Here is a 133,275-nt window from a genome sequence, read left to right as displayed (position 1 = left end):
GAAGTGTCTTGAAAGGAGAGCGTGTTGTGTGTGCAATAGCTGTCCATAAATCTGCACGGTTAAGTAGGACATTTAAGAAAGCACTGACTACAACGATGTGCGGTTACCCTCAAAGTATATGTGTCGTTAATCACAAATGGACACGGGATTACAACAAATAGGACAAACATCTGTCCGTACTTACCTCTTACATGAAGACTTCACAATTCTGTAGTACCGTGTCTGTGCACTAACACTGCACAGTAGTCGGCTACCAGGAAGTAAAAATGTTGACACAAATGGCCATGTGACCGATGAATTGTTTACTTTACTGCGCAGATACATCATGTGAGTTAACAATGTGTGATGTTAGTACGACTGCAAGAAACAGTGTTTAGATAGAGACACAGGCAGACAGATCAGTGAGTTAATATGTATCGCCTCATTGGCCATATTGTAGCAATAACGTCAGTGAGTGAGTGAACAAATATTTAACGTCACATCAGCAATATTTCATCCATATCGTGACGAGAACATTTGGCACTGAAATGAAATATATGTGTACTATAAAAACCTGTCGACGAAGGACAGTAAAACAACTAGAATATCACAATTTGAATTAATACTAGCGTGGAAACTTAAAACTAATATCACTAATGGGACAATACTATATAAAACAGAGTATAGATCGCCAACAAGTGAAGGTAGATCACCATACTAGGGACCATGGGGACTTACAGTACCTTTGCTACCTGCATGGACCCTAGTTGAATTTACACCACCCCCTCGGGCGCTGGCCATTATAAGAAATTTTAGCCAAATTAAAATAACAAAAATACTACGCTTAAACATCCTGGCAAGTATAAACTTACTTTGAAAATTTTGGGACTTACGCACCCTCTCAGGGAGACAGTAATTTTACAGTACTTCAACCACCTTCGAGGATATAGCCAATCACAGTCGAAACTACCAATTATAAAAAATATCTAACATTTATTTGACCAATCCAACTCTTTTAAAACTGCCATAATTAAATGAGAACTAAAAGATCTTTAATACTTCGTGATTTAAAAGAGGCACCCCTTGTGAAAAAATATTTAACACAGTCAAGCAAGACATGCTTGACGGTGATTCTTTCATCACAAGGGACACGAAACGCAGGGTCCACAACCTGTTAGTATATATTCGCGTGTATATCTTGTGTGGCCTGTGTGACATCGTCCCATAATGACCTCTTCACATCTAGACTGACGACTAAGTAGGTGTAAGCAATATAAGGTTTTATTGCATGTAACTTATTGATACCTACTTGAGTGTCCCACTTCTTCTGCATCAGATCACGGATGTAAGATCTAATGGTAGCTTTGTAATCTGAGTATAGGATAAGAAGTGGTGTCACAGATTTGTTGAGTGCTGCATTGGCAGCAAGATCGGCCATTGTGTTGCCAGAAATGCCTGCGTAACCAACAAAAGACGATGTCGTATGGACCAGTGGCAAGATCATTATACAATTCAATGATTTAAATTAGAAGTGGATGTTTGCAAGAAATATTTTGTGATAGCCCGAAGGCAAGAGAGAGAATCTAAGTAGATTATATACTGTTTATGCTTAGGGTGTCTTTGAATATATTTAAATGTCGTTAATATGGCGTTTACCTCAGCTGTGAAAATAGAGCTGTCATCCAGCAATCTAGAAGATATTGTTCCAGATCCAATGACTGTGGCACAAGCCACTGCGCCACCGTCCTTGGACCCATTTGTAAATAAGGATTTATAATTGCTATATTTATGTTTTCATTGATTATATTCTTCTTTATATTGTAATCCATTCGTTTCTGATTCTTTAAATGTAGTTAATGTTAGGTCGCCTTGTGACCTATCCAACTGGCAAGGAGGAGAGGAAAGTAGTCTGGAAGGAGCTATATTTTCCAGGTCAATGCCGGAAGCAACAAGACATGGCTTAATTCTGAGCCAAAGAGGCGGAACAAGAGTAGACTTTTTGTTATACATATCCTCATAAAGGGGATTAAAGACACATTTAAATGCAGGATTAGACTCATTAGAAGAAATGTATATGTATAGTTTTATACGGCGTTGGTTGAGAGAAGGCTCATCGACTACGACATAAAGACTGTCAACAGGTGAGGTCCTGAAGGACCCAAGACTTATACCTTGGTGGTGGACAAGATTCAAGCAGTTTTAGGTTGGTTTGACAGGCTCCCCCATATACAATGGAGCTATAATCAGGTTTAGATCGCACCAGTGATCGTATAAGTGAAGGAGGGTAGTTTGATCCCCTCCACATTTTCAGTTAGGAACAACCTTTAATAACGCGAGTGCCTTCAGGGATTTTACTATAAGGGGTTTAATGTTCGACAGAAGGGTGAAATGTGAGCAATAACGTGACGAGAACAATATTATTAGAAATCTCATGTAACGGTAAACTACTAGTATATCACAGATATTAAAGTAAAACCCGCATGCTATCAAAAGCGATAATATTAAATAGAACAATACAATATGAACACAGGCTGTAGGTCCCCAAGACCGGAAGGTATGTCACCATACTTGGTGCTATGGGGACTTACAATACGTTTACTATCTGCATGGGCCCAAGTTGGATTCACATCATCTCCTTAGCTGTTGCCAGTCTTGACACATTTTAACATTAATTTAAAGGAACATATACTACCATTGAAAGGTGGTGAGATGAAATATATACTTTGAAAGACATGGTCCTAAATACGCTCTCAGTTGTCCAATGATTTTACAATACCTTACAACACTCGTTGACGATGCAGTCACTAACATCTTAGTTAAAAATTGAATGTACATCGTCTGTTTATATTATCACAATTTGACGAATAATTCAGTTTCTTAAAACAAACAATTATAAAATGAAAATAAAAAAACAATAAAACGATTCTTAACACTTTTTACGTTGAAATACATATCCTATGTGATGGAAAAAGATATAGTTTTAGGACTTGTACTGATGTTTTATTGAAATAGGGCTGCTAGAAATGGGCTTTCGACCTTGTGCCTACGTTGAGAATCGAATCCGTTTGACCCTTTAAAGTATATGTGGAAGCACAATGTATTCATATACATTTACACACGTTCCAGTGGAGTGGAGTGTTAAACGTTAGCTCACAACAAAACGCGGAAGCTTGTTCATTATCGTGTCACTTCCAAAAACGTGATGATCTTGGGTTTATTGTACAAACGTAACCCCGAAACCACTGTAATTGTTAAAGATTTTCCTCTACACTAGCATTGCCCAATGTAACTTCCTGAAAATGTTAAACCTGCCCGTATTATATGACGTATCGTCCATTACAGGTTAGAATGACATTATAGTATTCCTACATTAGTGGTAGAGTCTCTGTCACAGATGTTGCGTGAACGAATCAATGTCACGTATATAGATTGATAGTTTCTATATTCTATGGTTAATAGATGTATCACAGACTTGCATCAACCTCAAACAAGTACAGAAAAAAACTTCGTTATAACTCATTATTTTGATTGATTCATAGTACTAATCCTTGGCGTATACTTCTTCCTTACTTATTAAAGATGCACATACGTTTGTAAAACAACAGTATTGCACGATATACAAAACCTTGACTTGGCAAAGATGTTGCTTAATTGTGTAAATACTTATGCGTGATGTTACGAGAGTGTATTTTTTGTAATTTGTATAATCATTGATTAGGTGATATGTATTGTGAGTAACATTTCGTATCATATATGTTTAATGCCAATAGTATTTCAATGGCACGGTATTTCTAGATAGCGCTCAAGAGTTGTCCCCCTTGACTGGTTGTTTATCTTGTTGATTTACGACTATCGCGAATTTGCTAATTGAATGACCATACAGTCACGTTTTGCTCGAATTCTCCCGACAGTGTGTCAGTGTATAAGAAGGCAGACGGGGAAATCGCACATGGACACACACGGACTTTCAATGGATACATCTGTCTGCCTCGTCGTCTGTCTGTCAACATCATCTGACTTGCATTCAAGATTGAAACTGTGTGCCTGACTACTCTCATATAAACTACCTCCAGGTAGCATATCTCCCTACACTGTAAATGCCATGACTTGGTGTGGTGATGCTTTATACTCGCGACCCATTTCGTCAGATATGTGACTCATTTGCTTGTACTAGAAATCTGTATTGTGATTCATTACAACAAGCTCATTGTTTGCTGAATATGTTAGCGAATATTTTAGAATACGCCCTATTCACGCGACGCCATTTTGAAACTGAAAGCGAGGCTGGGAACGCAAATAGAACGATCAATATGGCGGCGTATCACTGTTGTGTGCCTCAGAGCACAAATGATTCTCGATACGACGCGGATAAGTCTTTATCGTTTCACAAGTTCCCCACAGATAGTAAGCTACGGAATCAGTGGATCATAAAGATCAGAAGTGACTTAGGCCCACTTTTTCGGGTAAGTAGATATAACTGACATTTAGCTAATCTACATTGCAGTTTTCGAGGTCTGTAGACAAAATTAGTGATAAATCAGTTGGGCATGTCATTGATATTTTTGTAATTGGTTTCGATAACGAAAACGTCGGTTAGTAATCCAAAGCGATATAATAACATAACAACTGTGTTTTTCAGCTTAGTCATGCGACACGAGTGTGTTCATCTCACTTTGAATCAAGTGCTTTCAAATAGACCTTGAATGGGAAGAGAGTGGTTAGGCCGGGGAGTTTACCCACTTTGTTTCCTTGGATACAAACACCATCTGTGCGAATCGGTCATCAAAGGAGAGCTCGTATACGTATGTGAGTCCATTTTGATACTATATTATTTACATTGATATTATAAAGATCAGTTTATAGTGTTCATTATTATTTAAGCATTTGGGTTGGGTGGGGTGGGCCCATTAAAGGTTTGAAGTTTACTATTGATTGAGCCATTCTATAATCAGAAACTGTCTGATAATCCTGTAAATGGTCCTTTGACGAAGTTCTCTATCTCAATCCCTGTATAAGCAATCTTGGGATGAGCTAGTTAATCAACCAGCTAAATGCGCGCTATACACCCTTGACATTATTGGTAATATCATTTGGTATTTACAGACTATTGTACATTATAGATTGATAGCTGGATGTCTGCATGTTTCATGAAACACGTCTTACATGTGTGATTTCAAACCACTTCCAAAATTACATTACAATATCATCCCAAGTGACATATATATATCATAGTTATTTTTATTATTTACATCGGCATGTCTTAATACCCGCAACTGACAGTTTTCAGAAAAGAGGTTTATGCTTCTATTCAAAATCATCAGGTATGTTGAACTGCTTTCAATAATCAATAATCTACGTCAACAGCTTGACGCAACGAAGAATAAATTGTTTTTCTTAGATCGTTTTTGTTGTGACCCCCAGACTATAAGTTTCTATACTGGGTTTAAGGACTATGATATCTTGAAGTCTGTGTTTTCAGCTTTACAACCAACAGCAGTGGCTATGGTCAGATGGAATCAAATGCAGAGACATTTGTCTTCGAGCACTGCCAACAGCAAGGTAAATGCTTTCAGAGAAGAAGCCTTACCTCTCATTGACCAGTTCCTCATGTTTCTGTGCAGAGTTCACCAAGGACTGCCTGAACTAGACTTGTCCATCAAATTCAATGTGTCCCAAGCATCTGTGAGCCGCATGTTGATAACATAGGCAAACTATTTATATTTCATGTTGGTTAGCCTACAGATATGGCCATCACGTAAACAAATAGATAATAACATGCCACAGGAATTCAAAAAGAATTACTCAAGGACAAGAGTTATCATTCACTGTACAGAGTTGCAAGTACAGACCCCCAGTTCAAGAGTTCTCATCTCTAACTTCTGTTCTTACTACAAGAGCCACACAACCTTAAAGGGACTTATAGGCATCACACCCTGTGGCTATGTCTCATTTGTAAGTTCCCTATACACCGGATGCACTTCTGATAAAGACATTACAACGAAGTGTGGTTTGCTGGACTTGCTTGAACCAGGGGATCACGTTATGGCTGACAAAGTATTCATCATACAGGACCTATTAATGGACAAACATGCCAGTCTTGTCATTCCCCCCTTTTTGGAAAGGAAAGGACAATTTAGTGAGGATGAGTGAGTGAGTGGGTTAATATTTAACGTCACATCGGCAATATTTCAGCCATATCGTGACGAGAACAATTTAACATGAAATGGAATATATTTATATCCTAAAAAGCCTGTCAACAAAGGACAGTAAAACAACTAGAATATCACAATTCTTTGAATGTCATTTAGAAGTGAAAATACATAAGAATGAAGATTTTTATGGATATCAACTTCTTTATGTGAGAACACAACGTTTCGGAGTTAATGCTTACTCCTTCATCAGGTGATTGAGAAAGGGGATACAGAGGTGTATTTATATGTACAGGTAAAACAATAACAAAGTAACAAGTGGAATGAGTTAACGAAAGCTGGAAGCCAGTATGAACAAGCACTGATAGGAAGCCGATAGTTATGATAACAATGATGGAAGCCAATGGTAATGCATTACAGTTGATTGGATATGTTACATAACACAGATACGGGGTAAGGACGATGTACATGATTGGGGATAAAGATGGAAGCCAATGGTGATACATTACGCATGATAGGATGATGTACATAGCACACGATAGGGGGTGAGCATGTTTACATGAGGGTTGATGATGTACAAACACAAGTAGGTAAGGATGTACTCGGGTAGACTGGCTATACATGAATTACATAGATAGAATGTACACAGATAGATGAGATTAATTTATCAATAAGTCCCAGGCACTTGGTAGGTACACTCCTTGGTCACGGTTGATGGCTGGTTTCTGTCTCCGGATCTCGATGGCCTCTTGCAGTTTCCTTTGGCGCCAGTTGTTGTTGTTGGTAGATAGTATCCTAGGGTCCTCCCATCGAATTGAGTGTCCAGGGTTCTTGAGAATGTGTTCAGAGATGGCCGATTTCTGGTCGAGTTTGCTGACAGAGGTCTGGTGTTCCTTCATTCTGGTGTTGATTGGTCTCAGCGTTTCTCCAATGTATAGGTCGCCACAGTTGCAAGGGATCTGGTAGATGCATCCTCTCGGGTTAGGGTGTTCACAGCTGGGTCCTTTACCGTTGGCTTTTAGGTAGGTCTTGATGGTCTTGCCACTGGAGAAGGTGACATCGATGCTGGCTTTGGTCTGGATGAGGCGTGATATTTGATGACTGATGGGGCCAAGGTAGAGTATGGTTACTCTGATGGGTGATGGAGATGGCTTGAGGCGGTCCTTGGGTCTTGATGGTGGCTGTACCGAGCTGGGGAGGGTAACCGTTTAGTGTGGTGAATGTCTTTCTGAGGTGGTCCAGTTCATTGTTTAGGGCATCGGGATGGCAGAGGGCTTTAGCACGTCTGGTAAGGGTGGCGATGATAGCTTGCTTGATCTGAGGATGGTGGCAGGAGTTGTAGTGGATGTACTGGTCGGTGTGCGTCGGCTTGCGGTATACTGAGGTTCTAAGTCCATCGTCTGTGGTGTGGAGGGATACATCAAGGAAGGCCATGCGGTATACTGAGGTTCTAAGTCCATCGTCTGTGGTGTTGAGGGATACATCAAGGAAGGGTAGGTGTTGGTTGGTCTCAGTCACCCGGAAGCGATCGTACGCTAAATAACATTCGGAATCGTTCGGGTACGAACCTTTTCGAGATAAAAAGTTCATAAGGGATGTGCGATTGTGCACTTTAGCGATTTGGTAAGCTGTGTTCTGATTGGTCAATCTCAAAGGTTACCTGACGCGACCTCCCATAAGGTTTAGTTAGACTCAGTGGTGGAGTGTAACGAAAAGTACTGAGGATAAGTTTACTTAGCTATAGACTGCGTTCTGAAATTGAATATTTGAGGACATATTTGCCTGAATATTGCATTTTCTTATTTCAATCTGTACGTTTATCAACATATACACCCGAAAATTTGCATATACTTTTTTTAGTTCAGTAAATTTGGCAATGTTTCAATGAAGTGGGATTTAAGTAAAATTTGTCTGAAAATGGTGGTAGAGGAACCGTAAGAATGTAATTCAGTTTCAGAGAAACTAATCACTGCCAGCACAAATAGCTGGAAGGTAATACTGAAGAATTAATCCAAAGAACATTTCATTTGATGCCATTTGTCATCATCAAAGTAAATTCGCTCCTCGTGAAGCTTGCACTTCAGAAGAAAATCACACCACTTCATGCCTGTTATGGCCATTTGCCTCATTACTTGATAATAATTTCTATGAGTACATTTTAGTTTGAAGGTGCCATCTCTATTTTCTTTCAGAAAATCACACAATGCAAAGTTATCTTTAAAAGAGCATTTGATCTCTAAGAGTCCATAGCATGGATCTCTGTTTGGATCAAACACCTTGCGGTCAGGCGAGGTACCCAGATCACAAACACTAAGATTTATTACAAAACCACTACTATACACATTGTTCCCAGTCACTTCGGCATACAGCTTAGCTGCATCAGGTTCTTCAGAAATCCCATACGTAATTTGAGCTGTTCGAATGTTTTTGGAACACAGTAGTCTATTTGCAAGTTTTTCATGATCAGCCCTCCTTGCACACACATCCTTGAATATTGATGAGGTAAGCCTGTGCCTCCTTACAGCATGCCATGTTCTGTTGTGGCTCTGCATACGAGCTGAACTCTCAGTTTCTCGTGACATCAAAAAGATAGAATAGAGTTAGTAACTTTGAATACTAAAGTGTAAACAATGAAATTATCTCCCTTAGTGATTTTCTTTTAAGCTCATAACACTTCAAAGGTACAATAGTCTTAAGGATTGCAGGCACCCGTGGCGAGCCACCTCCTCGTGGTGGGTGCTGGGTAACGCTAAGAGCTCGCCGACACCCCCGTAGTGGACCCGGGGGGATATTTGGTCCACCAACCCGTTTGCCGTGGGTTGCGGCCCTGTGTCGGCGGAGGAAGGGATCCTGGTGGTTGAGGGCAATAGGGACCTGTAACCGTGTTCCTGTTGCTCAATACACCACTTTGGCCCTGACTTCGCCTAGACGGGTGGTCGAATGGGCCCGGTTCGACCAATCGGCTGGTCATGCCAAGCCCTGTGCGTGGATTATTTATGTAATTGCACAGATTTGATTTTGTACTGTTTCAATTTTGGCCTTGGCTTTTTCATTCACATAAAACTTTTAGATTTGAATACTGATGTTCTGAACTTTGCCTAGAGTCTTTTGCCCAGAAGGCGGTGGCTCATGGGCCAATCTGGTGGATCGATTAATTTTGAATTAATCTTCTGCTGGAGTATACCATTCCAGTATCCTTGGTGCTGCCAGTCGGAGAGCCACTGGTATATAGCATTGTCCATGTGATACTCGGTGGAGGGTGGGGAGCTGGGATGGTGAACTTTCTATTATTAACCATGGCTCAACCCAAAAAACACAAACGAGCACTAGATGAGTGTTTGTCCTCTGACGAGGACAGTGCTACAAACAGATTACCGGATACATGGAGTAGATTTTTGGTTGTGTCTTCTACTGACGGTGAACCTCTAAAACTCAATCCATTTGCCACATCAAAAGCAATTTATGGACTTGTTGGTGATGTACAAGCTGTAACAAAAATTAGATCTGGGTTTCTCCTCATAGAGTGCAAAACAGCGAAACAATCAGCTACCCTCATAGGTACAAAACAGCTTGCAAATACTGCAGTATCTGTTTCTCCACATAAGTCTTTAAACAGCAGCAAAGGCATCTTGAGAGACAGAGACCGGTGGCTTGCCCACATGAGTGAAACAGAAATCGCCACTGAACTACAAAATCAAGGAGTCACTCATGTCAAACGATTCACTTTTAAGAAAAATGGAGAAACTTTCAATACAAATACTTATTTGATTTCTTTTTCACAACCGAAACATCCAAAGTGTATCAAAGCTGGATATTGTAATATCGAAGTGGAGCAATATATTCCAAATCCACTTCGTTGTTACAAGTGTCAAAAGTTTGGTCACGGTGCCCAATCTTGCAGGAATCGTGCAACATGCTACAGATGTGGTAAAGAAGATCATGAAGGTTCTGACTGTGTGTCTTCTCCAAAATGTCTTCATCAAAGTCATGTGAAATCTGGAAACGTGAATATGAAATTATCAAAATCAAAACTCAAAAGAATGTCACCTATCATGAGGCAAAACGTTTAGTAAATGCAGCCTTGCCTCAGTCATCAAATATAACATACTCTGCTGTCGTTGCTCGCCCTCTTGTTAAATCTGTGCTGTCTGTTTCATGTCAGACAGATATCACCTTTAGACAGATAACAAACTTTAAGCACAACAGATTCTGCTGGTGATAAGAATCATGCAACATCAGCTTGCCAGACTGAATCACAAACAATATCTCCTGCAGTGAAAAATCCTTGTCATAAAGTAGATTATAGACAAAAATCTGATCGAGTACAAAAGGGATCACGTGATCCTGTACAAGTCTATAACAAGTTTCAACTTTTAGAAGACATGGACGTCTCTCCTCATCCCCGTGCGCGAAATAGAAGCAGTTCGCCTCGGAAGGGGAAAAGTCGGTCCCCAGTACTACCACCTGCTATTAAATGAACAGTAATTCCTTAATCCAATGGAATTGCAGAGGACTTAGGACCAATTTTAATGAAGTACAACTACTAGCACAGGATTATAAACCATCAGCATTTAGTTTTCAAGAAACATACTTGAAACAAACTGATAAATTCGAATTGCGTAAATACCATTCTTATCATTCTTTTTCACCCCCTGGTGACAAAGCCACTGGTGGATCTTCCATATTGGTGAGACATGGTACTATTCATAGCCCTGTTCCACTTAAAACCAATCTTCAGGCTGTTGCTGTTCGTCTTACTTTACATATAACCCTTACCCTTTGTTCCTTGTATATCTCCCCTTCTTCCATTCTCCATCAGAATGATCTTCAAGATTTGTATGACCAATTACCAAAACCCTGTATCATAATGGGTGATCTCAATGGTCATAACCCATTATGGGGAAGTCCTGATACCAACAGTAAAGGGAAAGTTCTTGAAGAATTTATATCTGATAATAATCTATGTATATTCAATGATGGCTCTGACACCTATTTGCATCCTGCAACGGGAACATATTCGTCTTTAGACCTGTCACTCACTGATTCAAACGTTTATAATGAGTTTGAATGGTCAGTCCATAATGATCTTTGTGGTAGTGACCATTTTCCTACAGTACTTACAAACACGTCACAATTTAATTCTGGACTCACAATAGTCCAGAAACTCTCAGCACTGTGGCCACTCTCTCACAAGGGATTTCGCAAAATTAAACAGGCAGCTGTTATGTATGTGTGCTAAGGATGAAAAAATGAAAAAAATTTTTTTCGAAAACTCAAAATTTAAACTCGCTCGCCCATGGGCACGCCCATGGGCGAACAGTGGCCAATGGGTAGGCCCATGGGCAGGCCCATGGGCGAAAGTGTTTCATTTCATCCAGAATGAATGTTTTGGAGGTTGTAAATGAATGAAAAAATGTTAATAAGTATCATGACACAAATTTCAGCTTGTTGTGACTTGACTCTGCTAACTGACAGCGATTTTGAAAAATCTCGCCCATGGGTGAAAAACATATTGGCCCATGGACGAGAATAATTAATTTCATTGAATCTACATGTTTTTTTTCCAGGCTGTGCAGTTTTTCAATAAATGAACGTGTATTTATTATTGTCTTGACACGAGATTAAGCTTATTTTGACTTAATTCGGCTAATTAAGAGTGATTTTTCAAAAAGACTCGCCCATGGGCGAAAACCATTTGGCCTATGGGTGAGAATATTTACTTTTACTCAAAATACACCTTTTCCCATGTTTTGGAGGTTGTGAATGGATGAAAGTATGTTCATAAGTATCATGTCACAAAATTCAACTCATTTTGAATTAATTCCGTTAATTTAGAGCTATTTAACAAAATCTCAGCCATGGGTGAAAAACATTTTGGCCCATGGGCGAGAATATTTCCTTTTACCCCAAACACATCTTTTCCAATATTTGGAGGATGTAAATGAATAAAAGTACATTTATGAGTATCATGACAGAAATTTCAACTCACTTTGACTTAATTCCTCTAAATGAGAGCAATTTTGAAAACTCTCGCCCATGGGAGAAAGACATTTTGGCCCATGGGCGAGAATATTTGCCTTCACTCAAAATACATCTTTCCTAATGTTTTGGAGGATGTAAATGTATGAAAGTGCCGTTGTGAGTATCATGACACAAAATTCAACTGATTTTGACTTAATTTTGCGACTTTAGGAAGATTTTTTTAAAATATGCCAGAATAATCACTTTTACTCAAAATACATCTTTTCCCGTGTTTTGGATTTTGTAAATGAATGAGGATATATTTGTAAGTATCATGGCACAAAATTCAACTCATTTTGACTTAATTCTGCTAATTTGTAACAAGTATAGGATCTGGATTTCCACTTAAATTTTCATAGTTTTTTTTTTTATTGTCTTGGGGGTTGTAAATTTATGAATGAAAGTGTGTTTATAAGTATCACGACAAAAAAAATGAAATCATTCCGGTCTTAATTCGACTAATCTCTCTCGTGGACGAAAATATTTTCGTTTGCTCGTTTTCTTTATTTTGCAAACATATGGTTTAAAAATAGATGAAATTCTAATGAAAATTCAGTTTAATTTCGTGAGTTTAGTTTTATGTCGCACTCAGCAATATCCCAGCAATATGGCGGCGGCAATCCAGTGATCAACAGTGTGAGCATCTACCTGCACAATTGGGAACTGATGACATGTGTCAGCAAAAGTCAGCGAGCCTGACCACCCGATCCCGTTAGTCACCTCTTACGACAGGCATAGTCGCCTTTTATGGCAAGCATGGGTTGTTGAGGCCCTCTTCTACTCCAGATCTTCACGGGTCCCGAACACAGAGCTTTACTTCCAGCAACATATACAATACACTTAGAATACTAAGCCTTGAGATTCTTTTGAATTTAGGTATTCTATAAATATACCAAAATTCAACCTATATCTATGAAGCTGAAGTTATTTGTGAAAGCCCTAATCAAGAGTGACCAAACTCCAGTGACTATGCTGGGACACATTAATAAACGGTGTTGTGAGATCTTTAACCTGTATTGAAATATGTCTTGTCAATTCCACTGACATTCGCCAAATGTACCTACCTAGTAGTTTTAAGTGTACCTACCTTGGTAGGTCACTCGCTTGTTTTCTTTACCATTTGTACTAATTAGTATGCGCCTCCTCATGCTCCAATGCACACAGTGACCTGATTCGTCTCCATCGCAACTTAGGCTGCGTTTAACAGTACTTCAGCCAGTTTATTGTATCAGTCGAAATCTTACAATGAATGAATGAATGAATGAATGAAGAGCAAGAAGTATATGTGAATGAATGAGAAAGATATAATAAAAGAAAGAAGTACATATGTGAATGAATGAAAGAATAAATGATACATCACGGCCATCCCTTCCAAAACATGCTAAAGAACGCAAAACTATCGTTAGATCACATGTGTTAACATCAGCTTGTTATTGTCTCCCTGGTCAGGCGTAACAATTGTCAGACAGGTTAAAACAACAAACTATCTGGTTGACTGCACAGCTACCTGTTGACGTAGTGTACCCACAACACCTACTTTTCCTGCGTAACCTTCATCTACATCACCACCCTTAATATATTGAGCAGAGAGCACAGAAGGCCCTATAGCTGTAACCAATGAACCGTGGCGTCTCTCTGCTCCCAAGTTCCCAAGTGGGGGTGTCCTTTTCTACCTATTCCATTGATCTTTAAAACATCTAACACGCTCAACGCATGCATTTTTTTACTCAAATGTGATGTTATACATATCATAAGAGTATTTTTTATGTGTTAGTCAGTTGATAAATTATTATTTCATGATACATATATGTACAATATTTTGCTTCGATTCTGTAACTACCCACATTATGACATTGAGACCATTCTGATTTATCTAGTAAAATACGATTGTATAGTTTTGAGTTTGAATCTTGGCATATTTTACCGGTTTGCCACTTTTGCACTCTACCTATTTAAAGGGGGCGTGCATATTTTGGTGGTTTTTAGTATTCCATCTATTCATTTGGATTTATTAATTTATTTGTTTTTGTTTTGTTTTTTACAGCTAGTGGGCCTGTTAGTCTGCTTTGATAACTGTAAATTTATTCTGACGTTTGACGAGCGGAACATGAAGTGTTGTTATCATGTATGTTATGTAATTATATTATTGGTATGGAGCGGCATTGATATGTATGTTTATGCTTGACAATCCAGTCCCGATTACTTGAGGAGATTAGTTTAAACTATACATTAACGTATCCATACTATTAATGTGTAATCATTATATCGGGCTATAGGGAATACGTAATGTAATCAAGATTGACTTTGCGTTTACTTTTCTATTTTTTAAATAAATTTTCACTATTTTTGCTACACAGATTTACTTTGGCTTCCGTGATTGTTGTCTCTAAGTATTTTAGAAATTATGTTGTTGAGACAACTGGAACAGTTGATCTGCAGTCTTTCAAAATTCATTTTCACGAGATATATTCTCCCTTTTTACCAGTTCTCAGAATGAACATATAGCTGTTTACACAAAGGTATCTTCCCGTAAAATAAGTAGGACGAAACGTGAAGCATAGCAGCGCATTTGCCATAACTGAAGTTGTTAAAATGATCCTGAAAACTGTCATTTTCAACATTCACCTTGCAAGCAATTTTACCAAGAAACTAAATAACTCATTACTACTGGAAGGAGTGAACTGAAAGCCCATTTTAACTGAAGTCACTGATTGAACTCGCTAACATCGATTCACTTACATTCTGGTACACGTGTCTTATTTCGTTTCCTGAGGACACACATTTTACTTTTTTATAGAAAAGCCGTGTCTAATCCCATAAATCAACACCGTTGTCACTACACCAAACGATTTTGACCTCGACCCAAAACAAAGGTTTAACTTACAGGACTACCTGTAAGATATTCCTTTCTTGATAACGAGTTTAACAGCTACGCCGAAATGCTGCTTACCTTATAAGAAGTTGTATATCCATAGAACTTTCGTATTTTTTTCCAAATGATCATGACCTGAACAGATATTACTTTGTCAGAGACTTCATGAGTGATTTTCAAGTTCTAATCCACACACTGATTTCCACTTTTTCATCATTTTGACTTTTATCTCAGTTTGTTGAGTATCTCAGCATAACTCGCAAAGACAATGGAAACTGAGCGGAACGATGACGCTTTCTGTTTCTTCCGCGTTCACTTACGTAATTTCCGCAAAGCGCCTACGACAATTTGCACCGAAAAAGTCATGTCTCGTCCGCTGGTCTTGTTTATTGGAGTATAACAGCTGCCGCTTTCATGTGTATTTTACTTGTCATTTACAAAATTCATCCATGGATCACATTAGGTCATTAGGAGACACCAGCTTTGAAATGAACAGGTGTTCGTGAGTGTATATGGATGAAAAAGACTGATTGCGCAAGACGCGCAGCCAAATATCTCACATTCAAAGGAAATCTCGAATTGATTGTTCTATAAGGCGTCGAGCTGACCGGTTGGTTTTGGTGTTGTGTATAAACCTCCTTTGCAAGAACTTTGTCAAGCATACCTGCTTTGTCCTTTTGCAAGACCTGCACATATTAGTCTTTGAAAGACATTGACATTTATGTGCAGGTGCTCTGGAAAACCTTGTCCGGCACGATATTCCTTCCAATTTAGTTATTGTGTGCATGCTGCATTTCAATTTTGGAAATGTGCTTAAAACATATTTTGATTCTCAAAAAATGTGGTTCGTTTAGCAAGCAAAATATTGCTTTGATTAACACTTCACCAGTACTATACAATATTACAGAATACACAAAACCGGATACACAAAAACGACAAATTATAGCATTGTGATTAGGGGTATATGGGGTTATAGGAGTCCCTTTTTATTCACCGAGACAAGTCCTACACGCCCTGGTGGGGTGTGGATTCGGGGAGGGGATAGCGGAGGAGATGACCAAGACACACGTACTCCATACGCTATCATGGTCTTCCTTACTGCTTGAAGATCGACCTTTTCTCACTGTGGTCTATGATGACTTCGGTGAACGGAAAAGAACTTATTCACTGTGAAAACCAGAAAATAGTTGATCCGTCCACGATTTTATCATAAAACACAAAGCTTGATTTTTTAAATTTTTTAACAGGAAACTAATTAACTTGTCAAAAACCTTCTCACAAATGTTCAGTGTTTCTACAAAGAGCTAGTCAGACACAACAAACCATAATTCTATTTTTCATGTTTACTTATATGAAAGATGTATTTGATGTAATGATATGTATGCATATGTTATTATATGATAGTTCATATGGATGACGACACATGCTTCATTTATATTTTGTATTAAATGCTGTATGGGTGAGGTACTGTAAAGCTTGTTCACCAGTCCCTATCAGAGTTACAAAACATACAAAAATACAACATGGAGATGTGTGGAGAAAATAGAGACATATGGAGAACAGCAATATCATAACTGAACAGAAATCATTCCCTCTATTGGTGAAGGCCGTGTGGGATTAGTTAAACAAAGAAATCTAGTCGACCATGCCTCCTAATCCTCTTACTCCTTAAACAAACGACTTGCCTGGGCTGTCTAAAATTGAATTGAAATTTTTGTAAATTCGAGGTCTCGGGTAATACGTAAGGAGGTAATCAGGTGTCAACACTATGGCGTTCGACGCTCCGGACATGAAGGAAAACCAAATACGTTATAAAGTACAGTAATGTGGTCACTATGAGCGAGGCAGACAGTCTGATGAGCACAGCTCATTACGGAAATCTCTTGTCTTTGGAGCTGCTCGTTGAGACGCTGAAGCCTTCTGTCAAGTTCTTCTTTATTCTTTATTGTGGCCACTGTCTCACAATATGCAGTTTACATTGCTCACAGACCCTCGATTCACGATGACGCCAACTTTCTCGACTACTGTTCGTGCGACGACTATCATTCAGGAATTGGTTCCGCAGCTCATTCTTTCACCGAAGTCTGTGTGTATGTGTTTTAGCTCGTTAATTAGCGTAGAGACGAGTCTTCTGCTATTCACGGGCATTCTCGGGCACAAGTTCTCCAAGGTAGTCGACGCTCCGGGTGTCATTAGAACAGTGTTGAGCACTGTCACACTCCACTGCTTTTCGACAGTCCTGTTGTGTATTTGATAAAACAATCGACAATCCGGGTGTGAACCAAAAGAGGATACCACCATTCTCATCGGTGGATGAAATGGGATGAAGAAACCCGCATACTCTTCATCACATTGCTACACCGTATTTACCATAACGAATGTTTAAATATCACTTTATGTAAAAAGAGCATCAAAACAAGCTGAAACCATGTATTATATTTAAGAATGAAGATTATTATGGATATCAACTTCTTTATGAGAGAACACAACGTTTCGGAGTTAATGCTTACTCCTTCATCAGGTGTTGTGTTCTGTCATAAAGAAGTTGATATCCATAATAATCTTCATTCTTATGTATTTTCACTTCTAAATGACATTCAAAGACTTCATGTATTATATTAACATGGTACTAACTATAGTCGATTCGAACCACTGCTTTACAGTTCACTGACTGGATGCAGGCTTTTCCCACGTGGCGGGGTAAAAATTATCTATTCTCCCTCGCAAGGCCACGTGAACCAATCAGAAATGGACATTCTTAAATGAGGTAGGAGAAATGTGCCTTGTACGTTCTTATGAACCTTGATCTTTCAGGTACATTTCATCACTTGTGTACAAATAATGGTCTAGCATAATGTTTCAAACACTTTAATACGTATTGATGCAGGGGCTCCATATATGTTCTTGTTTACGTCCCGCTCGTCAAACGTCAGAATAAATTTACAGGTATCAAAGCAGACTCACTCGCTGGGCCACTTGCAATAAAAAACCCAAACAAAGCAAAAACAGGTAAATCAGTTAATTTAAACAAATAGATGGAATACTAAAAACAACCTAAATATTAGTATGCACGCCCCATTAAAAAAGATAGAGCGCTAAAGTGGCAAGATTCAAACTCAAAACTCTTCAATCGTATTTTACTAGATAAATCAAAATGGTCTCAATGTCATAATGTGGGTAGTTACAGAATCAAAGCAAAATATTTTACATGTTTATGTACGATTTATTTAGCAAAGCCAGAAAAATCCCCGACAAACACGGCCGCTTCTCCTCAATACGTGGGTTTGTGAGAGTGAGGGTACTCCCTGCAAGGCTCACTCCCATTAGTTAACAAGGCGTCCTCCCATTTTATGTATTTTTTACTCGATAGGTACGGAAAATTAATTAGGCGATGTGGGTATGTCATGACTGGTTGATTTCTCAGGATTAGGTGAACTGGGTATGGCAGAGTCGATATACTATGATCATAGGGGATTTAGCAACCATGTTGGAGTGAAGGAATGACAAAACTCTGCGATAGATTAATGAGTGTCTTTTTTAAGCATTATGAAAATGGGAATGGTAAATTAACACAAAATGCCCTAGACCTGTCCAGCGTGTCATACATATATATATATATATATATATATATATATATATATATATATATATATATATATATATATATATATATATATCATAGAATAATAATTTATCAACTGAATAATACATAAAAATACTCTTATGATTATGTATAACATCACATTTTAATAAAAAGATGCATGCGTTGAGCGTGTTAGATGTTTTAAGATTAATGGAAGAGGTAGAGAAGGACACCCCCACTTGGGAACTTGGGAGCAGAGAGACGCCACGGTTCATTGGTTACAGCTGTAGGGCCTTCCTTGCTCTCTGCTCAATATATTAAGGGTGGTGATGTAGATGAAGGTTACGCAGGAAAAGTAGGTGTTGTGGGTATACTACGTCAACAGGCAGCTGTGCAGTCAACCAGATAGTTTGTTGTTTTAACCTGTCTGACAATTGTTACGCCTGACCAGGGAGACAATAACAAGCTGATGTTAACACATGTGATCTAACGATAGTTTTGCGTTCTTTAGCATGTTTTGGAAGGGATGGCCGTGATGTATCATTTATTCTTTCATTCATTCACATATGTACTTCTTTCTTTTATTATATCTTTCTCATTCATTCACATATGCACTTCTTTCTTTTATCATTTCTTTCATTCATTCAGATATACTTCTTGCTATTCATTCATTCATTCATTCATTGTAAGATTTCGACAGATACAATAAACTGGCTGAAGTACTGTTAAACGCAGCCTAAGTTGCGATGGAGACGAATCAGGTCACTGTGTGCATTGGAGCATGAGGAGGCGCATACTAATTAGTACAAATGGTAAAGGAAACAAGCGAGTGACCTACCCCTGTTGTAGATAATTTCTGGTCTGACAAATAGAATACCCCATAAAACCTCGGACGAGGAAAAACTGGCACGGGCAAACGGGAATTACTAAAAATGGAGACCACACTATTAAAACGAAACATGCTAAACTGGGTAGGTACACTTAAAACTACTAGGTAGGTACATTTGGTGAATGTCAGCGGAATTGGCAAGACATGTTTCAATACAGGTTAAAGATCTCACAGCACCATTTATTATTGTGTCCCAGCATAGTCACTGGAGTTTGGTCACTCTTGATTAGGGCTTTCACAAATAACTTCAACTTCATAGATATAGGTTGAATTTTGGTATATTTATAGAATACCTAAATTCAAAAGAATCTCAAGGCTTAGTATTCTAAGTGTATTGTATATGTTGCTGGAAGTAAAGCTCTGTGTTCGGGACCCGTGAAGATTTGGAGTAGAAGAGGGCCTCAACAACCCATGCTTGCCATAAAAGGCGACTATGCTTGTCGTAAGAGGTGACTAACGGGATCGGGTGGTCAGGCTCGCTGACTTGGTTGACACATGTCATCAGTTCCCAATTGTGCAGGTCGATGCTCATGCTGTTGATCACTGGATTGTCTGATCCAAACTCGATTATCTACAAACTGCCGCCATATTGCTGGGATATTACTGAGTGCAACATAAAACTAAACTCACGAAATTAAACTGAATTGTCATTAGAATTTCATCTATTTTTAAACCATATGTTTGCAAAATAAAGAAAACGAGCAAACGAATATATTTTCGTCCACGAGAGAGATTAGTCGAATTAAGACTGGAATGATTTCATTTTTTTTTTGTCGTGATACTTATAAACACACTTTCATTCATATATTTACAACCTCCAAGACAATAAAAAAAGCTATGAAAATTTAAGTGGAAGTCCAGATTCTTGTACTTGTTACAAATTAGCAGAATTAAGACAAAATGAGTTGGATTTTGTGCCATGATACATATAAATATATCCTCATTCATTTACAAAATCCAAAACACGGGAAAAGATGTATTTTGAGTAAAAGTGATTATTCTGGCATATTTTTAAAAATCTTCCTGAATTCGCAAAATTAAGTCAAAATCAGTTGAATTTTGTGTCATGATACTCATAATGGCACTTTCATACATTTACATCCTCCAAAACATTAGGAAAGATGTATTTGGAGTGAAAAGGAAAGATTTTCGCTCATGGGCCCAATGTTTTTCGCCCATGGGCGAGATGTTTTTGAAAATCGGTCTCAATAAGCAGAATTAAGTCATAATGAGTTGGATTTTGTGCCATGATACTCATATATATATCCTCATTCATTTACACCTCCAAACCACAGGAAAAGATGTATTTTGAGTGAAGGCAAATATTCTCGTCCATGGGCCAAAATGTCTTTCTCCCATGGGCGAGAGTTTTCAAAATTGCTCTCATTTAGAGGAATTAAGTCAAAGTGAGTTGAAATTTCTGTCATGATACTCATAAATGTACTTTTATTCATTTACATCCTCCAAATATTGGAAAAGATGTGTTTGGGGTAAAAGGAAATATTCTCGCCCATGGGCCAAAATGTTTTTCACCCATGGCTGAGATTTTGTTAAATAGCTCTAAATTAACGGAATTAATTCAAAATGAGTTGAATTTTGTGACATGATACTTATGAACATACTTTCATCCATTCACAACCTCCAAAACATGGGAAAAGGTGTATTTTGAGTAAAAGTAAATATTCTCACCCATAGGCCAAATGGTTTTCGCCCATGGGCGAGTCTTTTTGAAAAATCACTCTTAATTAGCCGAATTAAGTCAAAATAAGCTTAATTTCGTGTCAAGACAATAATAAATACACGTTCATTTATTGAAAAACTGCACAGCCTGGAAAAAAAACAACATGTAGTTTCAATGAAATTAATTATTCTCGTCCATGGGCCAATATGTTTTTCACCCATGGGCGAGATTTTTCAAAATCGCTGTCAGTTAGTTGAGTCAAGTCACAACAAGCTGAAATTTGTGTCATGATACTTATTAACATTTTTTCATTCATTTACAACCTCCAAAACATTCATTCTGGATGAAATGAAACACTTTCGCCCATGGGCCTGCCCATGGGCCTACCCATTGGCCACTGTTCGCCCATGGGCGTGCCCATGGGCGAACGAGTTTAAATTTTGAGTTTTCGAAAAAATTTTTTTTCATTTTTTCATCCTTAGCACACATACATAACAGCTGCCTGTTTAATTTTGCGAAATCGCTTGTGCGAGAGTGGCCACAGTGCTGAGAGTTTCTGGACTTTTGTGAGTCCAGAATTAAATTGTGACGTGTTTACAGCAATTAACCCTTCCGATGATCCGCCTGTAACAAGATGGAATTTTTCAAAGGCTAATTGGCCATTATTTCAGGCCACCTGCCTTATGGAACTTAAACCAGACCTTTTCATGGATGTCCCTGATCCAATTAAAATGTTCTCTGACAAACTAAAACATATAGCTGATGAAACTATTCCTAAGTCCTCTGTAAATCCGCACATCCGTAAACCATGGTTTAATGATGAATGCAAACAGGCTAGGAAGAAGAGGAAGAAAGCAGAGAAATATTTTCGTCTTCATCCCACTGTTCATAACTTAAATAATGTAAAAATCAGTTACGCTAAAGCTCGACGAACGTTTAAACACATTAAACGTCATACTTGGAAAAATTACGTTTTCAAAATAAATTCCCGTACTCCTATGTCAAGGGTATGGAATATGATCCAAAAAATTAAAGGCAAGGGTTTCAAATCCAGTAGTATTCAGCATCTCAAAAATGATAATAACATACTAACTGAAAAATCTGATATTGCAAACAAGTTGGGTGAAACTTTGGCTAAACATTCATCCTCCTCAAATTATCATCCAAAATTCCAGACTTATCAAATACACCAAGAGAAGAAACCAGTAAATTTTAAATCTGATAATGGTGAAGATTATAATGAGGTATTTTCATTACATGAACTTCATACTGCGCTATCACAGGCTCACGATACTGCAACAGGGCCTGATGATATCCATTACCAACTCTTAAAACACTTGCCTGAATCATGTCTCGAAACGTTACTTGGCATTTTTGACCATATTTGGATAACACAACATTTTCCCCCTTCATGGCGAAAAGCCATAGTTGTTCCTATTCCAAAGCCTGGGAGGGATCATACAGATCCATCAAATTACCGACCTATTTCCTTAACTAGCTGTGTTTGCAAAACCATGGAGCGAATGGTAAATAATCGCTTAGTTTGGTTTTTGGAAACCAACAGTCTGATTACTGATATACAATGTGGTTTTCGTAAAAACCGAAGCACAATTGACCACTTGGTTCGTTTGGAATCATTTGTAAAAAAATCTTTCATTAAAAAACAACATGCAGTATCAATCTTTTTTGATCTCGAAAAAGCATATGATACTACTTGGAAGCATGGTATTTTGAAAGATTTACATTCTTTTGGGTTGAGAGGTCGCTTGCCTCAGTTTATATCCAATTTCTTAAATGACAGACAGTTTCAAGTACGTGTGGGAACAACCCTCTCAGACTACTTTCATCAAGATCAGCGTGTTCCACAAGGCCGTATTTTGTCTGTGACTTTATTTAGTATTAAAATCAATAGTCTTTCTAAGGTTTTAAGTGATTCAGTAGATGGATCACTATTTGTGGATGATTTTAATGTTTCTTGTAGAGGTAGAAATATGCATACAATAGAGAGGCAATTACAAATTTGTCTCAATAAAATTGAAAAATGGTCACTTGAAAACGGGTTTAAATTTTCGAAAACAAATTGTTTGCATTTCTGCAGAAAGTATAAACCGCATAAAGATCCAGAACTATTTTTAAATGGCACCCCCATCAAAGTAGTAAAGGAGGCCAGGTTCTTGGGTCTTATTTTCGACTCACATCTAACTTTTCTACCCCACATTAAATCCCTTAAAACTAAATGCCTGAAGGCACTTCATCTGTTAAAAGTTGTTTCCAATTCAAAGTGGGGAGGAGACCAAACTACCCTACTCCACTTATACAGATCTCTCATCCGTTCGAAACTTGATTACGGCTCCATCGTTTATGGTGGAGCCTGTAAAAGCAACCTCAAAATACTTGATTCTATCCACCATCAAGGTCTAAGACTATGTCTTGGGTCATTTAGAACTTCTCCTATTGACAGTCTTTACGTCGAGGCCGATGAGCCATCTCTTACTCAACGACGTATAAAACTCTCCTTACAGTATATAACAAAACTGTATTCTAATGAGGCCAACCCTGCATTTAACTGTGTTTTTAATCCTCTTTATGTGGATTTATACAATAAAAAGACTTCTCTTGTTCCGCCTCTGGGACTTAGAGTAAAACCTTTCTTGTCTCCTTGCGGCATTGAGCTAAAAAATATATCTCCTTCCCGTCTACTTTCGTCTCCACCTTGGCAGTTAGTTAGACCCGAAGTTGACCTAACACTGACGAGGTTTAAAAAATCAGAAACAAATGAATTACAATATAAACAAGAATATAATCAATTAAAAAGTAACTATAATACATACAAATCTTTATTTACAGATGGGTCCAAGGATGGTGGCGCAGTGGCTTGTGCCACTGTCATTGGATCCAGAACAATATCTTTCAGATTACCAGATAATAGTTCTATTTTCACAGCAGAAGCAAACGCCATATTAACGGCTCTTAAATATATTGAAAGACATCCTACACATAAACAGTATATTATCTATTCCGATTCTCTTTCTTGCCTCCAGGCAATTAAAAACCTCTCATGTAAACATCCACTTGTAATTGAAATTATTGAATTGCATAATGATCTTGCCACTGGCCAATACGACATCGTCTTTTGTTGGTTACCCAGCCACGTAGGCATTTCCGGGAACACAATGGCTGATCTTGCTGCCAAGGCAGCTCTCAACAAATCTGTGACACCACTTCTTATTCCATACTCTGATTATAAAGCTACAATTAGATCGTATATCCGAGATCTGATGCAAAAGAGGTGGGACACCCAAATGGGTGTAAATAAATTACATGCAATAAAACCTTATATTGGTTATACCCACTTGGGTTGTTAGTCCAGATTTGAGGAGGTCATTATGAGGCGATGTCGTATTGGCCATACGAGATATACTCATGAATACCTTTTGAAAGGTGAGGATCCTCCTTGTGATGAAAGAATCACAGTCAAGCATATCTTGCTTGACTGTGTTGAGTATTCCATCACAAGGGATCAGTATTTTAATTCACAAACTATGAAGGATCTTTTTAGCAATATTAGCCCTCATTTAATTATTGCGTTTTTAAAGGAATTAGATTTGTTAATTGAACTGTAAATAGATAAATATTTTAAAATTGGAAGATTAAATTAGAAACTCAAATCGTTCGTGGCTGTACCCTCAAAGGGGGTTGAAGTACCGTAAAACAATTGTCCTCCTGAGAGGGTACATAAGTCCAAAAACATTTGAAGTAAATTTCAGTTTTCCATCTTTTTAATCGTAGAATAAGTGTGTTTTTAGTTTATGGCTAGATTTGTCTACAATTGCTAACAGCTGAGGGGATGATGTAAATCCAACTAGGGTCCATGCAGGTAGCAAATGTACTGTAAGTCCCCATGGTCCCTAGTATGGTGATCTAACTTCAGTTGTTGGCAACCTATAGCTCATTTTTATATTGTACTGTCCTCTATAGATGCATTGTTTTAGGTCTATTCACTAGTTTTACATTCTACTCTGTGATATTCTAGTTAGTTTTACTGTCCTTTGTCGACAGGGTTTTACAATGTCAGTGCTATTAATTCATTTGTATTATCCTAATTACTCATTAAATGGTCTCGTCACGATATGGCTGCAATATTGCCGATGTGACGCTAAATATGAACTCACTCACTCACTCACTTAAGGATTGCAAGGCATCTGGTAGCACATTTTTCACATTTTCATCTTCTCACAGTGGTCACATTCCAAAAATTTGCTTGAGGCTTTTTCTCCAGAAGTAAAAGCCCTACAAAGCTAAAATCCTGTGTACAGGTCCCATGCGCAATAGGAATGAAATGTGACCCTCTAACCCCACTCAGGGGTCATGCATTAAAACCATATAAAATAATTTCAGATTTTTAAATAAGAAAAGCCCTGGAAATCTGGAAACTTTTCATCATTCAAACAACAGACCCAGTGGTTTTCCCTCGAGTGAATAACTGTCAACTTGTCACACTAGTTCAAGTAGTTCACTCACCTGGTTAGTTCATCAGTAACTTGTAATCCATATAACGTTTCTGTTTCACAATGACCTAGCACTGTTGAATAAGTACGCGTCTAGTGAGGCAGTGTTAAATCAGGAAAACGAGGATGACTTGTGTGATGGATGATGTCTTCTTGTACAGGTATCTTCTTCTGTTGATACGACAGAATGGCTTCCACAGGAACAGGACCAAACAGTGAATCTGTTGTCACACTCTGATCTGGAGAATCGGTGCATCACTTCCAATGACAGACAGTTGTTGGATGATTTTGTCACAAAAGTCTTGGTGAGGAATTGGCTGTTGCACTGGACAGTATACTTTTGGTATAACATGTTCAGTTACTTTCTGTTTTCTTTTTCTCATTTTCCTGTCTGTGGAAGGCTTTATCAAAAGAAAGAGCATATCAACAAACAACATTTTTCCTTTCCTTATTTCTAGGTTTTCCCTCATCTTTTGCACACTAAATGTCAAACCCGTGAAGGTCCCGGGGTAAGAATACGCCTTCAGTAACCCATGCTTGCCCTAAAAGGCGACTCAGCTTGTCGTAAGAGGCGACTAACGGAATCGGGTGGTCAGGCTCGCTGACTTGGTTCACACATGTCATCGGTTCCCAGTTGCGCAGATCGATGCTCATGTTGTTGATTACTGGATTGTCTGGTCTAGACTCGATTATTTACAGACCGCCGCCAAATAGCTGGAATATTGCTGAGTGCTGCGTAAAACTAAACTCACTCATTCACACATCACAGGGTACCAGCCTAGAGTGAACATCTTCTGGATTCTTGTTGTATCTGGTTAGCATGGAGTTGCTTATGGTGATTCTTGTTTGCTTCATTTTATCTGTAAGCATTCTTGGCACCATCTTAGACATCTTGCGCCCCCATCTTGCGCACCCCTCAGACATGACGAGATGTTCATGAAGAATTGACTCGATGGATCCGTATGAAATGCCTGTGGTCTCCTCTAACTCGTGGAGTGTGATTCGACGATTTTCCAGCACAAGTCTATGCACTCTGTCAATGTTTTCCTGACTAGTGCTTGTTGTTGGGCGACCTGGACGGGGGTCATCTTCAAGACTCTCTCTACCATGCTTAAATACATTGACCCATCGTTTGATGGTAGCAGATCAAGGGGAAGACTTCCTATAAACTGCTAAAAGCCTTTCTTCAATGTTCTTCGCCGAGTTTCCTTCAAGAGTGAGTGAGTGAATGAGTGAGTGAGTGAGTTAATATTGTACGTCACATCGGCAATATCTCAGCCATATCGTGACGAGAACATTTAATACTGAAATGAAATATACTGAACATCATTGAAAACGCACCACCCCTAAAATTGTGGATTTCTAAGAGCAGAAGTGAGCAATCTATGTAAATTTTACATATTTGTGTAGACCAATGTTTCATAAAGAAAAGAAGCAAAAAACAATCAAGCAAAACAGTGAAGATTTAATGCAGCTGACAATGAAATAAAGATGGGGTCAAAATGGAAAGTCAGTAGCGTGTATGACCCCCGTTAGCAGCAACACAAGCTGTGCAACGTCTCCTCATTGAACGGATAAGTCTCTGAATAAAGTCCTGAGGCACTGCATTCCACTCTTGCTGCAAGGCATTGTCGAGTTCCCCAAGGTTGTTGATCTGCGGACGACGTGCGAGGCGTTGGCCGATGTAATCCCACAAGTGTTCGATGGGTGACAAATCTGGTGACAATGCAGGCCAATGAAGTAGAGGAATGTTGTTGTTAGCCAGATACTGTATCGAAACACGTGCAGTGTGGGCTCGTGCATTGTCATGTTGAAATGTGTGCAGATCTTGATGCTGATGAAAGAAGGGAACGACGTTGTTCTGAAGAATGTTGTCACGGTAGTAAACGGCATTCACTCTGCCACGACAAACAATCAGAGCGGTTCTGTGGTGATAACTTATCCCTCCCCACACCATAATGCTGCCCCCACCCCACCGATCGGTTTGCACAACACAATCCTGATAACGTTCACCCCGTCGACGCCATACCCGTAGACGCCCGTCAGCATTTCGCAAGTGAAAACGCGACTCGTCGGAGAACACCACACCATGCCAACGTCGTAACTACCACACACGATGCTGTTCAGCCCATTGTCGGCGTTCACGGCGATGCCTCTCAGTCAGGATGGGTCCAACGTAAGGGCGTCGACAACGTAACCCTGCCGCACGGAGACGGCGTCGGACGGTGAAAGCGCTGATCAAACCACGTCGACCCTGGACAGCGTTGGTGGTTCTGGCAGCGGGCAAGGTTCGATCCCGAATATGGCGCCGTACAATGTCTCGATCTTGACGAGGGGTGGTAACACGTGCCTGACCTGGGCGTTGCCGGTCCCTGCTGGTTCCTGTTTGTTGGTATCTGTTAGCAAGCCTCAGAATGGTCGAATGATGACACCCAAATCGTCGTGCATTGTTTCTGCTTGAAGCGCCGACCTGCAACATACCCAAGGCCTGTTCTCGTTCCTCTGGTGACAATCTTGGCATGGCGAAAAAACTTTACTTACGAAAGTACTGCGCAAATGAGAACGGTTTTGTGCGAAGGTCATTTATACCCCTGAACAGCATGCTTTCTGCATGCAATTTGTGCCCTTCGTGTGTGATGTGCATGAATTTTGTTGTTTTCATGTGATGTGTTCGATGATGTGTTCGAACGATCCGTTTTTTACTGTAGAGCGTTATTTACGATCTAGTGTGTTATTATCAAAATTCCCACCATTAATTTTCCATTTCCAAAAGATTCTATTGCCTTATTTCAAAATTTACAGGTGGTGCGTTTTCAATGATGTTCAGTATATATGTCTATTATAAAACCTGTCAGCGAAAGACAGTAAAACTAGAATATCACAGATGAGAATATAAAACTAGTAACTATACCTAAAACAATTTATCTATAGAGGACAATACAAGATAAATATGGGCTATAGATTCCTAACAACTGATGGTAGATCACCATACTAGGGACCATGGGTACTTACAGTACCTTTGCTACCTGCATGGACCCTAGCTGGATTTACATCATCCCCTCAGCCGTCAGCAATTTGGGAAATCTAGCCATGCAAATAAAAAGACACTTATGCTACGATTAAAAACGTGGAAAGTTTGAATTTACTTTGAATGTTTGTGGACTTACGTACCCTCTCAGGGGGACAATAGTTTTACAATACTTCCACCCCCTTTGAGGATACAGCCACTAACGAGCACAGTTATGAATGTAAACTTCCAATAATAAAATATTTATCTACTTACAATTCAGTCAATACACCTAGAAGTGGTGTCACAGATTTGTGCAGCAAGATCAGCCATCACATTCCCAGAAATACCTACGTGACTGGGTAACCAACAAAAGACGATGTCGTATTGGCCAGTAGTAAGAGTATTATACAGTTCAATAATTTCAATTAAAAGTGGATGTTTACAAGAAATGATTTTAAAAGCCTGGAGGCAAGAAAGAGAGTCTGAATAGATTATATACTGTTTACGTTTCGGGTGTCTTTGAATATATTTAAGAGCTGTTAATATGGCGTTAGCTTCAGCTGTAAAAATAGAACTATTTCTGGTAATCTAGAAGATATTGTTCTGGATCCGATGACAGTAGCACAAGCAACTGCGCCACCGTCCTTGGACCCATCTGTAAATAAGGATTTGTAATTATTATATGTATGTTTCAATTGATTATATTCTTGTTTATACTGTAATTCATTCGTTTCTGATTTTTTAAATGTCGTTAATGTTAGGTCAACCTGTGGCCTAACCAACTGCCAAGGGGGAGAGGAAAGAAGACGGAAAAGAGCTATATTGTCCAGCTCAATTACCAACAGCAGCAATAAACGGCTTTATTCTGAGCCCAAGAGGTGGAACAAGAGAAGACCTTTTGCTATACAAATCCTCATAAAGAGGACTGAAGACACAGTTATATGCAGGATTGCATTCGGTAGAGTAGAGGTTTGTGATATATTGTAAAGATAATTTGATACGGCGTTGTGCAAGAGATGGTTCATCGGCCTCAACGAAAAGACTGTCAATAGGTGAAGTTCGGAAAGACCCAAGACAAAGTCTTAAACCTTGTGGTGGACAGAATCAAGAAGTTTAAGGTTGCTTTTGCAGGCTCCACCAAATATATATAAGAGCGTCTCTAAACAGGATTCTGGTAAGTGCTTCAGGAGTTGATAATGTATGTTATCAGCTCCTGTAGCAGTGTCATGAGCTTGATAAGAGCAGTATGGAGTTCATGAATAGAAAACGTTTTATAATCTTCCCCATTATCAGAATTGAAATTAATAGTTTTCTTTTCTTCTTGTTTTTGATATTGGTGAAATTTAGGTATATAATTAGAAGAGGAAGAATGTTTAGCGAGAGTTTTGCCCAGTTTATTAGCAATATCTGATTTATCAGTAAATAACTGATCCCCATGTTTAAGATGATGGACTGTAGATTTAGTACCTTTACTTTTAATTTTCTGGACCATGTTCCATACCTTGGACATGGGTGTTCGAGAATTTATTTTAGATACATAATTGTGCCAAGATTGGCGTTTATTCTGTTTAAAAGTACGCCGTACTTTAGCATTTAAAATTTTAAATATATTTAAATTATGCACCATAAGATGGCGACGGAAAAAATGTTCTGCTTTTTTCCTTGCCTTCCTAGCTTGTTTGCAGTCATCGTTGAACCATGGTTTTCGAATATGTGGAACTGCAGAGGACTTTGGTATACACTCATCAGCTATGGAATTCAATTCATCAGAAAAACACTTAACAGCATCAGGAACGTCAATAAAACATTGAGGTTTAAGCTTTTCAGCACACAGTGTTTCACATAAAGCCCAGTTAGCCTTTTTAAAATGTCGCCATGATGATGAAGGAACATCAGATGGAGTTACAGCTTTTAATATAGTAGTAAATTGTCACTGACCATTCGAATTCACTAAGTAGTTCTGAATTTGTGAGTGACAAGTCGAGAGCAGAATAAATCCCTGTACCGGGGTGTAAATATGTGGTGGAACCATCATTATAAATACATAAATCATTGTCAGAACAAAAGTCCTCCAACAACTTACCTTTAGTGTTTGTAGTTACACTACCCTATTTAAATCTCCCGTTATAATACAGGGCTTCCGGAGTTGGTCATATAAGGCTTGAAAATCAGTTTTGGCAAACGTCGAAGACGGTGAAATATAGAGTGAGCATAGCGTAAACGCTACGTGTAAAGTATTTCTCACAGCAACAGCCTGCATATTAGTATTAAGTGAAACGGGACTTTGAATAACGTTTTGTCTGACTAGAATGGATGACCCACCAGTGGCTGTATCACCCGGAGGTGAAAAAGTATGATATGCATTAAAATGACGAAGGTCAAATATATCTGTTTGTTTTAAATATGTCTCTTGGAGACATATCGCAGACGGTGTAAATTCTTGGACTAATAGCTGTAATTCATGTAAGTTAGTCCTCAGTCCTCTGCAGTTCCACTGTACAACATTATTGGAATAAAATATCTTTTGTGGGGATTTATTGGGGATCTACCCCGCACTCTTTTGGTGGGTGACAAGCTATGTGCCCTAGAATGGACGTTTTCAGAAACGTCCATGTCTTCAAGAAACCCTTATTTATTGAACAATTGAATTTTGTTCTGTGACCCTTTAGGAGCTCTGCCACTTTGTCGTTTTGAAGCATCAGGCTTTGGCTTCGGTTTACTTTTTACCGTTTGCTGACTATCAGCTGTCGACTGAGAGTTTGAGTGTGACTCAGATGATGATTTGTTATCAGAAGAAGACTTTGAGGTACCAGGAAGTAATTCCTCAGTCTGAGATGGCATAGTAGGGGATAAAAGCTGTGGAGAATCGCAATTGACCCAAGTCAAGGTAGTTTGGCAGCCTGTAGATGATTTTGTTAATTTAGATCTGGACTCAGATGATGGTTTTGCGACTGTAGCATAGCTTTCTGTAAGGTCAGATCTCTTCACCAGTTTTTTTTTTGCTTCAGAAAAAGAGATGTTTTGGGTATACTTTATTCTGTTTATTTCCGTTTGCTCTTTCCAGATTGGACACTGTTTCGAAGAAGAAGAATGGTCGCCTGAGCAGTTGGTGCATATTTTAAAGTCACTGTGACAATCTTGCACATTGTCTGTTGTGTGTGCTCACTGTGGTGAGAAGAAACACACAACAGACAATGTGCAGGTAGGTACACCGTGTCCATATTTCTGTCATTTAAAACACCTGAGCGGGTTGGGGATGTAGGTATCAACCTGAATATTACGGTAGCCTGCCTTCACTGATTTGGGTGCATTTGGAGAGGAAAAAGTAAACAGATACGTATTGGTTTTGATCGTGTCGTTGTTTCTCCAGGATGAAAAGCGCTTGACGTAGAGTACACTTTGATCCTTCATTTCAGATCCTATATCAAGGTCCGACATATCATCAAACAATTGATCCCGATCTCGCACGATACCTTTGCTTGTGTTCAAGGTTTTATGCGGAAAGACCGTGACCGGAATGCCCACGAAAGATTTAATATTCATCAAGTTGCTTGATTGTTGTCTTTTTTTCCGCATTCAATTAACAGCGCACCCGAACGTAAGCGTCTACTGTTCTTAACGTCCCCAGCAATACCTTGAATACCCTTTGATACTGCAAATTCAGCTTTAATGGAGTCTTGTCTGGAGTCTCAATAACGAGAAAACGTGGCCAATACTCAATCGATAGAGACGGTCTGTGGTCAGTATCAACAGGATCAATTTCAAGTGGACGTTTTGTTGGGGTTTTTTTTGTTTGTTTTTTTTTTCGGGGGGGGGGGGGGGGGGGGGATGTCATAAGCCATGGTTGGTGTTATATGGTTCATCATCCCACCCACCACTGAGTATCACAAGGACAATGCTGAAGCAAGCGAGCCTCCAGCTTGCAGCACCAAGGATACCCGGATGATATACTCCAATAGAAGAGTTATAAATAATTAGTCTACCAGATTGACCCATGAGCCATCGCCTTCTGGCACAAGACTCTAGGCAAAGTTCATATAATCATAATTTGGATAATTCACAATCGAAAAAGTTACAGATCAACAATAGTGCCAAGACAAAAATTCACAACAATTCCAAATCAAATTTGTGCAATGACACATAGATAGTCCATGCACAGGGCTTGGCATGACCACCCGATTGGTTGAATCGGGCCAATTCAACCACCCGTCTAGGTGAAGTAAGGGCCGAAGTGGAACGCAGTTAAAAACCCAACTGCCCTCAACCACCAGGATCCCGTCCTCCACTGACACGGGACGCAACCCACGGCAAACAGGTTGCCCAATTTAGTCGCCTCTTACGACAAGCAATGGGGTGCTGTGGTCTCCAAGAGACAAACGGTAAAAAGTAAACCGAAGCCAAAGCCTGATGCTTCAAAACAAAGTGGCAGAGCTCCTAAAGGATCACAAAATAAAATTCAATTGTTCAACAAATATGGGTCTCTTGACGACATGGACGTTTCTGAAAACGTCCATTCTAGGGCACATAGCTTGTCGCCCTCCAAAAGAGTGCGGGGTAGATCCCCAATAAATCCCCACAAAAGATAGTTTATTCCAACAATATTCTACAGTGGAACTGCAGAGGACTGAGGACTAACTTACATGAATTACAGCTATTAGTCCAAGATTTTACACCTTCAGCGATCTGTCTGCAGGAGACTTATTTAAAACAGACAGATACTTTCGATCTTCGTCATTACAAAGTATATCATTGCTTTTCACCTCCAGGTGATAAGGCCACGGGAGGATCTTCCATTCTAATCAAAGACAACATTATCTATAGCCCCGTTTCACTTAATACTAATCTTCAGGCCATTGCAGTAGGACTAACTTTGCACGTTGCTTTTACATTATGCTCACTCTATATCTCTCCGTCTTTGACGTTTGCCAAAACTGATCTTCAAGCTCTGTATGACCAACTCCCGAAGCCCTGTGTTTTAATGGGAGATCTGAATGGGCACAACCCACTCTGGGGTAGTGTAACTACTAACGCTAAAGGTAAATTGTTGGAGGACTTTTGTTCTGACAATGATTTATGTATTTATAATGATGGTTTCAACACATATTTACACCCTGGGACAGGGACCTATTCTGCTCTTGACTTGTCATTGACAAATTCAGAACTACTAAATGAATTCGAATGGTCAGTCCACGATGACCTCTGTGGAAGTGACCATTTTCCTACTATTCTCAAATCTGTAACTCCATCTGATGTTCCCCCATCATCAAGACGGAATTTTAAAAAGGCTAACATAGCTTTATATGAAACACTGTGTGCGGAGAAACTTACTCCTGAACGTTTTATTGACGTTCCTGATGCTATTAAATGTTTTTCTGAGGAACTGAATTCCATAGCTGATGAGTGTATACCAAAGTCCTCTGCAGTTCCACACATAAGAAAACCAATGGTTCAACGCTGAGTGCAAACAAGCTAGGAAGGCAAGGAAAAAAGCAGAACATTATTTCCGTCGCCATCCTATGGTGCATAATTTAAATAAATTTAAAAATTTAAATGCTAAAGCACTGCGTACTTTTAAACAGAACAAACGCCAATCTTGGCACAATTATGTATCCAAAATAAATTCTCGGACACCCATGTCAAAGGTATGGAACATGTTCCAGAAAATCAAAGGTAAAGGTACTAAATCTACTGTCCATCATCTTAAACATGGAGATCAATTGCTTACTGATAAATCAGATATTGCAAATAAACTGGATGAAACCCTTGCAAAACACTCTTCCTCTTCAAATTATGTACCTAAATTTCAGCAATATCAAAAACAAGAAGAAAAGAAAACTATTAGTTTCAATTCTGATAATGGGGAAGATTATAATGAAACGTTTTCTATTCATGAACTCCATACTGCACTTGATCAAGCTCATGACACTGCTACAGGAGCTGATAACATACATTATCAACTCCTGAAACATTTACCAGAATCCTGTCTGGAAACTCTCCTAAATATTTTTGATGATATTTGGACATCGGGTAACTTTCCCCCTTCATGGCGTGACGCCATAGTAGTACCAATACCTAAACCTGGACGTGATCATACGGATCCATCCAATTATCGTCCCATTTCATTAACTAGCTGTGTTTGCAAGACCATGGAACGCATGATAAATAACCTTATCACAGATATACAATGTGGTTTCCGTAAAAACAGAAGTACTGTCGATCACTTAGTGCGTTTGGAATCATTTGTGAAAAACGCGCTGATTAATAAACAACATGCTGTCTCTATCTTTTTTGACCTTGAGAAGGCATATGACACTACCTGGAAGTATGGCATTCTGAGAGATTTACACGATTTCGGTTTGCGAGGTCGTTTGCCTCAATTCATAGGCATTTTTTTTAAATAACAGACAATTTCAAGTCCGCGTGGGTTCAACCCTGTCTAATCCTTACAATCAGGATCAGGGTGTTCCACAAGGCAGTATTTTGTCAGTCACACTTTTTAGCATCAAAGTCAACAGTTTATCAAAAGTTTTAAACGATTCAATTGATGGATCGTTATTTGTGGATGATTTTAATATTTCTTGTCGTGGTAAAAATATGCATACGGCAACTGCAGCTGTGTTTAAACAAAATAGATAAATGGTGTCTTGAAAACGGCTTCAAATTTTCTAAATCAAAAACCAATTGTATACACTTCTGTCGTAAATACAAACCCCATAAGGACCCAGAACTATTTCTCAGTGGTACCCCGATCAAAGTGGTCAAGGAGGCTAAATTCTTGGGACTTATTTTCGACTCACATTTGACCTTTTTGCCACATATTAAATCCCTTAAAGCCAAATGCCTGAGGGCACTCGATTTATTAAAGGTTGTTTCAAATTCAAAAGCGGATCAGTCTACCCTTCTTCACTTATATAGATCACTGATCCGATCTAAACTTGATTACGGCTCCATCGTATATGGTGGAGCTTGTCAAAGCAACCTAAAACTACTTGATCCTGTGCACCACCAAGGCCTAAGACTTTGTCTCGGTTCTTTTAGAACCTCTCCTATTGACAGTCTATACGTCGAAGCTGATGAACCTTCTCTCAACTTACGTCGTATAAAACTATCTTTACAATACATTACAAAAGTAGCTTCAAATGAGTCTAATCCCGCATTTAATTGTGTCTTTAATCCTCTCTATGGGGGTTTGTATAACAAAAAGTCTTCCCTTGTTCCGCCTCTTGCGCTCAGAATTAAGCCATTTCTTGCAGCTTCTAGCATTGAGCTGGAAAATATAGCTCCTTCCCGTCTTCTTTCTTCTCCTCCTTGGCAATTGGTTAGGCCACAAGTTGACCTAACATTAACGACATTTAAAAAATCAGAAACCAACGAATTACAGTATAAACAAGAATATAATCAATTGAAACATAAATATAGCAATTATAAATCCTTATTTACAGATGGGTCTAAGGACGGTGGCGCAGTGGCTTGTGCCACTGTCATTGGATCCAGAACAATATCTTCTAGATTACCAGATAATAGTTCTATTTTTACAGCAGAAGCTAACGCCATATTAACAGCTCTGAAATATATCCAAAGACATCATAAACATAAACAGTACATTATCTTTTCAGACTCTCTTTCTTGCCTTATTTTCTTATTATTTTCGACTCACATTTGACCTTTTTGCCACATATTAAATCCCTTAAAGCCAAATGCCTGAGGGCACTCGATTTATTAAAGGTTGTTTCAAATTCAAAAGCGGATCAGTCTACCCTTCTTCACTTATATAGATCACTGATCCGATCTAAACTTGATTACGGCTCCATCGTATATGGTGGAGCTTGTCAAAGCAACCTAAAACTACTTGATCCTGTGCACCACCAAGGCCTAAGACTTTGTCTCGGTTCTTTTAGAACCTCTCCTATTGACAGTCTATACGTCGAAGCTGATGAACCTTCTCTCAACTTACGTCGTATAAAACTATCTTTACAATACATTACAAAAGTAGCTTCAAATGAGTCTAATCCCGCATTTAATTGTGTCTTTAATCCTCTCTATGGGGGTTTGTATAACAAAAAGTCTTCCCTTGTTCCGCCTCTTGCGCTCAGAATTAAGCCATTTCTTGCAGCTTCTAGCATTGAGCTGGAAAATATAGCTCCTTCCCGTCTTCTTTCTTCTCCTCCTTGGCAATTGGTTAGGCCACAAGTTGACCTAACATTAACGACATTTAAAAAATCAGAAACCAACGAATTACAGTATAAACAAGAATATAATCAATTGAAACATAAATATAGCAATTATAAATCCTTATTTACAGATGGGTCTAAGGACGGTGGCGCAGTGGCTTGTGCCACTGTCATTGGATCCAGAACAATATCTTCTAGATTACCAGATAATAGTTCTATTTTTACAGCAGAAGCTAACGCCATATTAACAGCTCTGAAATATATCCAAAGACATCATAAACATAAACAGTACATTATCTTTTCAGACTCTCTTTCTTGCCTTCAGGCTATTAAAAACCTAACATGTAAACATTCACTTTTAATAGAAATTATTGAACTTTGTAACTATCTTGCGACTGGCCAATACGACATCGTCTTCTGTTGGTTACCCAGTCACGTAGGTATTTCTGGGAATGTGATGGCCGATCTTGCTGCAAAAGCAGCACTCATCAAATCTGTGACACCACTTCCTATTTCATATTCAGATTACAAAGCTTGCATTAGAACGTATATCCGTGATCTGATGCAGAAGAAGTGGGACACCCAAGTAGGTATCAATAAATTACATGAAATAAAACCGTTGGGTTGTCAGTCCAGATATGAAGAGGTCATCATGCGACGATGTCGTATTGGCCACACAAGATATACACATAAATATTTGCTTAAAGGTGAGAATCCTCCGTTTTGTATCCCTTGTGATGAGAGAGTCACAGTCAAGCATATCCTGCTTGACTGTGTTGAATTCTCCATCACAAGGGATCAGTATTATACAGTTAAAACAATGAAGGATCTTTTTACCAGTGTTGGGTCTCATTTAATTATTGGTTTTTTAAAAGAAATTGCTTTTTGGTTGAATCTTGAAAACCTTTCGTATAAATAGATGTATTTTAATTATTGGAAGTTTGGATTAGTAACTTGAATTGTTGGTGGCTGTACCCTCAAAGGGGGTTGAAGTATTGTAAAATTATTGTCCTCCTGAGAGGGTACGTAAGTCCAAAAGCATTCACAGTCAATTTAAACGTTCCATTGTTCTTAATCGTAGTATTTGTGTATTTTTAACTTTTGGCTAGATTTGTCTAAATTGCTAACAGCTGAGGAGATGATGTAAATCCAACTAGGGTCCATGCAGGTAGCAAAGGCACTGTAAGTCCCAGTGGTCCCTAGTATGGTGATCTACCTTCGGTTGTTGGCAATCTATAGCCTGATTTTGTTTTGTATTGTCCGAATAGTGATATTAGTTTTAACTTTCCACACTAGTTTTAATTCAAACTGTGATATTCTAGTTGTTTTACTGTCCTTCGTTGACAGGGTCTTATACTATACATATATTTCATTTCAGAATTAAATGTTCTCGTCAAGATATGGCTGAGACATTGCCGATGTGACGTTAAATATTAACTCACTCACTCACTCACTATCCCGGGTCCACACGGGAGAAGAGCACTTAGCGTTACCCAGCACCGACTACGAGGAGGTGGCTCTTCCTTCAAGAACTAAAAACTTAAATACTGCTCTATTCTCAATTGTATTCATTTTCACTGCCGTGACGGGGGTCTCTTTCTGTCAGTGTGAGCTGTTCAATAACTTCTGAGAGTAGGATACCAAAACCTATATATCAGATCAGCTACACCCCAAGGGCCAATGTCGTACCATAGGCTGTGACACCTGGGTATGAAAAATGCTCAAGGCTCAAAACTTATTGACATCCCCTCGTATATAGATACGAAAGCTTGTTTATATTCAAACTTTTGATATTTTGAAATGATTTTTAAAGCATTTAGTATCACTTATGAGAAATTAAATAACTAAATGTTAAGTCAGTTATTTTTCAAACAACAGTGACAAAGAACTTTAACAAGATGAAATAAACAAGAACACACACGCAGACATATGAATCACAGAAATCAGTTTACATGTACATAAGCGCATACATCAGTACGTGTAATAATTAACGCAGGAATGGATAGTCGTATGCTTTTTATCTAAATTGCGTGTTGTTTATTAATTGTGGAAATTCCAAGCGCACAAAATGATAAATTGTTCTTCTGTTTTGACGGAAACCACATAGTCTTTCAATTAGAAGATTGTTAGTATCCAAGTACCAAACTAAGCAGTTGTTGATCATGCGTTTCATGATTTTGCAAGCACCGCTATAGACCGTTTGATGTCTTTTAGACCGATGAAATGTACATATACACAAAATCTATTAATTGCAACAAAACCAAATATTGTACAGTCCCGTGACAGTACCCAACTCTGACGATTTGTATCACACTTTTTGACGTCTGAGTAAAACGGTTCTTTTACAATGTGTTTTACAGCATTATTTTGTAGGACAGCTAGTACAACAAGCGTGTGTAGTTTCACGTGTGCAACTCGCGCATGTGGGTGTTCTGCCAGTGCAAGTAATCCCTTCGTAAGAAATAGAGTAAAGACAAATGGGGATATCTTCCAGTGACAATGTTTCTATAAAACGAGGCATAATTTACGATGTACATTATCATGTTGACACGCTCTAAGGGAAGTCACACTAACCTTGGACATTAAACGAATCAAAGATTCTGGAACTGCCAGTACAGACAAGACAGACACAATTTCAAGTTTGTAGCAAACGCAAATTTAGTGTCATTCATTATTTACTCTGTGAGGGTGACCGATGTGAGAGACAAGTAAATCTGTGAAGTCACCACCATTAAGAACAAACGTTTTAATGAGTGGGGAAATAAGTGAGTAATTATTGCCAGAAACAGAAAACAGGAAATCAGTTCGAACAAAATGAAACTTGAGAGTCATTGCAAACTGCACCTGATCTTGTTATAACGTCCTTTCGGCAGATCTTGTCATATTGGAAGGCAGTTAGCAAATCAACAGACGAAACCAAATGAATCAAATGAAAACTCAAATACAATTATCCCCATAGAATGGACGCATTACTCTTAATCGATTATATGTTGTGAATCCTTTAAATCCTTTAAAAAGGGCGTTAACATAACGTAATATTATAATTTCATTTGCCTAAACAGACACGTGACCACTATCTCTCACACGCATAAATGCGATCTAATCCACACTGGGTCAGTCTGACTTTGACAGTCTAAAGGTCAGTTTCATCAAGCGTTGAATCTGTTAAAAGACTGCACATTTTGAAAACACAAACGAAATATGATCCAAGTGTCATTTTTCCGTAATTGTCATCACCAACACCAGTCATTATAGAGACTGGGAAGCTGTCAGAAACTATCGGATGACAGTAAAATAGTCATTCACTGAATATAGGTGTTAATGATCAAACTAAATACAGACTCTGTGATCAAATGCACCACCAGGTCTCTGTGACAATTGTTCATGGACACTTTACTGGTGTTTTTGTCCTGGCAAATCAATCCCATATATTAGATACAAGACAACTGATCAGTCCAGTTTCATCCTCTTCCTAGTATTTGTCAACACTCGCAATGTAAGACAGCATATGATACGTCTTCTCAAAATGAAACAAATTGTTTCATGTGTCGCGTAAGGTTTAGTGAAAAACAGGGCCACTCAGCAAATAATAATTTAGACAGAGAAAACTGTGCGGCGTTAACAGAGGATAAAGTGGAAATAAAAAAGTGATTCACCAAATGAAGAAAAATGAACAGGCGTCAATATTCTTTTTTATAATGTGTGTGTGATTATCACATGTGCGGCAAGTCGAATCATACGTTTGTAGCAGAACCGTGTAAACAGTAATAATAATTAGGGCTGGGCGATTATAGTCTTTTGCTGAAGTATGTTCACCGATTAAGGGTGCAGCTCATGGCCACCTAGCCCAATTATAGCTTGGTGGACTGGCTGTAATGAGTGTCACTAACATGAATATGTACTTAAATTATAAGAACGCTTTGATCAAAATCAATTACGTGGGTGAATTTGTGAATAATTACTCAATTCATTAGACGGCTTTGAATAAAAGCAATCAGTGGCGCAATAAAAACTGACATCTTCGCTTAACATATCAACATGGCAACTCTCAATGCTGAGATACAGTTCTTTGAAAACTACAATGGTATCTATAAAGTAGTGCTATTTATGTAAATATAGCTAAACTGTCCATTGAAAAAAGATGTGCACGTTTTCTGCATGTGTTTGTTCTGCGGATGCAATGTGCTGTTGTTAGAAATGTTACAAATAGCTTGTCCATTTAGATGAAGAAAACTTGGTTGAAATGTCGAGCATAACATAGCGCTATTTATATAAAGATGGTTCAAGTGTCCATTGAATTATGCGGGAAATGATATTGCAATGTTGTTGTTTTTGAAAAAAAGATGAAAAAGACGTTCACAGAAAGTCAATTATTACAAATGATGTAAAGAAACAGTGGTGCGTGGAATTAATTTTCATCTTATTACCGCTTCTGTCAGGACTACAGTCACGGGTAGTGAAGCCGGTCCCGTGCAGCCCAATGGTACATACCTTGATACAGACTATAACTACCCCCTTTAGCAATCCCCTTTAAAAGTAACACTGTGTTGCACAATCCATGGGCACGAATATAACATTATGTTTATTACCGAAGTTGTCAAATTGAGGAAAATAATCAGAAATCTACTTTCAAATATACGATGGCTGGCTAGCCTCAAGTATAACGTAACGTCATAGGAGAAACCTGACGTCATAGCATTGTACACGATGTCACGTCACCATGACAAGATGATGTTTTGTCCAAGGGATCGTATGAAAAATGAGCCTTGATATTTTCGCCATCGTAGTTAACAAGTATGTATGACAAGTATTTATTATGTGATAGGCATTAGTATTTTCTATGTTGCATGTACATACTCGTAAATGTCGATACTCGCTAAACAACATGTCAACAACATGTATCGCTTAGTGATGGTACTTATGTATCAAGTGAAAAATACATTTTTGGGCAGTGTTGTATAGTCCTCTTTATTGTTGGTGATAAAATCATCCACTTTCATCATGAAGATGATCGACGACATTGCGATCATATGTAATACAACTGTCAGACTGTTCGAATGTTCTGTCTGTTGCTGGAACCTTTGTCTTCTCATCCTGTTTCATCCTGAAGATGGTTGACTGTATTGTAGTAGGGCGTGGCACTGTCGATATGTTCGTATGTACTTTCTGTTGCTGTTGTCTTTGTCTTCTCATCAAGTGTCACGTAGTGTTCCTCTCTCATCTTGGTCTCCAAGATCTCCAGTTGTTTCAGTAATCTGACGTGAAAATAGTTTTTGTCGTTTTGTAGAACACGACTAAAAGATAGTGGTAAAGTGTATGCGACATTTAGGCTTGGTGAACAAATTGGCTATTTGGTGATTATTGCACAGGGGCATGTAAGGATGGAATCTGCCAGCAAGGTATGTACTGTCAATAACGGGGTCTTGGCATTGTACAAACGGAAAAGGGACGTAACCATGTCAACACACCAAATTCGTTTCAGGGAGAATTAAATCATGTTCACTGTCGTAGTCCTGTTAAAAGTATGCACACATTTCACGCCAATATATTTTCCTACAAAATGAGACATGCAACATAAAACATCGAAGCAGTGTTTTGGGAGCTAGGATCTTGGAAAGTTCGAAAAATCGTGATTTTTTTTATTTCTAGCTTAAATCCCAGCTTACAATTTAACTAACGATTTCACCGTGTACACAAACGATGTTCACCGAAACATGTTGAATCGATGTCAGCGTGAACATGATTTAATTCGTCCTGAAAAGAACTTGGTCTGTGGACCTTGTTACACACACTTCCTTTTGTATAGTGGCAAGACCCCGTTAGTAAGAGTACATAGTTTGAGAGCAAATCATAGCATTACAAATCGTCAACTTGCCTGAATGCGAAGTCAAACGTCTTGAGAAATATTACGATTTAAGTAACAGTATAAAATCATAACACATAGGTAACAGGGTAATTACCTTCCCGTTAAGATACTATTTGCACACACAATGTGAACAGATATTTATGTTTTCTGAACAACGGACGGATAAGGACTGAAAGACACTTTCGTTAATGTTCGAAAACATATGACTATTGGTAAGAGGAGGCAGGATATGCTACCGTCTGATGTATATGGTTGCCCCAGTAACTGTGCAGATCAGCAATATACCAAGGACAGTTGCCACTGGGATTCCCCAGCTGCATCCCTCCTCTGTAAGGGTCAGAAAAACATACAAATGTGAACCGTCCATCATGCACATGGACACTACATGCACGTCTATTAGAAGCCCGGAGATGCATTGTACATCTTATATTTTCACTGTTAAGCGCTAATATGTTTTTGCACTTTTATACCATAAATCTTATACAAGTAGTGTCACATGACCATCGTGCCAAAGTGATGGAATACAAAAGAACTACAGCCTGGTAGGTCGAAACGTTTCGTTGCGTATGACCATGCTGTATCGTCTCACCAATGTCAGTGTCACTGCAATATAAGTCCTTACACCCACAACATGTTCCCGGGGCATATCCTGGAAGAAAAGATAAGACATTGTTTTAAGTCTCTTGTTTCATATGACATATCTGTAAATCGGATGTCCATCACATCATTGTTTGAATCCAAGAATTTCACGACAGTATATAAAATTATACCGTTCATGTATTAATGTTATGCCTGTATGTTGCATGCCGATGTCCTAGAACAAAAGCGTGTTTCTCAAAATGGCTCTTTTTACGAATGTCGTTTACTTTGTTTCATGCAATGGATTGCAATGGCCGTAGTCAGACTGGCACTAGTTGCCAAAACGACCATTGTGGCTCGTTATGTGCAGTGACTGTCAAGTTCGGCAGCAGTTACTTCCAACAATTCAAAGTTAACTACATGTAATGTTTATCATTGAACAATTCATGAATTGATACCAGTTGAATTTCCGTTCATTAACCTAATTGACAAATACCTCTATATCTAATGTAGATATAATGCATTCATCCATCCTGCTGCACATTCTCCAAGTCCCGTTTCATCGTCTTTTAATAGCTGACCCCCTCCACACAGTCGCCGCATTGTGAGGCGCAATTGATACCATAGGAACCATTTGGACAGGCTGTAAGCGCACAAACGTAGCAACACATGGAGTAACAGTGTACTGCGAGTTTTACTTTAATCCCAAATGGTACAGACCCACCTTGTAGACATGTGTCATTGTACCATCCAGCTGCACATCCTCGAGGGCATGTTCCGTTTGTCTTTTCACAGATGTCACCGTTGAGGCAGTTTCCACAATGAGAGATACAATTGATACCAAAGGATCCCTCTGAACATGCTACAAACGCATATCATATGCAATAATTGACGTCATCGTAGTGACATGTCGTGTTACACACGAGTGGTTAGATTGGTTACAGCCAATCCACATATTGCAAAGTAAACAACATGAAGAGTTATGGAGTCATGATTGAAATAGATAGATATATCATAGATTTGAATTCTCGTCCATTCACCTAATTCATATATCTCAATATCCCAAATGCAATACATGTCATTACTTACGTTGTAGGCATGTGCCGTCATTCATCCATCCTGCTGCACACCCATTAGGACAGATTCCGCTTGTCTTGTCACAGCTGACACCATCCAGCCAGTTTCCACATTGTGAGACACAGTTGATACCATAGAAACCATCCGGACACACTACAAACACGCATATAATAAGAATATGGTGTGATAATATCATATCAACAAAAACAAGAACAACAACAACAAAAAAGGTGCAGACTTACCTTGTAGACATGTGGTGTTTTTCCATCCTGCTGCGCATCCTCCAGGACAGATACCGTTTGTCTTGTCACAGATGTCATTGTTCAGACAGTTTCCACACCGAGAGTGACAGTTGCTGCCGTAGGAGCCATGTGGACAGACTATAAACACATAACCATAATGAACGAATACCGTAGTTATATTATGAAACTGTCCCTCCACATAAATCATGAAAGCTTCTTACCTTGTTCATATATTTTGTCACTATACCACACTGATGCACATTCTCTAGTATCGTTTATCCTGTCACAGCTAAGAACTTTTGTTTTCATTGAAACAGTTATCCGGCGTACACACAGAGTGTTATATTAATGAGGCTTTCGTTGCTTTACGTTGTGAAATGTGTACCAGAGTAAATAAGTCAAGAAGATCACAATAAGCCAAACGCAGAACTCAAATTTATGCCCTTGGATTTAATTTAAATCAAGTAATGTTTAATATTCTGTAACTGTCAACACATCTACGCAAGTGCCTGTGGTAAAAAGGGTTATTCAATCTAACTACTTATGTTAACCATTCAGAAATATACAGGTTGCAGGTTCAAACCCAGGTTGCTGCCTAAACAAGGGCACACATCCTGGCAATCTGATCACATGATTAAGAGAACATGGGCTCAGTTAGACAGCGGGTCGCCATGTTGAGAGCATCACATGAGTAATGGCAGAACACAGATATGAGTTATTTCTTGAATTTTTATCTTGATTCTATGTCCAAAGGAGTTAAGTGAAAAGATATTTGCTTTATTTAATTGCTTATCTAGAAAATATGGATTTTGAATATCTGTACCCTTTATTGGTTCAGGTTTGTATTGCATGCTCAACACGTATTTTGTTTCTCTTTCGTAGTTTTTCTGAAACTCTCGTCAATTGTTTATACCAAACGACAACACATATGTACATAATACATAGCTACAATGACGGTAATCATTACCTAAGCGGAAATAAAATGGTGAAAGTCTTTCAGCGTAATGTGATTCATGGCACAACAGTCTCAATCTGTTTATATATAACATCTAAACATGTAGTTGCACATTGTATTAATGATTTGCTGAAAATACTTCATGTATGTGACAGATGATAAACGCAACATAGAAGGCCGAGGACGCAATATGCACAAATCATGCGTAAGTAGTGTCAAAATTTGGAAAATAACATAACGTCAAACATAACTATAATCCTTCATACAGGAAACAGCGAATGACGGATTGTGTTTCACATTCCATATCTGCTTTACAGATTTATCATGTGCATTCCTAAGAGCATACGCGTTCAGTAATGTCGGAAAGCGTCCGAGTTCACAGTTCTAGAAGAGTTAGTCCCTAGCTAGTAGTTGTTTGCAATTCATTGCCCATTTTACATTGTATTGTCCATAAATAGTTTTCTACTTTTAAACATATATGTTAGGTAGTCTTCACTCATTTTGTGATAATCTAGTAACTTAACTTCCCATCGTTGACTGGGGTGTTTTGTACATTGTCTGCATGTATTATGAAGTTAGAACTACTTTTAGTCATTGATATGTCTGAACTATTGCCGATGTGACTTAAAATCCTAACTCACTCACTCCCTCCCTCTACAAGAGTAACGTACGGCTGGTCCACAACTGACTACAAATGTCATCACAAGTTTACTATGAAAGTGTATCATGAAAGCCAAGGGAAAATAAGGAGAAAGAAGTCATCGCCATTGTCACCACTTGTGCTCTGTTTTTTCAAACATTATTTTAGCTTGGATTCGTAAAACCGAGAAAGGGAATAATGAGAAGCAACCTAACTTCAGCTTCAGGTACAGTAGGTATGTATAATCATTAAATAGGTATATGTACTGGAGTAGGAATCATAAATTCATAACCCGTTCCACAGTAATTAAAATTATATCTGTTGTACACAGTGTCGTTGCTATGTTTGTATTTTCAATATTTACCTGTTTGGCAGTCAGTACCATTATATCCTGGGAAACATCCACTAGAGCAATGACCAGTTATCTTGTCACACACATCAGTACTGTTAAGGCACCGGCACTGTTTGTCACATTCTTCAGAAAACCACCCGTCACTGCACACTGAATATTTTGCAACATCCGGTTCCAGTTAAAATAAAGGCGTTCCAATTTATTTGTATTCACCATGTTTATATATCTGTACTTCCAAATGTACGTATTGTATTGCATAACTTATTGCTGTGGGAGTATGACTTAATTCAATCTAACGATAATTCATTTACCTGTGAACTTGAGTTGAAATGTTTTACGATGGTAGATTGTTCATTATCGTTCTTTCTATACACGTACATATATCGTGAACGGAAAATACCCAAATATCTAATTATCATAATCAGAATGAATCAACTTTTGTATGTTTATTTGTTCCACGAAGTCACTTTTACCAATATCCCAGCTATATGACGGCTGTAAACAGTCTAGTCTAGACCAGACAACACAATGCCTGGCATGAGTATCGATCTGTGCAATTGGATCAGCCGTTATTTCCATCTTTTTGACAAGCATTTGTTGCCGAAGATCAAGTCTTACGCGGATCTTCACGGGTGCCAACTTATGTAATGGACTGTGGAGATAATAGCATCGACTATATATCCACATAGGTTCAACAGATGTGGTAAAGCTGTATTTGGCCACAAATACAGATTCCATTGCACTTAAGAAGCCACAAATGATTTCGTATGTGTCTGGAAGCCACAAATGATTGCGTATCTGTCCGTTTGAAAATGTATGGTCCGAGCGACACGACAAGGTGTCCAAATATGTGTAACCACACAGAAATGACATACCAAATATTTGCGCCTCACATAAGCTAAGGAATTTCAGTTGACCGGGTATCCGTATAGTGACGGTGGTTCCTGTCAGTGGCTGGCGGCAGGTGACGTTAGCTATTGGAGGAGGATGTTCAGTTGATGACCAGTTGTAGCACATCTGGTTGCCCACAAGTATCTCCATGCCGTTACTCCTCTCCTGAACTGTACCAAAAAATGAAAGGAAAATGTGACGGGTATTAGTATCTGTGAAATGTTAAATAGATGTAAATGAGTGAGTGAGTGAGTTAATATTTAACGTCACATCGGCAATTTTTCAGCCATACCGTGACGAGAACATTCAGCAATGAAAAGGACTATGTGCACTTTAAAAAAACCTGTCAACGAAGGACAGTAAAACACCTAGAATATCACAATTAGCATTAAACCTACCGTGGAAAGTTAAAACTGCTATCATTATATGGACAATGCAGTATAAAAACAGGCTACAGATCGCCAACAACAGAGGGTAGATTACCAAACAAGGGACCATGGGGACTTACAGTACCTTTACTACCTGCATGGACCCTAGTTGAATTTACACCATCCCCTCGGCCGCTGGCGATTGTAAGAAATATTTTAGCCAAATTAAAATAACAAAAATAATACGCTTAAAAATCCTGGCAAGTATAAATTTACTTTGAAAATTTTGGGACGTACGAACGCTCTCAGGAGGACAATAATTTTACAATACTTCAACCCCCTTTAAGAGTACAGCCACTAATAATCAATGTTACTAATCTGTACTACCAATCATTAAAATACAACTATCTACAGACCATATCAATTACAATTCAACAAGGAAGTCAATTTCTTTAAAAATCCAATAATCAAATAAGTATTAACTGCGTTAAAAAGATTTGAAAGTGTTTTTACATTGAAATATTTATCCCTTATGATGGAGAATTCAACACAGTGAAGCCGGATATGCTTGACCGGGTTTCTCTCATCACAAGGGATGCAAAACGGAGGATCTTCACCTTTCAACAGGTATGCATGTGTATACCTTGTATGACCAATACGACATCGTCGTAGAATGACCTCTTCAAATCTGGACTGACAATCCAAGTGGGTATAACCAATGTAAGGTTTTATCTCATGTAATTTATTGATACCTACATGGGTGTCCCACTCTTCTGCATCAGATCACGGATCTAAGATCCAATAGCAGTTTTATAGTCTGAGTATGGAATTAGAAGTGGAGTCACAGATTTGTTGAGTGCTGCCTTGGCAGCAAGATCAGCCAGTGTATTCCCTGAAATGCCTACGTGGCTGGGTAACCAACACAAGACGATGTCGTACTGGCCAGTAGCAAGATCATTATACATTTCAGTAATTTCAGTTAAAAGTGGATGTTTACAAGACAAACTTTTAACAGCCTGAAGGCAAAGAAGAGAGTCTGAATTGATTATATACTGTTTATGTTTAGGGTGTCTAAAAATACAGCCGTTATCTGGAATTCTAGAAGATATTGTTCTCGATCTAATGACAGTGTTACAAGCTACTGCACCGCCGTCCTTGGCACCATCTGTAAATAAGGGTTTGTAATTGCTATATTTAGTCTTTAATTGATTATACTCTTGTTTATATTGTAAGTTATTAGTTTCTGATTTTTTAAATGAAGATTATGTTAGGTCAACTTGTGGCCTAACCAACTGCCAAGGAGGAGAAGAAAGAAGACCGGAGGGAACCATGTTTTCCAGCTCAATGCCGGCCGAGGAAAGAATGGGTTTAATTCTGTGCCCTAGAGGCGGAACGGGAGAGGTCTTCTTGTCGTACAAATCCTCATAAAGTGGATTGAACACACAGTTATATGCAGGGTTAGATTCATTAGAGTGTAATTTAGTAACGTATTGTAAGGCCTCAATGTAAAGACTGTCAATAGGTGAAGTTCTGAAAGACCCAAGACAAAGTCTTAAGCCTTGATGGTGGACAGAATCAAGAAGTTTAAGGCTGCTTTTGCAAGACTCAACCATATACGATGGAGCCATAATCGAGTTTTGAACGGACCAGTGATCGATATAGGTGTAAGAGGGTAGTTTGATCCCCTTCGAACTTTGAGTTGCAAACAACTTTCAACAAATCTAGTGCCTTAAGGCATTTAGTGCCATTTAATGATAGTTCATTATCCTTATGCGGGTTACATTTTCTACAAACGTGTACACAATTAGGTTTGGACAATTTAAAGCCATTTTCAAGACACCATTTATTTATTTTGCTTAAACACAACTGTAATTGCCGTTCAATGGTATGCATATTTTTACCACGACAGGAAATATTAAAATCATCCACAAAAAGTGATCCATCAACTGAATCATTTAAAACCTTGGATAAACTGTTGATTTTAATACTAAATAAAGTGATAGAAAAAATACTGCCTTCAGGGACACCCTGATCCTGATTGTAATGATCAGACATGGTTGAACCCACTCGGACTTTAAATTGCCTGTCTTGTAAAAAATCCTTCAAAATCCATGCTTCCAGGTCGTGTCATAAGCTTTCTGGAGATCAAAGAAAATCGATACAGCATGTTGTTTATTTACTAGAGCATTTTTAACGAAGGATTCTAAAGGTACCAAATGATCAATGGTACTGCGATTTTTCCTGAAACCACACTGAATATTTGTGATCAGGTTATTGGTTTCAAGATACCAAATTAATCTATTATTCACCATACGCTCCGTGGTTTTACAGACACAGCTAGTCAGAGATATCGGTCTGTAGTTTTACGGATCTGTATGATCCCTCCCAGGCTTTGGTATTGGGATTACAATGGCATTACGCCATGAAGGAGGAAATTCTCCAGACGTCCATATTTCATTAAATATATCTAAAAGTGTCATCACATATGGTTCAGGTAAATGTTTCAGAAGCTGGTAATGGATATTATCATCACAAGTTGCAGTGTCATGAGATTGCTCAAGAGCAGTATGTAGCTCATGTAACGAAAACACTTCATTGTAATCTTCACCATTATTTGATTCGAAATTTACGTTTAATCTTTTCCTGTTGTTTCTGATATCTCTGAAACTTAGGGACATAATTTGCCGATGATGAATTTATTTTTGGCAAGAGTTTCGCCAATTGTATTGACAATTTTAGGTGTGTCAGTAATCATATTGTCACCAGTTCTTGAACCTTGGCCTTTAATTCTTTGAACCATGTTCCATACCTTGGACATTGGTGTACGTGAATTAAATTTGGACACATTTTTAGTTCCTCCAAGATCGCCGTTTATTTTGTTTGAAGGTACGACGTGCCTTTGCATTGAGTATCTTAAATTAATCTAAGTTGTGGACAGTTGGGTGATGGCGGAAATAGTTTTGCTCCTTTTTCTCTCTTTCCTGCCTGGTCTACAATCTGTATTAAAACATGGTTTCCGTACATGTGGAGTTGTAGACGGACTTTGGTATATATTCATCAGCAATTTCATTTAAAACGCCTGAAACCATTGAATAGGATCAGCTATGTCACTGTATTATTCGGGTCTTAGTTTAGATGTGCATAGAGTTTGAAATAAGGACCAGTCTGCCCTGGAAAAACGTCATCTCGTATATGATGGGCAGCCAGATGGAGTAAGTTCTGATAATATAGTTGGAAAGTGGTCACTTCCACAGAGATCATTGTGGACTGACCGATCAAATTCATTAAGTCTGCAACAGACAGATCCAGAGAATAGTAGGTGCCGGTTGGAGGGTGCAGATAAGTGCTTGAACCATCATTGTATAAACATAAGTCATTATTGGAGATAAAATCTTCCAGTATTTGACCTTTTAAGTTAGTGTTTGTACCACTCCATAGCCGGTTATGGCCATTGAGATCACCCATTACGATACAAGGCGTTCGCGGGTGCCAAATGGATGTAAATGACTTAAATGACATGAAATATTATTGTTTTCATATGATGTGCGTATGATTCAGAGTAAAACAAAACGCATGTAGTTAAAGCAGTAGTTACACTGTACAGAAGCATATTGTAAATATGTAGTCTCACAGGTGTTGCGTTTGATATAAAGAACTTCAGCAATAGCTAATGCATATTCAAAAGTATGAAACTTTACAACAAAAATGTGTCACCATGACAGATAAATGTATGAAATTCCGTTGATTGGCGAAAGTTTGATTAATCGACTCTTGCTGTTATATTTCGTGGGCACGGTCACTGTGTGGATACACAGATAGTTCAATTAGGCAGGTGTTAATTTACACACTGAATTATTTTGCATATGGATCTCCGAATTAAATTTATTGGTTCAATGTGTTACAATATTAAATATAATACAAATGAATGGTAATGCAATATTAAGGTAGATCTTAGATATACTATCCAAAAAAAAGAAAAGCATAGACGAGAAATATGCTGCGAACATTAACCCATCCACAAATAAACGTCATGAAAGTTTACATCAGTTTAGAAGAAGGAAATGTCTATACAACTAAGTGGAAACTTTTAGATAACGGAGACACTGAACATGATGGTGACGATGTAGCACGACACTGACGTCGGGTTTCTTGGTTCTCATACCAATGTCTTTCAGCCTGTTCCACACAGTTTGACCGAATGTCCTCTGAAGTCCAGGCACCCTGGCTGCTGTGTTGTCATCTGTGGCTGGACGATCATGGGCTGCTGTTGTAACTCGATTTCTGCCTGACGGCCATTTGTTATACCTCTTTGATTGCAAAGAGCTGCAAGCCAAGATATCTTGCTCGGGCTAACATACAGACGCCTGGCAACAGAAGATTGCTAATCTCCTGCATGCAGTCTTTCAATGGTTATGCTCCGTGTTGCAGAGTCAAAACGTGGCGTAGTGATCTAACCTCGAAATTTCTTCAAAACGAATGTCAATTTCTGAAAGCAATCTGGATTTGTATTGCAAGACAGTGAATTCTCTTTGCTCTTCAATTTCAACTGGGGGTTGATTTCTATTGCGTTGTGGCGATGCCTTTCAAATCAAAATCAGCATATTCAGATAAAATCGTTTTTTCACTTCTGCAGTTGTGAAAACAGTCATGTTATCAAGACCTTTTTTAACATATTTTGACGATTGCTTGCACACAATTTTGTGATTTTGAAATATTGCTTATTTTCCGATAATAGCCTGACGCTGAATAGATGGTGTAAATCCAACTAGGGTCCATGCAGGTCCAAGTCTCCATGGTCCCTAGTATGATGATCTACTTTCGGTTGTATGTGATCTATAGCCTGTTTTATGTTATGTTTTGTCCCGAAAGTGCTACCATTGTTTGACGTACATGCAAGTGTTAATTCTACCTGTTACATTCTAGCTGTTTTACTGCCCTTTGACGACAGTTTATATAATATATACACTTTTTATCAACGTCAAATCAAATCAGCGTTCATAGAAGGGTACATATATCCCCGTCATTGCTGGTAGAGTCTTAGTGCTACACTTCGGTTACTGCAGTGTTAAATGGATACATGTCAATAGATTATAAAAAGAGAAAACATACAACTGATAATGTGCTGGCAGCGTATAACAACAATGAGCAGTCTTGGGTCTACAAGTAACGTGCGATTAAGAACCATAGTTTGCGAGACCTACATACTGTAATTTAATTTGGCTTGCAAACATTCTATGTCTGTGTTAAACACGAAAAAGTATGGGATGTGTAAAAGAACCACTATTTTGTCAGATAGATTTAACATTAAAAAGTAGAAGTTTACTTAACAGATAGTGCCCGAGCAGATACAAATACCCTCATAGATACCTGAACCCTATGAAATCTGCTTTAGATCATCGATAATGCAGTCAATCGGGATATCCTGAAACAACCAACGGAGGCAAGAAAATAGAAGTCAAGGAATCACTCTACACTTCATTTTATACATATAACCTGCTCGTATTTGCACACATAATTAAATCTTTCCGGATAGGATTTGTGACAACTTGTCAGCCCTTCCCTGCCACATTAACGTATATTGGCCATTGGTGGGAATTTGCAGCATCTGTAGTCAAAGGACTTTTCTGGACTTTGTAATTGATAGTAAGTTATAGCTTGAATGAAATGTTTACATACTATCATTCATTCTTCATTGTGTTCGTACTGATTGTGTTCGTACTGGGTAAGAGAATGTGTTTACTTTTTATGTTGTTGGAATAAATTACATTGTTACCTGAAGTTTTAAAGTGAAATACCCTGTCATCCCATTTATTCGAAATGAATAACCACTCTTACAGGTCATGACCACTGTTGAAACATTCGATTAGCATACCCTGAAAACAATCAGCGTAAGGAAGATAGAAGAGGATCTAGATATTGCTTTTCTCTTTATTCCACTTACAAAAAGTGCTCTTATTTTGGATACATATTTCTCTGGACTGAATTCTTATCAGTGAACTTGTAGTCATTCACTTCGATATTGAAGTGTATTGTTACTTGTTTGGCATTTACTACATTCATTATCTGTATTACATGCTGGCACGTTGATCGATTATCACTTTTAGTGTGAATAAAGACAGTAAATGTTACCAATCTTTATTGATCCTGTTCATTTTTAACATAGGAATGAACTGTTTTGAAAAATCATTCAATTGGATACACTATGTGTATAATTGGAATAAATTTACGGTACCCATGTAGCCTTACACATTTAATTGTAACTACACCCGAACATCTGTTAGCCAACCTCAAATTATATTTGATGTCACAACACTGAGGTTAGCAAGTCATTCAGCCTCGTCTAGCACAATCACATGTATTTTAGGCTGTCAGTGCCCCAGTGAAAATTAACATTCCGTCAATGTTTCATATCTGATGGCAACACATTCGCAATTCAGCAAATTACCTTCCTGCATTGTTCCCTCTGTCCCTCACGCTGAGAACCAAACTTATAGTTTTGCCCTGGACTATGATCATACGTATCGCAGCTATGAGCATTCAGTTTCAGAAAATTATGTCACAGATACATGGTGAGGTAGCAAGGCTGATAAATGATAAATCACAAAACCATGTAAATACCAAAGGCGACACGTTGGGGTCTGCCACATGTATCTACCAAGTTTTGCTGACATATTAGGAAGGTTTTGAGTTGTGCTCCGAAAAGAAACACACCTCTCACTTTTGAGAAACGTCCGAAATGTTTCCATGAAAACCGAGAAAATAATGAAATCACAAATACCCGTAAATAGCAAACTGCACCTCTTTAGGGTCTGCTACACATATCTAGCAAGTTTTGCAGAAACATGCATGTTGAACGGTTTTTGAGTTGTGCTCCGGAAACGAAGCCCACCCCAACATTAGAAAACAAAACAAAACGTTTTACGAAAATAAAAATAAAACTAAAAAAATAAATAAATAAAAAAAGCCAAGAATCTGTAAATAGCTAAAGGCACAACCATAGGTTAAGTTTATGATATCTACCACTTTGGGTCTAAAAATATTGAACGGTTTTTGAGTTATGTTCCGGAAACAAAATGATTACGGACGGACTATATCCCGCCGCATTACATGCCGGGGGATAGAGAGGATGGTACCAAGGGCATTTATATTGCTTGGGAGGCAATCGGAACAACAGCGTGACATCAGACCATCGTGAAACGGTGTATGTACTCACGCCTGTCACGTATATACAGTCTGATGTGTTGTATCTTCTCTGGAACTGAAGTGTTTAGGTACACAGTCCAGGTGGGATTTGTCTCATCTTGTGTATGAACACATGTCCATGGCTGGCTAATGGCATTTGTGGTGGCTCTGCCGTCAACACCAAGAGCTGCTCCAAACAAATCTGGACGATTGCCCAATGAGCTACTCTGGCTGCTGGTTCTCCGCAAAGCTACGTTTTCTGAAATACACATACACATTCATTGTCACTGACTTGTTAACGTGACACTACGTCTGCCAATGTAAATTATACTCACGTTTCTGACAGGAAGAACCGAACCATCCTTCCTGACATCTGTCTGGATCACCGCACTGGCTGCAGGGAGTAGAGGGGAATGCGGCACAGGCAGCAGTGGTGTTGCAGTGACACTCCGCATCTATTTAAAAAGAGGTACCTCCGTTTGGCTGATTTTTATTACTACTTGAAACACATTTTATGACTGTGAAAACAGTTATGGGGTTTGTAGACGAAAATGTTTGTTAATCCTCATAGAATAGTACATCAAATGTTTCACATTGTCTGAATAAATTCCTACCGGCGAGCGGCACGGAGACACAGGCAACAAATATTCCCATCCAGAACGAGCACATGTCCGATACCTAAATGAAAATACAAAGAAGAAAAACCTTGTAGTATTCTAATCAAATAAACAGCAAATCTGAAAGTATCTTATAGAATGTGTTAAGCATGCGTCGAATTCGGCATTAGAATTGACGGACTGAAAAGCTTACCTCTTCCGGTGAGTGATGCTGTATGCTTCAAGTAAAGGATTCAAAATACTTCCACTATGAAAAATTTCATACCGTTATACTGCAACATTGCAAGGGTTCGTGATAGAATGGAGCTAGATTGTTGTATACGCGATAACTTTCCCCGTTTTATTGTGGGCGGAATGAGTGAGCTCCATTCTTCGTGATAGTTTTTAAATGAAATGTTTTGATCACCAGTCTTAGCTGGAATTGAACCCCGTTACAGGATGGTTGTCCCACAGGCGCTCAGCACAACATTAGAAGGGACGGGCTTTAAGGCAAGTGTTGTTCAATTCTTAATTAAAAAAAGAAACAAAAACAAACAAACAAAAAAAAAAACAAAAAAAAACACACAAACAAACAAAAAACACGAAATATTTCCATAAATAAATATAATTCTACCATGGCTATGTGAAATGCGGGAATTTGATTGGTCAATCAATAAAAGTAGACACTATCAATTTCGATTGAAAATGCGCCTGTTTTCATGGTATATTTTCAGTCGGCAGTTTTGCAGACGTATATGGCCCAGACCTGGACGAATTTGATGATGATGATGATGATGAGTTTGACTCAATCCTGGCAAACCTAACCAATTCAGGTGAATTGACCCCCGAAATCTTATTATAACAACATTTTGGATTTGGATATAAATCAGTTTGAAAGAGTCGTCTGCTAAGAGATCAGTCAGAAAAACATCTCTCTTTTTTAAATATTTGTAAATATTTCGTTACAACATAACAGAAGTACGTAATCATTTTCAACCTCGTTTATTCTCAGAAATAACGGACAGTGCCATACCAGGACAGAATAAATATGCACCTAAGGATGAAGAAACAACTGTTAGCGATGGGAACTTAAACACGGGTAGGAAGTAATGGAAGTAATGAAAAACATAACAGTCCGGAACTATTAAAAAAAACGAAAACAACTTATTATAAGATTTTACGAGCTTTGTTTACAATGTTAAAACGGGGCCTGCAAATTAGTGCAATGGGCCAGCTGATAAAGATAGCCAACACAATAGATCTACACTTGTATCTCGTGAATGGATTGGGTTTTTTCTTTGTTATTTTTTTTCAAAATAAAAAAACAGTAAATTATTCCCACAGACACAAGAGATGAGAGACAAACAACTTTTGGGGAAAGCCGCTGCCGCTTCGCAACAATTGAAGCTAACTTGGACTCCATTTTTTTGGATGGCCGACCCAAATCAACCCTACGGACAACACACTGGGGTGTTAGGATTTTTCAACATAAGCGCAAAAGTCATAAAAACATGCATTAAACCTTGTCTCGAAAACAGAATAATACGATTATTTCCTCCTTAATTGTGAGAGAACCTCCTACCATATAAGCTTTCATTATATCAATGTTTAAACACAATCACTCTTTATATGCCCAACCATAAACAAACAATATTTAACATTGCACAAAGCCTTGTAAATAGTCCTATTTATGGAAAAGATGACATCAAAATGTGATATAAGTGCCTACCTGGTAAAGAGTATGTTTGTTTCCATTTAGAATGGCTAACACATCATGAGATATCCATCAAGTTTGAAGCACTTCCCAAAGAAAAACTGGCGTCACACCTCCGACACTTTTATGCAGAACTTCGCACTAAAGATGGCAAATTCTACTCGAAGTCTTCTTTCGTCGGAATCCGAGCGGCGATTCACAGGCATCTGAGATCTCCACCGTTTGAAAGAAACATCAATATTTTGCAGGACATTGAGTTCCATAGTGTTAAAAATGTTTTCACAGGAATGCTAAGAAAAATAAAAAAACTTGGTCTAGACAATGCACAACACCACGAGCCCATCTCACAGGCAGATCTCGCAAAAATAAGAAGTTCTCTATCTGTTGACACACCAGTTCAGTTGCAGAAAAAAGGTGTGGTTTGATTTGACTTTGGGTTTTGGTCGCAGGGGAAATGAAAATCAGCGTGATTTGACGATTGATTCATTTGCTGTTGAATCCGACGATGTAGGTATGGAGTATATAACAATGACACACTCCGAATCCACCAAAAATCATCCCGGGGTTGCAAGATAAGTTCCAGGCGAAACCCCGAATTTACGCCACTTACGCTGCATCATGCCCAGTTGCTTCCTTCAAAAAGTACATTGCAAAATTGAACAAGCAGAATCCCGCTTTCTACCAACTTCCTCGGAAGAATGTCACTGCTGGCGATCCATGCTGGTACACATTGAAACCACTTGGCCACAACACTCTGTCAGAAATGATGAAAACCATTTCAAAAGAATGCCAGGTTAGTCGCATTTACACCAATCATTGTGTTAGGGCCACCACTATCACTCTGTTGTCGCATGCCGGGGTAGAGGCAAGTAAAATCATCAAGCTCACTGGTCACAAAAATCAAAAGTCCTTGATGAGTTACAACACTGACTCGTCGGTCAATCAGAAAAGATATTATTCTTCAATTCTGCAAGGTTCACATTCGACAGTCGGTACTTTAGCTTCCTCAACTGTCACCTCAAATTCAAATTTCAATCTCGCGCAGAATGTAAAGACTGCCTCGTCCGCCTCCATCCAAATTTCAAGCTGTAACGTCACGGTAAACAATTTTTTCCAGGAATCTAATTAGGTCAGACCAGTCCATTATCGTGTTGGGAGAGGGTTATCCAAATAGACTGGTTTCCGTTGTATTTAGATTTGTTTATCTGAACCAAGCTGTTAAGCATTAAATTATTGCAATGTATAGACAGTTGTTTGTTTTCTGTAGACAATACGTTTTAGGTTACGATGTATGTTAATAAATACGAAAGGCACCTATAATACCTTTCACAGACGAGTTCAATTCGCCTCTCGCGCCATGCCGGATTACGCATTGCCTTCCGCGGAAGGAAGGAGTTCGATTTTAAATCGGTTATGGTAGAATGGAGATAACCGTTCTGTGTTGGGAAATTAGATGAATGTTATGCAGAATTGATAGTCTCTAAATTAATCATTTGAAACCTCACGTCTCTAAATTAATCATTTGAAACCTCACGCTCGTGAGGTTTCAAATGATTAATTTAGAGACTATCAATTCTGCATAACATTCATCTAATTTCCCAACACAGTACGTTTATCTCCTAATTTGATCACAATATACCAGAATGAAAACTATAGTTGGAATGTAGAATGGTGCTCCATTGCATTACGTCGACAGTTTTGTTAAGATTTGTGGGTAAAATCGTTTCAGTGGAACAGTTTCTACACTTCTCATTTGCCATTTCCCCAAATTTGGCAAAGGATACGGAAGTTGTCCCACAGAGAAAACATTATGCAATAATGTTAAAACATTACTGTAATTAGTTGATATTTCCCTGTTCAAAGGTTCAAATGTACTTTGTATATGTTTAAGTAACGCAAGGGGAACTGCATGTCGTTACTGAACTTTTATGTTCTAGTAATTGGTTGACTGCCATGATTATGTGATGCTCAGGTTCGTATTTAGTCATATTCAGGTATATTTTCATAACGTATGATTAAGTTAGAAATATGTGGACAATATGATATGAACTGTATTTATATCATATTTTACTCAGTTGAATCAATACAGCTTGTGAGGATTCAAACATTTCTGAGAGACTTAATTGACAAGTCTTATATTGCCTAACATCATATATCTACTGTGGTCATCTCCAAAATCAACACCTTTCTGATGTAATAATGTTTCTACCGGTGCGTGTGTTACTAGCGAGGATGTGAATGCACTTTGTCAAATGGCTGACATCAGCGAGGGAAAGACTGAATATGTATTATGTGACAAATGGTGTGTGATACGACTGCGATACGTTTACAGTCCTCAGTACGTGTATGACGAATAGCGAATCTTGTGTCATATTACTAATCTGCTCCTTGTTGCTTGTGATGGCATCTGTGTAAACAAAACGACCAGACTTGTGGAAACATGAATGCTGTAACGCCTGTCGCATATCTTCACATCGTTTCATATATAACAGTGAATGTTGCGTATATGGTACACGTACACACCTAATATAGCGTAGATTTGAGGTATGACATTACATGACATTACATAGCGTGTTGTCAACAGTTCACGCTCGTGGGCTGATGTATGCTGCATCAAAGGATAACACCTCTGTTGCATGATCAGATGCATTGTAACTTTAGCAAGACATCTGGCAGTTGGAGACATACCATACCATTGAGAGTGCTTTCGACTGCTCTGGAAACAGTTTGAGAGACAGGGAGTGTTCAACATTTTCAGCCAAGGTTGGTAACGGGAATTTCCACCAGGCATACGCTTCAGACACTGTATTCATGCGTGGAATGGAACCCGTGTCAGTGCGACCAGTCACGGGGTTACTGAAACTCCAGAACTGCAGAACGGTTCAGGTTAGTGGACGGGTTATTCGCCATAATGCGACCACCCGGAAGTGTAGCACAAGTAATCCAGAAATAGTGGTTTGTAGACACTTAGTATTGTTGAAAGTTCAGGCATATTGCAGTTGCGCCAGTAACAGTGCCTCACGGGTACTATCAACAACAGTATTACTCTTGGTAATATAACTCCTGTTACTTCGTGAAGTTATGGTCATATTCGGAAGATGGCTGTCATCAGAGATGCATTTGATAAATATCCTTCGTATTGGCCAAAGACACAAAGGTATACACCTTTTTGATTACTGTGATATTTCAGCCCGCTAATGTTTAGTAAGGGTCTTGTAACCTCAGCAATTGTAGGATTGTAGAATAAGGGAGGATGTAGGGTAGTGTATGCAAAGTGGCTGGTCCAGCGTCAAAGAGGCTTTCGACATTCCCACCCCCCCCCCCACCCCCCACCCAGGGATTTGTTGGATTTGTTATAGATACAGGTCTGACCGCAATGTCACAGTGTTGCTTTTTGGTGTAACAGTTTGCCGCTTTGATGTTTATCTATGGGAATACACGCGCTAGAAAAGTCAAAACTGGCATGGTTTTATGAACGTGTACATCGCGGCAATGAACTGGGAACGACTGCATGTGAAAGACTGTCCTTCGTGGGTGTTCTGTGGATGTCTTCACAGCTGCATCACTGGTAACATCATGCCTCGACTTTTGCAATTCAAGTTCTCTTTGGGATCACAATACCAACCACTGAAGAAACTACAAGAGTGCCACAGCCATGTTGCCAGGGTTGTTACAAGTATGACCATATAGCAACTGTCTTGAAACATTTCCACTGGTCACCGGGGTATGCAGTATAGCAGTATATGATACTGGTACTGGTATTCATGCGCTTTAATGGATTAGTTCCATCTTACCTGTCCAGTCCTATTCCCAGATACCAGACACTTCGCTCATCCAGACCCGGCGAAGGTCGCAGTTAGAATATTGGCCTTCACTAGCCCAGGCCCATCGTAAGAGGCGACGAACGGGATCAGAGGGTCAGGGTCCATAACTCTGTTGACACATGTTATCGGTTCCCAATTGCGCAGAACGATGCTCGCACTGTAGATCACTAGATTGTCCACCAGAGAGCATGAATATTGTTGAGTGCGGCGTAAACCTCACTCACTCACTAAGATCCAAAAAGGTGCTTCAACTACAAGTACCAACATTACGCACTATGACCTTTGGTGACAGAGCCTTTGAATATACCGGACCATGCTTGTGGAACGACCTGTCAATCCATATGAAATCCCAGTGGATTCAAAACCCAATACCCGTTTTTTCAACTTATCCCTAGATACGCAAAACTCTTTTTCCCAGACAGCGCTTTTCAGCAGCATTCTCCTATACATCACCGCTTCACAAGGTAGGTAGGTAGGTAGGTAGGTAGGTAGGTAGGTAGGTAATAAATACTGGATTTTATTGGAATCTTTATGCCTTTATGCCTGCATGACAGACAAACTTTTAATTTTGCCTGTCTGTACTTCGTGATTTCTTCACTTTGCATTTAACGACTTAAATACGTTGTGTTTACTTACCATGTGGTATAATGGTTGCCATCCCCAAACACACAATTTTGTCAGTCTCCCCATCATAAAACGATATTTTGTACTTTTCACATCGAAAGACCAGTACTCACCCATCACAACCATTAAGCACACGTTGTGATTTACTGGCTAATCTACCTAACTGAACTTTAACATGGGTGGGAATTTAACACGTTGTCTATATAGAACCATAGTCGTACAATCGGAATTGAGTTTCATTCATACAAATTACAGTGATTGTAAGGGCTTTTTACAAAGCTGGCAAAATACAAAATTGACATTTTAAGTTAACTTGTATTTGTAACTTCATGTAAAACTTATTGAAGGATGTTTCTGGGAAGCGTACATAGCAATGAACAGGCGTTTGCCCAGTGCATTACGTGTTTTCATGGGAGTTGAGATATTTGAACAAGATCAAGTGACATTGAGAAGAGATCGTGCTGTGTGTGCAGTAGGTGTATATAAATCTGTATGGTTAAACGGGCCATTTAAGAAAGCACTGACTGCAACGATGTGCGGTTACCCTTAAAGTATATGGGTTGTTACTCACATACGGACTCGGGATTACAGCGAAACAAAGAGAACAGGCATTTGTCCGTACCTACCTCTCGTATGAAGACCTCGCAATTCTGTAGTGTCGTGTCTGCACTAACACTGCACACTACTCGGCTACCAGGAAGTAAAATGTTGACACAAGGAAAAGGGTCATGTGATCGATGAATTGTTTACTTCACTGCGCTGAAATATCAACATATATATCATATATCAAACAACGTTTGCTCTTGGAACAGTATGGGTTAATGAAATTTATATACACACAGTACAAAACAAATTCAAGCAGCACTTAACCATACTGAAAACTAGACCAACCAATGGGGTTACAACTCTCTACCAGCAAAACAACAACTGTCTTGTTCAAAGCACAACGAAGAAAGACGAAGAAGAAAATAAAACGTATATCTTTATATTAACAAACAAAAAGTGCCGCATCCAGATACAGTGAAATGTCTAGGTCTAATCTTAGACCAGGACTTAACGGGGACCAACACATCTAGAACAATGGAAATCACATCTCAACTTTACTAAATACCTATCACATAATAAATGGGGAAGCAAGAAACAGAACATTCCGTCTGTCATCAAATCTAAAGTTATGGTTGCGAAATATGTTAAGATATGGCACAGAGACACAAATGGTAAAGGTGGACAATAAAACTCATTCACTTAAAATGGTAGCCACTAAGTTGTAAATGTTTGATATTTTTCTCTGAACCAACAATGCAACTTGGTTTCCCTCTGGATGTAACAATGTAACTCCCCTGAGGGAGTTAAACCTACCCATTCAATATAATACGGCATTACAGAATTGCATCAATCGCTTTAGTTCGCTAAACAAATATAGTTAAATAAATGTAGAGGTGCCCCTTTGACCGATGTGTGATACTAAGCTCTGACATATACCTTTTTCTATACCTCAGTTAGAGATGGAAAATAATAATTGTAAAATAACACTATACATCTGTTCATTATATTGCAGTATGTACAAACCTATCATGCAATTTGCTTACCTGTGTCGGTACTTACACATTTAGTCCCAACTCCTAAATGGGAACATATTCTAGAGTAATTTTTAGCACAATTTAAGATACACTTCTGGTTCTGGAAGTAATATAAACTTACAATAGGCATCATAGACTGCAGCTGGTGATGACCAGGTATGACCTTGAAAACAGAATTCGAATATGATTGAATGTTACACCAAGATGACGTAAGGATGGATACAGGATGTAGACACTTTTAACGTAACTTGGATTACAAAATGACAGTTGCTAACATGTTGTCCGATTCAGAAGCAGTCTGATGAAATTTGAAACCATCCCCTACCGATGAAATCAACATAGCACGTGCCTCCCGCTTACCTGGCTGTTACCTGAGCTGTTGCCATACACGTCACAAATCTTCCAGTGTCGAATGACAATAATGATGGTTTGTAAAACAACGTTAATTGTTTATATTATGTTGAAAAAAATATAACAAAATCCTGCAGAGTTCTGTGTGTTTTTCCTGTTTACCTTGGCGTTAGTATGAGTCATTTACGATTATTTGTTGAGTGCAGTTCATTGGGGAGACTTTGACTCAAATGGACTTGTACCTAGTACCCACTAGGAGGAGATATTTCTTCACATACAAAAGCGCATACATCCTGTTTAAAGTAAAGGATAATTTTCATAATGGTTTTGATTTTAAACTAAAAGTACTAAACCAAATTATGATAGTTGTTGTTTTTTTTCTTTTAGTAGAAAAATTCCTATGAGAAGACCTACATTGGCAAAATATACTGAGTGGCGCTTAACTTTTTATTCTCTTTATAGTATGACATGGTCACGAATACAATGTTCTATTTAGCACCAAAGTCGACAAATTTAGGCTAAGAAAACCCAGAAATATACTTTCAAACACAGGATGACTTGCTACTGTCGTCGCCGCATTATAACGTGACGTCATAGAAGAAACGTGCCGTCATTGCATTGTTCATGAGGTAATTATTATGTGATAGACATTGCTATTGTCTATGTTGCATGTACACACTCGTGAATGTCGTTCACTCACTAAAGGTCAACAATAATGTATCACATAGTGATGTAATAATTTATGAAGTACGTTTATGGTGAAAAATATATAACATTATGTGTGCAGTGTGGTATCGTCCCCTTTAGCTTTGGTGTTAAAGTCATCCAGTTTCATCATGACGATGATCGACGACATTGTAATATGGAATAGAACTGTTAAGATGTCCGTATGTACTTTGTGTTGCTGAACTTTTGTCTTCACCCAGTTTCATCATGAAGATTGTTGACTATTGTAGTAGGGCGTGACATTGTCGATATATTCGTATGTACTTTCTGTTGCTGTTGTCTTTGTCTTATCATCAAGTGTCACATCGTATTCCTCGCTCATCTTCATCTTCAAGACCTCCAGTTGTTTCAGTAATCTGACGTGAAAATAGTTTTTGTTGTTTTGTAGAACACAACTAAAAGATTGTTGTAAAGTGTATGCAACGTTTTGATTAGTATTGCACAAAGGGGCTTGTAACTCTAAAATCTGCCATCAAGGTATGTACTGCTACTAATGAGACCTTGGCACCATATAAAAGGAATAGGGATGCAACGAGGTCAACACACCAAATTCGTTTCAAGGCGAATTTACTTAAACTATGTTCACGCTCACAGGTACATACAAATCCTTCTTTACAGATGGGTCCAAGGATGGTGGCGCAATTTGCCTGTGCCACTCTGATTGGATCCAGAAGAATATCTTCTACATTTCCAAATAACAGCTGTATTTTCACAGCAGAAGCTAACGCAATATTAATCGCTCTTAAATATATTAATAAACATCGTAAATATAAACAATACATAATCTTTTCCGATTCTCTTTGATGACGTCAGGCCATTGAAAATCTTTCTTGTAAATATGCACGTTTAATAGAAATTCTGAATTGCATAATGACCTAGCTACTGACCAGTGCGACGTCGTCTTTTGTTGGTTACCCTATGTTGGTATTTCGGGGAATACTAGTAAAATGGCTGATTTCTCAACAAATCTGTGACACAAATTCTTCTCCCATATTCTGATTTTAAAGCTAGCTTTAGAACTAACATCCGTGATCTGATGCAAACGAAGTGGGACACAAGTTGGTACCAATAAAGTACATGAAATATAACCTTAAATTGGTTACACCTACTTTTGTTGTTAATCCAGATTTGAAGAGGTCATTATGGGATGATGTCGCATTGGCCACAAAGATATACGCACGAATATATACTAAAAGGTGTGGATCCTCCGTTTTGTGTTCCTTGTGACGAAAGAATCATGATCAAGCATATCCTGCTTGACTGTTATGAGTATTCCATTGCAAGGGACAACTATTTCAAATCACAAACTATGAAGGATCTTTTTAACAATACTAGTTCTCATTTAATTACTGCATTTTTAAAAGAATTAAATCTGCTAACTGATTTGTAAATAGATAAATATTTCATAATTGGAAGTTTAAATTAGTAACTCTTACTTGCAGTGGCTGTACCCTCAAAGAGGGTTAAAGTATTGTAAAATTATTGTCCTCCTGAGAGGGTACGAAAGTCCGGAAACATCTAGATCTGGTGTACATTTAAGTGTTCCAGGTTTTTAATCACAGTATTTTTGTCACTTTAATGTATGACTATGTCCCTTCATAAAAGCCAGTGGCTGAGGGGGTGGTATATATCCGGCTAGCGTCAAAACAAAACAAATAATATTTTTAAGTTATAGCACATTTCATGAAGCCAACATTTGGAAATATGCACCAACAGTATCTATGAGAAAATCATCACAGATGAAGAGCACGTGTCACGTAATGGACAGTCATTTCAAGTCTCTGGCCACGTACACACATTTTTAGTAACGAGTGCGACCTCCTCTAGTAGCAATACACACCCAGACTCGCCGTCTTATCGATGTCGTCAACCGAAGAATGACGTCATTCGAAAGCCTATTCCACTTGTTCCCGAGAGCATCTGCAAGTTGCAGTCGGTCTTGCTTGGGGCCGTGTTCATCTTCTCACCTGGCGATTCAGGTGATTCTAAAAGTGGGGTTTAAATCCGATGGACGAGCGGGACATGGAAGAATTTCGATATTCTGGTCTTTCTAGAAGTTCCAGACTGTGGGGGGCCTGGCGTTGTCCGGCTGTAGACGTGTTCCCTGATGTTGCTGGCGAAGAAATGGTATTGCCACGGTTTGAAGAATGTCACCTCTGCATCTCTGACCACAAATTCCTCCCTATACAATCACACCACCTTCTCCAAAAGGATGCGCTTCTTGAATGCAGTCATTCATTATTATGGAACATGGTGAGTTGACTTTCGTCTGTTAAAGACACTGCCAATTTCGTACCAGCCAGCGACGCACAGTCCTTGCTCACTGCAACCTACGACGACGATGTTCCTGGGTCATGTCATTTAATGCAGAGGACGTCTAGCTCTCATACCTGCTGCATGTAGACGTCATAGCATGGTACAGCGACTGATTGCATGTCCAAGAGCCGTTGCCGCCATTTCCGTTGCCGTGATGACTCGGTAGCGCAGATGAAGCGTACGCAGATGGCGGCCTTCCAGTTGAATATCATTTAAAGTTGTTTTTGTTTTTTTATATATATTTTCCGAACTTTGAATGATAAAGGATATTCCTTTTTTATGTTTCTTCCAAGACATACACGTTACATACGTCAGGTAGTTGTGTATTACATACATGCATACATACCAACTTCGTAAGAGGTATGTGTTAGATCTCAGTATATGGAGTACTCCGTAAAGATTTTTTTCTGTCCCATCTAGTAGCACTGTAGCATCACCAGCCAATTGTGCAAGAAGACTTTCCAAATTACTAATTTTAACACCTTTTGTGTTCTTAGTATGTTTTATTAATAGGGCTAGGACACACAAAATAAAGACATATGGCGACACTGGGTCTCCGTGTATATAGCCTCTACATTAAGTAAAGAAGGAACTTGTAACGGGAAACTTCAAAAATATCAAAATATCAAAATGAATTCAAATGATGCTAAACGAACAAACAGCGGAGATAAAAAGAAGAAATTCACCATGTGAAAAAGGAGCGACATGAAATGAAAATAGAAATTAAAGACTTGATATCAAGATGAATGAAATAATCATGACCGTCAATTTCAGAATTTATGAGTCAGTGAGTGAGTTTAGTTTTACCCCGCACTCAGCAATATTCCAGCCATATGGCGGCGGTCTGTAAATAATCGAGTGTGGACCAGACAATCCAGTGATCAACAACATGAGTACCGATCTATGCAATTGGGAACCGATGGCATGTCGGCGAGCCTTTCTAATGAGCACACACTCTTACCTTACGTTGTCAAGCAATATATTGAGCAATGCTGGCATATACCCGATCCCGCCATTCACCTCTTACGTCAAGCAGAATCGCCTTTTGTGGCAAGCATCCTGCCCCAGACCATCACGGGTGAGAAAATACATGAATCGTGGTTGAGGATTGTAATAATCTTTTTTTCAAAGCTGTTTTTGCGAGGATTGTTGCTCTCTACTAATTGTATCTGTCTGAGGATTATTCATGATCAGATATCTGATCAGATCAGATGGTGCATTCTACTGTGTGTTACCGTTACAAATTTGCCGTGACAAAAGGTATAAAAAATCCTATCGGAACCAGCAAAATATAACACTGACAAGTATAGAATTTTCAGTAATATGTATTGAGTAAACAGACAACATACAAAGATTCACAACAGGTTTCACGTACAATGCAACTGAGTCAAGTCTGAAGTAATGGGTCACAACCATAATATCAAGTCACCAAAGTATTTGTTCGAGAGTGAGAAACAGTTATACTGAATGCTACACAGCGAACGGCCAGGCAGTGGTTATGTAGGACAAGATTTGACGATGAGGCAGGGAGATTGATATACTCCAGTTATCCGTTGGTCCTTGTCGTCAACATGACAACCAGCCGCGTATACACAGTCCCCGACTCTTGAATATTCGCGCTCAAATTCGACCATCGTTGTTAACTTAGACATTTCTCGTGTTTACCTCAGTCAAAGCATTCTGAAAGAGAGGTAACTATCCCTCTAAACTCTAAACATTGAGACCCAATACTAATTATCACTTAATCGATAATACAATTTACAGAAAATACACTCTAACATTTGTTTACCTAGAGGCCTATTCACAGTCAGATAATGCTTTTCACTGCGTCTACTTAGAGGATTATTCATGATCACACAATACTGCCTTTACCCAGAAAATTATTCATGATCTTACAATGCTTTTACTGCGTTTACTTACAGGATTGCTCATGATCAGATAACAATTTTCATTGTGAATCCCCTGTGATTTCTTGTGTGTTCGTCTTAATACTTTCTCTCAAAGGGTACCATGTAAGTTCGTCTGGAACAAACATGCAGCAGCTTGACTTTAATCTAAAGCGGGATGTAATATGTGAACATAATGTTGAACCTACGTCGGAAATGTATAGGAATATGGATGGTGGGGTTTATGCCTAGGGGTATCTGCGAGCGGGATGGAATCTGGTGTGGTGTGTGTGTCGCTGACTACTGATTCCAGACAGGCTCACCCTCAAAACCCACAACTGAAACTATATAAATAGTTCATACCTAGAGCCGTGCATGATTTTGAATGATCAGAAAGGCCAAACCTGCACGCTTTTGATCACTGGATTGTCTTGTGCAGACTCTATTATATACAGACCGTCGCCATATAGCTAGAATGAGTGCAGCATAAAGTTCACTCACTGAATCCCCTGTGATTACTTGTGTGCTCCTCTGAAGATCATTTTCTACAAGGTTACCTTATAAGTTCGTCTTATCTCCCACAGGTTTCTTTGACACAGAAATGTACTCTTCAACTCGAAAGTGACCACCAGGAATAAGCTTGGAACAGTCTGTGAACATGATATAGCACTTACGTTGGAAACGTATATGCATTTGGATGGTGGGTCTAGTGTCTGGGGGTGTCTGCGATCAGGATGGAGCGGAGATATATGTGACGCGTCGGTGATGGTGCAGATGCGTTTGAGAGGTGCTGGTGTGTGTATGTTTGGTATTTTGTGTGTATGTGTGTGTGTGTGTGTGTGTGTGTGCGTGTGCGTAATCGTGGATGGGGATGGGGAATAAAGGTAGTGCATGATTTTATTTTGCATTGAACGTTGGTGATGTTTTGCACCACGAAATAGCCACACATTAGAACATGCCCTCTGCGATTATAATACCGGATTGTTACGTGGCGTGGAGCCCAGACTCTTCCAGATTTGAGGCGTACTTTTCTTCCCGATTTCGATAGTGGTGTGGTTTTCAGCTGCGCTGAATGCAAACACAGATAAACATCTTAACTGAAGATCCTTTAACAAAATGTGCATCCTGTTTGAATCACGAGATAGTAAGTTCTGTTTGATTCAACAGCTCTCTGTCGTATGTAGCTATCGTTGTCCCATCCAGCCGTTGCAAACACCGGTACCGCTGCCCTCCTTCCCTACCAGACAAAACACACATACACACTGGTCCATGTAAGTTGTTAGCAAGTGGCAGTTTTGATAGATGCAGTGACTGCAATTTTCCTAGAAAGCAAAGATGTCCTACATATTCAGTTTGTTTAACATCACAGTAGAACTGGGCGTAAACCATGTTACATATACTTTCCTCAGCTATGGAAACACATACATCTCTGACAATATCACGTGTGTACTCATTCTGAACGACATCACCTTCTTTCACCATGTATACTTGAGAAATGTGTATACGAAGTATGTAATCTCGAATTTGGTCCTGAATGTTGCCGTCCCTGTGATTACAAACTACTATGTCGCAATTTCGATGTATTTCCTTAGGAAGATTGTGTTTGGATGAACTGACCCCCCAAACCAACTCCTTATAAATACACCTGAACGTATACACTTGAACAAAGTAATTTCCTTTTGCAACAGACACCTAAAAGATAACAAAACAAAATTTCTGAAGGGTTCGTTTTTCGCATTCCGGCAAACGTTTTGGGGTTGTACTTTAATCTACCCGCACAAATCACTTTCCGAAGTATCCAGGCATGATGAGTTATATCTGGTATTGATTCTTCTATGAACATCTGCCATTCCCTGTCAGACAAGTATTCTATACGGTGTGTATTTCGTTCTCTCCTAATCTCGCGGTACTTACGGATATTGGCTGAAAAAATAATATTGACAGATCTTTCCATATGTATGCACGTTGTTTTTAAATGAAGAGATTCCCCCTCTAAAATCTGCATCTATCAACTGCTTGATCCATCAGGTGTATTGTCGCACTTGAGCTCGAAGAAAAACATGGTCGTCCGCCGCTGACTTTTCGAGGCGTCTCCCATTCTCGCGGCATAACGAGAAAGTAACGTTATAAGGCGTAAGGAAGGTGAATCGTGTCGGAAAGGGCGGGGGAAAGTTTCCGAGTTGGTTAAAACTCACGAATATTCGTTACATTGCAACATTTTAATAATTCACAGGCTTGGACCACTTCCCAGCTTTCGGTCAGTGATGTAAACAACCGCTAAGTATCACGCATCGGCGATCTCGGCAGAAAATGTGTTTACCGCGAGAGTGGGAAACCCGCGAGCATTACTTGACGGCCCTATATTAGTTATTCATGCAACCAATTCGTAGATACTCCTACTAATTTCTGACTGAAACAGATATTTCGCTTTATGTAGTCAAAGGCAACATGCTTCCTCAATTACTGTTTATTTCGTGGCAATAGGTTATCCAGGGATCAACACTATGAGTATAGATATTGCAGGTACCATGACATATGGCAACCAGATAAGACGGCATTACCACCTGATCCTGTTAGTTCTTCTGCAACAAGCATGTGTTGCCGAAGACCAATTTTAACCCGGACTATCTCGTGTTGCAATGTTACATTTACTTAAAAGCCGAACTGTGTGTCGCTATCAGAGTGCACTTGTATTCACTGAGCCTTACCACCTCCAGACCCGTAGACTGTGTGATGTCGTATGAAGAATGACATGCATCTAAAACGATCAATTAAATATATTTCCAAAATGTGACCACTGAACTTGCACTAACGCTGTTGAAATAGCTGATGTTATTTTGTATTTCAGCCAGAATGAGTGAATCAGACAGTGAAGTAGCTATTAAATGAACAAATGAATGAATAAAAGGATGAAAAAAGTACATACGAATGACGAAAACATTCCCCCCCACAATGTGCATCTAAAGACATCATCTCTCAGAGTAAAATGATATAATATTTACTCACAAGCAATATTTAATGCAAGCACTCCTTTCCAGTTTCAGTTTCACCGAACTGCCTGTAGGTAACTATATCCCTTCTCAGTGACTGAGTTTCACCTTTGTTCTCTGTGAATTGGGGGTTGAGGGGAGAGATATTGAATAGTTTACTATACATTCCAGAAAAAAATCCTGTACTGTACAGTCAAAATTACAGTTTAAAAGTTTCATGTTCATTCAGCTATGACACATTCTCCAGGAAATGATTTTGGGCACAGTTTGTTGTTTGTTGCTCGTGCAAGAGATAGTGATTGCATCAGTTGGGTGGTCTAACAAATCTCTTTCAATATCAAACCTTGATAAAAATAAAAATCCAATTATACTGAAAGAGGACACCTATTGAATTCTGAGGAAAATCCAGAATCTACCCTATTTACATTAAGGCGTTTACTCATATCTTTGAGTGGACATTATATAGGTTATATTACAACTAAACCCGCCTGGCTTACAAATAAGATTTTCAGTTAAACTTTCCCCAACAAAGAAATTACATACCATTTCATAGAGTAGTTTGCATGGGTTATGATTACTCTAGCTCGCAGAAGGGAAAGGGAAATGGTAAAAGTGAACAAACGAATGAACAGGTTTCCAGCTATTCGCGTTAAAAACTGATAACTGTGAATCCCAAAGCGTGCCCACAAGAAACTGTTTTGAGAATCGTCATCTCAAGGCACACAGACAGGTTCATCCCCTCCCTCTAAAAGGAAAGAATGGTCCACTGAATATCATGTAATATGTTCATGATTTGCTGATCTCAGTATGCCTGCATTTATTAATATATTGCCTGATAAGGTAAGGTAAGAGAGTGTGCTCAGCATAAAGGCTCGCTGACTTGACTGACACATGTGATCGGTTCCCAATGGCGTAGATCGATGCGCATGCTCTTGATCACTGGAATGTCTGGTACACACTCGATTATTTACAGACCGCCGCCATATAGCTGGAATATTGCTGAGTGCGGCGTAAAACTAAACTCACTCACTCATAAATTTTCTCGCAATTCACAAACACATTCAGAAAATGACTGTCCTAGCTCGACGATCTAGATATGGACAGTTTACCCTACTTGTGGAAAATGGTATAACATAGAATACACAATAAAATACATAAACCTTCTGCGTGAATAACATATACATGTTTACTCCCTCTGATTGCTCATACACAATCTTATTGACTTTTCAAGTAGGCGGCAACACAAGTGTCAGTTATAACGTCCGTTATTATTATAGGTCCGTTCACACGGTTGTTTGTTTCTTATCTGTCGATGAGCTTTGGATGATTTTATGGCAGAATCATGCACTCGTTGCTTATATCTAGTCCCGACTCAAAACGAATCACGATGGGTTTCGGCATGTATGTCAGCTCTGATGTTGGTTGGGTCGCTAACAGTTCTTTTCAGCATATGCATGTTGTCGAAAATTGTATCATTGGCGTTGTCAGCCTGCATGGTCCTGCTCAGTAGTTCTTTGACAGCCTCACTCGGCTCCTGTCCATCGGCTCCCGTCTGCTTCTTTCTGGAGTAGGTTTCTTGTGTAAGGAGGCAAAGTTTCAGCTCTTTGACTTCGTGTTGCAATTTTCCAATTTCACTCTTATCCTCTTCTATTTCTTGTGCATTGAAATTCACGGTCATGATTATTTCATAAATCTTGGTATCAAAGTCTTTAATTTCTATTTTCATTTCATGTAGTTCCTTTTTCACATCGTGTTTGTTCTTTTAGCATCATTTGAATTGATGTCTTCATGTCTTCGCAGTTTTCCTTTGCAAGTTCCTTCTTTAAACTCTGCAGAGGCTATAGACAGGGAGACCCCGTGTCGACATATATCTTAAAGTTTATTTTGTGTGCAAGAAGTTCTAGCCCTATTAATAAAGAATATTAAGAACATAAAAGGTGTTAAAATTGGTAATTTGGGAAAGTCTTTTTGCACAGTTTGCTGATGATACTACAGTGCTGCTAGATGGGACAGAAAAAGTCTGTACAGAGTACTCAGTACACTGAGATCTAACACTTATTACGAAGTTTGTATGTATCCATGTATGTAATAAAGGTACACGATACCTAATGTATGTAGCATATATCTCTTGGAAATAGAAACATAAAAAGCAAATATCATTTATCATTCAATGTTCGTAAAATAAAAACTGTAAATGACTCTACAGGAAGACCGCCATCTGCGTACTCTTCATCTGCGCTACTGAGTCATCACGGCAACGGATATGGCGGCAACGGCCCTAGGACATGTCATCAGTTGATGTACCGTGCTATGACGTCTACATGCAGCAGGTATAAGACTTAGACGTCCTCTGCGTTGAAAGATACTGACCCGTTGTAGGTTACAGTGGGCAAGGACTGTGCGTCGGTGGCTGGTACGACATTGGCAGTGCTTTTAACGACTTTTAGACGAAAGTCGATTCACCATGTTCCAAAATAATGGCCGGGTCGCATGGGGCCAGGGGAGAATAACTAGAGTCGGACTGAATCCAAGAACATCCCTTTAAGAAGGCGGTGTGATAGTATTTGGGAGGTAATCACCGTACACGCAGAGACAATAAAATATCATTCAATTCATCCTTAATATGATGAGCCATACACCGGTTCATTGTCAAAATGTTCGTCGCTACTTGTTTGTCACCAGAACTTTTGTCCTCTCATCCAGTTTCATGATAACGGATATAATCGACTGAAATGTAGTGGGAAGTTATTGTATCGATATGTGCTTTCTTTCGCTGGAACAATTCTCTTCTCATCACGTTCCACGAAATAACAAAATGTTGCTGTGTCGTACAATTAATAGAAAGTTAACACACGCGCAAGCACATACACAAACATATACACTGTCCTTGACACTACTAAAGACTAAGGCAACAGATCCACTATCCTAGACAGTTTTAACAGCGAAGTATTTATCCTTTATGATGGAGACTTCGACAAAGTAAAGCCGAGTATACTTGACTGTAACCCTCTCACCAGAAAGGATAGAAAACGGAGGACCTTCAATCACTGTTTATATATGCATTCTGCCATATGGATATAAGGGTCGTCAAAACACTGGTAATGAAACCGAATCCTCAACAACTGAAGGCTCAAACACGAATACCGTTATGTAAACGTGAGGACACCAGTTGACCTAATACTGACAAAATGTGAAAAACTGAAACGAGGAACAGTAGGAACAAGAATTCAATCAGTTAAAAAAAATATAATACATACAAATCCCAACCAATAGATGGATCCAAAGATGGTGGCGTAGTGACTTGTGTCACCGTCATTGTAGCCAGAACAATACCTTCCAGATTACCGGATGATAGCGCCTACTTTTACACCAGAAGTAAACGCCATATTAAGCAAACGCAACACAAACAGCTATTATATATATAATTAAACACTAGTATATTCATAGACACCCAAAATGTAACAAAAAGATATACTCTTTTCAGACTCTCCTTCGTGCAGTCAGACTAACTTAACACAATCTCTCTTGTAAACATACAAGTTCTCTTAATGAACATAGGTGAATGATCTTGCTACTGACCAGTACGACATCGTCTTCTGTTGGTAACCCAACCATGTTGAAATTTCTGTTATAGATTCCAATGACGTCATTTGTTCTCATGGGACACGTTTTCTCATAATATCCCTAAAATCTGACACAATCTCGCTTCCTGGGGCAATTATGTAAACAATGTGACTTCAGCTGAGAGTTAACAGCGCATTGGATGGGCGCATTGTGCTTACTATATACTTTGGTGTTTATAAAGTTGATATGATTACTGAATGAGTCTGTTTCAGTTGGTTTGTTGTTAAATGACGCACTCAGCAATATTAAGGCTATATGGCGGCAGTCTGTAAGTAATCGAGTCCAGGACCAGGCAATCCTGCATGACCATCACATCTACGCAACTTGAATGCAATGACACGTATCAACCAAGTCACCAAGTCTGAACACACGATCACGTTTATCGCCTATTACGACAAGGGTGGATTTCCTTGGGGATCTAGGACAGATTTTCAAAAATAAATTACGTGATATGACATCCTACTATTAGCACTACAGAATAAGCATTTTCTGTTGTATACTTTCTACGAATACACGACAGGTTTTCCTCTTTTCTTGCCGCTTACACTTACTATTAAATTATTGCTTAATGTTCAGTTTAACCAGAAAAAAGTTAAATTGCGATTTCAATAACTTCCGATGCTATGCTTTGTGATAACATTATACATTTTGTCATGTGTACATAAGCAGCATTCGATAGCGAGCAAAAGTAATCACAGAGCCTCTGTGGGTGATGTTGCACGTCAGCTTAACGTTAGGGTCGTCATCGTCACCTCTTTGCACCAATTACGAGGGTATGGGCTGAACAACTCTGCCACAGAACGGCCCCATTGAGACTGCACACACACTTGATTTGACAGTGCTTCGGCAATAGATTCATCCACAAAAGTTCCAGACACCACCGTACTATCCATGCGTATCTACAGAGTCAATCCGTCCTTGTGAACGCTTCGACGGCGTTCATTCAACGTTCACGGCAAGACCACGACATCAACAGCAGAGGTGCAGACTACACTGGCGGTGGGCATCAAGATAACGGGAAAATGCTAATTAAGAAAATTGCATCTTCACCAATCCGATGCCAAGACGTGTCCCAAGCATTATTCTGTTCTATGATATGATGTAGGATAGAGGAGGGGACCTAAACCTATAAAGTTGACCACTTATCGTGTTTACAATAGAAGGATGACATGTTTATTTCAAGGACACGTCTTGCTTGAGTTGTTAAGTAATTAATGACCTAAAGTGAGAGGTTCTCGCTCCAGACAATTTACATAACAAGAGTCGACTCTTCATCATTTTATGCAACTCCTTTTTATCAGTTCACATTATCAAGGATAGGAACTGCCGCCGATACACATGAAAAGGTATGTCGGAATGCTACTAATCTGTCAGGCCAACAGTTTATAGTTGTGCAATACTCTGTATGTAGAGCGGCACATGTATAAGCTACCAGGAAGTCAATTCATTGCCGCGTGCTGGGGAAATTTTATCCAAAAACAGATTTTGTTTGGAGGTCGGTATTTTCTTTGTGGACTAATCTCCTAATACACTTTGTTATCACGCATGACTGCACGGCTGCCTATACAACAACTTCAGCACATAATGTGTCCAAGCAGTTAGTGTTGATTCAGTCAAACAAACAGGGACAAAATGATCGACACACCGAATTAGTTACGTCCCAGCTACATAACGCATACCTTTCCAGGTTGTGAACGTGTCATGGTATACAAATCACCTTGGTGCTCTGTAGCAACACGATTGAATTATTGTAACAAAAGATACAGACAACTGAAACAAATATGCGCATGTGCACAAATATCCTGCTAATAAATGTGAGTTGCATGGTAGAGGGTGTGGCTGAAACTCCCGATCATTCCACATACACACACAAACATACACGCACGCACGCACGCACGCACGCACGCACGCACGCACGCACGCACGCACGCACACACACACAGAACCACATGGGAAGAGCAAACTCGGTGGGTACTGAGAAACACTAAGTCAAACAATGACCATATCAAAAGTTCTATTCAATCAAAGACATCTTCTATGATGAATACATCCACATCTGAGTGACAATCACGAAACTCAGAAGCAATTGTGAAACCAAGAGCTAAAAATATATACAAAATAATCAAAGTGGAGGAGACAGAAATGTTGAAACAAATTCCAGATCCAAATCCAAACCTATAATAAGCTTGAGGAAATGGATGTGCGACTATAGTCATTGTATGGCACATATCTTGTCGCCCTCAAGGAAGGTGAGGAATAAGTCAGTAGTAAAAACAATGGGGGCACGGGATCACCCTATATAAACTATAGAATAAGAATAATATCCTTCCCTCACTCATATTAATTTTTAAAATCCATAACAAAACTACTTTTCATCTTCCCCCCTGAAAAAGTAAGACACAGTCTTACTTGTGAGAGGAAGACTGGGGCATATTGGACTAGTCCATATAAGACAGAGCATCTATTTATAACCATATCAATTTAAAACATTGACTTCAGCAAAACAGTGTAACGTGTATCTTCTATGGTGTCTTTGGTTTTCATTATAAATGCTTGTTGTGCTTGATGTAACCCTTGTTTTAAGTATTTTTCTGATCCTCGCAGATAGCAGAACATTTTTTATGAAACTTCCATTTTGTTGTATTTTTTTAGTTCACCTAGGATCAAACAGGCTGTCATGTTGTCCGTAGCAGATTTCCCAAACTTAAATATTTTATCAAAGCTTGCAAACATGTTCTCTGTGTCCACCATGATCCCTAGATGCGTCTTTTAGAGGTTACACCAGTGTGTGAATTATATTTGTTTGTGATTTCCATGGCAACAAGTGTTACTTGTACTGAAATCGGTGGTTGTACTCTTTTCCGGTGCAGAACTTAAAAAACCTTTTCACTGTTGTTTCACCAAAGTTGGCACACAGATAGGTCAGGTGGTATAGTTGTGCTTTGGTTAGGGTAATTCAAGTGTGTTTGTGAAATGTTTACATTTTAAGTGCATTAGACATGGTAGTGCATGCTTACACAGGGTCCTGAGCAAATGCAAAATATGCTCTACAGAATTCTGCAAATCCAGATCAAATACGTTTCGTTTCTTTGATTCTAGATATATATAGCAAATTAAGCACGGCACTTTTAAACTCAGTAAATTACAACTTCTTTGACGAACTGTTTCATGGACTAAGAATTGATTCTAGCTTACAAAAGCACATAGAGGAATAAAACAAAATGGTACTCATGGCATATAATATCTGAGTAATTGGATAACAAAATGTTATATTCGCGCACAGGATCCAACTCCTATACATTAAAGCTATGTACACCAGGATCTTTAACTCTTACAAACAACGGATTAGGGCAGTTTGGACAAGACGTGTCTCTACTCACCTCTCGCATCAACAGCTCACAGTTGTTCCGTGCATTGTTCAGCCCTGAAGTGAACTGGGGTAAGCACGTTGGGAAAACATGCTTGAAATACGAGATGTGTTTGCCTCACAGTCATACATGTTTAGCGCAAATGTTGAAAGAAAATTGGGTAAAAAGAACCGATGATTTGTAAGATATGTGGACATGAGAACAGTCATCTTACACATCATAAAACGCACCATTAATGACCTAATAGATAATATATACCTAATATGTGTTCGTCATATGTCTGTTTTGCCGCCTCATCTTCAACTTGACAAGTCTTCGCAACTTCACGGTTACACAATGCTGTTGTATAGGTTTTCTGAGTGCGGCATAGAACTACACTCATTCACTTTGTAAAACGTAAACTATACTGATTATCTCATTTATGTATATCGTCCCTTTTTGGGGAAGGGAGCTTAAAACATAAAAAAGCACAGAAACTTGCAGTATAGACTGAATGAAGCTGAGTAAAATTGTTTAGTTGTTGAACTCTTCACATTACTTGTAGAGTTTAAGTTCAGTCCAAACAACATCAACTCTTGAAGAACTTACGGAGTCATGTTTGGAAAGCCTTTCAAATAAGCTTTCTTATGGAAGGAGTAAATTGTAAGCCTTAAGAGGTTGATTTCGCCCACATAAGCTTAATAAGTTTTACGTTTTACTCATATGCATGCTGTCACAGTTTTGGGACGCACTTTTGCAGTATTTAAAAACTGGAAACGTTTATGTAGTGGTAAGATAACACCTTGTTCCTTTCATTGCTTGCCAAAAGAAACCAGCTAACAAAATTTGATGAAAACCTAAGACCCTATGCGTAAATGAGTTCAAATAAACAGTTGCAATTGCGAGGAATCACAACAAAATGCGCACTCTAACATGTTTCATTCATCATGGTGGAAAGACAAAAGCGTCCACATATCTTACTACGCCTGTCTGACAACCTCTAGGAATGTCAAAAACTATGTGTGCTCTTATTACCTTGATACCACCCCCATCTCAAAATGTTTATTTGAAACGAAAACAACAAACTTCTAAATCAATGTTTATTACAGTCACTGATAGTAATCACTCTAGGAAGCTACAGACCTTGTGTGAAAACACTATCAGAATACATATTGCAACAACTATACTAAACAAGATAGAAAATCATATTGAGATCATGCAAACATCTTAAATTTACCCAGTGTTGACAAACGTAAGAAAAAGTTTGTATTGAAGCAAAATAGACACATGATAAACGTATGTTTGAACAGATTCATCTTCAGTTTTTGAATATTACCAATTTCTAATTTATTTATTTATTTATTTATTTATTTATTTATTTATTTATTTATTTATTTATTTATATTCTGAACTCAGCTGAATGTTATTTTCAATGTATTTATTGAAAATCGTCGTATAACCATACATTTTAATCATTTTGGCAACAATAGGGTATGGTCCGTGTACGCTGCACAGGAATGAATATGTATATGCAGAACTTAGACATTTAAGAGAGAGAGTGTCCTAAATGTAACACTCATTTTGCTGCGTGTTGAAACCCGCAGCCATTTTTGCTTTCATACACGACCAATACGTCCGACATTTATTCAAATGGGATAACTCCGAAACCACTACACAGGCTACATCTGTGCATGCTATTATTCACAGCAGCGTCAAAATGTCATACGAATTTATAAGCATTTTTTTCACGATAACTTTGAAAATCTGCATCCACTAGGGTGCATAGAGACTAATGAATTAACTACGTGATGGCATTGTGCTTGTATCAACTATCACAACGTGACTGTCTTTCAGATGTCATTAGCGATAATATCGTTGTTCAAAATTATGGAATCATTGATTGGAATAGTTATGTCTTGAACACGGAAAGAATATTCGAGTGAGTTAAAATTTTACATCACCTCGGCAATATATCAGCCATAAGGTGACGAGAATGTTTGTACATACACAATAAACCCAAATAGTCATCGCCGGACTGAAAAAGTAATTAGAGCCTGACAAAAAGAGTTAAACCCATCTAACATATTTCTTTAAAAGTAGAAAAACATTTTTGATAAAGCAATGTGAAAATCGGTTATTGATCGCCAACAATTGAAGGTATACTAAGGACTATTAAAACCTGCTGTTCCTTAGCTACTGGCGATTGTGGCAAAAGTATGCCAGAATTAAAAAAAACCTACACATACTATGTTTGAAACATCTGGTAAGTTTAAGTTTCCTTTGACATTTTGGGACTCATGTACCTTGTCAAGAGAACAATGATTTTACACTACTCTGACCCTCTTTGATGAAAAGAATAATTGAAATGACGAGACGAAAATGTTGAATATTATACCCTTACATTGTAAGAAGGTCAATGTGTAATATCCCTTGGATTAATGTCTGCTGGAGTATATAGAAGTTATATAGAGATTTCAATACACTAGGGAATCATATACCATTGCAGGTGTCATTGCGAAATACACATTAGCAATCACCAAGCAAATATTATGTAGATATAAACAAATTTGATGAACAAATATAGCACAGCAAAGCTATGATAAGACTATGATAAAAAACTAACGAGTGTAACTGGTGAAGATGGTGTTAATGTTGGTTGACTTTGATGTGGATTTCACCTTCCTCCAACCTCAGCTTCTCACACAATACTATTTCAACTCGCCAACTATACTCAGTCGTGGCATTGAACTGATAAAAGTATTTCTAGAACTGGCTACATGCCGGCTACTGATGTAAGAAAACTGTTCTTAAGGGAACATGATACTAAAATAAACACAGATCATTCAATCACCATCCGTGTAGAATGTCAGAGATGATATTGCGTTGTTTCTTCATTACATATTGGCGTAGATGTTGGAAGCACGGTTACATTCCTTTACTACATCGTAACACAGTTTGAACTGATCCTGCAAATAACAGACATTGTTAGTCATGTGTCCGCTGACATCTAGATATTGTTAACTTCCACGATGATACATTTCGTACATTCTGTATATGTTAGTCTGGAAGCTACTGTATATCTCAGGTATGTTCTAATGCTTTGAAGTGGAGAATGAATAAAAAGCTTTAACAATCTAATACTAATCATGATATTTCGAGAGGGTATTTCAAGAGTTCATAAAGTTTTTAAAAGCAATATATATATATATATATATATATATATATATATATATATATATATATATATATATATATATATATATATATACAATAAAAAGAACAGTCATTGCACTCACGAAAGACTGTATAAACTGTGGTCGGAAACGCTGCAGTTCCCTGATGGTTAGGAAGATGTCCACTTCTCTGTCCAGCCTCAGTCTACTGATGATGTTTAGAGCACTGCAGTACACGCCACTCACGCTGGCACCGTCACTGGTTCGTGGAAACAATAATGTCAATAAAGATGCACAGACCAAAAAACCAAAAACCCATTGTCTCTTCGCGGTTCTCATTCCCATTCACATTACTTCACAAAAAGGTAAATATCTCCTGTCTGTCTGGGTATGGTTGGTGTTCCTTCAGTTTAGAATATGATATCAGGAAGAGGGAAATAATGAAGGTAGATATTGCAGAGCGATAAGGGAATGTCTCCTGCAATATTTGACTCAATCTTACGGCATTAGTTTCTACACAAATGCTTCAGTATGAGGCAAAAGAACTGGGTTCATGTGCCGCGATAATCTGTTTAGCGTATGATCGTATGTATTCATGAAAATGTGTACAAGCTTCATGGAATAGTGTTATTTACGTTGTAACCTTGTGATACATTTGTGATGGTATTGTACAAGGTCATATCTAAAATGCATACTGGCAGTGGATGAGGATCTTATTGTCATCAGAGCTGATGATTCTCTCCACTGCGTCGATCAGCTCCAAGAGTGAAGCACTGCTCTCCATCATGTGCGTCGACCGGGGACAGAACACAGTGACTGACTGTGCTGTGTCCTGACCAGGGATAGAAACATTTGTGAGTTACGTGATTTGATCCTCGAATAGCAAATCTATCAACATTTCTACACTTATAACATGTTTTTGATGGGTCTTTTGGAAAATTTTCACAACATGTAAATATATCGTGTGAGGAAAGGCACAACACTGTTTATATGACGAGGTGGATATATGCACTATTACGAGCACACAACATTTGAAAAAGTCGGGTAACATGCATTTAATGGATCACCTCGCGATAAAACAAATGCATCAACGGATGTAATCTTAATTACTTATTAATAGATATCTATTTCTGAATATAAATGAAGAATATCATGATGTCACATGTGTGTTTAAATTCTGCATAAAGCGAACTGCTCGTGCCTGTTGAAAGGAACCTAGATGTTTGTATACACGAATGAAAACAATGGATATGACTAACCTCCTTGTCATACACAAGTGTTAAGTTTCTCTCAGTGAAAGCTCCGTTCGGTACGGTCTCAGTATGTGTTACACAGAATGGTCCAATGTGTAGCATTTTGTTGTCTTTAGGGTAGATCCGAGCTATCTCCTGGATCAAAATAATCGGAATATCGATATCATGTCACATGCTTACTGTAAAATCAGTACGTAAATAGTTTATGCCATAAGATGTCTCGATGTCTTGGAGATAGTGAATAGATATTCATAATATACATGTATATCTTACCACAGCAAACCCAAACAGGGTTTGGGTCACACTGAAAAGCTTGAATCCATAACAGAATGTGGAAACGGTCACAACAATATCAATATATTTACCTGTGCGGCATCCAGACAGACGATGGTAAAACAGTCATGGTCGTATACCAGTCTCCAGAAGTCCACCACAGTGTCTGGAAGTGGAGTCTGGGTGACTATCATGGACGTTGGTCGTAACGTCGACTGAAATATAGCCACAAATTATGTACCACCACGTCTTTTGACACACTATTGCCTAATTTCTAATGACGACGATACGCTGAAGATGGTATTATGGAGATTTTTGTTGTCAGAGTGAATGGTCACGCTTAACGTATTCCAATTCTCCTGAGAGTGTCATATACATGAGCAGGTGTTGTTCGAACAATTAATACCAAACATACCGGCAGAAACACTGCATTGATGTAGTCATTCCGTCCCGGAACTGGAGTACACAGGTAGGGCCTGGATTTGTTTCCTGAAAAGTTATATCGAGCGATGCTTAATCATAACGTTGCAAGGTTTCCGTTAGGATTAATGTATAACTGAAGTATGTTGCGCTAACGAAATGCGAAATATATATTACATTGCAAAGACTGCAAAGTACTTGCGAGTTGTTAGATAGGATAAAGATGTTGTAACTGTATACCGGGCAGAACTCGCTGGTTTCTGTTTTTAGATGAATTCTCTGGCAGCAATGCCTCAGAAGTTGCAGCTTCTTCAAGGTCAGATGTTTGTTCTTGGAGTAACTAAAACCAAAACCAGTTGCTTCCTCTGTGTTATGCGCATATGGTTATCTTATAAAATATACCAATGATTTGTTTGATTGGCATTATTAGCAGTTGATGAGTAATAAGAAAGTAAGATTCTTTATGGATAACAAATTCTGTAATACATATGATGCGACTTTTCGGTATGGATCCTTATACAAGGATCAGAGGTAGGATATCCGTGCTCTTGCTTAACACTGGTATAAGGATCCATACCGAAACGTGGCATCATACGTAATAAAGAAGTTCTTATCCATAAAGAACGGAAACGGAAAGGCGACAGAGCTATATGAATATTTACATACTTCAAACTGCTTCTTCAGTATATCCACTTGGGGCGTTGTAAACGTCTCGCCCATGCCGAACATTTTGTCAAACTCATACGAAGTGTAGAGCGTTCCTCGACTATTGAGAGCCTCCAGGACCACGTCATGCACAAATTCATACTGTTTCTGAATGAAACATACACTTTATAACAATTTACACCGAAGCAATAAAATGATACCATGCCTAAATGCTGGCTAGCGTTCAAGATGGAGCAAGTTATTTGTCTGGATGTAAACATAATGGAAAAAAGGTTTCTGTTAAAATATGTGTCTAGATGTGTAAGGCTGTTTGAAGGAAGACATCATTGTCGGGGTGTTTCGTTATCTTCACTAATCGTCAAATTAAAAGCTCCCATCTAAGAATGCTCTGGTAAATCGACATATTTGCTAGGTTGGAGACTTAATGTACTGAACAGAATCAAGAACTCACCGCAGTCTGGACCATGTTCATCCTGTTCTCTCTCATCTTGCTGACACACATGTACACGTTGATGCGGTCACTCTCAGCTTCATCCATCAGGTAGTCCAAGGCAATGAATGCTCCTGTACGGCCAACACCAGCACTAAACATATGAAAAGAAATGAGTGGAAAACTATGCTTTTGGAATATTGAAGCAATCATTTGCTTAGCTGGACACTGTTGTTGTCACCTTCCATCTCAACACCTACATTTGACATCTCACATCTCTGATCATGTATTTTACCGACGGTGTATATCCATGGATCTTTATACAATGCCGTGGCGTGGCTTCACCCCTGTTGCTGATGCCGGAACATCCATGGGTTTTCCGTTCACTCAAGTGTGAACGGCATATGCTATAAGTCAGTCCCGTGTATACGTACGCTCTGACTTCTAGTTAATATGCCCTATGGTCCCTAGTGTGGTCATCTACCTTCAGTTGTTGGAAATCTATAGCCCATTTCTATATTGTATTGTCCTCTATAGTTTTATTGTTATTGTTTTAGAGCGAATTACTAGTTTTTTCGGTGATATCCTAGTTGGTTTTACTGCCCTTCGTTGAAAGGTTTCTATAATGTGCCATCACTTAATATGTAGTTTTGTAATTAATCATTCTCGTCACGATATGGCTGGAATATTGCCGATGTGACGATAAATGTTAAGTCACTCACTCTAGTTAACATGCTATTGACACAAGTAAATAGCAACTAGATCCTTTATAACTACAGTATGTCAGTTACCTGCAGTGCACGATCATGGGTCCCCTGACTATATCCCCCCGTCTGACCAGTTTCCAGAAGCTGACGAGGGCAGGAGCGGAAGGAACCCCATGGTCAGGCCAAGATGTGAAGTGATAGTGAGTCAAATTTCTCTGGCTACCCTGTAAACATCAAACCCACAAATGCATCGGTATGAAATGCCATGTTTTCTTGTAAACATTCCACGCTTATAATTCTAGTACAGGTTTAACTGACACTAGTTGTTAAAATGTGGCTACAGGACTATTTGACTTACCGAACGTTCGACCAGAAACGTTGAGACCGTGTAGTCAGCTCTAGCTGTCACACTTGTGCTAGTAACCTTACAAACTCCGTAGTTTTCAGTTTTGTTGATGTCAGGCCAGTATTGTTCACACTTTTTCTGGAACCATTATACAAACATGATTTTAGACTACCGTCACTGCAATTGCAATGTGTTATGAAGCAGACCCTGTGCTGTAGTCAGCAAATCAAGTGTCCCTGAACACATCCTACCTTGTTCACCTCCATCAGTCTCGTCAGCATGACTATCTGTGTGACGTCCTCCTGCCACACCATCCGCCAGAAGTCAGGGACTGTAGTCGGCTTGGGTCCTAGAAGAATCATATTATTACAAACCGATCCTCGAGGAAAGTGGGTCAGTATATGTGTTCATATACATTCATCTATACCTGTGTTTACTAACATATTGAATGAAATTTGAATGAAAGAATATATCTTACATTTTATGAAATATGATACATCATTCCGTACCTTGGGTTGCTATATACTTTTGAGCGTCATCATATCCCTGTGAAAAGATAAAGTTTGTTACACTTTGTCGTACAATCCTAACTTTAGAACTCTAGAAGTTTATTGAAATTTCCATCACCTAAATTGGATACTTACCGTTAGTTATTGAGACTGATTTTAGTTATCATATGCATGGATCCTACTCACCATGATATAGTTGGCATTAATGTAATCTTCTCCATCCGCTAGCACGACCCGCGAATCATCATCTGATCAAGTTAACTCAGCGTCAGCAACATTGGAGTACAGACATTTCAAAGTCAGATGTATTGGTTCACCATTTTCAGAACGTTTCCATAAGAGAAAACAGTTGCCGTATGGGCCTCGTATACGAGGGACTAAGTTTAGAGCCTAAAATACTTCTTACGTGTGCATGATGACAGGTACTATAATTTCGTATCGAGGAATGGTTTATATCATTCACATAATTTCCGGTCATCTGACGTCTAATCACTACCCATATTGAAACAGAAATGGATAAGCTTGCGTACACAGCAGTCATAAAGTTGTTGGTCCCGGTGAGGTACATTGAAGGACTGAGTCCTCACTACCAAGTCCAGTAAGGTTACGAAGCATGTAGTAATACTCAGAACAAAAGCAATGAGGCCATGGTTTACTTACACGCATACAGAGCACGAAAACGGTTCTTCGGCTTGTTGTCAGGTTTTGTAGAAGCTTCATGTGGATGTCGTGCACCGAAAGGGATCATCTGAGGCATATATTGACTACTTTGCGAATATCATGAGCGAGTGTCTAGACACATGGAAAACTGGTCATAAGTGAGTGAGTGAGTTTAGTTTTACGCCTTTCTCAGCAATATTCCAGCTATATGTCGGCGGTATCATAAGTCAATATCCATGTCCAAAATAACATTTGAGAATAACAACGTGTATGACGGGGATATTTAAAAATACTGGTATCCATTTATACTTATTTTACACAATTTATTCACAACGAAGATTCATATGCAAAGAATATGTCATTGGCCACTACAGAGTGGCGGCTTGATATTCCCAGAAAAATGGATGTCGGCAATGTTTAGATCGCTGGATTATTGCTTGGAAATCAAAGTCATTCAGACAGTAACGTTTAACGTGAGCACAATGGAGAGGACCAAGCAATGAACCCTCTGACAGTTAGCTAAATCTAGGTATTGGCGTCTTTGATGCCAAGATGGTCCAGTAAACCTTTAAGGCAAGTACGCCAACTAGTCATGATCACTCGTACTCTTTGGGTACGGTATACCTGGACATTTTCGAGGTACTAAACTGTCAAGGTTTGAGACCCCCAGAACTTATGAGGTGATTTACAATTTCGAGGTCTGGGGACCTAAAATGTATAAACAGTGTAGACAATTTCAATTTTGAGGTCATACGAATTTCGCACTTATCACAACGAAATACTTGCACCTATGCGTTTTTGTCGAGTAGAAAAATATTTGGATGTTCAAGCTATGTTTGTAACCAAATATTCACTAAGATATATTCACTATTGTAAAAGCTTCATTGGTTTATGTGCATAAAATGTTTGTGAATAGAGAATAGTGAAGCAAATGGTGTCACATGCTATAAGGTAGGACGTACTGTCAATTAACAAACCTCATATTCTGTTTCAAATGAGGCCTTTTCTTTCTTCTCAGATATACACTGTTTCAGATTATCCAGCAGCATGTGAGGTGGCACCCAGTTGTAGTAGGTGGCGGCAGCCTCGTTCCCTTCGTCGACCTCAGCCTCGTCTGAAAACACGTCATCCTCATCTTCTTCAGTTCCAGGTGGATCGTGGAAGGCATTTCTCGGTGATGGTGAATCTGCAATGGAATGGGTAGATCATAGCATTTCTGTCTGTAATTTAGAAGTTTTGGGGCACACTTGGTTCATTATGTTTAAGTTACGTTGCGTGTTAAATGATAATGCAAAATGGTGAGGCGGTGAAGAAGCGGTGATCAGAATAAATTTACCTTGTTTTTTTCCATCGGTACAACGCACTTCAACGCACGCAGATTTGGAGTCATCATTTTTCCGTTTCCTCCTATAAAACATGTATCCACTGAGCTCAGAATGTCAGTAAAGATGTATGATCTATAATCTAATGCAACGGCTGTGTAATAAGACAAGGAATGACGCCACATTATCAATCGTGTGAGTTTGACATGAGAGCTTATAGAATACGAGGTTTATTTAATCCATGAGCATCAGCAAACTTTTAAATGATTTGGAGCAGTTACCGTTTCAAACAAATGACAATGACCACATTAAATGCAAGGACAAAGAGAGATGCAGCTGCCCCTCCAACAATTTCCGCCAAATACCCGACATCAGCAAGACCTTTAAAAGAAGGAAGACTAATTAGTTTGAGTGTAATTGTAACACATTGCAGGTTCATATATTTTAGACTTGAAGAGAAATGAATTATCCATATGATATACAACATAGGTTGGGGTGCAGGGGCTCACCTGTAATTACTCGTTAAAAATACATTCGTATGCTGGTGCAAAGTGTCCAAAGTGAGAGGTTCTGTTCTTGTTTTGTTTCTTCTGTTCGTGCTTAAACTTCCTGTATATGTTGAATTAAAATCCCATATTGCCTTAACAGAAGGATTGATGATCTTATAAAGTCAGCTGATAAAGTGATGAACTCAGCGGAATGTTGAAACTGGTTTTAATCTTATGTCCTTGTCTTTTGGAATATATTTTGGCGTGCTGTACCAAGAAAATGTGAATGTGGGAATGACTATGGCTTGTCGCCGCTTTTAGCAGTATTCCCACTATATTATGGCCAGAAATGACCTCCACACATTGTACCCATGTCGGGAATCGAACCCGCGTCTTCGGCGTGTCGAGTAGGCGCTTTAGCCATTCGGGTACCCACCGCCCCAAGTGGGTATGGACTATGTTCTACGAAAACCAGAACGCAAAATAGCAAAGTGCACGTGTGGCAAAATGAGAAATACTCATTTGAATGTAGCCATCGTTTAGGAGTACGCTGAGCACACAGTTACAGATTGAAGCTATACGTATTTTTAATGAAAAGGCAATCTTTACTTGACCACCTGATAAAGGAGCAAGCATACGTTCCGAAACGTCGTGCTTTCACTTTTGACTTCATGAGGCCGACTGGTCTGCTTATAAATCAATGTGTGAAGAAATATTGCAGCCGCATCTTTTCATGAATGTTCCTGATCCCATTCAGCTGTTTACAGACAAACTTAGTGCCATTGCTGAAGAAACTATTCCAAAGTCCTCTGCAGTCTCGCATATCCGTAAACCATGGCTTGATATAGACTGTAAGAACTCTAGGAAGGCTAGAAAAAAGGCAAAGAAGTATTGTCGTAAACACCCTACAGTGCATAATCTCAATACCGTTAAAATAGCAAATGCCAATCCACAGCGAACTTTTAAACAAAATAAACGTCGGTTTTGGAGAAATTATGTATCTAAGATAAATTCTAGAACGCCGACAAGCCGACACACACAGACACACCAACACATGTATCAACACAAACAAGAAACCAATATACAGAACGCTCAAACACACAGATACATTTCATCAGACACCAACAGTTACACACCAATAAACTCCAACAAACAAAGAAGACACACACAGCAGAACACATACATTCACCAATACAAAAAGACACACCCAACACACCAACTCAAAAACCCAATGTCTAAGGTGTGGAACATGATACAAAGAATCAAGGGGCAAAGGTACAAATTCTGCGGTTCATCATTTGAAAGACGGAGATCAAGTGACTTACTGACAAAGCTGACATTGCAAATAAAATAGGTGAAACTCTGGCTAAACATTCTTCGTCATCGAATTACGTACCTCCGTGCCAAAAATATCAAACGCAACAAGAGCAGAAGACTATTAACTTTTCTTCCGATAATGGTGAAGACTATAACGAAATATTGTCAATTCATGAGCTCCACACTGCACTTGCCCAAGCACACGATACTGCAACATGTGTTGATAACATCCACTATCAACTCTTGAAACATCTGCCTGACTCGAGTCTGGAAACTGTACTTTCTATATTTGATGGCATATGGACTTCTGGGGACTTCCCACCTTCTTGGCGTGATGCCATCGTGGTACCAATACCTAAGCCTGGTCGAGATCATTTCGATCCTTCTAATTATATACCTATATCTTTAACCAGCTGTGTCTGTAAAACTATGGAACGTATGGTAAATAATAGATTAGTATGGTATTTGGAAACTAATAATTTAATCAGCAACATTCAATGTGGTTTCCGTAAGCACAGAAGTACTGCTGACCATTTAGTCCGTTTGGATTCATTTTGTACGAAATGCCATTGTTAATAAACAACATGCGGTGTCAATAGTTTTTGATTTAGAAAAACCATACGATGCCACATGGAAGCATGGTATTTTAAGAGATTTAGATGATTTTGGCCTGAGAGGCCGTTTGTCACATTTTATATCTCAATTTTTAAAAGGCAGACAGTTCAGGTCCGTGTGGGCCCTACCCTGTCTGACCATTATTATCAAGATCAGGGTGTACCACAAGGTAGTATCTTGTCCGTTACCTTGTTTAGCATTAAGATTAACAGTTTGTCAAAAGTTTTAAATGAGTCAATTGATGGGTCATTGTTTGTCGATGATTTCAGCATTTCGTGTCGAGGCAATAATATGCGTACAATTGAACGCCAGTTACAGCTGTGTCGTCATAAAATCCAAAATTGGTGTCTCGCGAATGGTTTCAAATTCTCAAAATCTAAGACAAATTGTATTCATTTTTGTCGGAAATATAAACCACATAAAGACCCTGAATTATTTCTTGATGGAACTCCCATTAAGTTTGTTGAACAAGCAAAATATTTGGGTCTTGTTTTTGACCATCATTTTACATATTTACCGCATATAAATCAGCTGAAGACTAAATGCTTGAAGGCATTAGACCTGTTGAAAGTCGTTGAAAGCACTCCTCCACTTGTCCAGGGCACTTATTCGCTCAAAATTAGATTATGCTTCAATTGTATATGGTGGGGCACGTAAAAGAAATTTACAAAAATTAGATACAATTCACCATGAAGGTTTAAGATTGTGTCTAGGCCCTTTCAGAACATCATCTATTTATAGCCTTTATGCAGAAGCGGATGAACCGTCTCTTCATCAGCGACGCATTAAATTATCACTTCAGTATATCACTAAGTTATGGTCAAATCCATCAAATCCTGCTTATAATACACTCTTTAATCCACAGTATGAAGAACTGTTTACACAAAACCCCAAATCCACCTTTGAGAATTCGGATGAAATCTCATGAGCTCATATTACAGCTGCAAATATTGAACTGGAGAGTGTATGTCCATGTAGGCTTTTCTCTATCCATGGCAATTTCTTCCATGGCAATTAGTGCGACCTAGAGTCATACTAGATCTTACTCATCATAAGAAATCTGACACGAATGACTTAATATACCAACAGGAATACATCCAGTTACAGAAGTAATATAATTCACATCGTTCCATATTTACTGACGGATCGAAAGATGACCGCAATGTGTCCTGTGCCACTGTTATCGGATCACACAATATCCCTTTCCGACTACCAGGCAATAGCTCCATATTCACAGCAGAATCCATGGCAATATCGACAGTCTTGGAATATGTTAAACGTCAGTCCCATCATAAACAATCTGTATTATTTTCTGATTCATTGTCATGTCTTCAGGCATTGAAAAAACATGTCTTCTGACCACCTGTCATTCTAGACATACTGGAACTATACAATAATCTTGCCACTGGCTGTTGCCTGCCGAGCCATGTTGGCACTTGCTAAATCTGTGACTTGCTAAATCTGTGACACCACTTCTTCTGCCATATAGTGATGTCAAACCTGTCATTAGATCTTATATGCGTGCCCTAATGCAAAAGAGGTGGGACACCCAGGTAGGTGTAAATAAATTACATGCAATAAAACCGAATATTTGTTACACCTACGTGGGCTGTCAGTCCAGAATTGAAGAGGTCATCATGAGACGATGTCGTATTGGCCATATAAGATATACGTATAACTATCTATTGAAAAGTGACGTTCCTGCATTTTGCATCCCTTGTGATGAAAAAATCACAGTCAAGCATATTTTGCTTGACTGTGTTGAATACTCCATCACAAGGGATAAATATTTTACATCACGAACTATAAAGGATCGTTTTAGCAATTAAAAGAATTAGATTTATTGGCTGAGTTGTAAATAAATAAATATTTTATGATTGGAAGTTTAAATTAATAACTCGGATTGGTAGTGACGGTATCCTCAAGGAAGGTTGAAGTACCGTAAAATTATTGTCCTCCTGAGAGGGTACGTATGTCCCAACACATTTCAAGTCAAATTTAATCTTCCACTGTTTTAGTTGTAGTGTTATTGTCATTTTAATTTCTGGCCAAACTTGCATAAAATCGCCAGCAGCTGAGGGGAGGGTGTAAACCCAGCTAGGGTCCATGCAGGTAGCAGAAGCACTGTAAGTCTCCATGGAACCTAATATGGTGCTTTACCTTCAGTTGTTGGTGATAATAAGCCCATTTGTACATGGTAATGTGTAAAATAGTTTTCTGTTTTTAACAATACATACTAGCTAGTTTTAATTCCTTCTTGTGATACTCTAGTTATTTTACAGTCCGTCGATAACTAGTTCTTTAACTACCTATATTTTTTGTGTATCTGCAATACTTCTCGTCACTATATGGCTGCTACATTGCCGATGTGACGTTAAATTTTAACTCACTCACTCACACACTCTTCATTTCATGCTCTTCTTATGACGCAGACCTCTTCGCCAGATCAGTCAATTAACTCAAGCACAGGCAAACCTCGCTACGAAAAGTGCGTTGCATAAAATCGACCAATACTACCCTTTCAGTCAGTACTACTGACCAGTGGCCAGTGATTTCACAAGAGTCCAGGTCTATCAAATTTATAGGACAGGAGCAATGAAAACTGAATGTATCTGACTGAAATTAGTTTCAAGAATACTGACAGTTCCATGGGGAACACGTTTCTTTAAGACACGTTTAGACACTTACTCATATAACTGATATGTGAAATTGCAGACAAACATGTCCATTTCTTGCAGTTGCCACGGCATACCGGCATCAGTACTCACGTTGTTGACATAACTTTGTGTCGTCATCCTTCCATTCTGCTGCACATCCGTTAGGACACTCCCCTGTTGTCTTGTTACAGCTGGAATCATTGAGGCAATTTCCACATCGAGAATCACAATTGTTCCCGTAGTAACCATCTTGGCATGCTGCAACGAAACGTGCATTTGCTGTTAATTCTGCCCGTTTTTGAATGACCAGCGAACCCGAAATACAACACGGACACAGATGAGGAGGTTGTTTGCTTTTGTCTCAGTAGTATATATTTTACGAGTGAAATTCAAAACCCGATCTTTATGATCTTTATGTGGACAAATACTATATGATTCTATGTGATAAGAAATGGGATCGAACTGTAATTCATAAATTTCAAAGAAAAAGTGCTCACGCTGTAGACATGACATCTACACAAACCCATAGACATTTATTGTTAACCCTGTCGATATAGATTGACCGCGTGACCAAAAATAGTCACTGATTGCATTCGTTCATTATCATAATTCCAAATCATTTCGTACACATCCCGCATTCAAACGGGAGATTCAATTATTCCTTTAATTGTCCTATGTATTTAACGCAAACCAAATGTACACACCAGAGAAAGAGTTCACACAATTCCATTTTACACACACACACACACACACACACACACACAAATAAATATATAAATAAAAAATAGAAAAAGAAAGTGTTACAACGAGGCCTTTCATGACATAAAAGAGGTCAAATAATAATTCAAAAACTTTAATAAATGTGAGTGCTCACCTTGTTGACATAACATCGTGCCGTTACTTCTCCATCCTGCTGCACATCCGTTAGGACAGGCACCGTTTGTCTTGTTACAGCCTGGACCCTTCAGGCAGTTGCCACACCTTGAGGAACAGTTGTTACCATAGGACCCATCTGGACATGCTACACAAACACACAGACAAAAAGTGTTGGTTCATCATTTAGCGTTTTCCTTCAAAACGTGATATATTCAGTTAATAGTGTTGAAGTATATCTGCCACGTTTTGAGTGACCAGCGAACCTGAAATACAAGACGAACGCAGGTGAGGTGGTTGTTTGTTTTTGTCTTAGTAGTATATATTTTACGAGTGAGAAAGGGTTCACACAATTCAATTTTATATACACACAGACAAAAAAAATAGAAAAAGAAATTGTTAGAACGAGGCCTTTCATGACAACAAAGGTCAAAAGTGTTGGTTCATCATTTACCGTTTTCCTTCAAAACGTGATATATTCAGTTAATAGTGGTGATGTATCTCTACCCTCTGCACAAATTAATTTGTGCGTTCGCGTGAAACAGAAATAACGTTAACTATACCCAGATTAGACTACAGGGTGGAGCAAGCATCATCTGTTTTTTCAGTATCACTGTAGTAAACAAGTAAACATGCGTTACAATGTATCTTGACGTTCGTATGAACTGAGCCGTGAAGGTGGACATTAGATTACGATTTGTCATGGTAACCTCATGTAACCTAAACAAAACTCAGAACAAAAATGATCGTTTAATATCAAACGTGTTTTCCTTCATTTGATATTATCATATCATGGTGCTTTACTATGTCACTAGACAATTGTCATGTCTGCTTTACGTCCCAGAAGCACCCAAACAACAATTAAAAACAAAAGAGTCTACGCCTCCTCCTCCAACCTGAAGTATTTCTGTATGAGCACACAACCTCGCCAGTAGTTTTCAGCTTGCTAAACACTACTTTGCTCTCAATTTGCTTTCATAAACTTTCTTCTTTTTTCCTTTATTCACGTCGTAAACAACGTTGTCCTATCAACTGATGCTAATCCCGAGATCGTGACGTGGACACACTTATCGGATAATCATCCTATCAACGTAATGTTTACCTTGGTGGTCATAATGCATACTTTGTATGCCTTGTCCTAAAGTATCTCTCATGACCTCCAGTCGAGAAAACTCTGCAGCAGCAGTGACCCCAGGTGTATATGATGAGGTAACACAACTTCACGGCCATGCCAATCTGGTAGCACTATTCACTATAACTATGAACTACGTCTAGATATTGTAACACGCTTTCAGAGACATGTAACAATTTCAACCTTTGTATGTACATATTCTAGGATACCAATGTTGATGATACCATTTGTTGGATAAAAGGTTGGTTGAAGTGGTCAGTTGAAGGTAAGGGAAGGAAGATAACTAGTGTCACAACTACAAATGTATGTCCTTTCTTCCAAAACCAGTTTTCATTGATTTTTATCATTTTCTGAACTCTAATGACACTAACCTTCTCAAAACAGACTAAAAGTGTTGGTCATCCTGTAAAGTGACCTTTCATGACTAGAGAACACATTGAATGAGACAGTGGACGAGAACACTACTGATGGCATTTCACACGTTGTAACAGGACGTCAGGCTAATGGTAGACTAATATATGAAATGTAGATTTTCAAATGTGGGCCAACGTCCTGCATCACAAGTGCTACCTAGTTGCGCCACAACACTAAGGTATGTCGTCATTTATCTACCATGCTGCACACCCCACAATGACATGTTCCGTTTACAACTGAAGCATTTTAACAGTATCCATACTTTGAGACACCTACTAACACGGGAGTCATGGTTACATTCTGAAAGCATATATACTCATCAAAAGTTTAGATTCATAATGACCACTTACTTCTGTCAGCTGTTATAAACTACATTTTTGAAAAATATTACACCATATTTAAAGGTACTGTTTACACGTACAGGTACAGATTCATTGTAAAACAAATTCGTTACTTTGAAAAGATTAGTGCCATGAGTTCAATTATTCACAAAATTCGATGAAAAAAGGCGCGTTCCTAACAAAAGATCATGCCAAAACACAGCTGTTCACATTCAACATGTATTCTGAATACTTAAAATAAGTAGAACTTTTGATAATATGCCTACTATGAAGTCTTCAGTGCCCACGAGACCTCAAATACTCCAAATGTACTTTACATAAAAACACGTCTTTCGAGCTCCCTACCATTCTGACTCACCTTGTTGACAGGTGAGATTCATCCATCCTGCTGCACATCCTCCAGGGCATGTACCTGTGGTTTTGTTACAAGTTGCACCACCAAGACAGTTTCCACATGGGGAGGCGCAGTTGATACCATAGAATCCGTCTGGACATGCTACACAAATATTTTACATAAGATCGTACATAGCTAACTACAAGTTCATCATTTAGCAATTCCCTTGTAAATGTGATATAATCAGTTAATAATGGTGATGTATACCTGCACCCTATACAAATTAACTGCATGAATATGGTGTTCGTGAAACTGAAATAATTATACCCAGATTAGACAACAGGCTGCAGCAAGCATATTATATTTGTTTCAATCACTATAGTAAACATGCAAGCTTGCGTTACAATGTATCTTGACGTTCGTATGAACAGAGCCGTTAAGGTGGACATTAGATTACGATTTGTCATGGTAACCTCATATAACTTAAACAGAATTCAGAATAAAACTATAATATCTACCTGTTTTTTTCGTTTGACATTGTCATATCATATTGTCTTACTGTGTTACTAGACATTTGTCATGTGTGTTTTACATCCTAAAACCACCCAACAATATATATTATTAAACATATTTGTTTTCATAAACATTCTTTTTGTTTTCTTTATTGACGCCTTAAACAACGTTGCCCTATCAACTGACGCCAATCCTGAGGTCATGTTGATCTGATGACGTGGACATACTTATCAGACAATCAGCATACCTGTACATACATAATTATGAAGTACGTCTAGACAATGTAGCACATGAGACATGAAACAATTTACACTTTTGTATGTACACATTATAGGATGCCTATGGTGATGATTTTAGTTAGTGGATGAAATGTTGGCTGGAGCGGTCAGTGGTAGGAAAAGGAAAGAAAAAACTTATTGTCACTACTACAGTTGCACATACTTTCTTCCAAAAGTCTAGACTGACTTAAAACACTCACTACATATTATGTTTAGATATATGGTAGCGACGATTGATTTCTCGACTGACCTGAGGGAACCAAGTACAAACCATATTCACATAGACTGCGCGAGGATCATGCATCATATACCTTGAACAAAACTGAGAATAAAACTGAACGTTTAATATCTAACGTGTTTTCTTTCATGTGATGTTGTCATAATATCACGCTGCTTTACTATGTCATTAGACACTTGTCATGTGTGCTTTACATCCCAGAAGCACCCAACAACATATGACAACAAGAGATTCTACGGCCTCTCCTCCAACCTGAAGTATTTCTGTCTGTAAACACAATCTGGCCAGTATTTGCCACCTTGCTACATAAACACTACTTTGCTTTCAATTTGCTTTCATCAAATTTCCTCTCTCTTTTTTCTTTATTGACATCGTAAACAACCTTGTCCTATCAACTGACGCCAATCCCGAGGTCATGATGGTCTGATGACGTGGACATACTTTGTATGCCTTGTCCTAAAGTATCTCTCATGACCTCCAGTCGACAAAAACCTGCAGCAGCAGTGATCCCAGGTGTATGTGATGATGTAAGACAACGTCACTGTCATGCCAATCAGGTAGCACTATTCACTAAAATTATGAACTACGTCTAGATCGTGTAACACGCTTTCAGAGACAAAAACCCCCCAAAACAACTTAAACCTGTGTATGCACGTATTTATAGGAAGCCCATGGTGATGATTTCAATTGTTGAAACAAAACAAAAGGTTGGCTGAAGTGGTCAGTGGAAGGTAAGGGGAGGACGAAAACTAGTGTCACAACTACGAATGTATTAAAACACTCACTACATGTTATGTATAGATATACGGTTACATCGAAGATTGATTTCTCGACTAACTTGAGGGAACCAAGTACAAACCATATTCAGAGTAACTGCACGAGGATCATGCATGATATTGCTGAAAAACATGCGCAAAGATCCTGCACGTGAACATATAGTTCGGAATTCGCATTCGCCAATATCCATTGATTTGTATCATTTTCTGAACTCTAATGACACTAATCTTTTCAACGTCACGAAACTGACTTTACATCTAAACAATATATTATTTAGACAGTATGGGATATTTTGCAAAATTCAATATATAGAACAGTTGCCTACGTTTACACTAGCGAATCTAAACTTTTGAAAGAAAGCAAAGATATTCATCCTTATGTCATCTGTTACAAGATATCTATGTTGGTGCTGAGAGACACCTATATGGATCAGATGGTCAACAGCATAACTATGTGACAGCATGAGACTTACACACAAATGCAATCACTCTTTTTCTCCGTGTCATACGCACTCACTCATTTAGCAGATCTATCACAAAATTACAAACATATAGTACTGTCACACGTGTACATTGCTACCATACATCAACTAATCTGCAGTACGGTAGAAATAGAAACAGTTGAGGAATTCAGTCAAATGTTGACAAATACCAAAATGATATTATACATTAGCCTTTAAGTTACCTTTTCGATTTATTATTTTAGCGTTGGTACTTATCTGTTTCTTTGTTGTTGCTTGTCACTGAAGAGTTGACATAGGGTCCATGCAGGCAGCATGTACTGCAAGTCCCCAGGGTCCCCAGTATGGTGATATACCTTCAGTTGCAGGTTATCTACAGCCCGTTTTTTCATGCTGTACGGTTGTCTCAGGTGAGTTATTTTTATGATAGCGTATTAGTTTTAAATAATTAGCTGTGATAATCTAGCAATTTTATTGTACTTTGATGACAGATTTGTACTTCCTATATTTATTGATTTTAATAATGACATCAATTCGTTTGTTCTCGTCACAATATGACTGCAATACTGCCAATGTGACGCTACATATTAACTCACCCACTTTTTTGGGGGGTAGGTTTACTGAAGATTTTGCTCTCTGGGAAATTAACTTGAAATGTAACTCCTCTCCTACTGTACCTTTTTGGCAGTCGGTACCATTGTATCCCGGAAAACACCCACTAGAACAGTGACCAGTGGTCTTATCACATATATCAGTACTGTTAAGGCATCGGCACTGTTTGTCACAATCTTCAGAAAACCATCCGTTACTGCAAACTGAACATAGTTACACAAAAGTCATCATCGTTTGATCGATCGAAGAATATATGAAAACTGTGAACAATGTGTGGTAGCCGTTTATCAGAAATGTAGAGGACAACAAGTAACTACTGACTCTTGTGGACATAGATTTCTCTGGCTGAAATCTGAAAATCTAGCATCCTCGTCAGCTGATAAAACATCACATAGCAATACTCAGCCATCAGAACACATACCAAATATCTGCACTTCACACAAGGTGAGGACTCTCTTGGAGCCAGGTATCCGTATTGTGACCGTGGTTCCTGTCAGTGGCTGGTGGCAGGTGACATTAACTACTGGAGGAGGATGTTCAGTTGATGACCACTTGTAACACATCTGGCTGCCCACAAGTATCTCCAGGCCGTTGTTTCTTTCCGGTTCTGCAGAGAAGAAGGAGACCCATGGTGGAGAAAAATACCTGCTTGACCTATGTCATCACCTGCTTTTCTGGGGCTCACAGTTTTTTGTCTTATATAGAACAACTCCCACGTTTACAATCGTAATTAAAAATACATACTTACAATAAAAATCTATTTCTTGAAAATTTAACGAAAAAAACTATACTCACCTAGACTAGTATGCGAGTTATTATATTTATCGTGACGAGAAAAATGAATTATCACTAATCAGTATCATCAACACTAGAAATTTTAACTCACTTACTCACTCACTGAAGATATGTGACTAGAGACCATGGGGACTTTGGATACCTGTATGAACCCACGACAGATTAATAGCATCCCATCAGCCGTGAGTGCAGTTAAATATAGCCACAACTTATGAATACGAAAATTAAAACCTCCGTACGTTTAACTTACATTAAATGTTTAGGGACTTACATACCCCCACAGGAGGACGATAATTTTGCAATATTCATGTCGTCGTATTTCAACTGAGTAGAAAGATGGCCATGCTATTGGTCACTGGATTGTGTGGCTCAGACACGATTAGTTACAGACCGTCGCTATACAACTGGAATATTGCTGAGGGCGATGTTAAAATCAATCAAGCAAGCATTCAGTCTGTTGGGTTGTTATCCTTCTGTTCATTATCGTGGTCAGCACGCAACAACAACTTTAATTCATCAGATTTCTACGGAAGCGTATTAGGGCCTACGTAGGAGATAGTAAGTCCTATGTAGGGCTAAATATCTCCTACGTAGGACATAGTATCTCCTACGTAGGACATACTATCTGCCACGTGGTACTTAATATATCCTTTTAAACGTTCGCATTATGAAGTGTGGTTATTAAATTGAGAAATGTTTGGTTATAGAGGACGATATATAGCAGAAATGCACGTCAGCCGGTATTTATGACACCAACGCAGTGTTTATACACAGTGTTATTGTGTGTGTGAGTGAGTGTGTGTGAGTGTGTGTGAGTGAGTGTGTGTGAGTGTGTGTGAGTGTGTGTGTGTGTGTGTGCGTGTGTGTGTGTGTGTGTGCGCGCGCGCGCGAGTGAGTCAGTGAGTGTGTGTGTGGTACGTTTGGGTGACGTGGACCTTGATCTAACTGCGGTTATGGGTGTTCTCTCTCACTCTTTCTCAAACACAGATGCACACACGCACGAACACACACAGACAGAGGAGGGGGAAAATGTTTCTGACAGGAAATTCTCGTTATGACACGTCCTCCGAAAGTTTTGCTTGTATTCATATGAGGCTAGGTTGGATCAGATATAACGCTCGTCTGTGGTTTATTTTTTTTGTAATTTATTCCAAGTTGACTGGTGGAAAAGTGTTGAATGCAGGGTATGGCAACAAGGAATTTCACTACAGTTGTTTGTATAAGGATAAGGATATAAGTACGCATAGATTACCACCAATAGCCACGTCTGTGCACGCAGATTGTGACTAATGTGCAACGACCTCTGAAATATCCATTGCATAATATAAAAATGTAACGAAGTGTAACAGTGAACTAACTGCAACGCGTAACAATAGGGCAAACTGAACGCGAGGCAGTAAAGTACAACAGTCGCTCCAACACATGAAAGTAACATGCAACAATTATACTACCCATCAAAAGTCTCACTTAAAACACCCACTATATGTTATATATGTATACATGGTTACAACGAAGCTGAATTTCTCCACCAACTTGGGAAACTTGCTGAAAAGCATGTTCGAATATCGTGCATGTGAACTGCTGCGTTTGGTGTAAAATGTTGATACGAATTTGCCATTTTTCACCGAGTTTAATCATTTGTTGAACGCATGATAATAATCTTGTCAACGATACGAATTTGTTTTGTTATACATCAGTTCATGTGTAAACGGTACCTTTAAACAGTATGGAATATTTTGCAAAATCTAGTTTTCAACAGTTGACTGAAGTATGCAGCTACATTTACACAAGTGAGCCTCAATTTTTGATGGGTAGTATAGTTGAACACACGAGTCTAATGGTGAGGGAAACAGTAGACTTTTAGAGGAAATGAAACCCATGGTAGTAGACTCTTAAACAGTGACTGAAACGGTAAAAAAGGAAATGGTTTCCGTGTCTGGGGGAACTAAGTTCACCATGTCAGATTAATGTATAATAACATATATCGAGCATCTCCTACAGGAGAAACTAAGTCCTACGTAGGTGATAATAAGTAGTAAGTCCTATGTAGAAGATACTAAGTCGTACGTAGGAGATACTAACGTAGGACTTACGTATGAGTAAGTCCATCTAAGGCTTAGGAATAAGACTTAGGAATAAGACATAGGAATAAGTCTATACTATCTCCTGCGTTGAAGATAATGAGACCAAAACATTTTTCACCTTGGCCCTAATATGCTTCCATAGATTTCAAAGGAATCTAACAGTTACAGCTTTGTCAGGCTGAAGCAGCAATGCGAAGGTCAAAACGAAACAAGAGACAATGCCCATACTTGAATAGACATGCTTTCCCTTCGTCGTCACAGGTTATGAAATGATATGACATTAGTGTCACTTGTAATGTCAATTTAAATACGCCACTCACTGGAAGAAACTGTCAAGTTTTGAATCCATGCATCAGTTGCCTTTGTTCAGACACCCGTGGCAGCGCCTGATTAAGCACAATTCAGTCACGAAACGATGACGGAAATAGTGAGTGAGTGAGTGAGCATGTTTTTAAGTTGCTTATAGCAATAATACAGCAATATCAGAGTGAGGGGCACCAGAAATGGCCTTCACACACTTCGAATCGAACCCGGATCTTCAGCGTGATGAACGGTGAGGCATGCCCCCTCCCCATATAAATATTATTGATCTGCGTCTGATATTACCATCTGTACTTTTCTTTGTGTGTGCACTCACCGCCCTGACGAAGATAGAGTCTGATGTGTTGTATCTTCTCTGGAACTGAAGTGTTCAGGTTCACAGTCCAGGTGGGATTTGCCTCATTTTTTGTATGAGTACAGGTTGATTCATGGAAAACCGTTGTGACGGTGCCATCTACGCCCCATTCGGCTACTGCGTATCCCTTATGATCAGAGTAGTTACTGCTCTGGTTACAGGGTCTCCGCAAAGCAATGTTTTCTGAAAATGTGAATACATAACCAGATTCACAAATGAAGTACATACATGATACTAATATGAAGTCATGATATTATTGGTATTTATTCTTTGCCTCCAACTCACCTTTCTGACAGTAAGAACCGAACCATCCTTCCTGACATCTGTCTGTATCACCGACCTGGCTACAGGGATTAGAGGGGAACACGGCACAGGCAGCAGTGGTGTCACAGTGACAATCAGCATCTGTTGATTGGTCCCACCGTTCTTAATTATTATTCTTTTATCCTTAAATTCACATTACAGTAAAATGCATTGTAAACTTTGTGAGTATGTATGTGTGTGCGTATGTGTCTGTGTGTTTGTGTGAGTGTATGCGTGTGTCTGTGTGTGTCTCTCTGTGTGTGTATGTGTGTGTGTGTGTCTGTGTGCGCGTAAGTAAGGGTGGTTCGGTGTTTAAAGCGTTTGTTTGTTACGCCGAAGTCCGTGATTCCCGAAATTGGCAGAATGTATGAAGCCGATCTCTCGTGTTTATTGCTCTAATATATCTACAAGCGTGCAAACTAAACTCAAACAGTCAGTCACGTTGGATTTCGGTGAACCACGTCAATCAAGTATGAAGTAGATATTGACACAGATTTCCTACCAGTAAGTTTCAGAGTGGCACAGACCACAAGCGGTCCCATCCAAGACCAACACATCATGGCTACCAAACTGAAAAGACAAAGTAACACGAATCGTTCAGGGTCAAAGAAAATATTATAGAGATAATTTCAAACAAGCATCAACACATATCAATGTTTGTAAGTAGCATTGCCAACATTAAAAATGAAAGTCCTGTTCTTGCAGTACGTAACTACATCTACATATAAGTGCATCAGAACTTTGTTACAAGTTCACTCTCTGTTTGTCTTGTCGCCCACTGTAGTGATGGAGCGTACTTAATGGAAGGGAAGGCGATATAGTTTGTTTAGAGTCGGGCTGGGTTTTTGCTACATGCATAATCAGTGACATACACATATCCACAAAATAAGAGTTTATAACCATTCTGGCAAAATATAATTATATAGCCCAAATCCACTTTGTCAAATTGCGCAATGCTCTCAGATGTCATGACATCTAACCCAGGTGGTCAGTCAGACGAGAGATCGTTTTAACCACTAGTCTACCCCACCGCCCCGATTCAGTAAGGGATTGTAGACACGACCTCGCTGCGTTGTCACATGTCCAATGGATTCTGCTTGGCATGTAGCACGGTACTGATTCCGGTTGGTCTTTATTCCCTATTGTATAATTGATTGTTGTCATTACATGTGGTTCAGAAAGAGGTTCCACGATAATACATACATACATGTATACTACTGGTGTGCAATTGTGTTGTGAAAGGAAGAAAACAACTATTAAGGGTATAGTATCACGTGTCATGGGGGAGTACAAAGTCTGTTTGCCATCAAAATGCAAAAATCTGTCGATTCTAGTATAGAAAGACTTTGGCTGAACACTATCATCATGCATCGATGTATCAATGTCGACGATGGGAAAACCTGAAATCAAATACGATCTATTTACAACATTAAGTTTACTTATATCTATAGTCTTATGTCCACAAATTTCCAGTGATTCGCGATTTTTATTTCCTCAAAGTATCCACTCCATTGTAACACTTTTATATGTTGGTGTATTTAGCAACGCAGACATTCCCAAACCAAATAGCCCCGAAAAGGAAATTCACTGTAATGATGGCAAATTATGTGGACAGATACAGTGGTCGTAGTTTCCTGAAAACAGCAGAGGAAAAGACTTTTTTTCAGACTACGATTTAATCTCCTTCATAAATGATAGTGCAGAAAAGCGTAAATAACAATGCATCTAGTAATATTTTCCATCACAAGGGATCAATATTTCGATGTCAGTTTCGGAATCTTTTTGAGTAAGTCATTATCTAACAACTGCATTTAGAAAAAGTAGACTTGCTGCATATTTATTTTTTAAATATGATTTGTAAATAGAAAAATATTTTTAAATTACTGAGATTGTGAGCGGCGTTAGCCTCACTGGTTGCCGAGGTAGGGTACATGTCCTCCTGAGCGAATACGTAAATCAGAAAACATTCAAGATATATCAAGTTTACCGAATGTTTTAAAACGTAGTGTTGTGATATTTTTAAGGTGTGGATAAATGCACCTACAATCACCTGTGTTTTTATAAGAATGCTGCAAATCCTGCTAGCGGCCTGCAGGCTGGTAACATACCATATATCCGAATGGTCTCTGGTGTGGTGATCTACCTTGCCTGTTGCTAGTGATCTATAGCCAGTTTTTCATTTTGTATTGTCTTCCATTACAGTATACTTTTAAGGACATGCTAGTTTTATATCTCTGTCTGTGATACACTAGTAATTTTAATTTTCTGCGTCAACAATTTATTAATTTCTGACATTTGGTCTTTTTATGATAATTGATTGTTCTCGTTAATATATGAAATATTGCAGATAAGACGACAAATGCTAGCACATTCACTCATTCATCTAGTAATATCTAGAGGTAATGCGAAAATGAAAGCACCAATACACCAGAATTTATCACATTATGATTCATCAGTCATATACACAAAACGGATTTGAAAAGAATGGAGACAACTTACCTCTCACATATTCAGCTCACGGTTGCTCAATGCAATGAACAGACATACATGTAAAGGCTACCAGGAAGCAAATTGAGTACAGGACGTAGAAAAAACAAGGTTTAGACATTGTGATTATCACTGGTCTGAAGTCTCTATGCAGACGTTTGATTTGTTATTGCAAAACAGCAATTGAGCTGTCATAGATCTCTTTGTAATACCAGAGAGCAGTTATAATGCAAGGCTGTCAATATTTATATGCGTGTACATGCCATGTTGTAAAGTGCACGTTTACTTTTTAAATTAATCAATTGCATATTTGCTGTTGTAACAGAAGTTTCAGAAACAAAACCATGCACCTTTTAAACAATGCAACGATTTATGCCCTGACGTAACATTGGACAGTCCACCGGTCTTCACACTTCTGCAAATTCACAAACACACACTCACCCATGCTAACAAACGCACGCACACGAGCGCAGGTACCAGGGAAACACCACCCACACTACTCCACCAAACCACACAACAAATCATGGGCAAACCGAATATCAATAAACCTCGGGTCGAACAACATATTATCCGATCCTGATCTACCGTCGACAGCAAGGCATAGGGTTCGCGTGAGGTTCTTCCACTTGTAAACATATCGGACTAGAGCAAAAGTATATATCTACTCACGTCTTACACCAACGGCTGACATATTCCATGTCCAGGGAACCAGGAAGTGAATCACGGGAACCCAAATGCCCTTTTATACCTGTTAGCAAGGCAGTCTATAAAAAGTGTCTATACAAATGATACAAGCATATAATGCTTTGAAAGTTTCTTTGTCGCACTTTGGTTGAAACGTCCCACTGTAAAAGGCGATGCAGACACAGAAATAGATTTGAGATGAAAACTTTCAAATTCAGAACTTAATAGATGATGATTGTGATATCCATTCCCTAATCCTCTAGTGTCACACAAAACCACACACCCACTCACACGCATTCGCGCTCGCTAACACAGTCACGCGCTCACACATACATACATACATACATACATACATACATACATACATACATACATACATACATACATACATACATACATACATACATACATACATACATACATACATACATACATACATACATACATACATACATACATACATACATACATACATACATACATACATACATACATACATACATACATACATACATACATACACGCATGCACACTGACACACACTATAGGAACACAGTGAAAGGAGTTCACCCAAAATTCCTTAGTTTGTGCAATCTGATTGTATCCACCATTTATACAGATAACATGACGGATTTGCCATGTTATCAATAGTGGAAGAAGGAAAGATTGACTAAAGTATATACATATAACATGGCGACTTACTATTTCAAAAATGGTTGATAGATAAGGATTAAGTAAGTATATAAAGGTTACATGAGAGTTTTACAAAGGTGTGTTGCAGATCTGCGAATGTCAGGTTTAGAAATATTCTTCCACAACACATGATTGTAAAGGGCGACGACATGGCAGTCACCCTCGCTGACTTGGCTGACACAAGTGATCGTATCCCAGGTGGTAGATCGATGTTCATGCTGTTGATCACTGGGTTGTCTGACAGAGATTCGGTTACCTACAGACCGACGCCATGTGGCTGGAATTGTGCTGAGTGTGGCGATAAACAAAAGACATACAAGTATGATGCTGCAACTTTGTTTGGGGTCTGTGTCAGGTTCACTGGTGGGTGATAGTGCGCGAGTCATAGAGTCATAGGCCTCCACATACATAATGCTGAAAAAATATAGAAAATATTTTGGAAATGTTATGAACACACAAACTATTTTAAGTCCAACAGCCGCCATACATATTGTTTTACTGTTATGTAGAAAGAAAAAAAACATTACTGCGTTATTTATCGGTTTAGGTAATAAAATAATCATTGTCTACTCGCACCATTCTATACATATGAGTGATTCTATTGATTATACTACTACGAAGAGAAACACTTGCGTATGGAGTTCCATGATGGCCACAATACGCCGTTACATAACGGTCGTCAAGACATGACACTTAGAATCTTAAACTACGCACGTTAACAGGGACATCTGTTGTTCCTTTTATGCGTCTTTTCTTGCTATCGGTGTGCTGTTTATAGCCTCCGTTTGGAATGTGACCACAGTTTCTTTACTGCCCTTAGTTCGTCTAACATTAAGAATGCACATCGAAATACCAGCACATTGATGACGTACAGAAATGCTTGTGTATTGACATTTTCATACACTTTATTCACTCCTCTGACAACTGTGAATAGCTTCCAATTGAGCCTGTTATTCCAATGTAGCATGTCATGCGCGTAGCAAGCCATTTCTTTCCGTGTAAGCCCGGCACGTTGAAAAGCTTATTATTTAGATAGTACTGAGGACCATCACAGGTAGAGAATGAAAACTAGGATAAAACTGTGAAATTCGACAAATTTTATGAACAATACAGTTTATAAAAACCTTCAGTAGATCACCAGCAACTGTAGTGAGCTAAAGATAACCATGCTAGGGACCGTAGGGACTAACATTACTAGTATTTGCTACCGGCATGGACCCTAGTTCGATTTACCGCATCTCTTCACCTGCAGGCGATTGGAGGAAAATTTAGCCATAATTTAAACTAACACAAATATTGCATTTAAAACATAAGAAAAGTATAACTTTACCTTGAATTTTGGGGGAATCACGTACTCTCAGAGTGAGTAGGTTGGTTGGCTAACTAACCTTGTGTGCTGGCGATGAGATGTCTCAACCTACGAACTTGGGTTTGAATCTCCCAGATAGGACTTAACACCCAAAGTACTAATGTTCTTTCCGAGAGAAGGTAATCCTCAAATCAGTGACTGAGTGAGTGTAATCCCCACATGTTTCTATTTAACATTAAGTAGCTAATTAGCTTTAAAACGTCAGTACTCTGTCCTCTCTTGTGCTCTGAAAATAGCAGAAAATCGGAATATATCAATAGTTTCCGATCTCGTCTCAAAGCCATTCTCTTTAAACGAGCATTCGACCAAGCGCATATGAGCAGGGCTTTGGATATGTAGAGCTATAGAAATGCTTAATTTGATTTTGATTTCATCTGACGACCAGGATACAAACAGCCTTCGACAGGGAGTTGTCTAAAAAGATGTTACTTTTTGAGTTCTTCAAATATAATCCCATCTTCAAACTTTTATTCCTGAACACCTGTTTTATGAAGAAAGATCGAGGGTTAGTTAAACGTACCTCGATCCAGCCCGCCTAGGTAGAATCAGTGCCAAGCAACAACAGCTGTCACCAACCAACCATTGTAACAACCAAAGCGACAGAACAATGTTTCTTAAATGATTAATTGATTGTTCCTTGTTGAACGTTAGACTCAACAATTTTCCTGCTAATGCGATCTCTAAATAATCGAGACTGGACCAGACAATCCAGTGTCAAACATCGTGAGCATCGATTAACTCAGTTGACATGTGCCGATTAAATCAGCGAGCTTTATCACCACAGCTCGAAAAATCCAGATTTCACGAAAGTGTCCTTTCCAAGTAACAGATAAGGTTGTGCCAAACGAGACTATGAGAGCAACGTCATGCAATAATTTCATTTCGCACTGACTTATCCACAGAAAAATATACGTTACCTACAAGTCATGGTTTCTTCTCCATATGCGAACCTTTCCTATTATTTCCTGGTGAAACGTATTGCATTGATAGACTAGAAACGTAACATCACCGTGTACATGACAGATCACTGAAAGAAAGGAAAAGGAGAATGTGTTTCATAAACCCGCTGCAGTATTTAAATGTCGCGTAGAGCTCGCTGGGAAGAATTTACACGAATTCATAGAAAGGATAATACTTGCACATTTGTCAGACATGATAGTATGGCTGTTACTGGACTTTATGTCTCATTTAGGTTTTCAGTTTTTCGGTTTAAAGTGTCACGCGAAATCAATAAATACGAAATGAATAATTGTAGCATTTAATAGTTTGTATTGCCTTTATCTTACCCCCAGAAGCGCCATAAATATTGGATAGCCATTGTTTCCCTTGCAACATTCTTGTCAGAACATACAACCTAAGCAGTAAGATTCTCTGACTACACAATTATCAAAAGTTCACAATCATTATTGCCTCCTCAATCACGAAATTGGCCCCTTGTCAATGAAGATGAAAGGCCCTGAAGTTTGAACCGGTGAATACGGAAATCATGTGCATATTGCTGAAGGCTTTAGATGTTTTGGCATCTTTGGCACATCATTCCACCAGAGTTAAACACAAAGCCTTTCATCAGTGCTTAATACTTTAATGCTACACAACATCTCACAATAACATTATAGAAATGAAGCTGTGTCCAACCGTGACAACACATAGCTCTGCAGGCTACAACGGACTTATACAATGTCTCTACAAAAATGAGGGAAAGAAATGGCATAATAGGGGACAGACTGATATGTTAGTTTGAAAGTGAGTGAGTGAATTTTAAAGTCACATTGGCAATATTTCAACTTTATCGTGATTAAAACTAGTTCTAAATTCATTTACATATATATGATATATGAAACCCTGTCAACGACGTTGATCACTGGATTGTCTGTCCCAGATCATTTACAGACCGCAGCCAGATACTGCTGGGTGCGGCGTAAAACTCAACTCACTGTCAATGAAGGTAAAACTAGTTCTAAATCCATTTACATATATATGATATATGAAACCTTTCAAAGACGGTAAATTAACTAGTATACATCTATTAAAAGTAGAAAACTAATATTTGGACAATGCAGTACAAAAATAAGTTCTAGATTGCCTATGACTGAACGAAGATCACCATAGCAGTGAGTGTTAAGCCAAGTTCAAAGTCACAGAACAGTACCACCATTATGTTTTACAGGGGAATTTCGGTACTACGTTGAAGTCCATTGTCGCAGCATGGATTTTTCAGATTAAATCTGCTGGGTCCATCCATATCAATGGACTTCGTACATTACAGATTGTTGTAATATGTCTTCATATCTCATCCAACGAGGAGACACGTATGTGGCATTTATGTTATGTTAGTTAAGTTCACCCTGAGCATGATACATGAATATGACAATGTGGAGTATCAAATTGTTTGCATGCATTCTTCTGTTGCTTGAACCGTTGTCCCCTCATTCAGTTTCATCCTAATCACGATCTACTGTGTTGTAGTAAGGCGTTGCACTGGCGATATGTTCATATGTTCTTTCACTTGCAGGAACCTTTGTCTTCTCGTCAAGTGTCACATAGTGCTCCTCTGACGTCTTGTTCTTCGTACTTTCGAGTTTTGCCAGCAATCTGATGAACGAAATGTGGCTATGGCTAAATATGACACGTAGGAACCGAATCCTCTACAAAACAGAAGCAGCAACTCGCTCGATACCTGTTATTCACCCGGAAGTGAAAGCACTGACGACGTAATAAAGAAAGGAACTATGGCTCCCTGCACAATAATTATATTACACAATGTGAAGGAACTGAATATGGCAGGAACCGAAGAATCTATGACAGATAAGGCAGTAAAGAGCTTAATTAAAGGTATAAAATGCGTTGTGTTATTCAATGAATAGTGGAAATAGTATTACCGTCTGATGTAAATGGTTCCACCAATCACCGTTACAATCGACAGCACAGACAGGGCCAGAGCAACTGGCAATAGCCAGTTGAATCTTTCCACCATTGTTTTCACTAAATTAAACAAATGTGAGAATGATCGACAATACATAAACGATGCATATAGAAGACAGACAATCAGAAACTGACATTGTTTGATCATCCGATAAATCAGATTCCACTGAGCATAGAAGGACAACAAGTGTGAGTGTGAGTGCACTGACAATCGGTAATATCATAAGTTCTACGAATGTTATGAATTGACAATATTTTGAAATATTTTTGCTTAATTTATCCCTGGAAACATATTCGCCTGTGCAGATTTTGTTTCTAACAGGAAAACTGCATGTGTTATAGGAATGTTGAATATATCTCCTTCCTTCAGAGCAAAGAAACTGAAAAGTTGGTAATCAATGACACACGCACACATAATCCAGCTGTTCCCATTTGACTTTTGTATTCAATGGCATGTTAAAATCAATTTAAAAATATTAAATATAAATAAAATATATAACCCAAATGACACTGGCACAGTAGAAAATATCAAATGCTTCCATTGATCTGTGGATAACTTACATGACCAAATATACTCACTGAAATAGATGTGAATGCAAATGTTGGTTCATTAACCTTTTATGGAAGAGCATTTTTATATCTCATTCAGTTGATATTATCAGTACTCACTTTGTAGGCATGTGTCGTCATTGATCCTCCCTGCTGCAAATCCTCTAGGACAAGTTCCGTTTTTCTTGTCACAGCTGACACTATCCCAACAGTTTCCACACTGAGAAGCACAGTTGGTGCCATAGAAACCATCCGGACATCCCGTAAATATCCACATACATACTCAAAACATGGATTTACGTTACCGATTTCATTATGTAATACAGAAATATCATAGGAAACAGAAAATAAGAAAGTAAAGGTGGGTTGAAAAGGAAACCGAACACGAAAGTTTCATAACATATGTACAGTATTTGATTAAAGGATTATCAAATTAAACAGACTAAACAGCCAAAAAGACCCTTGTATTAATCATTCATAACAAGAACTCATTTCTCATGACATCCTCTACAAAATACTATAAACAATCTATACCACTTAGGGTGGCGGGGTAGCGCACTGGATAAAGAATTCGCTCGTCATGTCGAAGACATGGGTTCGATGCCCAACATGGGTAACATGTGTGAAGCCCATTTCCGCTGCTCTGATATTGGTGAAATATTGCTAAAAGTAGCATAAAACCATATGCATTCACCCACTTGCTAAACAGGTGCCACTACAAGATCTTCTAGGCTGGAGAAGCTACAAAGAATTTGGAGCCTTTCTAATTAGTTAAAGTCGGACGTCATAGACAATATACTCTGATATGGGTCCATGTTTTTACATCGTTGCTATGGGTATGACCAATACCAGGTGATTATCATAGACACTGTACAGTGAAGGGTGAGTTTCGGTGTTGAACAAACACAAGCTCAGTTTCTAACTATTCCAATGTCCACTAAAATCATGAACTGAATGAACAAATTATCATCATCCAGTCATGTTGCCATGGAGATGAGTCTTAACTGAAATCCAGTCCTCTGCGTAATTCATAGAAACTTATTCTTACTGCCCTTATGGAGAGCAGATAAGCCCAATAAAATCATGAAATGGATTAAAGGATTATCATAATCACGATGCCATGGAAATGTGTGTCACATGTGAGATATTTCCTTTAGTAATCGCCAGATCCTTAATATGGACAGGCGTTCATGCAGGTCATTAACAAGTACGATAGTTAGACTAATAAGCGCTCTATGAGAACTCTGTTGTTACCATAGGAACCCATGCTGCACAAACACACAGACAAAAAGTGTTTTCCATCCATAAAGAGACCTTCCATGACAAAGGAATTCATTGAATGAGACAGTGGACTAGTACACTATTGATGGAATTTGACTCACTGCAAGAAGACATTAGGCCAAGTGTAGCCTAACATATCAAAAAAGACTTTCAAATATGGACCAGCGTCCTACATCATAAGCGCAACAGAGCTGCCTCACAGCACTAATGTATGCCGTCATTTATCCATGACATGTTCCGTTTACAAATGAAACACTTTCGACAGCATCCATACTTTGAGACACCTACTACCATGGGAGTCATGTTTACATTCTGAAAGCATATCCACTCATCAAAAGTTTAGTTCACGCGTGTTACGATGGCCACTTACTTCCATCAACTGTTCTAAACTACAATTTGCAAAAACATTCCATCCTTTTCAAAGGTATTATATAGACCTACAGGCACAAATTCGTTACCTTGAAAGGATGAGTGAAATGAGTTAAATACATTATGAAATTCGATGAAAAAGGCGCGTTCTTAACGAAACATCATGACAAAAGGCATCTGTTTACATGCACGATGTCTTCTGAATGGTTAAAATGAGTACAAACGTTTGATAGGGAAAGTCTTGAGTGGCCATGAGACCTCCAACACTCCAAATGCACCATACGGAAAAACACGTCTTTCGAGCTCCCTACCATTCTGACTCACCTTGTTGACAGGTGAGGTTCATCCATCCTGCTGCACATCCTCCAGGGCATGTACCTGCAGTTTTGTTACAAGTGGCACCACCAAGACAGTTTCCACATCGAGAGGCGCACTTGATGCCATAGAAACCGTCTGGACATGCTACACACATACATAAGATCGTACATGTTTAGATACAAGTTCGAGATTTATCGTTTTCGTTGTAAAAGCGACAAAACCATTCAATGGCATGTGTACGTTTACACGTAAAGACACCGATTTATTGTAAAAGAAATTCATCACGCTGAAAAAGATTAGTGCCATGGGTTCAATAAATCACGAAATTCGATGAAAAAAAGTGCGTTCCTAACAAAACATCGTGCCAAGACGCCGCTGTTCACATGCAACATACATTCTGAATGGTGTTAAAATGAGTATAAATAATATGCCTATTATGAAGTCTTCAGTGTCCACGAGACCTCAAATAATCCAAATGTACCTAACAGAAAAACACGTCTTTCCTGCTCCTTACCATTCTGACTCACCTTGTTGACAGGTGAGGTTCATCCATCCTGCTGCACATCCTCCAGGGCATGTACCTGTGGTTTTGTTACAAGTGGCACCACCAAGACAGTTTCCACATGGGGAGGCGCAGTTGATACCATAGAAACCGTCTGGACATGCTACACAAATGCATGAGATCGTACACGTTTAGATACAAGTTCGCTACAAAAATATTTCACATGAGATCGTACATAGCTAACTATAAGTTCATCATTTAGCAATTCCCTTGTAAAAGTGATATAATCAGTTAATAATTGTGATGTATACCTGCACACTACACGACTTAACTTCATGAATATGGTGTGCGTGAAACAAAAATAATTATACCCAGATTAGACTACAGGCTGCTGCAAGCATATTTTATTTGTTTCAGTCACCGTGGTAAACATGTAAGCTTGCGTTGCAATGTATCTTGACGTTCGTATGAACTGAGCTGTTAAGGTAGACATTAGATTACGATTTGTCATGGTAACCACATATAACTTAAACAAAATTCAGAATAAAACTATAATATCTACCTGTTTTTTCGTTTGACATTGTCTTATCACATTGTCTTACAATGCTACTAGACATTTGTCATGTGTGTTTTACATCCTAAAACCATCTAACAATATATAAACATATCTGTTTTCATAAACATTCTTCTTGTTTTCTCTATTGATGACTTAAACAACGTTGCCCTATCAACTGACGCCAATCCTGAGGCCATGTTGATCTGATGAGGTGGACATACTTATCAGACAATCAGCATACCCGTGCATACATAATTATGAAGTACGTCTAGACAATGTAGCATGCTTTCAGAGACATGAAACAATTTACACTTTTGTATGTACACATTATAGGATGCCTATGGTGATGATTTCAGTTGGTGGATAAAAGGTTGGCTGAAGCGGTCAGTGGTAGGTAAAGGAAAGAAAAAACTTATTGTCACTACTACAGTTGCACATACTTTCTTCCAAAAGTTTAGACTGACTTAAAACACTCACTATACGTTATGTTTAGATATATGGCTACATCGACGATTGAGTTCTCTACTGACCTGAGGGAACCAAGTACAAACCATATTCACATTAACTGCGTGAGGATCATGCATCATGTACCTTAAACAAAACTGAGAATAAAACTGAACGGTGTATATCTAACGTGTTTTCTTTCATGTGATATTGTCATAATATCACGTTGCTTTACTATGTCACTAGACATTTGTCATGTGTGGTTTACATCCCCGAAGCACCCAAACAACAATTTGTTTTCATCAAATTTCCTCTCTTTTTTTCTTTATTGACGTCTTAAACAACGTTGTCCTATCAACTGACGCCAATCCTGAGGTCAAGTTGGTCTGACATACTTATCAGATAATCATCATACCAGTGCAATGTTTACCTTGGTAGTCATAATGCATACTTTGTATGCCTTGTCCTAAAGTATCTCTCATGAACTCCAGTCGACAAAAAACCTGCAGCAGCAGTGATCCCAGGTGTATATGATGATGTAAGACAACTTCACTGTCATGCCAATCAGGTAGCACTATTCACGATAATTATGAACTACGTCTAGATGGTGTAACACGCTTTCAGAGACAAAAAATTCAACCTTTGTATGTACGCATTATAGGATGCCCATGGTGATGTTTTCAATTGTTGGATAAAAGGTTGGCTAAAGTGGTCAATGGAAGGTGAGTGGAGGAAGAAAACTAGCGTCACAACCACGAATGTATATACTTTCTTCCAAAAGCTTAGATTCACTTAAACCACTCACTACTTGTTATGTATAGATATACGGTTACATCGAAGATTGATTTCTCGACTAACTTGAGGGAACCAAGTACAAACCATATTCAGATTAACTGCACGAGGATCATGCATGATATTGCTGAAAAGCATGTGCAAAGATCCTGCACATGAACATATTGTTCGGAATTCGCATTCGCCAATATCCATTGATTTGTATCATTTTCTGAAGTCTAATAACATTAATCTTTTCAACGTCACGAAACTGACTTTACATCTAAGCAATACATTTAGACAGTATGGAATATTTTGCAAAATTAACTATAGAACAGTTGTCTACGTTTACACTAGTGAGTCTAACCTTTTGAAAGGAAGCATAGATATTCATCCTTGTGTCATCTCGTTACAAGTTATCTATGTTGGTGTTGAGAGACACCTATATGGATCAGATGGTCAACAGCATAACTATGTGACAGCATGAGACTTACACACAAATGTAATCACTCTTTTTCTCCTTGTCATACGCACTCACTCATTTAGCAGATCTATCACAAAATGACAAACATACAGTCCAGTCATACGTGTACATTGCTACAATACACCAACTAATCTGCAGTAAGGTAGAAAATAGAAACAATTGAGGAATTCAGTCAAATGTTGGCAATTACCCAAATGATATTATACAATAGCCTTTAAGTTACCTTTTCGATTTATTATTTTAGCGTCGGCACTTATCTGTTTCTTTGTTGTTGCTTGTCACTGAAGAGTTGACATAGGGTCCATGCAGGCAGCATGTACTGCAAGTCCCCAGGGTCCCCAGTGTGGTGATATACCTTCAGTTGCAGGTTATCTACAGCCCTTTTTTTCATGCTGTACGGTTGTCTCAGGTGAGTTATTTTTATGATAGCGTATTAGTTTTAAATAATTAGCTGTGATAATCTAGTATTTTTATTGTACTTTGATGACAGATTTTTACTTCCTATATTTATTGATTTTAATAATGACATCAATTCGTTTGTTCTCGACACGATATGGCTGCAATACTGCCGATGTGACGCTAAATATTAACTCACTCACCCACTTTCTCTTTTTTTTGCGGGGTAGGTTTAGTCGGATAACTGACAAACTAATACAGACATACGCAGAACATCGTCCCCACGGTGTTCTTGGAAATGAAGATTTTGCTCTGTGGGAAATTAACCTGGAATGTAACTCCGCTCCTACTGTACCTGTTTGACAGTCGGTACCAGTATATCCCGGAAAACATCCACTAGAACAGTGACCAGTGATTTTGTCACATACATCAGTCCTTTGAAGGCATAGGCACTGTTTGTCACAATCTTCAGAAAACCATCCGTTACTGCAAACTGAACATAGTTACACAAAAGTCATCATCATTTGATCCATGGAAGAATATATGAAAACTGTGAACAATGTGTGGTAGCCGTTTATCAGAAATGTAGAGGACAACAAGTAACTTCTGACTCTTGTGGACATAGATTTCTCTGGTTGAAATCTGAAAATCTAGCATCCTCGTCAGCTGATAAAATATCACATAGCAATACTCAGCCATCAGAACACATACCAAATATCTGCACTTCGCACAAGATGAGGACTTTCTTGGAGCCAGGTATCCGTATTGTGACCGTGGTTCCTGTCAGTGGCTGGTGGCAGGTGACATTAACTACTGGAGGAGGATGTTCAGTTGATGACCACTTGTAACACATCTGGCTGCCCACAAGTATCTCCAGGCCGTTGTTTCTTTCCGGTTCTGCAGAGAAGAAGGAGACCCATGGTGGAGAAAAATACCTGCTTGACCTATGGCATCAACTGCTTTTCCGGGGCTCACAGTTTTTTGTCTTATATAGAACAACTCCCACGTCTACAATCGTAATTAAAAATACATACTTACAATAAAAATCTTTTTCTTGAAAATTTAACGTAAAAACTATACTCACCTAGACTAGTATGCGAGTTATTATATTTATCGTGACGAGAAAAATGAATTATCACTAATCAGTATCATCAACACTAGAAATTTTAACTCACTTACTCACTCACTGAAGGTATGTGACTAGAGACCATGGGGACTTTGGATACCTGTATGAACCCACTACAGCCGTGAGTGCAGTTAAATATAGCCACAACTTATGAATACGAAAATTAAAACTTCCGTACGTTTAACTTACAATAAATGTTTAGGGACTTACATACCCCCACAGGAGGACGATAATTTTGCAATATTCATGTCATCGTATTTCAACTGAGTAGAAAGATGGCCATGCTATTGGTCACTGGATTGTGTGGCTCAGACACGATTAGTTACAGACCGTCGCTATACAACTGGAATATTGCTGAGGGCGATGTTAAAATCAATCAAGCAAGCATTCAGTCTGTTGGGTTGTTATCCTTCTGTTCATTATCGTGGTCAGCACGCAACAACAACTTTAATTCATCAAGCGTATTAGGGCCTACGTAGGAGATAGTAAGTCCTATGTAGGGCTAAATATCTCCTACGTAGGACATAGTATCTCCTACGTAGGACATACTATCTGCCACGTAGTACTTAATATATCCTTTTAAACGTTCGCATTATGAAGTGTGGTTATTAAATTGAGAAATGTTTGGTTATAGAGGACGATATATAGCAGAAATGCACGTCAGCCGGTATTTATGACACCAACGCAGTGTTTATACACAGTGTTATTGTGTGTGTGAGTGAGTGTGTGTGAGTGAGTGTGTGTGTGTGTGTGTGTGTGTGTGTGTGTGTGTGTGTGTGTGTGTGTGTGTGTGTGTGTGTGTGTGCGCGCGAGTGAGTCAGTGAGTGTGTGTGTGGTACGTTTGGGTGACGTGGACCTTGATCTAACTGCGGTTATGGGTGTTCTCTCTCACTCTTTCTCAAACACAGATGCACACACGCACGAACACACACAGACAGAGGAGGGGGAAAATGTTTCTGACAGGAAATTCTCGTTATGACACGTCCTCCGAAAGTTTTGCTTGTATTCATATGAGGCTAGGTTGGATCAGATATAACGCTCGTCTGTGGTTTATTTTTTTGTAATTTATTCCAAGTTGACTGGTGGAAAAGTGTTGAATGCAGGGTATAGCAACAAGGAATTTCACTACAGTTGTTTGTATAAGGATAAGGATATAAGTACGCATAGATTACCACCAATAGCCACGTCTGTGCACGCAGATTGTGACTAATGTGCAACGACCTCTGAAATATCCATTGCATAATAGAAAAATGTAACGAAGTGTAACAGTGAACTAACTGCAACGCGTAACAATAGAGCAAACTGAACGCGAGGCAGTAAAGTACAACAGTCGGTCCAACACATGAAAGTAACATGCAACAATTATACTACCCATCAAAAGTCTCACTTAAAACACCCACTATATGTTATATATGTATACATGGTTACAACGAAGCTGAATTTCTCCACCAACTTGGGAGAAACAGCTGCAACACTTATGCAGATTAATTGCACGAGGATGATTCATCAAACTGCTGAAAAGCATGTTCGAATATCGTGCATGTGAACTGCTGCGTTTGGTGTAAAATTTTGATACGAATTTGCCATTTTTCACCGAGTTTAATCATTTGTTGAACGCATGATAATAATCTTGTCAACGATACGAATTTGTTTTGTTATACATCAGTTCATGTGTAAACGGTACCTTTAAACAGTATGGAATATTTTGCAAAATCTAGTTTTCAACAGTTGACTGAAGTATGCAGCTACATTTACACAAGTGAGCCTCAATTTTTGATGGGTAGTATAGTTGAACACACGAGTCTAATGGTGAGGGAAACAGTAGACTTTTAGAGGAAATGAAACCCATGGTAGTAGACTCTTAAACAGTGACTGAAACGGTCAAAAAGGAAATGGTTTCCGTGTCTGGGGGAACTAAGTTCACCATGTCAGATTAATGTATAATAACATATATCGAGCATCTCCTACAGGAGAAACTAAGTCCTACGTAGGTGATAATAAGTAGTAAGTCCTATGTAGAAGATACTAAGTCGTACGTAGGAGATACTAACGTAGGACTTACGTATGAGTAAGTCCATCTAAGGCTTAGGAATAAGACTTAGGAATAAGACATAGGAATAAGTCTATACTATCTCCTGCGTTGAAGATAATGAGACCAAAACATTTTTCACCTTGGCCCTAATATGCTTCCATAGATTTCAAAGGAATCTAACAGTTACAGCTTTGTCAGGCTGAAGCAGCAATGCGAAGATCAAAACGAAACAAGAGATAATGCCCATACTTGAATAGACATGCTTTCCCTTCGTCGTCACAGGTTATGAAATGATATGACATTAGTGTCACTTGTAATGTCAATTTAAATACGCCACTCACTGGAAGAAACTGTCAAGTTTTGAATCCATGCATCAGTTGCCTTTGTTCAGACACCCGTGGCAGCGCCTGATTAAGCACAATTCAGTCACGAAACGATGACGGAAATAGTGAGTGAGTGAGTGAGCATGTTTTTAAGCTGCTTATAGCAATAATACAGCAATATCAGAGTGAGGGGCACCAGAAATGGCCTTCACACACTTCGAATCGAACCCGGATCTTCAGCGTGATGAACGGTGAGGCATGCCCCCTCCCCATATAAATATTATTGATCTGCGTCTGATATTACCATCTGTACTTTCCTTTGTGTGTGCACTCACCACCCTGACGTAGATAGAGTCTGATGTGTTGTATCTTCTCTGGAACAGAAGTGTTCAGGTTCACAGTCCAGGTGGGATTTGCCTCATTTTTTGTATGAGTACAGGTTGATTCATGGAAAACCGTTGTGACGGTGCCATCTACGCCCCATTCGGCTACTGCGTATCCCTGCCGGTCAGAGTAGTTACTGCTCTGTTTACAGGGTCTCCGCAAAGCAATGTTTTCTGAAAATGTGAATACATAACCAGATTCACAAATGAAGTACATACATGATACTAATATGAAGTCATGATATTATTGGTATTTATTCCTTGCCTCCAACTCACGTTTCTGACAGTAAGAACCGAACCATCCTTCCTGACATCTGTCTGGATCACCGACCTGGCTACAGGGAGTAGAGGGGAACACGGCACAGGCAGCAGTGGTGTCACAGTGACAATCAGCATCTGTTGATTGGTCCCACCGTTCTTAATTGTTATTCTTTTATCCTTAAATTCACATTATAGTAAAATGCATTGTAAACTTTGTGAGTATGTATGTGTGTGCGTATGTGTGTGTGTGTGTTTGTGTGAGTGTATGTGTGTGTCTGTGTGTGTGTCTGTTTGTGTGTGTATGTGTGTGTGTCTGTGTGCGTAAGTAAGGGTGGTTCAGTGTTTAAAGCGTTTGTTTGTTACGCCGAAGTCCGTGATTCCCGAAATTGGCAGAATGTATGAAGCCGATCTCTTGTGTTTATTGCTCTAATATATCTACAAGCGTGCAAACTAAACTCAAACAGTCAGTCACGTTGGATTTCGGTGAACCACGTCAATCAAGTATGAAGTAGATATTGACACAAATTTCCTACCAGTAAGTTTCAGAGTGGCACAGACCACAAGCGGTCCCATCCAAGACCAACACATCATGGCTACCAAACTGAAAAGACAAAGTAACACGAATCGTTCAGGGTCAATGAAAATATTATAGAGTTAATTTCAAACAAGCATCAACACATATCAATGTTTGTAAGTAGCATTGCCAACATTAAAAATGAAAGTCCTGTTCTTGCTTTACTTAACTACATCTACATATAAGTACATCAGAACCTTGTTACAGGTTCACTCTCTGTTTGTCTTGTCGCCCACTGGAGTGATGGAGCGTACTTAATGGAAGGGAAGACGATATAGTTTGTTTAGAGACGGGCTGGGTTCTTGCTACATGCATAATCAGTGACATACACATATCCACAAAATAGAAGTATTTAACCATTCTGGCAAAATATATATAGCCCAAATCCACTTTGTCAAATTGCGCAATGCTCTCAGATGTCATGACATCTAACCCAGGTGGTCAGTCAGACGAGAGATCGTTTTAACCACTAGTCTACCCCTCCGCCCCGATTCAGTAAGGGATTGTAGACACGACCTCGTTGCGTTGTCACATGTCCAATGGATTCTGCTTGGCATGTAGCACGGTACAGATTCCGGTTGGTCTTTATTCCCTATTGTATAATTGATTGTTGTCATTACATGTGGTTCAGAAAGAGGTTCCACGATAATACATACATACATGTATACTACTGGTGTGCAATTGTGTTGTGAAAGGAAGAAAACAACTATTAAGGGTATAGTATCACGTGTCATGGGGGAGTACAAAGTCTGTTTGCCATCAAAATGCAAAAATCTGTCGATTCTAGTATAGAAAGACTTTGGCTGAACACTATCATCATGCATCGATGTATCAATGTCGACGATGGGAAAACCTGAAATCAAATACGATCTATTTACAACATTAAGTTTACTTATATCTATAGTCTTATGTCCACAAATTTCCAGTGATTCGCGATTTTTATTTCCTCAAAGTATCCACTCCATTGTAACACTTTTATATGTTGGTGTATTTAGCAACGCAGACATTCCCAAACCAAATAGCCCCGAAAAGGAAATTCACTGTAATGATGGCAAATTATGTGGACAGATACAGTGGTCGTAGTTTCCTGAAAACAGCAGAGGAAAAGACTTTTTTTCAGACTACGATTTAATCTCCTTCATAAATGATAGTGCAGAAAAGCGTAAATAACAATGCATCTAGTAATATTTTCCATCACAAGGGATCAATATTTCGATGTCAGTTTCGGAATCTTTTTGAGTAAGTCATTATCTAACAATTGCATTTAGAAAAAGTAGACTTGCTGCATATTTATATTTTGAATATGATTTGTAAATAGAAAAATATTTTTAAATTACTGAGATTGTGAGCGGCTTTAGCCTCACTGGTTGCCGAGGTAGGGTACATGTCCTCCTGAGCGAATACGTAAATCAGAAAACATTCAAGATATATCAAGTTTACCGAATGTTTTAAAACGTAGTGTTGTGATATTTTTAAGGTGTGGATAAATGCACCTACAATCACCTGTGTTTTTATAAGAATGATGCAAATCCGGCTAGCGGCCTGCAGGCTGGTAACATACCATATATCCGAATGGTCTCTGGTGTGGTGATCTACCTTGCCTGTTGCTAGTGATCTATAGCCAGTTTTTCATTTTGTATTGTCTTCCATTACAGTATACTTTTAAGGACATGCTAGTTTTATATCTCTGTCTGTGATACACTAGTAATTTTAATTTTCTGCGTCAACAATTTATTAATTTCTGACGTTTGGTCTTTTTATGATAATTGATTGTTCTCGTTAATATATGAAATATTGCAGATAAGACGACAAATGCTAGCACATTCACTCATTCATCTAGTAATATCTAGAGGTAATGCGAAAATGAAAGCACCAATACACCAGAATTTATCACATTATGATTCATCAGTCATATACACAAAACGGATTTGAAAAGAATGGAGACAACTTACCTCTCACATATTCAGCTCACGGTTGCTCAATGCAATGAACAGACATACATGTAAAGGCTACCAGGAAGCAAATTGAGTACAGGACGTAGAAAAAACAAGGTTTAGACATTGTGATTATCACTGGTCTGAAGTCTCTATGCAGACGTTTGATTTGTTATTGCAAAACAGCAATTGAGCTGTCATAGATCTCTTTGTAATACCAGAGAGCAGTTATAATGCAAGGCTGTCAATATTTATATGCGTGTACATGTCATATTGTAAAGTGCACGTTTACTTTTTAAATTAATCAATTGCATATTTGCTGTTGTAACAGAAGTTTCAGAAACAAAACCATGCACCTTTTAAACAATGCAACGATTTATGCCCTGACGTAACATTGGACAGTCCACCGGTCTTCACACTTCTGCAAATTCACAAACACACACTCACCCATGCTAACAAACGCACGTACACGAGCGCAGGTACCAGGGAAACACCACCCACACTACTCCACCAAACCACACAACAAATCATGGGCAAACCGAATATCAATAAACCTCGGGTCGAACAACATATTATCCGATCCTGATCTACCGTCGACAGCAAGGCATAGGGTTCGCGTGAGGTTCTTCCACTTGTAAACATATCGGACTAGAGCAAAAGTATATATCTACTCACGTCTTACACCAACGGCTGACATATTCCATGTCCAGGGAACCAGGAAGTGAATCACGGGAACCCAAATGCCCTTTTATACCTGTTAGCAAGGCAGTCTATAAAAAGTGTCTATACAAATGATACAAGCATATAATGCTTTGAAACTTTCTTTGTCGCACTCTGGTTGAAACGTCCCACTGTAAAAGGCGATGCAGACACAGAAATAGATTTGAGATGAAAACTTTCAAATTCAGAACTTAATAGATGATGATTGTGATATCCATTCCCTAATCCTCTAGTGTCACACAAAACCACACACCCACTCACGCGCATTCGCGCTCGCTAACACAGTCACGCGCTCACACATACATACATACATACATACATACATACATACATACATACATACATACATACATACATACATACATACATACATACATACATACATACATACATACATACATACATACATACATACATACATACATACATACATACATACATACATACATACATACACGCATGCACACTAACACACACTATAGGAACACAGTGAAAGGAGTTCACCCAAAATTCCTTAGTTTGTGCAATCTGATTGTGTCCACCATTTATACAGATAACATGACGGATTTGCCATGTTATCAATAGTGGAAGAAGGAAAGATTGACTAAAGTATATACATATAACATGGCGACTTACTATTTCAAAAATGGTTGATAGATAAGGATTAAGTAAGTATATAAAGGTTACATGAGAGTTTTACAAAGGTGTGTTGCAGATCTGCGAATGTCAGGTTTAGAAATATTCTTCCACAACACATGATTGTAAAGGGCGACGACATGGCAGTCACCCTCGCTGACTTGGCTGACACAAGTGATCGTATCCCAGGTGGTAGATCGATGTTCATGCTGTTGATCACTGGGTTGTCTGACAGAGATTCGGTTACCTACAGACCGACGCCATGTGGCTGGAATTGTGCTGAGTGTGGCGATAAACAAAAGACAAACAAGTATGATGCTGCAACTTTGTTTGGGGTCTGTGTCAGGTTTACTGGTGGATGATAGTGCGCGAGTCATAGAGTCATAGGCCTCCACATACATAATGCTGAAAAAATATAGAAAATATTTTGGAAATGTTATGAACACACAAACTAATTTAAGTCCAACAGCCGCCATACATATTGTTTTACTGTTATGTAGAAAGAAAAAAAAAACATTACTGCGTTATTTATCGGTTTAGGTAATAAAATAATCATTGTCTACTCGCACCATTCTATACATATGAGTGATTCTATTGATTATACTACTACGAAGAGAAACACTTGCGTATGGAGTTCCATGATGGCCACAATACGCCGTTACATAACGGTCGTCAAGACATGACACTTAGAATCTTAAACTACGCACGTTAACAGGGACATCTGTTGTTCCTTTCATGCGTCTTTTCTTGCTATCGGTGTGCTGTTTATAGCCTCCCGTTTGGAATGTGACCACAGTTTCTTTACTGCCCTTAGTTCATCTAACATTAAGAATGCACATCGAAATACCAGCACATTGATGACGTACAGAAATGCTTGTGTATTGACATTTTCATACACTTTATTCACTCCTCTGACAACTGTGAATAGCTTCCAATTGAGCCTGTTATTCCAATGTAGCATATCATGCGCGTAGCAAGCCATTTCTTTCCGTGTAAGCCGGGCACGTTGAAAAAGCTTATTATTTAGATAGTACTGAGGACTATCACAGGTAGAGAATGAAATGAAAACTAGGATAAAACTGTGAACTTCTACAAATTTTATGAAAAATACAGTTTATAAAATCCATCTGTAGATCACCAGCAACTGTAGTGAGCTAAAGATAACCATGCTAGGGACCGTAGGGACTAACATTACTAGTATTTGCTACCGGCATGGACCCTAGTTTGATTTACCGCATCTCTTCACCTGCAGGCGATTGGAGGAAAATTTAGCCATAATTTAAACTAACACAAATATTGCATTTAAAACATAAGAAAAGTATAACTTTACCTTGAATTTTGGGGGAATTACGTACCCTCAGAGTGAGTAGGTTGGTTGGCTAACTAACCTTGTGTGCTGGCGATGAGATGTCTCAATCTACGCACTTGGGTTTGAATCTCCCAGATGGGACTTAACACCCAAAGTACTAATGTTCTTTCCGAGAGAAGGTAATCCTCAAATCAGTGACTGAGTGAGTGTAATCCCCACATGTTTCTATTCAACATTAATTAGCTAATTAGCTTTAACACTTCAGTACTCTGTCCTCTGTTGTGCTCTGAAAATAGCAGAAAATCGGAATGTATCAATAGTTTCCGATCTCGTCTCAAAGCCATTCTCTTTAAACGAACATTCGACTAAGTGCATATGAGCAGGGCTTTGGATATGTAGCGCTATAGAAATGCTTAATTTGATTTTGATTTCATCTGACGACCAGGATACAAACAGCCTTCGACAGTGAGTTGTCTAAAAAGATGTTACTTTTTGAGTTCTTCAAATATAATCCCATCTTCAAACTTTTATTCCTGAACACCTGTTTTATGAAGAAAGATCGAGGGTTAGCTAAACGTACCTCGATCCAGCCCGCCTAGGTAGAATCAGTGCCAAGCAGTAACAGCTGTCACCAACCAACCATTGTAACAACCAAAGCGACAGAACAATGTTTCTTAAATGATTAATTGATTGTTCCTTGTTGAACGTTAGACTCAACAATTTTCCTGCTAATGCGATCTCTAAATAATCGAGACTGGACCAGACAATCCAGTGTGAAACATCGTGAGCATCGATTAACTTAGTTGACATGTGCCGATTAAATCAGCGAGCTTTATCACCACAGTCCGAAAAATCCAGATTTCACGAATGTGTCCTTTCCAAGTAACGGATAAGGTTGTGCCAAACGAGACTGTGAGAGCAACGTCATGCAATAATTTCATTTCGCACTGACTTATCCACAGAAAAATATACGTTACCTACAAGTCATGGTTTTTTCTCCATATGCGAACCTTTCCTATTATTTCCTGGTGAAACGTATTGCATTGATAGACTAGAAACGTAACATCACCGTGTACATGACAGATCGCTGAACGTCGACCAGAAACAAAGCATTAATGCAGCGTCCAGCATTTAAATTTCGCGTAGAGCTCGCTGGAAAGAATTTACAAGAATTCATAGAAAGGATGCGTAGTCATGATGTATATTACTTGGACATTTGTCAGACATGATAGTATGTCTGTTACTGGATTTTATGTCTCTTTTAGGTTTCAGGTTTTCGGTTTCAAGTGTGAAGTGAAATCAACAAATTACAAAATGAATAATTGTAAAATTTAATAGTTTGTATTGCCTTTATCTTACCCCAAGAAGCACCATAAATATTGGATAACCATTGTTTTCCTTGGAACATTTTTGTCAGAACATACAACCTAAGCAGTAAGATTCTCTGACTACAAAATTATCAATAGTTCACAATCATTATTGACTTCTCAATCACGAAATTGGCCTCTTGTCAATGAAGATGATGTGCACCATTTTGCTGAAGACTTTAGATGTTTTGGCATCTTTGGCACATCATTCCACCAGAGTTAAACACAAAGCCTTACATCAGTGCTTAATACTTTAATGCTACACAACATCTCACAATAACATTACAGAAATGAAGCTGTGGCCAAGCGTGACAACACATAGCCCCGTAAGCTACAACGAACGTGTGTCAGATAGTGTCTCTACAAAAATGCGGGAAGAAAATGGCATAATAGGGAACAGACTGATATGTTAGTTTGAAAGTGAGTGAGTGAATTTTAAAGTCACATCGGCACTATTTCAACTTTATCGTGATTAAAACTAGTTCTAAATTCAATGATCACTGGATTGTCTGTCCTAGATTATTTACAGACCACAGCCAGATACTGCTGGGTGCGGCGTAAAACTCAACTCACCGTCAATGAAGGTAAAACTAGTTCTAAATCCATTAACATATACAAGAATAAGCTCTAGAGTGCCAACGACTGAAGGGAGATCACCATAGCAGTGTGTGATAGTTTTTAAGCCAAGTTCAAGGTCATAGAACAGTACCACCATTATGTTTTACAGGGTAATGTCGGTACTACGTTGAAGTCCATTGTCGCAGTATGGATTTGTCAGATTAAACCTGCTGAGTCCATCCATATCAATGGACTTCGTGCATTACAGATTGTTGTAATATATCTTCATATCTCATCCAACGAGGAGACATGTATGTAGAATTTATGTTAGTTAAGTTCACCCTGAGCATGATCTATGAATATGACAATGTGCAGTATCAAATTGTTTGCATGCATTCTTCTGTTGCTTGAACCGTTGTCCCCTCATTCAGTTTCATCCTAATCACGATCGACTGTGTTGTAGTAAGGCGTTGCATTGGCGATATGTTCATATGTACTTTCACTTGCAGGAACCTTTGTCTTCTCGTCAAGTGTCACATAGTGCTCCTCTGACGTCTTGTCCTTCGTACTTTCGAGTTTTGTCAACAGTCTGATAAACAAAATGTGGCAATGGCTAAATGTTACACGTAAGAACCGACTCCTTTACAAAACAGAAGCACAATAATTATATTACACAATGTGAAGGAGCTGAATATGGCAGGAACCGAAGAATCTATGACAGATAAGGCAGTAAAGTGCTTACTTAGAGGTATAAAATGCGTTGTGTTATTCAATAAACAGTGGAAATAGTATTACCGTCTGATGTAAATGGTTCCACCAATCACCGTAACAATCAACAGCACAGACAGGGCCACAGCAACTGGCAATAGCCAGTTGAATCTTTCCACCATTGGGTTCACTAAATTAAACAAATGTGAGAATGATCGACAATACATAAACGATGCATATAGAAGGTAGACAATCAGACATTTCCATTGTTTGATCATCAGATAAATCAGATTCCACTGAGGATAAAAGGACAAAAAGTGTGAGTGTGAGTACACTGACAATCTGTAATAACAGAAGTTCTGAACTGACAATATTTTGAAATATTTTTGCTTAAGTTATCTCTGGAAACATATTCGCCTGTGCAGATTTTGTATGTAACGAGAATGTAAGTTGGAAATCAATGACACACGCTCACATAATCCAGCAGTTCAATGTCATGTAAAAATAAATTTAAGAATATTAAACATATATGTTTAATATTCTAAATTTCTTAAATTTATTTTTACATGAAACATGGATTTACGTTACCGATTTCATTATGTAATACAGAAATATCATAGGAAACAGAAAATAAGAAAGCAAAGGTGTGTTGAAAAGGAAACCGAACACGAAAGTTTCATAACATATGTACAGTATTTGATTAAAGGATTATCAAATTAAACAGACTAAACAGCCAAAAAGACCCTTGTATTAATCATGCATAACAAGAACTCATTTCTCATGACATCCTCTACAAAATACTTTAAACGATCTATACCACCTAGGGTGATGGGGTAGCGCACTGGAAAAAGAATACGCTCGTCATGTCGAAGACATGGGTTCGATGCCCAACATGGGTAACATGTGTGAAGCCCATTTCTTGTGTCTATACACCACTGCTCTGATATTGGTGACATATTGCTAAAAGTAGCATAAAACCATATGCATTCACCCACTCGCTAAACAGGTGTCACTACAGGATCTTCTAGGCTGGAGAAACTACAAGCAATTTTCTATTTAGTGAAAGTCGGACGTCATAGACAATGTACTCTGATATGGGTTCATGTTTTTATATCGTTGCTATGGGTATGACCAATGCAAGGTGATTATCAAAGACACTGTATACCGAAGGGTGATTTTCGGTGTTGAACAAACAGAAGCTCAGGTCCCAAGTATTTCCATGTCCACTAAAGTCATGAACTGAATGAACGAATTATCATCATCCAGTCATATTGCCATGGAGATGTGTCTTAGCTGAAATCCAATCCTCTACTTAATTCATAGAAAACTTATTCTCACTGCCATTATAGAGAGAAGAAAAGCCCAATAAAATCATGAAATGGATTAAAGGATTATCATAATCACGATGCCATGGAGATGTGTGTCACATGTGAGATATCTCCTTTAGTAATCGCCAGATCGTTAATATGGACAGGAGTGCATGCAGGTCATTAACAAGTACGATAGTTCGACCCAACAAGCTCTCTCTAAGAACTCTCTGGTTACCATAGGAACCCATGCTACACGAACACACTGACAAAAAGTGTTTGCCATCCATAAAGAGACCTTCCTGGACAAGGGAATTCTTTGAATGAGACAGAGGACTAGTACACTATTGATGGAATTTGACATGCTGCAAAAAAACATCAGGCCAATTGTAGCCTAATATATCAAAAAAGACTTTCAAATATGGACCAGCGTCCTACATCATAAGCGCAACAGAGCTGCCTCACAGCACTAATGTATGCCGTCATTTATCCATGACATGTTCCGTTTACAAATGAAACACTTTCGACAGCATCCATATTTTGAGACACCTACTACCATGGGAGTCATGTTTACATTCTGAAAGCATATCTACTCATCAAAAGTTTAGTTCACGCGTGTTACGATGGCCACTTACTTCTAGCAACTGTTCTAAACTTCACTTTGCAAAAGAATTCCACCCTTTTCAGAGGTACTATATACACGTACAGGCACAAATTCGTTACCTTGAGATGATGAGTGTCATGAGTTAAATACATTATGAAATTCGATGAAAAAGGTGCGTTCTTAACAAAACATCATGCCAAAATGCAGCTGTTTACATGCACGATGTCTTCTGAATGGTTAAAATGAGTACAAACGTTTGATAGGTAAAGTCTTGTGTGGCCACGAAACCTCAAACACTCCAAATGCACCATACAGAAAAACACGTCGTTCCTGCTCTCTAACATTCTGACTCACCTTGTTGACAGGTGAGATTCATCCATCCTGCTGCACATCCTCCAGGGCATGTACCTGTGGTTTTGTTACACGTTGCACCACCAAGACAGTTTCCACATGGGGAGACGCAGTTGATACCATAGAAACCGTCTTGACATGCTTCACAAATATATAAGATCGTACATGTTTAGATACAAGTTCGAGATTTATCGTTTTCGTTGTAAAGGCGACAAAATCAGTTAATGGTGTCTGTACGTTTACACGTACAGACACAGATTTATTGTAAAACAAATTCATCATGTTGAAAAAGATTTGTGTCATGGGTTCAATAAATCACGAAATTCGATGAAAAAAAAAGTGCGTTCCTAACAAAACATCATGCCAAGAGGCCACTGTTCACATGCAACATATATTCTGAACGGTGTTAATATGAGTATAAATAATATGCCTACTATGAGGTCTTCAGTGTCCACGAGACCCCATATACGGCAAAGGCTCTTTACAGAAAAACACGTCTTTCCTGCTCCCTACCATTCTGACTCACCTTGTTGACAGGTGAGATTCATCCATCCTGCTGCACATCCTCCAGGGCATGTACCTGCGGTCTTGTTACAAGTGGCACCACCAAGACAGTTTCCACATGGGGAGGCGCAGTTGATACCGTAGAATCCGTCTGGACATGCTACACAAATACATATATACATATATACATATACAAATACATCATTTACCGTTTCCCTTCACAACGTGATATATTCATTTGATAGTGGTGATGTATATTTGCTCTCCACACATGTGAATGTGTTCGTGCGCGGGAATGAGTAATACGTATACCCAGATTACGCTAAAATTGCGTTACAAGGTATCTTGAGCCGTTAAGGTGGACATTAGACTACGACCTGTCATAGTAACCACGTATGAGTTAAACAAAATTGAGAACAAAACTGAACGCTTAACATCTAACGTTTTTTCTTTCATCTGATATTGCCATATCACGTTGTCTTACTATGTCACCAGGCAGCTATCATGTGTCCTACAAACATCCAACAACGTTAAAAAGCAAGCTTGAAGTATTTCTGTCTGTGCACACATCCTCACCGATACTTGTCAGCCTACTAAACACTGCTTTACTCTCAATTTGTTTTCATAAAATTTCTTTTTGTTTTCTTTATTGCCAATACGTCATGCCAATACGGTAGCGTTATTCACTATAATAATGAAGTACGTCTAAATAGTGTAACACGCTTTCAGAGAAATGAAACAATTTAAACCCTTGTGTGTACGTATTACAGGATGGCCATCTTCATGATTCCAATTGTTGGATAAAAGGTTGGCTGAAGTGGTCAGTGGAAGGTAAGAGAAGGAAGATGACTATTGTCACTACTACAAATATATATACTTTCTTCCAAAAGTTTAGACTCATTTAAAACACTCACTACATGTTATGTATAGATATACGGTTACATCGAAGATTGATTTATCGGCTGACTTGAGGGAACCAAATACAAACCATATTCACATTAATTGCACTATGATCATGAATGATATTGCTGAAAAGCATGGGCAAATATCGTGCATGTGAGCATATTGTTGCAAATTCTCATTCGCCAATTTTCATTGATTTTATCACTGTCTGAACTCTATTGACACTAATCGTTTCAACATTACGAACTAGCTTTACGTTACGTCTGTTCATGGGTAAACAATACATTTAAACAGTATGGAATGTTTGGCAAAATTTGCTTCAGAACAGTTGCCTGAAATACGTGGCTATATTTACACTAGTGAGTCTAAACTTTTGAAAGGAAGGATAGATCTTCCTCCTTGTGTCTACTCGCAAGGGGATTCAGTTCTATAATAGGTCACAAGTTATTTATGTCGGTGCTGAGAGACACCTGTATGGATCGGATGGTCAGCAATGAACTATGTGACAGCATGAGACTTACACACAAATGCAATCACTGCTTTTTTCCTAGTTCATACTCACTCAGTCATTTAGCAGATATATTGCAAAAT

General features: G+C 38.7%; 1 protein-coding gene and 3 pseudogenes across 1 annotated transcript; 1 reads left to right on the top strand and 3 right to left on the bottom strand.

The window, feature by feature from the left end:
* Positions 1–41,865: 41,865 nt before the first annotated feature.
* Positions 41,866–55,684, bottom strand: LOC137296867 (protein draper-like). The gene is made up of 8 exons (XM_067828744.1): positions 55,630–55,684; positions 55,047–55,274; positions 47,450–47,635; positions 46,587–46,724; positions 44,628–44,765; positions 44,398–44,538; positions 42,966–43,056; positions 41,866–42,118 (listed from the first exon to the last, which is right to left on the bottom strand). The coding sequence occupies exons 1-8, from the start codon at positions 55,682–55,684 to the stop codon at positions 41,953–41,955; spliced, it is 1,143 nt and encodes a 380-aa protein (XP_067684845.1). The 3' UTR covers positions 41,866–41,952.
* A 302-nt stretch (positions 55,685–55,986) lies between these two features.
* Positions 55,987–60,530, top strand: LOC137297290 (uncharacterized; annotated as a pseudogene).
* A 20,957-nt stretch (positions 60,531–81,487) lies between these two features.
* LOC137296865 (receptor-type tyrosine-protein phosphatase alpha-like) lies at positions 81,488–121,797 on the bottom strand (annotated as a pseudogene).
* Positions 121,798–128,745: 6,948 nt separating this feature from the next.
* Positions 128,746–133,275, bottom strand: part of LOC137297289 (uncharacterized) — a 23,367-nt pseudogene continuing 18,837 nt past the window's right edge.

This window comes from Haliotis asinina, chromosome 9 (genome assembly GCF_037392515.1).
Source record: "Haliotis asinina isolate JCU_RB_2024 chromosome 9, JCU_Hal_asi_v2, whole genome shotgun sequence".
Classification (NCBI taxonomy): Eukaryota; Metazoa; Mollusca; class Gastropoda; order Lepetellida; family Haliotidae; genus Haliotis; species Haliotis asinina.
This window is presented reverse-complemented; position numbering and strand designations above follow the sequence as displayed.

Bases quoted from the DNA above. Each gene is read 5' to 3' on its own strand.
- LOC137296867 (XM_067828744.1), bottom strand. From the start codon at position 55,684: ATGTGCTCGTTCTGGATGGGAATATTTGTTGCCTGTGTCTCCGTGCCG. The intron at 55,275-55,629 runs GTAGGAATTTAT...TGTGTATTTCAG, and splicing joins TGTCTCCGTGCCGCTCGCCG to AAAACGTAGCTTTGCGGAGA. The intron at 44,539-44,627 runs GTAAGTCTGCAC...GCGTGTTTGTAG, and splicing joins AAACACCACATGTCTACAAG to TGTGTCCGGATGGTTTCTAT.